The 135,453-nt window shown below is 39.2% G+C and overlaps 1 protein-coding gene across 2 annotated transcripts; it reads right to left on the bottom strand.

Annotated features, from left to right (window-relative positions):
* Positions 1-15,181: 15,181 nt before the first annotated feature.
* LOC128666397 (coiled-coil domain-containing protein 3-like) lies at positions 15,182-115,512 on the bottom strand. 2 transcript variants are annotated; one of them, XR_008403239.1, is made up of 4 exons: positions 114,358-115,512; positions 37,288-37,462; positions 17,079-17,445; positions 15,182-16,967 (listed from the first exon to the last, which is right to left on the bottom strand). XR_008403239.1 is itself a non-coding variant. In XM_053720979.1 (3 exons), exons 1-3 carry the CDS (start codon positions 114,711-114,713, stop codon positions 17,155-17,157), a joined length of 822 nt encoding a protein of 273 aa, XP_053576954.1. In that variant the 5' UTR covers positions 114,714-115,512; the 3' UTR covers positions 16,975-17,154. The 2 variants fall into 2 exon arrangements, 1 of the variants encoding a protein (XP_053576954.1); XM_053720979.1 differs by lacking the exon at positions 15,182-16,967 and having other exon boundaries at positions 16,975-17,445.
* Positions 115,513-135,453: the final 19,941 nt, after the last annotated feature.

The raw sequence follows: 135,453 nt of genomic DNA, 5'->3' as shown, positions 1-135,453 counted from the left end.
CTGCATTTTAGCCAATCAGTGCTGAGTCCTAGGTAACTCCACTTGCGTGAACACAATGTTATCTAAATTGCACACATGAACTAACGCCCTCTAGTTGTGAAAAACTGTTAAAATGCATGCAGATAAAAGGCGGCCTTCAAGGGCTATGAAATGAGCATATGAGCCTACCTAGGTTGAGCTTTCAACAAAGAATACCAAGCGAATAAAGCAAAATATATGATAACTGTAAATTGGAAAGTTGTTTAAAATGACATGCCCTATCTGAATCATGACAGTTTATTTTTGACAAAACTGTCCCTTTAATTAGCAAATGTACATCATTCTCTTTATCCTTTGTTGAAAAGCATGTCTAGGAAGGCTCAGGAGCAGTGATGCGCTACTGGGAGCTAGCTGCTGATTGGTGGATACACGTGAATGTCTCTTGTCATTGGTTCACCAGGTGTGTTCAGCTAGCTCCCAGCAGTGCTTTGCTGCACTCGAGCAGGGGTTAAACACACACTTATATGCACTTTAGAATATGTTGTTTTTGCATTTTTATGCCATTTTAAAGGGACAGAACAGTGTAAAAGTAAAAGGCTCTATAATGCACTAGAGCATTTTATTATATCACTATTGCAAGCCTACGTGCACTTAACTACAGTAAACGGTTAAACACACAAATTAAAGGGACATTCTAATACAAGAATTACATGATCTAATGTGTTAACGCATTACTGCCTCAAACATACTATGGCTAGAATACAAGTGGTGCGCTAAAGTTAGTGCACATTTTCTTTTAACCCTTACACTTTATGCAAGGGCTTCAGTCGCGCTATCCCGATGTGAGCAAATTTTGTTTTCGCTCGAGCGCACCCGTTTATTTTCAACATGTAATACGCGTGCAAGTCATACAAAGGTTTTGTGATTGTGTGGTTATACTATAAATAATTCAATAGTACAGTTTGTCTTGTATATAGTCCAAAATGTATGGGCATATGTTTCTGATAGTCAACACAGTATAACCCCTTGAGAACCGTCAATTATGGTCCATACCTGGAGATAATAGTAAATAGTGTTCGCCTCGGGTCTTTCTACCCTTTACGTTTAGCCTTGGCCACGAACGGCGACAGAGAGCTTACTCTGGAACAAAACTGACACGCTGTAAACCGTCATGTATAAGCGTGATGCCTCAGTAGTTAGGCACGTACCTCCGTTAAAATGCTTGGTTAACGTCGGAAACAGACTTCTTCATCTTCGGCTGTTTGCTGGACTCCTTGTGCACTGTCGGTGCCACCGCTTGTCCACTAAATAAGGTTGCCACCCAGCCGGTATTTTACCGGCACGACCAGTATTTTTAAGGTTCATGTCAATGTAGAAAATGAAGAATAAATATTGAAAGAAAACCCCTGTCAAAGTGAATCTTCTTCTGAGTGTCATGAATAATCGTTATAAACAAATGAGCATTTAAAATCAGTCCTATCAGCTTTAGTTTTTGAGTTATGCTGTTTCATTATTTATGCAAAATTATGTTAATTAGCATGGCCGGTATTTTCTTCCAAGAAAGGTGGCAACCCTATCGCTGAAGCCGCCCGTCTTACGGGCTAGGACGCTCTCTGTTCCCTCACTGTGTCCATGATGACGTCACCGGGGGTGTGTGTGTGACTGTGGCCCAATCTTAGTTAGGTTAGTAGCAGAAAGTGAGCGTGGTTGGCCGGTCATAAGAGATTCAAAATAGAAGAAAGGAAGAAACCTCCGCTCACTATAAATAAAACAAACCATTTATTAGACATGTGCGATTCGTTTCGGATCGATTTGGAAATTCGTCCGAATTCGTAAAATTCGGGATTCGGATCGATTCGGATTTCCGAATTAAAATAGTGCCGAATTTACCGAATAAATCCGAATTAGTTCGGATTTATTCGGTAGATTCGTATGGCCATGGATTACACTAGTATTGTACAGTATATTAGGTTATATCACTCTGCTATGGGTTACACCTAATATACAGTACATAATACTAGTCTAATACACAGCACATCCCACCGAATTCCGAATTTCCGAATCGAACCCAGCCGAATTTAGCCAAATTTATTCGAATCCGAATAAATCCGAAACGAATCCGAACCGAATTGATTCAAATTTTTCCGAATTCGTATCGATCCGAACCGAAATTCGAAAAAATCTGAATCGATCCGAACCGAACCAAATTTTTTCGCCATGCACATATCTACCATTTATTCCATTCATTAAAAATAGGACCCTTTTAAAAGGGCAGTAAACTTTTAATATTAGTCATTAAAAAATAAAAAGGTTTCAACATAATATTTATCAAGAGCTTACATCTTGAAGTTGAAACGCTGTGGCTGCTTCTATTAGAAAAAAATGCTTCAAGTCAAAGTTATTAGTGTGGCATACGCACATATGTGCCCGTGCACTAGTATTAAAGCTCAGAGAGGTGGCGGTGATGTGTATTGTGTCTGGGAAGAACTAGTTTGTGTCATACAAACCGCTGCTCACTTTCTGAGCTTAAATACTGTTGCATGGCCCTCACAGCATATGTGCGTATGCCGCTGTAAAACAGTAATATCTTTTACTAGAAGCAATTTTGGAAGTATATTGCAAAAAATGCTTCTACGGAATATTGAAATGCATCCATGCACATTTCAGTTTTGACCTTTCTATCCTGTGAAGAATGTGTAGTTGATACACGGAAAAGCCACTTGGTGTAGGAAAATATGTTAAATAATGCTCACATCAAAATTAAACTTCCAGGATTCAGATAGAGCATGAAACTCTAAGTGGCTTTTGAATTTACTTCTATCATCAGGTTTGCTTCGTTCCATGGGTATCCTTTGTTGAAAAGTCAGCTCCAGAAAAGCAATCCACTAGTTGAACATATCTGGTGAGCCAATGACCAATCATCAGCTAGCTCCCAGTAATGTACTGCTGCTTCGGAGCCTACCTAAGTTACCTAAGTATGCTCTTCAACAAAGGACACTAAAATAATAAAATTAGTTTGATAATTAAACAGTCTATTTAAATTGCATGTTCTATCTGAAGAGAAACTAAAAAGCTAACTGAGGTTTTCAGTAAGTAAGGACTGGACAAATGATTTTGCATGTGATGCCGTATTACTGTGTTTATTTTGCATTTGTAATACATGGAATTAATTCCATACAGCAGCCTTTGGAGGTCCTATCTGGCTTTTCATAGACAATACGTTTCTGGTTTCTCAAAATAGAACAAACTCAAAGGTTTTCACTAAACATGAAAACACATTGTTCGCATTAAGAATGTCTAAGATGAAAATTAACTATTTAATGCTAAGCTAACCAGATGTGGCCATACATGTGGCCATACATTCCTTTGCTGTGTGCTCCAGCACCAAAACTGTTAAATAATATTTTATCCAAGGGCTGCACATCTGGAAGAGATTTCATTCCTGACCCTGAGATAAGATCTCATTTAAAACTGAGCTGTTATGATGTCATATTAACTCTTTCTTTGAAAATGGGAAGCCGTGAATGGCCTGGTTTACGTAAACAAATGCTTGTACCATAAATGCCAAGTGATTATGTCTCATTGTCTAACTGGAGCACAGTGTGTGGATTTCCAGCAAAAGTGTGTTTAGAGCATCAAAGTCCAGTTTGTAGTATTTATTGATGACCACTCATATTCTATGTTATTAAAGTGATGGTAAATCTGAGCTTTTAAAAAAATGATAGGATTTACCATCACTAAAAATAAACTGTAGTTTAATTGATCATTTAGTAAAAAAAGGTGTAAAACTGATCCTGTCTGTGCCACAGCAGCTCGCCTCTGGCAGTCCACGGCATAGTGCTCTACTTTCACTGAGGTGATGTTTTCAACTTTAAACCAGTAGCTGTGCAATTCATTTTACAGTGTTCTGAATGCTAGCATGGCAATTACTTTAGAGGTGGAAACGTCACCTTATTGGTAAACAGCGCTGTGCCATGGGCGGCTGGAGGCTTTGACTTTAGCAAGCTGCCACGGCACAGACATTGTGAGTTTAGCACCATTTTTTTACTAAATGATCGATTAAACTACAGTTTATTTTTAGCGATGGTAAATCCTTAAGTTTTTTTTCGGCATTGTTGTGCTAAGTACAGCTTGGAAGCGGACAGGGGATCGATGGTCCGGCTTGGCTGCAGAAAAAGTTAAGTATTTGGAAAAAAACGCTGCAATGTGAACTTTCTGTTTTTAATAGTATTTTTAAAAACCGGGCACTGATTCATGAAAGTTTACATTCACTTTAAGTAAAAGCTGAGAGCTGGAGTGCCTGAGCTCATGGCATCATTACAGACTTTGACACTATGTGCGTAACCATCTGTAATGATCATCTGCTGGTGCCAGCAGGAGGAGTGGGAGGGAATCCGGGAGACGTTTGGGCAGTCCAGCAGTGGAGAGGGGAGGGAGGGGGATGACCCTACACTGTGGAAATAAAAAATAAAGGGAGAGGGAGAGATGGGGAGCTACGCTACAGAAAAAAGTTGGGATTTTGGGGTACTTGTAAAGCGCAAACTAATAACCCGTTAGGGGCCTCAAGGCACTAAGGGAGGATGAAAAGAGGGTAGGCTAAGGGAAGACGATTCAGTCGAAGAGCCAGGTCTTGAGGTCCTTCCTGAAGTTTTGTAAAGGAGGCAGATTGTCTGAGGTGTAGCGGGAGGGTGTTCCATGTCTTTGCTGCCATACAGGAGAAGGATCTTCCTCCAGCTGTGTTTTCCTGATGTGGGGGATGACTTTGAGTGCTTGGTCGGCAGATCGGAGTTGTCTGGAGGGGGTGTAGAAATTGATGCAGTGGTTGATGTATTCTGGACCGATGTTGTGGAGGGCCTTGAATGCATGGGTTAGGAGCTTGAAGGTGATTCTCTTGTTGACGGGGAGCCAGTGCAGGTTTCTTAGGTGTTCGGTGATGTGGCTTTCGCAAGGGATGTCGAGGATGAGTCTGGCTGAGGCGTTCTGGATGCGTTGGAGTCGATTTTGGAGTTTGATGGTGGACCCGGCATAGAGTGCATTGCCGTAGTCCAGACGACTACTGACGAGGGCGTGGGTGACAGATTTTCTGGTTTCGGTAGAGATCCACTTGAAGATTTTTCGCAGTAGGTGGAGTATGTGAAAACAAGTCGAATAGACAGCGTTGATTTGACGGTCAATGGATAGTGATGAGTCTAGGATGACGCCTAGATTTCGAGCATGGTGTGTTGGGGTTGGAGGGTGTCCGAGGGCTGTGGGCCATTAGGAGTCATCCCATGCAGATTCGGTGGGTCTGAGGAGAAGGATTTCGGTCTTGTCTGTGTTGAGTTTGAGATGGTTGTCGCTCATCCAGGTGGCGATTGCTGTCAGTCCTTCGTGGACGTTTTTCTTGGCGGTGGCAGGGTCTCAGGTTTGTGAGATGATTAACTGGGTTTTGTCGGTGTAGGAGACGATGTTGAGGTTGTGTCATCAGACGATGGTGGCGAGAGGGGTCATGTAGAGTGAAGAGCCTTGGGGTACGCCGCAGCTGATTGCTGTGGGTTTGGAGGAGAAGGGCGGGAGTCTGACTTTCTGTGTTCTGCCACTGAGGAAGGAGGTGATCCATTCCAGGGCCTTATTGCAGATGCCGGTGTCGTGTAGGCGGGTGAGGAGGGTGCTGTGAGCTACAGTGTCGAATGGAGCAGAGAGGTCTAGGAGGATGAGGGTGGCGGTCTCTCCTTGGTCGAGCAGGGTGCAGATGTCATCTGTGGCAGTGAGGAGGGCGGTCTCAGTGCTGTGATTGTTCCTGAAACCAGATTGGTTGGTCTCGATGTGGTCAACAAGTTGTGCGTTGATGGCCTTCTCGATTACTTTGGCTGGAAAGGGGAGTAGAGAGATGGGGTGGTAGTTTTTAGGATCGTTGGGGTCTGCCGTGGGTTTATTCAGCAGGGGTTTCAGCTACACGTGCTTCCAGTCTTCTGGGAAAGTGCCGGTTTTGATGGAGCAGTTGATGGTGCGGCAGAGTTCGTGGGCGAGGGTAATGCCCGCTTTGGTGAATATGTGGTGCGGGCATGTGTCTGAGGGTACTCCAGAGTGGATTGATTTAATGATTCTGAGTGTATCCTCCGTGGTCAGGGGGATCCAGGTAGTCTGTAGGGGGTGGTAGGTTTGGGTGAGGTGTCGGTGGGGGTGGGTCAGTGGTAAGGGGTGAGTTCTTGAGCTCAAGGCTGTCGTAGATGTTGATGATCTTGCAGTGCAAGTAGGTAGCAATGTTGTCGCAGAGGTCCTGGAAGGGTGGGATGTCGTTGGTATCGCTGTTGGGTTTGGAGAATTCCTTGATGACTGTGAACAGCTCCTTGCTATTGTGGGCATTGGCGTGGATTCTGTCTAGGATGGTGGTTTTCTTTGTGGTTTTGATGAGGTGGTGGTGGGTGGTGATGGCTTCTTTATAGGCCGTTTTGTCCGAGGGGGACTTGTTGGATCTCCATGTTCTCTGCAAATGTCTGCAGTGGCGTTCGGAGTCCTTGAGGGTGGGGGTGAACCAGCTGGCCTTGTTGGTGGGCTAGCGGCTGGACAGTTTCTTGAGGAGGTGAGGGTGTTGGTGAAGTCTGTGATCCAGTGATGGAGGTGGTGGGCGGAGGAGTTGGCATGGAGTGGAGGTCGCTGGGGGGACTTAATTAGGGTGGAGTACAGTTGTTCTTGGGTGATGTTCAAGTTTCTGTGGAGCGGGTGGTAATGCCGGAGGTGCGTGGTGGGTTTGTTGAAGAAGTGTATACAGTGGTGGTCAGTCCAGTGGAGTTTGATTATGTGGTGACTGAGATGTGGTTGCCTGCGGAGAAGATCGGGTCGAGGGTATGTCTGGCAATGTGGGTTAGGGCGTTTACAAGTTGCTTCAGTCCGATGGTTCCAAGGTTTTCCAGGAGATTAGTGGTGTTGTGGTCGTTGGGGTTGTCTAGATGGAATTTGAGGTCGCTGAGGAGTATGTAGTCCTTTGGTGTGAGGGCGTAAGGTGCAAGGTGGTCGGTGATGGGGTAGCAGAAGGCAAGACAAGGTCCTGGGGGTCTGTAGATGAGGGTGCCGTGGAGGGTGGTGTTGGAGTTGACCTTGAAGTGTAGATGCTCCCAGTCTGGTGAGTGATCATCAGAGGTGGTTGTGATTTGGATGGATTATGGTGATGCCTCCTCCAGGTAGGTTGTGGCGGTCCTTGTGGGAGATTTTGTAGACGTCGGGGATGGCAATGGCGATGTCCGGTGCTGATGCGGGGTTGAGCCAGGTCTCGGTGAGGAAGGTGACGTCTGGAGTCGAGCAGGTTCCAGATTTCGACGGCGTGCTTGTGGATGGAGCAGGTGTTGAGGAGAATGCAGTTGAGGTTCTCGCGGCTGTTTATGTGAGGGTTGTTTGGTAGGTTTGTGGTCAGGAGGGAGGTGAAGGAGCAGTTGCAGCAGGTGACTGGTCCTCTGGTGTTCGTCGGGGATGCGAGGGCTAGATTATGGGCTAGATTATAAATAAAGCTCAAAAATGCAAGCACTCATTATTGCACTCATATGAGTCATATCACAAGTCAAATGTTAGTCTTTATCTGAGCTAGTCTAGTGCACAACATCTGCACGTTGGATAGCGTGGCTGCAATAATTCCCTCACATAATACACTATGGGGGTATGCAGTAAAATTTCAGGTTGGCTAACGCTCAAGCGCTAAACCGGTGGAGCGTAAAAAATCTACTTATGTGCAATATTATTGTAATGAAACATACAAGAATTCATAAATTAATCTACTTTGATCCAGCAGCTAAATAATGAAAGGGTCATTAAAACAGTTTTAAGGGACATGAAACCCAAAAATGTTTTTCATGATTCAGATAGAAAATACAATTTTAAACAGCTTTCCAATTTACTTCTATTATCTAGTTTGCTTCATTCTTTTGGTATCCTTTGTTGAAGGAGCAGCAATGTACTACTGGTAACTAGCTGAAAGCCAATTGCACGATAAATATATGTGAAGCCACCAATCAGCAGCTTCAGAGCCTATCTAGGTATTCTTTTCAACAAATGATACAAAAAGAATGAAACCAATTAGATAATAGAAATGCATTGGAAAGTTATTTAAAATGACATGCTCCTTCTGAATCATAAAAGAGCAAATTCGTACTATAAAATGTTTAAAAAAGAAAAAAAACTCCTAATAGGTTCAGCAGAGAAACTTAGATTACAACATGGCAGCCTCACTGTTTTATTGACAGTAAAAACTGTCCACTTATTTTTCCAATATTAAACAAGTAATAATTAAAAAATATTTCTGCATATTTTTCTCAGGCTATTATTTGCTTTAAATACAACATTTATTTAGGGTCGGATTACAAGTAGAGCGCAAAAAAAAAATCGATATTTACACTCTACTGAGTAATACCAGCGCACACTAATGTGAGCAGATATTACAAGCTGAATGCAATGCAAATGTGAGCTTGCGTTCGCATTGAATGGAAACTTTGCGCTCCCAAGAGCGCGCTTCCATAGGCTCCAATGGGAACCTTGTTCTGATGCCGTCTTATATACGGCACAGAACCTAGCACAGTGAAGGGGCTAAGTATATACACATATTAGTAGAAAAAAAAAAACTATTTATGGGTTACAGGGTAAGCAAACTTCTCATTATATATACTGTACAGAACCAGTCCAATCTCCAATGAGATAATTAAACTGGCTATTTAGATTCCCACACACAATTATTCATTTGATTTATAGGGTATTGGAGTAAGGGACTTCTTATTTTGTAATCCACGCACACTCGCCAGAGACTTTATTCAAGGCCTACAACAAGTGTCTTGGAGTATGGTGTTAAGCTGAAACGCGTCAGCCGTTATTGTATTCTAGCTGTGGGAACCCTGCCTACAACATCCCCCTGCCTGTATGCTGAAGAATATGATGATTTTTAACGAATTGGAATAAAGCTGTGTTTTAAACCGCAGGTCCGGTACTCCTTTCTTACATATATATTTACAGGGAACACACAGTTCCTATAGACCGCAATGTAAAGGTACTTTTCAGTGCTGTTTTTTTTTCTAAACCCCACGCAAACTGCCTAGTGAAGTATTTTTTTTTATGAAACAAAGATGCTACATTTTTTCCCATAAAAAAAAATAGAAGACCCTCTATTTTGAGGGCATTTAGGGCACTTTTAGAAAATTAACCAGAGATCTGATCTCTGGTTAATTTTCTGAGCACTAATTGCTACCGCAAGCTCGCCATTGCAATAACCAGCCATTTCTGTAAAGGCTGGTTATTTATTTGCTTGTTTGTAGGCATGTGATAAATTAGCACTCTTACTTGTAATCTGGCACTTAGTGTTTAATGTCCCTTTAAATAGAACTTTTTTTGATACCAGATTTTATTAAACGTTTTTCTTCATACATAGGATCTGGATTTTCCATTAGCTTGGATAGAGAAACAAAAATATGAGAAAAAAAACAAGAATGAAGGATTATGTTTTGGATAGAAATTAAAAAGAATCTTTGCACATTACAGATGCTCTGGTCCAAAGAAACATGAGTACAGACTCAGTATACAATTTAATATAACCATATGGAAACACTGAAAGCCAAGACTACAGAGAAATCGAACATCTAACCAATCTGCAAACCTCTGAAATATTTTTGCACAAACGTATTCATTGTTTCCACAGTTTTTTTTTTTCTTCACTTAAATATTACTTGCAAATGATTTTATGACATATTATCTGTTCCAGAACTTTAGCCTGTAATTTGAGGATACAGAATATGTCTGGTCTGTTTCACTTTTTGTCCAAAATGTAATCCCTGAGGAATATTTAGTTGTTTGTCTTAAAACTCAACTTTCTAATATGTGTATTTATTAAAGACATTCATTATTTCTAGTTCATAATCATTTTGAACAGTTTTTATTTTAAATGTGCAAAGTAGCACATTTTATATTCCATCCGAAGCATTTTTAAAATATATGTCTACAAAAATTCTTCTTTGACAAAATGTCACTGCTTTTGTAATAACGTTTTTTGTTCTAGTGATTTGCTGAGTATACAATATTAGGTGTGTAATACCATCCTTGCATACCAGTGACAGAGACATCATGTGACTTGGTCACTGCCAGCATTTGAGGCATATGTAAGAGGAGTTGGCATGTTCTGCCAATAAAGTTAACACAAAAGTTGTGATAAATTATATATTTTAATAATGACAAATACAATACAAAAGCAGCTTTAGAGAACCTCCCCAAAAATATCCACAAAAGAGAAAATATAAGCAAAATCTGCCATAATACAGAAATAGCAGAAAAAAAAAATAGATTATGTCAATTATCTCCACATTTTTAATACAAATATATTCTGTTAGAAATCACAAAACTAATCTTGTTCTAGATTAATTTCAAAATAAAACGACTAAGATTGTACAATAAATAAAAAAAATCTAATTTACCTCTGGTATCAAATGTACTTCTTTTCTTTGTATACGTTGTTTAATCTTACCTCTATTCCATAAGAGAATGTCTAGGCTCAGGAATGCACGTGTCGTGATAATTATATGTATAATGGTATAGTGCTGGAGAATCTGATGGCAGAAAATAATTAGAATAACATAGTATAACATTGTTACAAACATTTTAACTAACACAGCTACCATCATAGTATATAGCCAAAGCAAATACATTTATTCTCATCGATAACAAAAATCACTTTACCACAGGACGACGTTCCACTGTCTTACTCCACGTACCTCTGCTGCAGTTTAGGTCAGTCACTTTAGATTCGATTTTTTTCCTTGCAATTCGGCCATTGTTGCACCCATCCCAGAGTAAGAATATTAAGGGTCTGATTTTAAAATATTTATACTATTTTAATGGATAAACATTGCAATCTTGGAAAATTTGAACTGAATTAGCTCAGCATTTGTTTTAGACAAATCTTCAGCCAAAACTGCTACACTTATCGTTGTGAAATTTAATGTGATGTTAAATAACTATTTTAGAATACTCACTAGTGGCATTCATATTTACTGTAAGGTCTGATTTATGCTTAGCTTTAAGGTAAGCCCAGATAGAAAAAGTAATCAAGAGATAGAAATCCTCATTATTATGCTGAAGTTGTAATAAATGTTCCAACAAAAGAAACAAAAAGGAAAATGACATAAAAATACTAATAAACGTGTGCATCAAGTTGATTTATATAATCTAATTATAATATAATATATTATCAAAAGTAATATACAGTATGAGTTCAACTCCTCAATAAATATATATTATTTTTGTTATCTACATTATTCCACAAAAGAAGAAATAAAGATAGTGCAAAATGTAATAACTGATACATACTGATTACTCACTCATTAATATGTATCAGAGATAAATGTAGTTCTGTTTTAGAAAGCACCCATGATTCCCTCCCACCCCGCCAGGTACCATAATGCATGTTATATTTAAAGTATTTTACATAGTCACTCTCTAGTTCTTACAAATTAGTCCTTTATTCTTTTCATACATAATTCATTTACCAGGATGGAATTGGATTATGTCCAATTGTTGAAACCAGTTCAGTATTCACAGTTCTGTGCTTGTTAGTTTGAACACACTGTCTTGCCACCACCCCTCCTTATGGCTGGTGTTGTGCAATATTAAAGACAGATTTAAACGACAATCGTTTATCTGCTAAGGGGTTTATTTATTACGAGGCAAATGCCACTATTGGTTGCAGGCTTACTTATTTGAGACTACAACTTATATTTATGGAACATCGATTTAAACCGCTGCTTCCTAAACCCTCTCACTAACTTAGTGATGGCGGTGGCGGATGAAAATCACTCCAGACTCAATCAGGGTGATTGATAAGCCCTGCTCTCACGTAATTGGTTGCTCAAGACTGGGGGGTCGCATAGCAAAAGTAAGTAAACCTCGTTTGTCCAGTCATCGATAAATCTATCCCAAGGATACCGTTATTATGTATGATGCTCTTATAAAAACACTGTCATGTCTTGATTGGTCCATTTCTTAAATCCTCTTATATATACAATGTTAATTCTGCACTCAATATACAAACTTAGGCCTAGTTTTCATTGAGGTTGTAAAGTTTGGAAACTGGTTGTAAAATTAAAAATTGCCATAGACTTTAACGGAGATAGATATTTTTACCACCAGTTTCTAAACTATACCACCTCAATTGAAACTAGCCCTTAGTATTGCATATCCCTTTTCTTTTATGTATAATTGTATTGAAAAAATAAAAGAAGGGAAACCCAATAGTATCAGTAATTCTCACAGGATACATCATGTTAATGTGAGGAGTATAATTTTCATGTATATAGGCTGACAGGTCATACACAGCAATCCCACTCATTTCAAATTATTATTTTTTTTTCTTTCAGAAAAGCATATAATGTCCACAGCACCATTTGCATATAACATTTTTCCTTTTATTGATCATTTTAAAACAAATCATGCAACGTTTTGGGTGCATCCACCCTTAATCATGCATTATTATTTTTTTAATAATTTAAGTTAACCTTAACTTAACCTTAACCATTTGGTTCCAATTTATTGAGTAGTGTTTAAATTAAACAAATACACAATTGTATCTGTTACAAAATTAACTAAGCATGTGCAAGACTGACATGCCAAAAAAAGCTATGACAGTGAAAGACAAGATATTTTGTTTGTTACAGGCTAAAATGTGTAAACCTACTGAAACTAATTAAAAAAACAAAAAAATAGTTTTTGGAATTTTGCAGATAAGGGTCTCAAAGCAAAGTATGCATACTACTAAGATTTCACAGAGACTTTACAAGATGGGGAGGTTAGGTAACATTTGGGCGGTGACCCACTAGTATTTTGTGGGTGTGGCCATGGTGGGAAAGACAAGGTTGTGGTTACGTTGTGGGTGGGACCCAGTCATGAGTTAGGCAAGATGGAGTATGTCCTGGAAGTGGCAGGCGGTGTCACAAACAGATCTGGGGCAGGCCCTTAAAACCATGATGCCCAGTAGCTGTGGGAGGTAAGCCGGTAAGATCTGCCAACACATGACAACCCATCAATTGGTAGGTCTGAGTATATGACCCAGTAAGAAGCCATTAGCAAAAAATAAAAATAAATCATTTGAAAACTAGGTTTTCTGATTGCTTGGAATAGCCTTCAATCAGAAAACCCAGTGACAACCTCTTCCTCCGGGAGATCTCTCCAATCAGATTGGAGTCTGACGCTCTGAAAAAGTGAAGTCCAGAATATAATATGGCATCCTGCATTATCCCTAAAGGTAAATTGTATAAAATTGTTTGTAAACAGCTTATTTTATTTATTTTGTTATTTGAAATAGCTATTTTTGCCTGTTGTGTCCCCATCTATAATGAAAATGAGTAATAAACAGTTTTTTTCTGTAGAATATATGGACTTCTGTAGAGTATATGAACAGAAGACAATAGCAATGATTTGTCTCCCAGTGGGAGTATGAGGGCAAGAGAGAGATTTTCTATCTGAAATAGCTGGTTGTGCTCATTCACCCCCCCAGCCATTATTAGCATTTTCAATACCCAACGTAACATTAGCAGGTCTGCTTTACTTGCAGGCTCAGCCCATTGTTATGGCCATGTCCTGGAGAACAACAGGTAATGGTTGTGATGAACAAAACCAGCTATATCAAACACAAAAATAAACACAAAGGAACAATTCAAGTAAAATGGTAATCTCAAAATCAGACAGTTATGTATTTTTATAAGAATTTTATTTCCACTGTGTAACGTGGCAAATTATAGATTTACACCATAGTATAATACATAAACTGAGTTTACATACATCACAGACTTACAGATAACGTTTAGCAATCTGACTTCTTAAGACAAGTAGTTATGTGGCAATCCTTCAGGTTGTTCTTTTGCATTCAGGTTAAGCATTGCCCTTTGATAAATATTGACAAAAAGCAGAACATGTATGATATGTGTAAAAAGCATATGTTATATTAAGATAACTTACAGCCACTTGCATATTGATATAGGCCATTGGTACATTACTATTATTCCAATCTATTCCTAGAATGCTTCTCTTGACTGTACAACCATATATCCTGCTGCACAGGAATTTCAAATAATTTGTCCAAATGAACAAAAATCAAACTTAAATCACCCATAAAACATTTGAAGGCACAGTTAAGTCAAAACTAAACTCAAGAGTGAGATGTAGCATGACATTTTAAACAAGTTTCCAATTGACTTCTATTATCAAATTAGCTTTGTTCTTGGGGTATCTTTTGTTGCATACCTAGGTAGACTCAAGAGCAGCAATGGTTGATTGGAAGCTGGCTGGTGATTGGTGGCTGCACAAATATGCCTTTTGTCATTGGGTTAGCTGCTTCTGAGCCTATTCTTCAACAAAGTATACTAAGAGAAGTAAATTGGAAAGTTGTTTGAAAATTGTGCTTTTTCCACTTCCCCAAGAAAACTGCAGTACTGACCTTGCTACACAAGGATTGTTTAGAGAAGTGTAGGTACTAATTTGCATCTGTCCTCTAATTGGCCACAGCAAAAAAGACCAGGTAAACAGTCATTTAAAGGGTAGCGCCCCCTACTGCTCTGAAATAGCAAAACCCTGAAAATTAATCAAAATAACAGTTTTAAATGCTCATAAAACATTTATTTTGTTTTGCAGCCCTTATGCAGTATAGTATTTAAAATAATGTTATATAAAAATGATTTTAAAGTCCCTTTAATATTTTAAACACTGATTACATGGATTTACCTGCTAGATCTTGCTTTATTACAGATCCCGTCAACATTTAAAGGGACATAAAACCCCCAATTTTTCTTTTGATTCAGATAGAACTTTCCAATTTACTTCTGTTATCTAATTTTATTTGTTTTTTTTAATCCTTTGTTGAAAAGCAAGAAGGTATATGGCAGCTGTTTTGCAACAATGTTATACATTAGCAAAAGCCCTAGATGGCAGCACTATTTCCTGTCATGTAATGCTGCAGAAACGTGCCCGCTACCTATCTAGATATCTCGTCAACAAAGAATAACATGAGAACGAAGAAAATGTAATAATAGAAGTAAATTAAAAAAAAAAATTAAATTGTATTCGCTATCTTAAAAATAAAATAAAAAATGATGGTTTCATGACTCTTTAAGAAAGACAAGGAATGGGAGAAAACATGGTCTTAAAGGGACACTGAACCCAATTTTTTTATTTTCGTGATTCGGATAGAGCATGCAGTTTTAAGCAACTTTCTAATTTACTCCTATTATCAAATTTTTGTCATTCTCTTGGTATCTTTATTTGAAAAGCAAGAATGTAAGTTTAGATGCTGGCCCAATTTTGGTGAACAACCTGGGTTGTTCTTGCTGATTTACCCACCAATAAACAAGTGCTGTCCAATGTTTAACCAAAATTGGCTGGCTTCTTAGCATAGATTCCTAATTTTTCAAATAAAGATAGCAAGAGAACGAAGAAAAATTGATAATAGGAGTAAATTAGAAAGTTGCTTAAAATTGCATGCTCTATCTGAATCACGAAAGAAAATGTTTGGGTTCAGTGTCCCTTTAAATGAACAACTCTGTGTTCTTACAATAAAAAAGACAATGGCCTAGAGTCATGAAACTAATACATAAAAAATATATATTTGGGAGCCAGACAGTGGTATTTGTATATCGATACATGGAAAATAATTCAAAAAGTTATAAGATAGGGGTATAATTCTAGGAGCCAGTGGCTCCCTGGCTGCTGGGTTTGTCACGCTCTGGTATAAACGATATTATCACTTTAAAAACAAAATAAAACTGTGTCACAAAGTTGTCTTTTTATCGGTTATAATCATAAGGGTATATCTGATATTCTATATTTTTGTTTACTAAAGCACTTAGGGCCCGATGATCTAAAGCCCTCTGGGCTGGCGAGATTATATAAGAATGGTCGGCAGTACTTTTATTTCCCTGGTGGAATGATCTAAAGCCACTTTTTACCCTGACAACAGTGTGTCTTGCTAAGGGGCGTATACTGCATTTTTGTATGGGGAGAAGATGCAAACATTACAAAAGTGCACAAAAAAATATATTTAAAAAATCTGACAAAGCGAATAATTGAACCATTCACACAAAAATATGCAGGGAAAAAAATAAGCATATCTTAATAGGCTCAGTAGCTGGTGATTGGTTGCTGTACATAGATGCCTCGTGTGATTGGCTCATCCATGTGCATTGTGATTTCTTCAAGGATACCTAAAGAATTAAGTAAATTGGAATGCTGTTTAAAATTGTATTCTCTATCTGAATCATGAAAGAACATTTTTGGGTTTCATATCCCTTTATCTAACATTAGATCATTTTGAAAATACACAGGAACTCTCCAAACGTATACCGCTTGTTGCAAGAGTTTTGGTATCTTTTCTATCTAGACACAAACATATATGGCAGACTAAAGACCTCTGCTAGAGAAATGAAGCAGTCACAGAAGTGATGTTGGCATGGGATAACCAATCATGATTAAGGGCTGTGTCCTGAAACATCACTTTTCTATTTGTGAATAAATCAATATTGGAAGTATAGTGCGGCTCTCCTTTTTGTGTTTGTGACTAATGACTTTGGTTTATGCAGTGACTAAGTGAGCGTGCACTTTGTAACATGTATATAGTACTGGATGTTTTATGGAAAGTCATGACCAATTACCAGGAGCTGAGAGGTGTGAGTCAAACGACAAAACCAGTCCAGCCTTACTTCAAGCACCTATGGACTGTTGATGGGCCAAAGTCATCATATTATCATGTAAGTATAAGAAGGGTTTTTGTGTATATGATTTCCATTTAGTATACAATAATAATCAGTTAAACTACTCAAAATAACCATTTGCTGCTACTATCATGTCTCTTTGGAAGTAAAAGTAGGAACTGATGATTGTATGAAGAGGTCAACCTGAGATATTTTCTTTTTCCAATTTCAGACACTATTTGACCAAAGCTCAGGAGATATCTTCTGCTTACAGGTCTACAGACCCATCTCAATGATGACTTTGAAGGTCTGGAAGTAAAAGAAAATTATTTAATAAAACCTTTGTTTTAAGGATGGGTAACAATGTATGGATTATGGCTACATGATTTGAGTAATTTCTAATAAAGCACCAGGCTGTACCTCAAATGTCCCCTCATTGGTAATAAGTGAAATGTTTTTGGAGCCAGTGTGGCTCTGAGGTTCTGGGAAATCAAGTTTAGTCCATCCTGTTCCCTGTGGGTTTCTTAGCTGGTCTGGCATAGATCTTCTTGTGGTTTTCAAGCTGTTGGCCTTCCTCATCAAGACTTTTCTCTTTTTCCAGAAGACGTTTGGCCAGGAGTGCATCTTTCTTGTTCTCCATACTGGTTTGGCGAAGAGCACGTTTGAGGTTCTTCACTTTTTCACGGAGGTGCCCGTTGGCTTTTTCAAGGAACCGGACCTTCTGGGATAAATTTTTAACTCTTTCCTCTTCCTCCAGCAAAGCCCTCTGCACTGCACTGCACAGCAGCTACAAGGACAGATTGAGGAGGAATAAGTAATATTAATCTTTATTATTGAAACATTAATGTTAAAGGGACATTCTATTGCAAAATTAAATGTTCCTATTCATTAGACTATACAATTTTTTATTAGTGTTCCTTGGCAAACTTGCTGGTTAACCACATCAATCTGATTTTTAAACATATAGCTAAAGTCTTAGGCCTAGATTTGGAGTTCGGCGGTAAAAGGGCTGTTAACGCTCCGCGGGCTTTTTTCTGGCCGCACCATAAAATTAACTCTGGTATCGAGAGTTCAAACAAATGCTGCGTTAGGCTCCAAAAAAGGAGCGTAGAGCATTTTTACCGCAAATACAACTCTCGATACCAGAGTTGCTTACGGACGCGGCCGGCCTCAAAAACGTGCTCGTGCACGATTCCCCCATAGGAAACAATGGGGCTGTTTGAGCTGAAAAAAAACCTAACACCTGCAAAAAAGCAGCGTTCAGCTCCTAACGCAGCCCCATTGTTTCCTATGGGGAAACACTTCCTACGTCTGCACCTAACACTCTAACATGTACCCCGAGTCTAAACACCCCTAGCCTTACACTTATTAACCCCTAATCTGCCGCCCCCGCTATCGCTGACCCCTGCATATTTTTTTAAACCCCTAATCTGCCGCTCCGTAAACCGCCGCCACCTACGTTATCCCTATGTACCCCTAATCTGCTACCCCTAACACCGCCGACCCCTATATTATATTTATTAACCCCTAACCTGCCCCCCACAACGTCGCCGACACCTGCCTACACTTATTAACCCCTAATCTGCCGAGCGGACCTGAGCGCTACTATAATAAAGTTATTAACCCCTAATCCGCCTCACTAACCCTATCATAAATAGTATTAACCCCTAATCTGCCCTCCCTAACATCGCCGACACCTAACTTCAATTATTAACCCCTAATCTTCCGATCGGAGCTCACCGCTATTCTAATAAATGGATTAACCCCTAAAGCTAAGTCTAACCCTAACACTAACACCCCCCTAAGTTAAATATAATTTAAATCTAACTAAATAAATTAACTCTTATTAAATAACTTATTTCTATTTAAAGCTAAATACTTACCTGTAAAATAAATCCTAATATAGCTACAATATAAATTATAATTATATTATAGCTATTTTAGGATTAATATTTATTTTACAGGTAACTTTGTATTTATTTTAACCAGGTACAATAGCTATTAAATAGTTAAGAACTATTTAATAGTTACCTAGTTAAAATAATAACAAATTTACCTGTAAAATAAATCCTAACCTAAGTTATAATTAAACCTAACACTACCCTATCAATAAAATAATTAAATAAACTACCTACAATTACCTACAATTAACCTAACACTACACTATCAATAAATTAATTAAACACAATTCCTACAAATAAATACAATTAAATAAACTAGCTAAAGTACAAAAAATAAAAAAGAACTAAGTTACAGAAAATAAAAAAATATTTACAAACATAAGAAAAATATTACAACAATTTTAAACTAATTACACCTACTCTAAGCCCCCTAATAAAATAACAAAGCCCCCCAAAATAAAAAAATTCCCTACCCTATTCTAAATTAAAAAAGTTACAAGCTCTTTTACCTTACCAGCCCTGAACAGGGCCCTTTGCGGGGCATGCCCCAAGGATTTCAGCTCTTTTGCCTGTAAAAAAAAACATACAATACCCCCCCCCAACATTACAACCCACCACCCACATACCCCTAATCTAACCCAAACCCCCCTTAAATAAACCTAACACTAAGCCCCTGAAGATCTTCCTACCTTGTCTTCACCATCCAGGTATCACCGATCCGTCCTGGCTCCAAGATCTTCATCCAACCCAAGCGGGGGTTGGCGATCCATAATCCGGTCCAGAAGAGGCTCCAAAGTCTTCCTCCTATCCGGCAAGAAGAGGACATCCGGACCGGCAAACATCTTCTCCAAGCGGCATCTTCGATCTTCTTCCATCCGGAGCGAAGCGGCAGGATCCTGAAGACATCCAGCGCGGAACATCCATCCGGACCGACGACTGAACGACGAATGACTGTTCCTTTAAGGGACGTCATCCAAGATGGCGTCCCTCGAATTCCGATTGGCTGATAGGATTCTATCAGCCAATCGGAATTAAGGTAGGAATTTTCTGATTGGCTGATGGAATCAGCCAATCAGAATCTAGTTCAATCCGATTGGCCGATCCAATCAGCCAATCAGATTGAGCTCGCATTCTATTGGCTGATCGGAACAGCCAATAGAATGCGAGCTCAATCTGATTGGCTGATTGGATCAGCCAATCGGATTGAACCTGATTCTGATTGGCTGATTCCATCAGCCAATCAGAAAATTCCTACCTTAATTCCGATTGGCTGATAGAATCCTATCAGCCAATCGGAATTCGAGGGACGCCATCTTGGATGACGTCCCTTAAAGGAACAGTCATTCGTCGTTCAGTCGTCGGTCCGGATGGATGTTCCGCGCTGGATGTCTTCAGGATCCTGCCGCTTCGCTCCGGATGGAAGAAGATCGAAGATGCCGCTTGGAGAAGATGTTTGCCGGTCCGGATGTCCTCTTCTTGCCGGATAGGAGGAAGACTTTGGAGCCTCTTCTGGACCGGATTATGGATCGCCAACCCCCGCTTGGGTTGGATGAAGATCTTGGAGCCAGGACGGATCGGTGATACCTGGATGGTGAAGACAAGGTAGGAAGATCTTCAGGGGCTTAGTGTTAGGTTTATTTAAGGGGGGTTTGGGTTAGATTAGGGGTATGTGGGTGGTGGGTTGTAATGTTGGGGGGGGGGGGTATTGTATGTTTTTTTTTACAGGCAAAAGAGCTGAAATTCTTGGGGCATGCCCCGCAAAGGGCCCTGTTCAGGGCTGGTAAGGTAAAAGAGCTTGTAACTTTTTTAATTTAGAATAGGGTAGGGAATTTTTTATTTTGGGGGGCTTTGTTATTTTATTAGGGGGCTTAGAGTAGGTGTAATTAGTTTAAAATTGTTGTAATATTTTTCTTATGTTTGTAAATATTTTTTTATTTTCTGTAACTTAGTTCTTTTTTATTTTTTGTACTTTAGCTAGTTTATTTAATTGTATTTATTTGTAGGAATTGTGTTTAATTAATTTATTGATAGTGTAGTGTTAGGTTAATTGTAGGTAATTGTAGGTAGTTTATTTAATTATTTTATTGATAGGGTAGTGTTAGGTTTAATTATAACTTAGGTTAGGATTTATTTTACAGGTAAATTTGTTATTATTTTAACTAGGTAACTATTAAATAGTTCTTAACTATTTAATAGCTATTGTACCTGGTTAAAATAATTACAAAGTTGCCTGTAAAATAAATATTAATCCTAAAATAGCTATAATATAATTATAATTTATATTGTAGCTATATTAGGATTTATTTTACAGGTAAGTATTTAGCTTTAAATAGGAATAAGTTATTTAATAAGAGTTAATTTATTTCGTTAGATAAAAATTATATTTAACTTAGGGGGGTGTTAGTGTTAGACTTAGCTTTAGGGGTTAATACATTTATTAGAATAGCGGTGAGCTCCGGTCGGCAGATTAGGGGTTAATAATTGAAGTTAGGTGTCGGCGATGTTAGGGAGGGCAGATTAGGGGTTAATACTATTTATGATAGGGTTAGTGAGGCGGATTAGGGGTTAATACATTTATTATAGTAGCGCTCAGGTCCGCTCGGCAGATTAGGGGTTAATAAGTGTAGGCAGGTGTCGGCGACGTTGAGGGGGGCAGATTAGGGGTTAATAAATATAATATAGGGGTCGGCGATGTTAGGGGCAGCAGATTAGGGGTACATAGGGATAACGTAGGTGGCGGCGATTTGCGGTCGGAAGATTAGGGGTTAATTATTTTAAGTAGCTGGCGGCGACGTTGTGGGGGGCAAGTTAGGGTTTAATAAATGTAATACAGGGGTCGGCGGGGTTAGGGGCAGCAGATTAGGGGTACATAAATATAACGTAGGTGGCGGTCGGCAGATTAGGGGTTAAAAATTTTAATCGAGTGGCGGCGGTGTGGGGGGACCTCGGTTTAGGGGTACATAGGTAGTTTATGGGTGTTAGTGTACTTTAGGGTACAGTAGTTAAGAGCTTTATGAACCGGCGTTAGCCAGAAAGCTCTTAACTCCTGCTATTTTCAGGCGGCTGGAATCTTGTCGTTAGAGCTCTAACGCTCACTTCAGAAACGACTCTAAATACCAGCGTTAGAAAGATCCCATTGAAAATATAGGCTACGCAAATGGCGTAGGGGGATCTGCGGTATGGAAAAGTCGCGGCTGTAAAGTGAGCGTTAGACCCTTTAATCACTGACTCCAAATACCAGCGGGCGGCCAAAACCAGCGTTAGGAGCCTCTAACGCTGGTTTTGACGGCTACCGCCGAACTCCAAATCTAGGCCTTAGTCAGTAGCCATAATATATTACAGCTCCTGAGCAGGACACAACCACTGTAATCAATTAGGATCAACTTACAGACGTAGCACCCAATTTTGGCCAGGTCCCATCTAGGAGCTTTAATGAGTCACAGAGCTACAATGGGACTTTAAACATGTAAACGCTTTGTTGGTATGTTTAACTCAAAGTTAGCAAGCTATACTAATGCTAAATAAAATGTCATGCACAAAACAAATAAGATCACTTAATTAAAGGGACATTAAACACTAAATACATGCTAGATAGAATGATGCATTCAAAGAAAAGATTAGTCCATGACTAACATGTAGATGCATTTTTTAAAGATTCATTAGTTGTTTAAAAAGTGACAAAATAAGTGTAAAGTTTTAGTGTCTATAAAACACTGGGAGCTGCCATGTTGTAACTTGTGTTACCTTCTCTGCTGTGGCCAATTAGGGTCAGTTATAAATAGGTCACTAGAGTGTGCAGCCAATGGTTGTGCTGGATTTAACAGTGTTCTGCACTTCCATTTCTAACAGGAACTGAAAAGCTCACAATTTCAGAATGGAATTACAGGCAAAGAGGAAAAAATAAATATTGCAGAGTTGTTTTATTATATACAATTTATCATGTTATATTACCATCTCAAAGTGTTTAATGTCCCTTTAAAGAAATACTAAACCCAATTTTTTTTCTTGATTTTCATGATTCAGATAGAGCATGCAATTTTAAGCAACTTTCTAATTTACTCCTAGTATAAATTTTTCTTCGTTCTCTTGGTATCTTTATTAGCAAAAGCAGGAATGTAGGCTTAGCAGCCGGCACATTCTTAGTTCAGCACCCTGGGTAGCGCTTGCTGATTGGTGGCTACATTTAGACACCAATCAGCAAGTGCAACCCAGGTGCTAAACCACCAATGGGCCAGCTCCTAAGCTTACATTCCTGCTTTTCAATTAAAGAAACCAAGAGAACAAAGACAAATTGATACTATAAGTAAACTAGAAAGTTGCCTAAAATCACATGCTCTATCTTAATCATATAAGAAAAAAATTGAGTTTATTATCCTTTTAAGCATTATAATGTCCCTTTAATGTCAAGTCATGTATCTTTATGGCAAATAAACAGTACTGTTAACATCACTGTACATTTATATGTCAAAAAGAGGTTGCAAATAGACATCAGTCCAGCAATTCAGATCCAAAAACAGCGTATATTAGTATATAGTGCTACGTTATTATTATTTCACTAGCATTTTATATTGAAAGTGTTACATAGATAAAATACTACTTGTATAATATTCTGTGGCTATGTCAGGTAATACACAGATATTTTACTCATGGTAGAAGATTCATTTTCTGCCATTTATGGTTGTGTGCCACAGCTCTCCCATATGTGATATAAAGGAGCCCACTCATGTGTGAAAGGAAGAAAAAAGGCTTTCACATGCTTGTTTGTGCTGAAAAACTAAAACTAAGGTCCAATGAATTAAACAGAAAATAAACCAAACTAGAACTCTCCTAATATTTTTCATAATGTTCAAAAATAATAAACAAAAAAAAGCCATATTCCCCCACTGCTATGGTAATGTGAGAGAGCAATAAAAAAGCTCCCAGTTTTGTGCAGACTAAGAAAACAAACCAGTTTATATTTATAAATGCCAGTTGCTCACAGTCAGTCATCATATTTTTACAGTGTGTAGCATGCAGGTATCAAGGATGTGCATTTATTCATAATTCATCATTTATTAGTGAAACGAAAAATGAAAATGGTCACAGGCTGCAACATTCAGCTCATTTCAGTGCTGACTTTGGTAGAGTAACATTGAAATATTTGCGTCGCACTTTTTCTTGAATGAATCCGACACCAAAATTAGCCAAATGTGGCAGCCCATAGATTTTATTTGTATTTCTTTTACTAACTAATGCCGAGTTGCAAATAAATGCAAGTCCCTTCTACATATAAAGTCCATTGTTTAACCTAGAAAAAAGCACTTGTGTCATAATCCATAACATCATAATTTAGCTTCTGTATTTATTTAAAGGGATTTTTTGAATTAATTAGCAGGGATGTAGGCTTGTTGTGTGTGACTATAAACTATATAATGATTTAGATCATTTGCATTTTCACCACCACAATGTTACCTTAACTGTCAAATTCTAGGGCATGGTGCACTGTGACTGAGAAAAAAAATATATTCATTTTGTATTGTGAGTTTATTTCATCGAGTGCAAAACACTATGAGCTGTCTGTTCACTAAATCTTAATATAGTTATGCTCTAAAAAGAATAAAAACAACAACAATAGATACCTTAAAGAAACACTAAATACATTTCATGCACCTCCCTCTAATAATGAGTGTCGTCATATTAGAACGTAGGTTACACTGCAGGTATCAGCACTGGAATGCAGTAAAAGACAGATTACAATATGGCGGAAACCGATGACTAGAGGGTGGTTGGGAATCACCTCAATACTATACTTGTAAAATGTATTTAGTGTTTAATGCCCCTTTAACACACAGTCAGTAAGGAGTATGTAATGTAGCACAACAACACATTTTGACCACTATTCAAAGTAATTTATTGTTAGTAGAGAAGAATATAAGGACAGACAACCACTTATACAAATGAATTAATTGTATAGAGAGGATGCTAATATAAAGTGAGGCTGGTCTAAATCATAACATTTTAATGCCTGCAGTCTTGAAAGGTGCCCTGTATTTTGTAAGGCAGTCCCTTTATATCATGCTTTCTGCAAACACAGGCTGGTACAATAACTCATGTAGTAGACATACAATGTTAAAGGCTTGTTTAACACCCCCAACAGACTCACTGGTAGCAGGTATAGTGTTGGGGTAGCAAGAATCTATATAAAACTCAAGCTCTGCTGGTCTTCAACTCCAAGATGCATCATTTGTATGACCAGTGTTTTCATTAAATTCTGGGTTAGAAACCCCCATAATAAAGGTTTCTTACTATGATGTAGGGCACATTGTACTATAGGATACCAATTAAAAATAAAGATGATTCAATAAACATTTTGGCATACATTTTGTAACTAAATAATAGTGCTGTAAATATTATTGCATTACAAAATATTTATTGGTAACAAGAAAAGTATCATGTTTCTCTTTATTATTTATTATAATTAAGAGAGTTGAAGAAACAATTAAAAGTTGACCTAATATTTCTATATAGATTTCGCTATAAAAGAAAATACACACAATGTACCCAAATAAATGACGATTGGAAAGAGGTCAATGAAAGACCAGTTCAAAAACAACAATTTTGACAGGCAAGATGGCTGAATAATCTCCACCCCAGAAGGGCTAAACATAACTGTACCATCTCACAGACTAAGTATATATCTTCCTATCACTAATACATTACTTCACATATAACTCTACACAGTCATCCATAAATGGGATTGTTACTGGAATATGATAAAAATATATTTACTTATTTTCTTTGTTCCCCATTATCTTGAAGTGATTTAACTATTTTCCATAAATAGAGACCTGTTTCTAAGGGCTCCAGAAATCAATGTGACAGTAAAAAACATTAACAACCCCAAAATCAAATATGTAGTAGCAGCCTTAGGTAAAAAGTTCAATCTTAATTTCCATAATTAAAATATATACTCCATGGAAGGAGAATATAGAATGAGATACACGGATGAAAAACAGTATACGCGTTTCGGCCTGAGCCGTAATCACTACTGGTAAAAAGATGCACCTAGTGCTGATTTAAAAAGTGTGTACTAAACTCCCATTGGATGAAACCCATGATTGGTTCAACCAATAACCATGTATCTGTAATTGCGTGTGCATAATCAAAACAATTGTACACAATTTATGCAGTGTTCATAAAGAAGCACGCCATAATAGGTAATAATTACAATCTATATACTATGTGAAACACAATATATACAAAACTCCTACAAATTAAATTGATTATACCTGCTAAATTAAATATACAAGTGATCCTATAATCAATAATAGGTAAGTTAATATTATAATGGCTATATGCATCATAGGACATGTTCTACATACACCGAATAATGCAAAAGTTACAGTATAAAGTATACATAATGAAACAAGACATATTAATGTCTACTCTCACCCTGTAGAACTATCTTAATGCTACAATGTACATAAAAATAAATATGCTTTCTATGCCAAAGTATATGTTTGTTTTCTGATTAAACACAAAAAGTGACAAAAGTGCTCATTGTGATAAAATAGGGCACCTGGCTGGATGCAGACAAGTTAGCTTATTATAAGTGCACTAGACACTATAACTGTCTAAATTCCTTTATAGAGCTTGTGTGTAACAAAATTACAAATTAAAAATATTAAAGATAAGGAATAAATACATAGGTAAAATAAAGAACAATTCATATTTCTCCTTCACTTCTACCTTCCCCCCTCTACAACACACATGAACTTTATTCCTATCTCACATCCCTCAGCCAGCCATGCTTCACTGATCCTAAACTTAGACACTCACATAAGACACATTCTCATCTCCTTTCGCTCACCATCTTTCTTCTTCTTGCAGCTGGGGATGTCTTGCCTAACCCAGGTCCACCATCTGCTTCCCTCAGATCACTACCCCAAATGACACCTCATACACTTTGCACACATAACCCTCTAAACCTCATTAACTGCACCTCTATTAGTACACCCCAATTCTCGCGTGCCCTTTGGAATGCACGCTCGGTATGCAATAAGCTTACATCTATTCACGACCTATTTATTTCACGTTCACTTAACCTGTTAGCCCTCACTGAAACTTGGCTTTCCTCCTCTAACACAACTGCTGTAGCCTCTCTGTCCTATGGCGGCCTGCACTTCAGTCACACTCCAAGGCCGGGAGACAAACAAGGAGGAGGAGGAGGAATTCTCCTGTCTCCACACAGTACCTTTCACTGCATTCCTTCACCCCCCTCTCTTTCCTTCTCATCTTTTGAAGTTCACACTATCCGACTCTTCTCCCCTATAGCTCTTCGTGTTGCAGTTATCTATTGGCCCCCTGGCCCAGCATCTCAATTTCTGGACCCCTTTGAAGCCTGGCTTCCACATTTTCTCTCTTCTAATGTCCCTTCTCTCATCTTAGGGGACTTCAACATACCCCTTGATAAGCCTAACACGCCTGCTGCCTCTAAACTTCAATCCCTTACCACCTCTTTAGGCCTGTCCCAGTGGACAACATCTCCAACACACTGTGAAGGCAACTCCATAGACCTGGTCTTCACAAATCTCTGTGCTGTTTCCAACTCCCTTAACTTCCCCTTTCCTCTCTCTGACCACCATCTGTGATGATCTTTATAATGTATTAGCAAACAGCAAGGAGAGAGAACAGGAATACAGACTTTATTCAGCAGCATCCATCTTAACAATAACTGCCCGCCCCCTCCAATCACATGACTAAAATGTTAACTGTTTGTAGTGCACAGAGTGAACTAAGCATAACTATTGAACTTAAACTATAACATAAAGCATACACATCATTACATCTTCCCCTTCAAATATGAAACACTTAATATGAGACAAAGTCTTCCCATATTTTTGGTTTAATAGCTCGACCATAACGAGAGAAAGTAACTGCTGGCTCACTAGCAGTACAATCAGTGTCAGGTTGAGAGTCATTCCCAGCATTATCGCAAGCTGATACACTTATGTTGTCCTCAAAGTCCTCAGTAGACTTTACATCCATGTTAGGGAATTCTGTGCATTCATTGCTTTGCTCTTTATTGTCATTGCTGCTTGGTTCCTCGAGTAGAGTATCAGCTGCAGTGTCTGGTCGAAGATGACGCCTGTTGCGTCTCAGTTTCTGTCCACACTTGGTTTTGATTATATATGACCTTGGTGAATTAGCTTCACTGACAATTCGAGCAGGTTCCCATGTATCCCCAGTGACTCTGTGTCTCACAGCTTGCCCAGCCCTGAGTGGACCAAGTAACTTGGTAGATTTGTCAAAATACAGCTTTTGCTTTTTCATGTTTATGTTCCTCTGACCTGTTACCTGATCCTGTGGGATAGTCTGAGGCTGCAATTTCTGTGGTGCAATAGGCACTGTGGTCCTCAGTGCTCTACCCATGAGCAGCTGTGCAGGTGAACATAAACCCTCCATGGGTGTTGCACGATAGTTTAACAGGCCTAGGTACACATCCTGCCCTGATGATTGTGCTTTTCTGATAATGGATTTGGCTATGCCAACATACTTCTCAGCTAAACCATTGGCCTGTGAGTGATACGGACTTACTGGTTTGTGCCTGACTCCCCATTCACGCAGAAAGCACTGGAATTCAGCACTTGAGAATTGCGGGCCATTATCAGACACAAGTTCTTCACACACTCCATGTCTCGAGAGTATTGTTTTGAAAGCCCATATGATTGCTGATGCTTTTAGATTTCTCAGCTGTACTAACTCAAAGAATTTGCTGTAGTAATCTACTACTATCAGGTAGTGGTTGTCCTCAAAATGAAAAATATCTGTGGCCAGTCTCTGCCATGCCCGTGAAGGAGTGTTCCATGGTGTGAGAGGTTCTTTTGCATTGTTTTTTTGAAATGTCTGGCAGGTTTCACATGTCTTCACAAGTGTCTCAATATCAAGGTCCAAATTAGGCCAGTAAACCACATCCCGTGCTCTGCGCTTACAAAGAGTAATGCCCAAATGTCCCTGGTGAATTTGCTCCAATATTTCTGCCTGCTGTGATTTAGGAATAACAATACGGTCACCCATGAATATGATATCCGTATGAAAGGATAGTTCATTTCTCACAGGCCAGAATCCCTGCAACTCATGAGAAAGCTTCTTTCGTTTTTCTGGCCAGCCATTGCACATGACACGAATTAGTTTTTCTAGTACTTTATCTTGTTTGGTATCTTGTCTAATTTTTTCCAGCCGTACATCAGCTATTGGAATATTTACTAGTACTGTATGTACCTGTTCTTCCAATTCAGGTTCATCCCGTGCTTCATGTCCTTCTGGAAACACCCTAGACAGCGTATCTGCCATCGGAATTTCCTTTCCTGGTTTATATTTCACTGTGAGATCATACTGTTGTAGTTTCATAACCATCCTCTGCAGGCGTGGAGGTATAGCAGATAGTGGTTTTTGCATGATGTACTCCAATGGTTTGTGATCAGTTTCCACAACCACTGGGCGACCATAGATATACTGGTGAAATTTCTCACATCCATTTACAATGGCCAACATCTCCTTCTCAATTTGAGCATAATTGGCTTGTGTTGTTGTCAGAGCTCGTGAAGCATATGCAACAGGATGTCCTTGTTGCATTAGCACAGCACCTAACCCAAACTGGGATGCATCCACTTGAAGCACAGTGTTGCAGTTTACGTCAAAATATTTCAGTATTGGCCCTGGATGTTTAGTGATCAGTTTTTTTACTTTCTCAAATGTCTTTTCCATGTTTGCGTCCCAAGACCAAATAGCATCCCTTTGTAGCAATGCACGTAGTGGGGCTGTCAGCTGAGCGAGGCCCTGAGAAAACTTGGATAGATAATTAAAAATGCCTAATGATGTCTCTAGTTCCTTCCTGGAGGATGGGGCCTTCATGCTAATAACTGCTGTTATCTTCTTTGGATCAGGCTTTAAACCCTCTTTGGTTAGAAGGTGTCCAAAATATGTAACCTCTTCTACCCCAATTTGCATTTTGTTTGGATTGAGTTTAAGATTTTTCTCCCGACACCGCTTGAGTAAGGCAATAAGGTTTTTGTCATGTTCTGTACGATCCTTTCCATAAACCAGCAAATCATCAATTATTACTTCAACACCATGTAGACCAGCAATCAACTCATGTGATTTCTTTTGAAATATCTCCTGAGCAGAAGCAATGCCGAAAGGTACCCTTGTGAAACGCCATCGTCCAAAGGGGGAGTTGAAAGTGGTCAGGTGACTGCTGGGTTCATCAAGACGCAATTGCCAGTAACCAGATTGTGCATCTAGTACACTAAACACTGTTGCTCCTACTAGCTTGTGAGCTATATCATCTATGGTGGGGAGTTTGTAGTGTTCTCTCATTATTACTTTGTTCAAATCACGTGGGTCAATGCAAATGCGAATTGCGCCTGTGTTTTTCTTCTCTACCACAACCATAGAACTGACCCATTCTGATGGTTCTGTGACCTTTTTTACTACCCCCAACTTCTCCATCCTAGTTAGTTCTTGTTTGACCTTAGCCTCAAGGGATAGAGGTATTTTCCTTGGGGCATGAATGACAGGCTGTGCACCCTCTTTTATACGTATGCGGCTAATCCCCGGGAGGCACCCTAGGCCTTTGAATAGATCACTGTACTCATGCTTAATGTTGTCCTTTGACAGTTCGCTGCACCCACCATCCACAGCCATAATGATCTTTACAAGTCCAATATCTTTACTTGTTTTTAGACCTAATACTGCTGGGGCTTTTGTTTCTATCACAAACAATTGTAAGACCTTTTCAGATCCCTTGTAAAAACATTTTGCATGGCAGCGACCCATCACTTTCAGCTTTTCACCACCATATCCCAACAGTTTTGGTAGGTCTTGAGTCTCTAAGGGGAATTCATTTCTAAGAAGTTCCAGGTATGTGTGGCTTGGCACACAGTTTACTTGTGCCCCTGTATCTATTTTGAATGTGACTGGAGTTTTGTGAGCCCCTATCTGTAGGGTTACATTTGCTTCATCTGCAGACTTGTGTGATTTCTGTACTGCTGCAAGATATATTGGGGTGCAATCTGAGTCTAACCCTGCATTGTCATCATTGTCCTCTATGGCGTGTACAGCCTGTGTTTGTGTCCTTGCAATATGTGAAAACAGTTTACACACCCTGGCAAAATGTCCTCTTTTCTTGCATTTATTACATATCTGCCACCTTGCAGGACAGGCAGCATTTTTGTTGTGCATGTTTCCACAGTAGCCACAGGTTGCTTGTGTGTTACTTGTCCCAGTGTCCCACTTGCCTTTTATCCCCTTGTGTCCTCTTTCTTGCCAGTATCTGCTGCTTTGATTTTCTATAGCACTGATCTGGTGTTGTGTTCCTTCCAGTACCTGCATGTCCTTTCTTGACATTTCATATGCTCTAGCAATCCTGATGGCTTTCTCAAGATTTAAATCTTCTTCCTGCAGCAGCTTTTCCTGAACTTCTTTAAACTTACTGCCCATCAGAATACGGTCTTTTATCATATCACCTGCATCATAAAAAGCACAGTCTTTGGCAAGCAAGCGCAGCTGTGTCACCCATTCATCCACAGATTCACCTCCACACTGATTCCTCTCATAAAACATTTTCCTCTGCACTGTGATGTTTTTCCTTGGATTGCAGTATGCTTCAAACTTTGCAAACAATACCTCTGGTTTTTTTTTGTCATCTGCAGTGATATCCCCACTTGCCTGCCAGGCTCTGCATACATCACGTCCCTTTTGTCCCACACATATCAGAAAGTGTGCTGCCTTCTGTTGATCAGTCCATCTGTCTGCATCTGGGCCTGCAAACACAAGTTCAATCAGCTCCCTCCATTTTGACCAATTGTCAGAAATGTTCCCTGACTCTAAATCCAGAGAAGGAATGTTCTTTGTGTTGCTGTTTGCTGCCATGTCACTTTTCACCCCACTTCTGGTACCATGTGATGATCTTTATAATGTATTAGCAAACAGCAAGGAGAGAGAACAGGAATACAGACTTTATTCAGCAGCATCCATCTTAACAATAACTGCCCGCCCCCTCCAATCACATGACTAAAATGTTAACTGTTTGTAGTGCACAGAGTGAACTAAGCATAACTATTGAACTTAAACTATAACATAAAGCATACACATCATTACACCATCTATTAACTTTCTCTCTTACTCTACCTGCTACATCTTTGCAAGCCCCCAAAAAACTGCTACCTCACAGGAATTTAAATGACTTGGATCTCACAGACTTTTCCACTCAACTGAGTCCTCTGCTCTCTGACATTTCATCCCTCTCTTTGTCCAAACCTCGTGACTCTACAGCAGTGCTTTCCAAACTGTGTGTCGTGACACATTAGTGTGTCAGCAGCAGTGTGTAGGTGTGTCCCTGCTTCAACACAAATTTTTTGGAATTTAAAATTTTTGGGGGGTTTCCGACTTTCTGCCTGCCTGCTACGCATATCCCGTGGTTGACACCTAGTGGGTCACAGATCATCTTAACCTATTGGTGCAGCTTAGCGGGAACTGGAACTATTCTCATTTGCGGCTTTGGCAGCACATTGGCACCTGACTGCACGCGTAGTCTCCTCAATTGGCTCTTGACTGCATGTGTAGTCAGTGAGTGGTACAGCAGTGTGTTTGCAGCGCGGTCAGTAGTTACTCAGACTCGCAGAGCTCTGAGGGGGGCAACTTAAACGCTGAGCTGAAGTCAAAAGTCAAAGTGTTTTTTTGTTATTTTTGCAGCTAGCTCCCAGTAGTGCATTGCTGCCCCTGCAATTGATATATGAATAGGAAGTGGAAGCTTAGAATAGGAAGAGGAAGCTTAAAAATGCTTGATGATGAAATGCGAGGGTCTTTATCTAATATTCCACAAAATATTCAGAAACTGTGTTCATCCCATCAACCTCATACATCCCATTAAAATAGTAAGTAGCTATTGGTGTTATTAAACTTTTTTTTAATTCTTGCACATACATACTGTTACTTGTAAATACATTTCATTATTATATCATTTATGTATGTGTCCGTATCTCTTAAGCTAGTTTAACCTCCTGTTTGCTAGTACAACTGAATTACTGTGTCGCGAAATGATGTAGATCTAAAAAAGTGTGTCACCAACATGAAAAGTTTGGAAATCTCTGCTCTACAGTATAATTCGGCACTAAAATCAACACTTGACAAAACTGCACCCTCCACTCTTCGACGTACATCAATCACTCAACGGCAGCCGTGGCACGCTAAACAGACCAGATATCTTCAGCGATGCTCAGAGGCTGCTGAACTGCAGTGGAGGAAATCATGCACCTTTGCTGATTTCCAACATTATAAATTCACCCTTAAGTCCTACAACTCTGTGCTCAGCCTGGCTAAACAAGTCTATTTCTCCTCCCTTGTGTCATCTCACGCATCCAACCCCAGAAAACTGTTCTCAACCTTTAACTCCCTTCTACGTATGCCTGCCCCCCCCCCCCCCGCCCACTACCAACCTCACTGCTCAAATTATTGCTGATCACTATAGAAAAGAGATCTGCACCTCGCACCCCGCACACCCAGCGATCCTACCCACCCCTTCTATTAACAAAAATCTATGCTACTTCCCTCCTGTAACAGAGGAAGAAGTCTCTGCACTCCTATCCTTGGCTCATCTCACAACCTGCCCACTTGACCCTATTCCTTCACAACTTATTCCCTCTCTCTCTGCTTCACTAACCCCTACCCTAACTCATCTCTTTAACCAATCTCTCACTGCCGGCACATTTTCTGACACATTCAAGCATGCGTCAGTCATACCAATCCTAAAAAAGCCCTCGCTTGACCCCTCCACGCCTTCTAACTATCGACCGGTCTCCTTACTTCCCTTTGCTTCAAAATTATTGGAACGACTAGTCTATAATCGGCTAACTCAATTTCTCACAACTAACTCCTTACTTGATCCTCTACAATCTGGTTTCTGCCTTAAGCACTCAACAGAAACCGCTCTTGCTAAAGTTACAAATGACCTGTTATCAGCTAAAGCAAAAGGCCATTACTCCTTACTAATTCTTCTTGACCTGTCCGCAGCTTTTGACACAGTTGACCATCCTCCCCTCCTAAAAATACTACATTCATTTGGCATCCGAGACACAGCCCTCTCCTGGTTTGCATCATATCTTTCAAACCGCTCATTTTCAGTTTCCTTTAACAACATATCTTGTGATCCAATGCCTCTCTCAAGGCTCTGTCTTGGGTCCCTTGCTTTTCTCTCTTTATACATCCTGCCTTGGAAAACTTATAACCTCCTTTGGATTCCAGTACCACCTATATGCTGATGATACCCAAATCTATTTTTCCTCTCCTGATATCTCTCCCTCTTTACTCAACCAGATTTCTGACTGCCTCTCTGCAATTTTCTCTTGGATGTCTTCACACTACCTCCAACTCAATCTGTCCAAAACTGAGCTGCTTCTTATCCCCCCCTCTTCGAGACATCAGACACCTGACATATCTTTGATGGTTGGAGACTCTATTCTCAACACCTCACTTCAGGTTCGCTGCCTTGGGGTCACACTAGACTCAGAACTCACATTCAACCCACATATACAAACGCTTACCAAATCCTGCCGTTCACACCTACGCAACATTTCCAGAATTCGTCCCTTCCTTACTCAAAAAACTACAAAAATACTTATTCATTCCCTCATCCTGTCACGCATTGATTATTACAATCTACTACTAAATGGCCTTCCAAAACACCGCCTCTCCTCCCTCCAATCTATTATGAATGCTTCTGCAAGACTCATCCACCTAAGTCGACGATCTACATCAGCTGCTCCGCTCTGTCAGTCTCTACACTGGCTCCCCATACACTCCAGAATACAATTTAAAGTATTAGCCCTAACCTACAAAACACTCAACAGTCTAACTCCTAACTATATTTCCTCTCTCATCGTGAAATATTCCCCATCCCGTCCACTTCGATCAACCTCTGACCTACGCCTCTACACTCCTGTTATCTCTACATCTCACTCCCGCCTCCAAGACTTCGCACGTGCTGCTCCTGTCCTCTGGAACTCTCTACCCCGCTCCATTAGACTGTCTCCAACCTTGTATAGCTTCAGACGATCCTTGAAAACCCACCTATTCAGAGAGGCTTACCATTTCTCCTCCATCCCGCATCCGAAGCAAACTAATACATGTACATGAACTGCCTGACTCACTGCTGCAAATACAACCGATGTAACAAGCTACCCCAACCTTATGTCTCTGCACCCTAAACCTATAGACTGTGAGCTCTCCGGAGCAGGGCCATCTTCCTCCTGTGCTAGATTTGTTTCGTTTTGTTATGTTTTGTATTTTATCACAAATCTTTGCCACTGTATACCCCTATCATTGTACCCAGCGCTACGGAATTTGGCGGCGCTATACAAATAAATGATAATAATAATAATAATAAAGAAAACAAATGTATCTGTAATTAAACGTTAGAGCTTAAGTTACAAGGATAGACATAGCTAATGTGATATAAGAGATACTCCTAGAGTCTATCATTATAAAATGGGTATTAACTACAGACTCACACCAGGGGTCTAAAAAATGATACAATAAATGTGACTATTATTCCCAGTAGTTGATGAGATCATACTCTGCATTAACTCCTAACGGGACCTTGGTGGATAGCTTGAGTTTTTGTCTGTCACCACCCCGCCTAGGGGGGTAACCTTATCAATAGCTAGCCATTTAAAGCATATTTTTCATGTAAAGTCACAAAATGTTGGACAATGGGTGAGGTAGATTTGCCTACATTAATGGTAGACAGGTGTTCTCTGATCCGAGATCTGATGTCACGGGTCATGAGTCCGACACATTGTATATTGCATAGTGTACATGTGATAAGGTAAATCACAACATTTGATGTGCAATTCAAGCAGCAATTTATGTCGAACTTCTGACCTGTGACGGCGGATGTAAAGGTATCTGAGATGTCTACTACTTCCACATCTACACATGCCCTTGCTGGTAAGCCACAAACTAGTGGTGGCCAGTTTCTTGGGTAAGACTGTGGGGGATAAATAGTTACCCAGTGATTTATTTCTCCTGTAGGAGCATCTGATACCATCTTTTACACAATCAATGAGTTTGTCATCTCCACATTTCCACATTTAGCTAACTTCTAACTACAATTAATTATCTCCATAGTTCAAAGACACTTGAGCATTCGCTTATTTGCTTTTATTTTTAGAATAATATTTAAATTGCTTTCTCTATATTTTGCTTTGCATAGTGCAAGTATACAAGACTGAAAGTTATTGTTGTAACATCTATTAGGTTTTGCCAATTGTGCTATCACACTTTTCCCATTATTTTGATGTAGCATACGTTTGTTTTCCAATGATTTGCATTACTCCTTTTTTTATTGCTAGTTATATGCTACTATTATTTTTATTATTGGTTCGCTATTGTTAATAAATTACATTGTTATTTATAATTTATAAATGGCTTTAAAGGGATAGAAAAGTCAAAATTAAACTTGCATGATTCAGATAGAGCAGGTAATTTTAAGACACTTTTAAATTAACTTCTATTTTCAAATGTGCTTCGTTCTCTTGGTATCTCTTGTTGAAAATGAATATGCACCTATCCTACACTAGTGGGAGCTGCTGCTGCTGATTGGTGCCTGCACACATTTGTCTCTTGTGATTGGATGACTAGTTGTGTTCAGCTAGCTGCCAGTAGTGCAATGTTGCTCCTTCAGCAAAGGATCATAACAGAATGAAGCATATGTGATAAAAGAAGTAAATTGGAAAGTTAGTTAAAATTGTATGTTCTATCCAAATTATGAAATACAATTTTGGGGTTTCCTGTCCCTTTAAATATATTAAATATAATTGAAGCAGATGTCCCCCTAAATTCAGATATACAGCTAAGTAACATTATATAACAATAGTATTTAAATGGACTCTGAACCCAATTTTTTTATTTTGTGATTCAGATAGAGCATGCAATTTTAAGCAACTTTCTAATTTACTCCTATTATCAATTTTCCTTCGTTCTTTTGCTATCTTTATTTGAAAAAGAAGGCATCTAATCTAAGGAGCCAGCCAATTTTTGGTTTAGCACTTTGGGCAGCACTTGTTTATTGGTGGGTTAATTTATCCACCAATCAGCAAGAACAACCCAGGTTGTTCACCAAAAATGGGCCGGAATCTAAACTTACATTCTTGCTTTTCAAATAAAGATACCAAGAGAATGAAGAACATTTGATAATAGGAGTAAATTAGAAAGTTGCTTAAATTTGCATGCTCTATCTGAATCACGAAAGAAAAAAATTGGGTTCAGTGTCCCTTTAAAGGGACATTATGCATATGAAAAATATCTATTTAAACATTTTAAAAAAATGTGTGTGAAAAAGGTTTATTTTGAAATTAGGACATGCATGTCTGAGCAACTAAAGACTGATTGCTCACTGGCTGATTCCCATTGCTTTATTGGAAGACAGTGACACGTTTCCCAAGTTTAAACAAAAAAAATGTTTTTTTTTTCCCTCTGGACAGGAATATCTTTTCCCCAAAAAGAATGTTATACATATTAAAATGCAACAAAGAAAAATGATATTAATGTCCCTTTCCAATAAACCACAAGAGATGTTGGTTGGTACACATGGCAGTTAACCTATTAACAAGGGGCTCAGAGTTTATAATGACTTCGTACTGCTAATAATAAAGAAAAAATTGTAACAATTTCCGATTCTCTCTACTCACCCTGTGATCTTCCTGAGCTTCCCAGTCTGGGTTAAATATCTGAGGATCTACCCCAGCTGAGCAATTCGAGAACTGGAAAAGACTTGCAAACATTCTGTGGTTTTCTGGTGTGTCTGGAAATATAGGATCCTGAAAATTCACCCCATGAGGTAGAATGTTATAGTTTTCATCCATTCTGTAGGGGGAGATAAAGGTGATGTTAGTTGTAGTTAATGTGTTAGGTATAATGGTAATAGCATAATATTTGCTGTAACGGTCCTATTTAATATTATTGTTATTACCTTATGTCCTGGTGATTCATTTTTATTTACTGAAGGGTCAGATTTGTTATTAATTCTTTCATTGTTGAGTAATTTTTTTATATCCCTGAGCTATCATTTCATTTAATCACCAATTTATCTTTCTGTGAGATACCCGCACAGACTATATTTTGTTTTTCTTGCAGACTAAACACTTGATAATTAGTCTACAAAAATAAAAACAAAAACTATATGGAATAAAAAAAAGTGATTCTCTTTTTTTGTAACTTTCTGGTAAACATTATAGGAGTCGTTATTTATATTTATAAAAATGGCCACATCAGTAATGGCTGACCTTGGCACCCCTTATGTTTTGGAACTACATTTCCCATAATGCACTCTGCAGTCTAGTTGAGCATATTGGAAAATGTAGTTTCAAAACATCAGGGATGCCAAGGTCACCAATCACTGGGCTACATTAGACGCTGGTTCTTTTCTTCAGAGTCAGTTCCTTGTGATGGCAAAACTGAGGCCCAGGAGTTGGAGACAGACCGTGGACTTGCGCCTTGATTGAAGACTGTCTGAGAGAGATCAGGGCTATCAGAGTACAATTATATTGTTGCCATTAGTACTTCCATATCTTGTAATCCAGTGTTTCTCAACCGCGGCCCTCATGTACTCCCAACAGTCCAGGTTTTCATTATAGCTGAACTAGAGCACAGGTGAAATAATCAGCTGACCAGTAACCATGGTTACTAACCTGGTCTCACCCATCAGCTGATTATTTCACCTGTGCTTTGGTTCAGCTATAAAACCTGGCCTGTTAGGGTTACTTGAGGGCCGCGGTTGAGAAACACTGTTGTAATCAATAGCTCTTTTTTACCTGGTTGTTTCTTCTCTTCCTCTCTTTCCCTTTAATCACCATGTTTTTTTGTTTTTTTTAAATGAGTTTTTATTTGATTTTAGAATGAAAGGTTACATTTGGGGACACGCAGGACCCCTGTTCAAACATACACAATAAAAAGGATCGGACACGCAGGTCCGGTTGCAATAGATGACAAACGTTGATACACCAAAAGTAAATTGCAGGGATTTGTGGTGAAAATAGTTCACCAAGATTGAACCCTGGCATGGGCTCTGAATGGGGGGGGGGGGGGGCTTGAAGTATGAAAACAAGATTTTATACAATGATAAGAACAGTTTGGTGTCACTTGTAATGCGCAGATACAACAATGGAACAATATATCAAACATGAACATGAACTAAAACCACCTAATACTGATTAAATAGATAATAACAAAAGAATGGGTGTCCATTTCCTTCAGCTCTGAGTAAACCTTTACATTACTGACTGTGTGGTAATAATGGAGATTAATAGCGCAGTGGGGTATGTGAAACCAGAGGTGCGCAGCAGGATGGAGTGTAACAGGATGGCATAATCTTAGCTGAGATCTAAGTAGGAGGGTATACCCGCAACCTCAGATAATCAACAAGGCAAATATGCTATATTTGGAGCCCTATGCAGAAATAATAGCTGACTACACGTTGCTAAACATTAAAGGGGGGGGTTACCCAACTATCATATATAACAACGTATAGACCTGTTAGTAGGTTGACAGAACTGACTGCCTCAAGCTGAAAGGGGTAATGTCAATCTTATTACAAAATTGGGAACAGACACAAACATTTAAAAAAACAGAACAAAACATGGGAAGGGCCAGCATGGCACACAATACCAGGTCCATCTGATAGTTAAGTGCAATAGCACGTCACATTATTTCTTATGAAACCATAAGCACGTGAATTCATATGGAGACCTTAGTAGCCATAGAATATAACTTTATCTTAGCTGAGGGCCAGTAGGTATATCTGCAGTTGTGTATAGTTAACAGCATGAGGGCTACTAACCTTTTAGGGTATTCCATACAGTCAGCACATGCAATGTGAACTCTATAAATACCATATCTGTGTAGGGTGCTTCGTGAGTAGGTAAACTGCCTGAGTGCCACAAAGAAATGGGTACAATATACACTAAAAGCACATTAAAAACTTAGGGAAAGCAACCTTAACTAGAAATAAATAATTAAGTCTGCATTTGGATAAAAATTAGAAACATAGAGGTTACCAGCATTTGCACATCTAAATTAGGGGGGCTATAAAAAACTATTAAGTTTTTGGTAATAACAAATGTTCAGACATATCAATCCTACAAAAACACTTGCTATACATATTAGACATTAACCTCTTAAGGACATATGACGGATTTTTTCCGTCATAAAACCATTGAGCAAACTGAAAGCTGTGTCCTTAAAGGGTTAATCAAAGTGAGACAGGGTAGCACAATGCCAGTCAAAGATAACAAGTGAATGACCATCCTAAAACCCTGTAACCGTGTTGCAATTTTTAAAGCCCATTTTAACTCGACTACGGCAGAACAAAGGTATGTACAGAAATAAGCACATGGATATGCACAGACCCCTACGGAATATAGGAAAGGCTGAAAACATTTGTGTATACAACGATTAAGCTAGAGACAGCAGCCATATATCTGAAGTTTATCAGAACATAGATAGATCCAGTTAATATGTGGAAGTCTTTAGTGTTTGAAAATGGGGCATATCAATTCAAGGGCTGCGGCTCACACCTATTATAAAATAAACCCCACTTAGGAGTATAAGCATTCCTTACTGTCTCCGTGTAGCAATTCAGGTGAGCTTGACCGCAGTTCTGTAGGAGCGGCATGGTTAATCAGTTGCGGTCAGTTCGGTGATAGAGAGTCTCTGTATGTCCCTCAGATGTCAGGTCTGTTTGAAGATATCTCACATCGGCCTTCCAACAGGGCAAACTACCGCCCGGCAGTACAATATATGTGGCGACATAGGCTTCACTCGTCCCCTCCGCACCACTTAACTCAAAAGACAGTTTGCTGGCAGACCGGGTCTAGTTCAAGTATGGCCCATGACCCCCTCAGTAATGACTGCACCGGAGGCACTCAAAAGAGGTAAGCAGCGACCCAGAAAGGGGTAGCTGGCACACACCACCAGGATCCCAGCAAGAGAGCGGTGGAGACCTCAGTAGATCAGGCCACCATGCGGCTTGGGAGGGAAGTCTATCTAGCACGGTCAAGTTTGGGAGCATGGCACTCTGCATCCAGGTTGGCGATGGGGTCACGTCTTGCCGAGTATTCTTTAGGGTGTGGGACCCTGATGCCTTCACCTCAGGGCTCGACTCCACCGGCAATTGCGCCAGGTCTGCTGTCTCCCACTCCGGATCACACGGGCCTGCAGTGAGACCCCGTGGCGCAGCAGCAGTATGGGCCCTGTAAATTTGAGCGTGCGGTTGCTCCAACCCCACTTGCAGTTGCAAAAGAGGAATGTCCATGTCCCTTGGCTGGCAACAGTCAGCAGGCTCCGTGGGTAAAGTAATATGGTAATTTGCTTCAGTGAAAAGCAGCATGCTAAGATCCTTTAGCAGCTGCTCATAGGATTGCGTGATTGCGGTCTCCATTGTGCGCTCCCATACACCCACTGCTTCCAAGGCGTCCATGGTTGGATGTAATTTGCTGTAGTAGTAAGTAGTACTACTCGTAACCCCAGTCTCCTAGGGGGGGAATATGCGGCAGCCCCGGCTCCACGAACTGGCAAACACTTTGTGAGCGCAGCAGCCGTGAGGCCTAACTGTAGAGCGTAGGCAAAGATTAATCCTGAAAGATCCTCCCAGGGTTGATAGATTCTTGAATCTAGTAGTAGTTAGCTAGGTTTTAGCTGTGAAGTAAACTCGGTTTTAGAGAAAAGCAATATAATTAACAAGTGAAACTCCAAAATAGAGCCAGGAGCTCCCTCAAGACACGTCTTGCCGCTACAGCTGTAGGCTCCGCCCCCCCAATCACCATGTTTTTGCTCTGCTTGTCTCACTTATATCCCATGCATTGTTGTTTCTTTTCAGTTTCATTTACAGTCTCTTCTACTTACCTTACCTTTTTACAGCCTGTTTTTTTTTTACCCCTTTCTTGGCTCTTTCCGGGAACTCATCCCCCCCCCTCAATTTAAAGGGATTTGAAACTCAAAAAAATTGTGTGATTCAGACAGAACATACAATTTTTAAAAAGTTTCCAATTTACTTCAATTATCAAATTTGTTTCATTCCCATGGTATTTTATGTTGAAGAGATACCTAGGTAGGTATGTTGAGAACTACATGACAGGGAATAGGGCTGACTTCTAATGCTCTTCCAAATAGATAAGATTATTTCAAAACTGCTGCCATATAGTGCTCCAGACATGTGCACGCTCCTAAGCTTATGACCCTGCTTTTCAACAAAAGATACCAAAAGAACAAAGAACATTTGATAATAGATGATGCTGATGATACCCAGATCATTCTTCAATTATTCATTATTCAAAGAGAGCACACAATTTTAAACAACTTTCCAATTGACTTCCATTATGAAATTTGCCACCCTGAGGCCCCTGGCCCTTATGTAAGCCTGATCTAGAATCTATTAGCCATGTTTTCGAATGATGTTCAGACACCAGAAGGAACATTTGCAATAATTTACAGTTTGGCACTTATAGTAATATTATTAACTATTTTAAGATGAGCCCTTTTTATCTCTAGAACAAATAATTTACATAATGAGGCTCATCAATTCAGTGACCCCGCTGGCTTTTTACATTGCTCTTATCAGTTACAACAATAATCATTTGTTCTGATTCTATTATTGCTGATATCATATACAGCTTTTTTGTTGTTTTCTTAAATTTGTAAGTGTCAATAAAGTTTATTTTGAAAAAAAATAATAAATTGGTGATCAAAAACCTAGAAAGGGTTTATAAGCACATCCTTATCTTTCAACCCTAATACTGTACAGTAGGTCGGTAGGGAAAATGGGGTTCACTGAATTAAAGGCAAGGCAGACTGCCCTAGCATTGCAGATTTGCACTTCCATAGTCCGACATTCCTGATTGTTCCATTTCTGAGTTATTGAGTTTCTGTTCATTGAACCTTTATATTTTGTCTGGCACAAAAAACACTGTTTAAACAAAAAAAGCTCATTCACACACAGACGGATCGTTGTTTCTAATGTGCACCATATCAGCTCTGTAACTCATAAGTAATCCCATAGGATTCCTGACCAGGCATATAGTTCTTATAGCAACTTAACACTGATGGGAAACAGGCTTGTCATCAGAAACTGTCTGAGAAACATTCTATTCCATTGTACTGCACTACAAAATAGGTGCTGTAGTATGGTGACTTAGGTCCATTCCAGGGCTGTATCTACAGTGGACTATAACTACCTTGGTCTCCCTGTGCTTTGGAATGGACAATGCGGAAATGAGAGTAACCTATCACAGACTTTGCCTTGTGGCCACGTCAGATAGTTATTCCCCAGGTCCATTCATATGCAGGGATTTGCAGCGGTTAAGGTAGCTTAGTGATTGCTGCACCATGCTTTATTGTACATTACTGGGATAAGATACATCATATGTGGTAATGAGCTCACAGAATAGAAGGTGATCAGAATGCAGCAAGCATATAAATTTCTGGTAGCTGGAGGAGAACATTAGTGAAACCCAAGCCCACTTGTACCTTGGTCAGAGGAGCTGGACTCTGGCCCTGTAAATTACTGAAATTACTAATCCCTTATAATCCTTTCAAGTATCTTCCCTACTATCAATGTCAGAATAACTGGTCTATAGCTTCCTGGATAAGCCCTGCTTCATTTTTAAGAAGTGGCACTACATCAGCTTTGCGCCAGTCCTAGGGTACTATGCCTGAGGATAGAGGGTTGGCTATAACAGTGCTAAATTCCTGTAAAAGAAAGAAGGTTTCTCCAAAAAGAGAAAGTACTATGCGCTGCGCAATGTAGCTAAATTAGCAATTTATAGCAGAATATAACAATTTAAAAAGGCATAAATGTAATAAAAGTGTATACACTTAAAAAAATAAAACATCAAATTGATTGACAGACTAACTCACAAAGCATAATATCCACATATACAATGTTAAAACAGTTGATACAATAAAATTGTTTCAATGCGAAATCCCATATGACTTCTGATAATGTGGAAGAGTTCGTAGGTGCCAGGAACGCTGGAATACAAAGAGACAGCAAGAAGGAACCAAGCAATACGGCGACAAGTCTTACTTACACTGGCAGTGGTTCAGCGATGTCCATAACATGTAAGCTCCTTCCAGAACACTTCCGCTGAAAAAATAATCCACAACCCAAATCAAAAGTTTTAATGAAAAAAACTGAAATCATAAGCAGAAAAATCAAACTGAAACAGCTGCCTGAAGTACTTTTCTACCAAAAACTGCTTCAGAAGAAGAGAAAACATCAAAATGGTAGAATTTAGTAAAAGTATGCAAAGAAGACCAAGTTGCTGCTTTGCAAATCTGATCAACAGAAGCTTCATTCCTAAAAGCCTAAGAAGTAGAAACTGACCTAGTAGAATGAGCCGTAATCCTTTGAGGCGGGGACTTACCCGACTCCACATAAGCATGATGAATCACTTTAAACCAAGACTTTAACCAAGATGCCAATGAAATGGCAGAAGCTTTCTGACCTTTCCTGGAACCAGAAAAGATAACAAATAGACTAGAAGTCTTTCTAAAATCTTTAGTAGCTTCAACATAATATTTCAAAGCTCTTACTACATCCAAAGAATGTAAAGATCTCTCCTTTGAATTCTTAGGATCAGGGCACAATGAAGGGACAACAATTTCTCTACTAATGTTGTTAGAATTCACAACCTTAGGTAAAAATTGAAATGAAGTCCGCAACACCGCCTTATCCTGATGAAAAATCAGAAAAGGAGATTCACAAGAAAGAGCAGATAACTCAGAAACTCTTCTAGCAGAAGAGATGGCCAAAAGGAACAAAACTTTCCAAGAAAGTAATTTAATATCCAGAGAATGCATGGGTTCAAACGGAGGAGCCTGTAAAGCCCTCAGAACCAAATTAAGACTCCAAGGAGGAGAGATTGACTTAATGACAGGCTTGATACGAACCAAAGCCTGTACAAAACAATGAATATTAGGAAGATTAGCAATCTTTCTGTGAAAAAGAGCAGAAAGAGCAGAGATTTGTCCTTTCAAAGAACTTGCAGATAAACCTTTATCCAAACCATCCTGAAGAAACTGTAAAATTCTAGGAATTCTAAAAGAATGCCAGGAGAACTTATGAGAAGAACACCAAGAAATGTAAGTCTTCCAGACTCGATAATAAATCTTCCTAGACACAGATTTACGAGCCTGTAACATAGTATTAATTACTGAGTCAGAGAAACCTCTATGACTAAGAATCAAGCGTTCAATTTCCATACCTTCAAATTTAATGATTTGAGATCCTGATGGAAAAATGGGCCTTGAGATAGAAGGTCTGGTCTTAACGGAAGTGTCCAAGGTTGGCAACTGGCCATCCGAATGAGAGGCCATGCTGGAGCCACCAGCAGAACAAACGAACGTTCCATTAGAATTTTGGAAATCACTCTTGGAAGAAGAACTAGAGGCGGAAAGATATAGGCAGGATGATAATTCCAAGGAAGCGACAACGCGTCCACTGCTTCCGCCTGAGGATCCCTGGATCTGGACAGATACCTGGGAAGTTTCTTGTTTAGATGAGAGGCCATCAGATCTATTTCTGGAAGTCCCCAGATCTGAACAATCCGAAGAAATACCTCTGGGTGAAGAGACCATTCGCCCGGATGTAACGTCTGGCGACTGAGATAATCCGCTTCCCAATTGTCTACACCTGGGATGTGAACCGCAGAAATTAGACAGGAGCTGGATTCCGCCCATACAAGTATCCGAGATACTTCTTTCATAGCTTGAGGACTGTGAGTCCCACCTTGATGATTGACATACGCCACGGTTGTGACATTGTCCGTCTGAAAACAAATAAACGATTCTCTCTTCAGAAGAGGCCAGAACTGGAGAGCTCTGAAAATCGCACGGAGTTCCAAAATGTTGATTGGTAATCTCGCCTCCTGAGATTCCCACACCCCCTGCGCTGTCAGAGATCCCCATACAGCTCCCCAACCTGAAAGACTCGCATCTGTTGAGATCACAGTCCAGGTTGGACGAAAAAAAGAGGCCCCTTGAATTAAACGATGGTGATCCAACCACCAAGTCAGAGAAGATCGAACATTGGGATTTAAGGATATTATTTGTGATATCCTTGTATAATCCCTGCACCACTGGTTCAACATACAAAGCTGAAGAGGTCTCATGTGAAAACGAGCAAAGGGGATCGCGTCCGATGCAGCAGTCATGAGAACTAGAATTTCCTTGCAAAAATCTACCGAAGGGAATGATTGAGACTGAAGGGTTCGACAAGCTGAAACCAACTACAGACGTCTCTTTTCTGTTAAAGACAAAGTCATGGACACTGAATCTATTTGAAAGCCCAAAAAGGTTACCTTTGTCTGAGGAGTCAAAGAACTCTTTGGTAAATTGATCCTCCAACCATGTTTTTGAAGAAACAACACAATTTGATTCGTATGAGATTCTGCAGAATGTAAAGACTGAGCAAGTACCAAGATATCGTCCAAATAAGGAAATACTGCAATACCCTGTTCTCTGATTACAGAGAGAGGGGCACCGAGAATGCAAAAATGAACAAGCCTCTAGCAACCAGAAGCAATGAAAAATGAGACTGAAATAATGTGAAAAAAAGGTGGAGACAAGAATGACGCCCACATTTTTTGGCGCCAAGAATGACGCCCACATTATTGGCGCCAAGTACAACGCCCATACTTTTTGGCGCCAAGTATGACGCCACATCCTGTGATGCCGAAAAAAACGACGCCCACAATTTTGGTGCAAAAAAACGTCTGAACGTCAAAAATGACGCAACCATGCACAAACTTCCGGCGTCAATTAGGGCGCCAGAAATGACAAAATTTTTGCGCCAAAAAAGTCAGGGCCAAGAATGACGCAATAAATTGAAGCATTTTCAGCCCCCGCGAGCCTAACAGCCCACAGGGAAAAAAAGTCAATTGAAAAAATTATTTTAAGGTAAGAAAAAAATATTTCATATGCATCATCCCAAATAATGAAACTGACTGTCTGAAATAAGGAATACTGATTATCCTGAATCATGGCAAATATAAGTTTAAACACATATATTTAGAACTTTACATATAAAGTGCCCAACCATAGCTTAGAGTGTCATAAAAAATAAGACTTACTTACCCTAAGACACTCATCTACATATAGTAGACAGCCAAACCAGTACTGAAACGAGAATCAGTAGAGGTAATGGTATATAAGAGTATATCGTCGATCTGAAAAGTGAGGTAAGAGATGAATCTCTACGACCAATAACAGAGAACCTATGAAATAGATCCCCTAGAGGAAGACCATTGAATTCAAATAGGGAATACTCTCTTCACATCCCTCTGACATTCACTGCACTCTGAGAGGAAAACCGGGCTCCAGCCTGCTGCGAAGCGCATATCAACGTAGAATCTAGCACAAACTTACTTCACCACCTCCATGGGAGGCAAAGTTTGTAAAACTGAATTGTGGGTGTGGTGAGGGGTGTATTTATAGGCATTTTGAGGTTTGGGAAACTTTGCCCCTCCTGGTAGGAATGTATATCCCATACGTCACTAGCTCATGGACTCTTGCTAATTACATGAAAGAAACATCTGACTCAAATGCCTTCTGCAAACTGGAGGAACTGGAACACAAGGATTAGAAGCAGGCCATAGGTTGGACAACCAAAGTCAAGAAAAGGTCTCCACTGAACCAAATACTGCGAAAGAGAACCTAGCTCTTTCCATCCTATGATAGACAGAACTAGGAATGGAGGAAGGGGAAAACCTGTGCTCTTTTATTTAGGTAAAAGGGGTGTTGTACGTTTCTGTCAATACTGGGAGTTAGCTGGTGATTAGGATCTACACTCATATGCCTCTTGTCATTGGCTCACCTAATGTGTAGACTTGTGCACGGCCGAAAAATTAGTTTCGGTTCGGTTCGGATGTTTTAGAATTTTGGTTCGGATCGATTCGAATTCGGAAAAATTTGAATTAATTTGTTTCGGATTCGTTTCGGATTCGAATAAATTTGGCTGGATTCGGTTCGGTTCGATTCGGAAATTCGGAAGTTCGGTATGTGTTAGGTGGGATGTGCTGTGTATTAGACTAGTATTATGTACTGTATATTAGGTGTAACCCATAGCAGAGTGCTATAACCTAATATACTGTACAATACTAGTGTAATCCATGGCCATCCGAATGTAACAAATAAATCCAAACTAATTCGGATTTATTCGGTAGATTCAGTACTACCGTAATTCGGAAATTCGAATCGATCCGAATCTCCGAATTTAACAAATTCGTCCGAATTTCGATTCGAAACGCACATGTCTACTAATGTGTTCAGCTTGCTCCCAGTACGGCAAAGCTGCTCTGGAGCTGACTTTAACTATCTGTTTAATTTATTTGCAGGAGTTGAACACAGATTTCAATATACAAGCAATAGTGAAATAATACAACACGTTACATCATTTTATTTTAGCACTCTTACACCCAGTAATAGTTTAGCTGGTTCCTATATTTACCTTATTCAGTTGAACCCGGTACTATAACCAGACCACTGCTATCTAGTGTCCTTGCCCTACAGAAAACTGTACTTTCAAGCAACATGAAACACAATTTTTTTCTTTTTTTGATTCAGACAGAGCCTGTACTTTAAAAAAAAAAAAAAAAGCTTACAATTTACTTTTATTGTCAAATTTGCTTGTTTTCATAATATTTTTTGTTAAAGAGATAACTATATAGGTAATGTGCACATGTCTGGGGCACTACATGGCAGGAAAAAGTGCTGCTATCTAGTGTTCTTGTAAATGTATAACATTCTTGCAAAACTGCTAACATACAGTGCTACGTACACTCTCCTAAGCTTACCTCTGTTTTTTTCAACAAAGGATTCCAAGAGAATGAATTCAATTTGAACATAGAAGTAAATTGGAACGTTTCATGTAAGAAAGGTATTTAAATATATTGATCTTCCATCAGAGTTGGCTTTGGGCAGAGACAGGGCTGAGTAATCGACAAAATAAAATTTCAAAATCTAAATACTGGACAGATAGCTCATCATGCTAAGGCAGTGTGGCTGAGCTCTGTAGCAACCCAAGGGTTGCAGGTTCGATCCCCGGCAAGGTTCACTCAGCCTTTCATCCTTCTGAGGTTGATAAAATGAGCAGTGCCTTAAGACCCTTACGGGTGATTAGCTGCACTTTACAAGTACCCAATACAATACATACAATACATACATACAAATACAATAAGGAAAATGTACCTACATTTGGCAAAGCAATTCTTATATGCAGTTAAATTTTACATTTAAAGGGACATGAAACCCAATTTTTTTTTCTCTTTCATGATTCAGATAGAGAATACAATTTTAAACAACTTTCTAATTTACTTCTATTCTCCAACTTATTTCATTCTCTTGGTATCATTTGTTGAAGGAGCAGCAATGCACTAATGGTTTCTAACTGAACACATGGGTGAGCCAATAACAATTGATATATATATATATATATATATATATATGCAGCCACCAATCAGCAGCTAGAATCTAGGTTCTCTGCTGCTCCTGAGCTTGCCAAGATAAACCTTTCAGCAAAGGATAAGAGAAGGAAGCAAATTAAATAATAGAAGTAAATTGAAAAGGAGTTTAAAATTGTATTCTCTATCTGAATCATGAAAGAAAAAAAATGGGTTTCATGTCCCTTTAAAAAGTAATTGAAGGCAGCATTTCTCATCCCTGTCTCCCCAGCTCATCTTGTGGATGGTCCCAGTGGTGAGACGACGTGTACTACTGCTTAGACAGGTGGACCATGAACCTACTCCCCAGCTGGTCTACATACACCCCAAGGGCTTTGAGATTTTCATGCCCAGTGGGCTGCATGCACCGCATTGGGTTTCACGTGCAGCTGGATAGGACTATTTCCTTGAGGGCTGCAGAGCACTAACAGATGGATTACGCTGCATTCCACTGGGATTTAGGGTCTATTTAGCACGGTAAGTTGTTTTAACTTTGATCATAAGTATTGATTTAATAATAAATGCGAACACTGTCAGCTGGACTTAGCAGTTGCTCTTCAGAATGTGCAGTTTCCCTCATTTTTATACTTTTATTTTAATGTTCCTAGACCAGTCATTAAAGGGACATGAAACCCAAAAATGTTCTTTCATGATTCAGATAGAGAATACAATTTTAAACAACTTTCCAATTTACTTCTATTATTTAATTTGCTTCCTTCACTTGTTATCCTTTGCTGAAAGGTTTATCTAGGCAAGGTCATGAGCAGCAGAGAACCTACGTTCTAGCTGTTGATTGGTGGCTGCATTTATATATCGATTGTGATTGGCTCACTCAGTTAGAAACCATTAGTGCATTGCTGCTCCTTCAACAAATTATACCAAGAGAATAAACAGATTATATAACAGAATTAAATTAGAAAGTTGTTTAAAATTCTATTCTCTATCTGAATCTTGAAAGAACATTTTTGGGTTTCATGTCCCTTTAATCCCTGCCTTGACTTTTTTACTTGAGACAAATACCGTAATATTCCTAATGTCTGCTACAAATTAAGGCAAAGATTGCATGATTTCATTATCTAAAGGCAAAGGCCACACTTACATAATTGACAATTATTAAAAGTACATGAAACCCAGATTTTATATTTCAGGATTTAGAAAGAGCGTGCAATTTTAAACAACTTTCCAATTTACTTCTATTATCTAATTTGCTTCATTCTTTTGATATGCTTTGTTGAAAAGCATATCTAATTAGGCTCAGTAGCTGCTGATTGGTGGCTGCACATATATGCCTTGTATGATTGGTTCACCCATGTGCATTGCTATTTCTTCAACAAAGGATATCTAAAGAGTGAAGAAAAAAAGATCATAGAAGTAAATTGGAATGTTGTTTAAAATTGTATTCTCTATCTGAATTGTAAAAGAAAATATTCGGGTTTCATGTTCCTTTAATTTTCGATATCGTTAATCAAAGTGCCACAGGTTATTAACATCGATTTGCAGTTTTCAGAATATATATATTTTTTTTCCTCTTAGCACTTACTAAATATCTACAGTTTAATGTTATTGACTCCCACCAAGATCATAGGGCACCGATAAAAAATAATTTGCACCGAGTTTACAATGCACAAATTATGGTTTAACGGTTGCCGAACTTTGGCCTAAAACTACAGAAGTAGACAGTAAGGCACAACAATGGGGCATAATATTTTTTTTACACTACTTAAAGGGACATTAAAAACTTTGAGATGGTAATATAAAATAATAAACTGAATATATAAAAAAAACCTCTACAATATACTTTCATTATTTATTTTGTCCCCTTTTCCTGTAATTCCATTCTGAAATTGTGAGCTTTTCAGTTCCTGTTAGAAATGGAAGTGCAGAACACTGTTATATTCCACACAGCCATTGGCTGCACACTCTAGTGACCTATTTATAACTGTCCCTAATTGGCCACAGCAAAGAAGGTAACAACATGGCACCTCCTATTATTTTATAGACACTAAAACTTTACATTTATTTTGTCAATATATTAACAGCTAATGCAACTTTTAATAATACTACATGTTATTCTCAGACTAATCTTTTCATTGAATGCATCATTCTACCTAGCATTTATTTAGTGTTCATTGTCCCTTTAAAGTATAAAAAAATAAAATTTTAAACAAAGATTAAAAGTAAGCAGTCATTAAAGTCCACGTTACAAAGCTACCACTATTCAACAAAGCTCTCAAAGCTGGCTCCTAACTAGTGTCTATCTCAAAAAATCAATTACTGTACAAGTAAAGTCCGTATGTGCAAATAGGCCTTTATATATGGTTAACAGAAGCTTACATTTTCCTTTGAAAAATACAAAGTCGAATAGTGTTACATGTAAAGCGCAGTAGAATACGGTTACTACGTGCTGAGTTTTTGCACGCTGATAAAACGGAACGCTGAAGTATGTAAACTGTGCGTTAACTGCAAGCTGATGAGGAATTTTGTGAAGCTCTAATTTTTATGCTTTACAACTGTTGATTATCGACAGCTATATAAACATGATCAAACCATGTATAGGCTCAAAGGGATAATGTTGTTCAACCTGTAAAACAAGGGTCACGTCTGTTGGAAAAAAGAGACACATGGTATTTTGTTCTTTATAAAAAAAAATCTTGATATTTATGTTTAAGGACAACTGGAAGTACTGTAAAATAATTCCAATTTTTAAAATTCCAATTTTATTCCATTATCAGATTAGATTCATTCCCATGGTATTCTTTGTTGAAGATATACTAAGGTAGGTGTATAGAGCACTATATGGCAGGGAACAGTGCAAATGGATAACATAAAATGCTGCCATATAGTGCTCCTAAGTGTACAGCCCTGCTTTTCAACATAAGATACCAAGAGAATGAAGACAATTTGATTATAGAAGTAAAATTAGAAGGTTGTATAAAATTATATGCTCTTTCTGAATCATGAAAGAAAAAACATAATTTATGCTATCCTGGTAAATTAATTTCTTTCATGGTGGTGAATTCTATTACTCCTGGGAATTACTCTTCCCTGCCACTAGGAGGCAGCAAAGATTCCCAAACTCCAAGAGCTCTATAACACCCCTCCCACCTCACTGGTAATCTAGTCTGATTTATAGCCAAGCAAAAAAGGTAGGAAAAACATAATTTATGTAAGAACTTACCTGATAAATTCATTTCTTTCATATTAGCAATAGTCCATGAGCTAGTGACGTATGGGATATACATTCCTACCAGGAGGGGCAAAGTTTCCCAAACCTCAAAATGCCTACAAATACACCCCTCACCACACCCACAAATCAGTTTAACGAATAGCCAAGAAGTGGGGTGATAAGAAAAAAGTGCGAAAGCATAAAAAATAAGGAATTGGAATAATTGTGCTTTATACAAAAAAATCATAACCACCACAAAAAGGGTGGGCCTCATGGACTCTTGCTAATATGAAAGAAATGAATTTATCAGGTAAGTTCTTACATAAATTATGTTTTCTTTCATGTAATTAGCAAGAGTCCATGAGCTAGTGACGTATGGGATAATGACTACCCAAGATGTGGATCTTTCCACACGAGAGTCACTAGAGAGGGAGGGATAAAATAAAGACAGCCAATTCCGCTGAAAAATAATCCACACCCAAATAAAGTTTAAATTTTATAATGAAAAAAACTGAAAATATAAGCAGAAGATTCAAAACACATCAAAATGGTAGAATTTAGTAAAAGTATGCAAAGAAGACCAAGTTGCTGCTTTGCAAATCTGATCAACCGAAGCTTCATTCCTAAACGCCCAGGAAGTAGAAACTGACCTAGTAGAATGAGCTGTAATCCTTTGAGGCGGAGTTTTACCCGACTCGACATAAGCATGATGAATTAAAGATTTCAACCAAGATGCCAAAGGCCTTCTGACCTTTCCTAGAACCGGAAAAGATAACAAATAGACTAGAAGTCTTTCGGAAATTCTTAGTAGCTTCAACATAATATTTCAAAGCTCTAACTACATCCAAAGAATGCAATGATTTCTCCTTAGAATTCTTAGGATTAGGACATAATGAAGGAACCACAATTTCTCTACTAATGTTGTTGGAATTCACAACCTTAGGTAAAAATTTAAAAGAAGTTCGCAACACCGCCTTATCCTGATGGAAAATCAGAAAAGGAGACTCACAAGAAAGAGCAGATAATTCAGAAACTCTTCTGGCAGAAGAGATGGCCAAAAGGAACAAAACTTTCCTGGAAAGTAATTTAATGTCCAACGAATGCACAGGTTCAAAAGGAGGAGCTTGAAGAGCCCCCAGAACCAAATTCAAACTCCAAGGAGGAGAAATTGACTTAATGACAGGTTTTATACGAACCAAAGCTTGTACAAAACAATGAATATCAGAAAGATTAGCAATCTTTCTGTGAAAAAGAACAGAAAGAGCAGAGATTTGTCCTTTCAAGGAACTTGCAGACAAACCTTTCTCCAAACCATCTTGAAGAAACTGTAAAATTCTCGGAATTCTAAAAGAATGCCAGGAAAAATTATGAGAAAGACACCAAGAAATATAAGTCTTCCAGACTCTATAATATATCTCCCTAGATACAGATTTACGAGCCTGTAACATAGTATTAATCACAGAGTCAGAGAAACCTCTTTGACTAAGAACCAAGCGTTCAATCTCCATACCTTTAAATTTAAGGATTTGAGATCCTGATGGAAAAAAGGACCTTGCGACAGAAGGTCTGGTCTTAACGGAAGAGTCCATGGTTGGCAAGAGGCCATCCGGACAAGATCCGCATACCAAAACCTGTGAGGCCATGCTGGAGCTACCAGCAGAACAAACGAGCATTCCTTCAGAATCTTGGAGATCACTCTTGGAAGAAGAACTAGAGGCGGAAAGATATAAGCAGGATGATACTTCCAAGGAAGTGACAATGCATCCACTGCTTCCGCTTGAGGATCCCTGAATCTGGACAGATACCTGGGAAGTTTCTTGTTTAGATGAGAGGCCATCAGATCTATTTCTGGAAGTCCCCACATTTGGACAATCTGAAGAAATACCTCTGGGTGAAGAGACCATTCGTCCGGATGCAACGTTTGGCGACTGAGATAATCCGCTTCCCAATTGTCTATACCTGGGATATGAACCGCAGAAACTAGACAGGAGCTGGATTCCGCCCAAACCAGAATTCGAGATACTTCTTTCATAGCCAGAGGGCTGTGAGTCCCTCCTTGATGATTGATGTATGCCACAGTTGTGACATTGTCTGTCTGAAAACAAATGAACGATTCTCTCTTTAGAAGAGGCCAAGACTGAAGAGCTCTGAAAATTGCACGGAGTTCCAAAATATTGATCGGTAATCTCACCTCCTGAGATTCCCAAACCCCTTGTGCTGTCAGAGACCCCCACACAGCTCCCCAACCTGTAAGACTTGCATCTGTTGAGATTACAGTCCAAGTCGGAAGAATAAAAGAAGCCCCCTGAACTAAACGATGGTGATCTGTCCACCACGTCAGAGAGTGTCGTACAATCGGATTTAAAGATATTAATTGAGATATCTTTGTGTAATCCCTGCACCACTGGTTCAGCATACAGAGCTGAAGAGGTCGCATGTGAAAACGAGCAAAGGGGATCGCGTCTGATGCAGCAGTCATAAGACCTAGAATTTCCATGCATAAGGCTACCGAAGGGAATGATTGTGACTGAAGGTTTCGACAAGCTGATATCAATTTTAGACGTCTCTTGTCTGTCAAAGACAGAGTCATGGACACTGAATCTATCTGGAAACCCAAAAAGGTTACCCTTGTCTGAGGAATCAATGAACTTTTTAGTAAATTGATCCTCCAACCATGATCTTGAAGAAACAACACAAGTCAATTCGTATGAGATTCTGCTAAATGTGAAGACTGAGCAAGTACCAAGATATCGTCCAAATAAGGAAATACCACAATACCCTGTTCTCTGATTACAGACAGAAGGGCACAGAGAACCTTTGTAAAAATTCTTGGAGCTGTTGCTAGGCCAAAAAGCAGAGCCACAAACTGGTAATGCTTGTCTAGGAACGAGAATCTCAGAAACTGATAGTGATCTGGATGAATCGGAATATGCAGATATGCATCCTGTAAATCTATTGTAGACATATAATGCCCTTGCTGAACAAAAGGCAGGATAGTCCTTACAGTTACCATTTTGAATGTTGGTATCCTTACATAACGATTCAATATTTTTAGATCCAGAACTGGTCTGAAGGAATTCTCCTTCTTTGGTACAATGAAGAGATTTGAATAAAATCCCAGCCCCTGTTCCAGAACTGGAACTGGCATAATTACTCCAGCCAACTCTAGATCTGAAACACATTTCAGAAATGCTTGAGCCTTCGCTGGATTTACTGGGACACGGGAAAGAAAAAATCTCTTTGCAGGAGGCCTTATCTTGAAGCCAATTCTGTACCTTTCTGAAACAATATTCTGAATCCAAAGATTGTGAACGGAATTGATCCAAATTTCTTTGAAAAAACGTAATCTGCCCCCTACCAGCTGAGCTGGAATGAGGGCCGCACCTTCATGTGGACTTAGGAGCTGGCTTTGATTTTCTAAAAGGCTTGGATTTATTCCAGACTGGAGATGGTTTCCAAACTGATACCGCTCCTGAGGATGAAGGATCAGGCTTTTGTTCCTTGTTGTGACGAAAGGAACGAAAACGATTATTAGACCAAAATTTACCTTTAGATTTTTTATCCTGTGGTAAAAAAGTTCCTTTCCCTCCAGTAACAGTTGAGATAATAGAATCCAACTGAGAACCAAATAATTTATTACCCTGGAAAGAAAGGGAAAGCAGAGTAGACTTAGAAGACATATCAGCATTCCAAGTTTTAAGCCATAAAGCTCTTCTAGCTAAAATAGCTAGAGACATATACATGACATCAACTCTAATGATATCAAAGATGGCATCACAAATAAAATTATTAGCATGTTGAAGAAGAATAATAATGCTATGAGAATTATGATCTGTTACTTGTTGCGCTAAAGCTTCCAACCAAAAAGTTGAAGCTGCAGCAACATCCGCCAAAGATATAGCAGGTCTAAGAAGATTACCTGAACACAAGTAAGCTTTTCTTAGAAAGGATTCAATATTCCTATCTAAAGGATCCTTAAAGGAAGTACCATCTGCCGTAGGAATGGTAGTACGCTTAGCAAGAGTAGAGACAGCCCCATCAACCTTAGGAATTTTGTCCCAAAATTCTAATCTGTCAGATGACACAGGATATAATTGTTTAAAACATTTAGAAGGAGTAAATGAATTACCCAAATTATTCCATTCCCTGGAAATTACTTCAGAAATAGCACCAGGAACAGGAAAAACTTCTGGAATAACTACAGGAGATTAAAAAACCTTATCTAAACGTTTATATTTAGTATCAAGAGGACCAGAATCCTCAATTTCTAATGCAATTAGGACTTCTTTAAGTAAAGAACGGATAAATTCCATTTTGAATAAATATGAAGATTTATCAGCATCAACCTCTGAGACAGAATCCTCTGAACCAGAAGAACCATTATCAGAATCAGAATGATGATGTTCATTTAAAAATTTATCTGAAAAATGAGAAGTTTTTTTTTTTTTAAATCATCTTTATTAAACTCCAACAGATTTATACATTTTCGATAATTTCCAAAACAAAGAATAAACCGTCAAAGAAACATCAGCAAGCAAAGAAAGAAAAAGAGAAAAAATAAAGAAAAAATAAAAAAAGAAATAGAATAAGAATACTATGATTTAAATTCCATTCTGTCAATCCTAAATGATTATAATTTCTCTGATGGAGTATATTTTATCCCCATTTTTTCCCCTCCCTCCCCTCCCCCCAACAAAAACATCAATATCAGTATCACAACTATGGCCAGGAACAGGGCCAGAAGCAATCTTCCCCTCTCCCCCCACCCCCCCCCTCCTCTGAGCATATATCGTCATCCCTGGAGAGTTACATTGTGAGTCATGTCTTGTAGATAAGATCCTAAGCTATCTCAGGTGATGCTAATATCAACGTGTTCAAGGTTAGTCTTGCGAGGGGGAAAAAGAAAGAAAAGAAAAAAAAAAAAAAAAAAAAAAAAGGGGTATATATATTTATATATAAAGATAAGAAAAAACAAAAAGATTCTCCTGTATCGTACCAGGAGAAAGAGAAAAGATAATGTGTCTTGCTTTTACCATAATCCCAGAAGTACCAGTTCTGAGTTTTGAAAAGGAAATATTACTTGATCAATTTCTGGTGGTGTAAGGGATTTAATAAATGGTGCCCACTTATTAAAGAAGGACTGAATATCCGATTCCTTATCAATATTGGTGTCTCGCTGCTCTATAATGCATTGCTTTTTAAGAAAATTTTTAATCTCTGGTACTGTTGGTAAGTTTCTTAACTTCCACTTCTTGAAGATTAAATACCTAACTGCCAAAATAATTATGGTAATTAACTTTCCATTAGGGCTATGTTCTTCTGGATTATTTAAACAGAATATGACCTGAAGCAGTGAAAGACCCAGAGGGGAGATTTTAAGTGACATTCTTGCCCAGAATTCAACTTTATACCAGCATTGTCTAATCAGTGGACAATCCCAGATCATGTGTCTCAAGTCTGCGGCCTCCATGTAACACTTAGGGCATTTGTCAAAATTTAGATTATTGAACTTAAATGCTTTCTCAGGGGTATAATAATATTTATGTAAAAGTTTTAGATGAGCCTCTCTCCAGGTGGCTGAGATTGTGGCCTGAGATACTCTACTAATAGAGGTTTTTATGAGTTGGCTGTCAATGTGCTCTTGTGGCAAGACCAAGCTCCAAGCTTGGGTTAGTTTTCCAAGGAGATGTTCCCCTTTGCCTTCCCCCAGTAGATGGTAGCATGGGGTAATTGACATTAACCCGCTCCTTACCAGAGTCAGCCAGAGCTCCAGCCTACCCAGGTCACATCGCCAGTTAATTGGTCTCATAGTATCTGTGATGTAGTGCCTTACCTGTAGATAGGCAAAGAAATCCTTGTTTGAAAGATTAAAGTTAGTTTTAAGTTCATCAAATGCTATAATACATTTTCTCTCTTGATCCACGAATTGTATAAGTCTGTTTAATCCTGATACGTGCCAATGTTTAAACACCGCTGAGTCTATGCCTGCCTGAAATTTAGGATTACCTATTAACGGTAAATATTGAGATATCTGACAGTTAAAATCAAGGATCTTTCCTATTTTCTTCCAGGCCCTCAGGGGATTTGAGAACATTTTAAGTGCTCTAATATTAACTGGCCACTCTTTAAGTTCACAATGTAGGAGAGCTATAGGTGTGTATGGATAGCAAATTTTCTCTTCTAATCTGTTGTTCAGGACATAGTCTCTGGAACAGATCCAATCCGCCGTTATTCGAGCTAAGAATGCCAGATTATAAAACTTTATGTCTGGCAATGCAAAGCCTCCACAAGCTTTAGAGGATGACAATTTGGTCAAGGAGATTCTGGGTCTTACTTTTTGCCAAATGAACCTCCGAAGTAAGCTATTAATTACTCGTATGTCCCTGTCCAAAAGCATTATCGCCGTGTTCTGTAGAACATATAACAGTTTTGGAAAGAGGACCATCTTAAAAAGTGCTATCCGTCCAGAAATGGAGAGTGGCAAACTCTCCCAGTTTCTGAGCTTTTCCCTGAATATTGATATAATTGGTAGGATGTTAAGCTTATAAAGATCTTTGGGATCACTCGGGATGTGGATACCCAAATATTTAAATGAGTCTTTTACTAATCGGAAGGGAATATTACTGGAAGAGGAACTGTTTTTTTTAAGCCAGAGTAATTCTGACTTTGTAGTATTTACTTTATATCCAGAAAAGGACCCAAATTGATCAATGATTTGTAGTAATTTAGGAAGATTTTTTTTACTGTTTGATAGATATATAAGAATGTCATCTGCATATAGGGCTAACTTTATTTCATAATCCTGTATTTTAATACCTTCTAATTGTTGCCTGATCGCAGTTGCCAAAGGTTCAATGCAGATGTTGAAGAGGAGAGGAGAGAGGGGGCAGCCCTGACGGGTCCCCCTACCCAGTACTATCTGGGATGACAACAAGTTATTTACGATTAGCCTTGTATAAGGCTGTTTATAAAGATTTTTGATAAAGTGAAGGAAACTACCTGTGAAGCCAAACTTCACTAATGAAGTGAGAAGATGGTCGTAATGAACGGAATCGAAGGCCTTCTCGGCATCAACCGAGATGACCGCTAGATCTGGTGGGGTCCTTCCCCCTCTTCTCCCCTCCTCCCCAGCATTAAAAAGATATTCTGATGTTACCAAGATCTCTCTAATTTTTGCTGCAGAATTTCGAGCATTTAAGAAACCAGCTTGGTCTTTATGAATGATGCCACCTAGTATTTTTTGTAACCTTTGAGCAATGATTGATGTGAAAATCTTGTAATCAGAATTTAATAGAGCAATTGGTCTATAAGACCCCCTTAAAGTTGGATCCTTTCCACTTTTAAGTATTAGGGTTGTGTAGGAGGATGTAAAAAGTTTTGTCATCTCTTCTCCCTTAATATAGATAGAATTATAATATTTACAAAGATGGGTTGATATTTCAGAAGATAGTATTTTGTATAGTTCATTGGGTAACCCATCTGGCCCAGGAGTTTTGTTCAGAGCAAGGTCAGAAATTGTTTTTTTAATTTCTTCCTCTGTGATTTGCATATTGATAGCTTCGGCTATGTCAATAGATAGCTTGGGGATTGATATTTTGCTCCAAAAGTCCTCTGCTCGAGGTAAATCTGAGTATCTGGATGAATAGAGTTCCTGATAATATTTTTCCATTTCTTGCGCTATTTCTTCATGCTTAAATACTTCCTTCCCTTCTAGCACTAGTTTTTCGATTAGCGAAGATTTTTTCTCGCTTTTGACCAGTCTAGCTAGGAGTTTCCCAGATTTATTGCCATATTTATATAATTTGGACTGTAGTTTTAGTTCATTCTGGGTTTCTCTGTATAGCAAAAAATCGTCTTTATTGCTTTTTGCTCTGATATACTTGGTCCAATTTGCAGGGTTAGAGTCAAGAAGGAATCTATTATATGCGTTTATAACTGCATGCGTTAATTCCTTATCTCTTTGTTGCCTTTTTTTATTTAATATGGCCATATACGCTATAATTTCACCTCTTATTACAGCCTTTGCTGCCTCCCAATATATGGCAGGACGATCTCTATAATCTGAGTTGCAGAGGTCGTAGTCATTAAATTTAGCTCTTAGCCAGTTCTTGAATTTCATGTCTGATGCTAAGTGAGAGGGGAAGAAGAAGCGATTTAACTTGAACTTAGGCTGTTTATCTTGGAGATCTAGAGATATTGGCCCATGATCAGATATACATATAGGAAGGATTTTTGCCTTAACCTCGAATGTGCAGAGTCTTTCGTCTATCAAAAAGAGATCGATCCTTGATAATGTTTTATGGGCTTTAGATAGGCAAGAATATTCTCTAACATCGGGATTTTGCATCCTCCATATGTCCCTAACACCTAAGTTTTGCATAAGCCTAGTGAAAATTTTAGATTCCAAGTTGTCTTTTTTATGTTTTTTCTGTTTTGTGTTTTGTCTCAGCCTATCAAGTGGACACTGTGGAGCCATGTTGAAATCTCCTGCGAGAATAAGGTTACCCTCTAGTACAGAGAGTATCTCTGTCTGTAATTGATTCCAGAACTCTGGATCAAGAGTGTTAGGTGCATAAACATTACACATTGTGAACACACGATTATCAATTTTTATTTTTAAAATCACTGATCTCCCCTCTGGGTCTGTCCCAACATGCAGAATTTCTGAATTGATCTTTTTCCCCACCAAGATGGCTACCCCTCTCTTTCTCCCCTGTCCTGAAGTGGCGAACACTTCCTTAACCCATGATGTTTTTAACTTCAATACTTCTTCTAGGGTAAGATGCGTTTCCTGGAGGAAAGCTATTTCTGTATTCATTTTCCTTAAATGAGAAATGATTGACTTCCTCTTTATAGGAGTGGTGATACCTCCTACGTTCCAAGATACTATTTTAAAATTAAGCATTTAATTTAGTAAATAGATACATGAAATTGGTACTCAGGAGAAAAAAAAGAAACCCCCCGCAAGACACCTACGCTATTTTGAACTAGTTCCGCTGTCAGCATTACCTTAAAAAAAAAAAAGGCAAAAACAATGACAGTGAATCCTTGATATCTGTTCGGTTTACTCACTAGAGCTTAATTGATTTAAGAATCTTTCTGCCTCTTGTGCACCTTCAAAAAGGTGAGTTCCTCCTCTGGCAAAAACTTTAAGTTTAGATGGGTACATAATTAAGGCCTGATAACCCTGCTGAATAAATTTAGAGCAGATTGGAGCAATATTTCTTCTCCTCGCTGACGTCTCTGCTGAATAGTCTTGAAATAGGAGAATCTTGTTCTCTTTAAACATGATGGGCTGATTTTTACGAAAATGTTGGAGAAGGGTTACCTTATCAGTGAAATTGAGCAATTTAGCTATTACTGGCCTAGGTCTATTATTGCCCCTATTATCAACCTGCATCCTCCCTATTCTATGGGCCCTTTCTACCACTATTTGAGCATTGCTAGGAGGGATTTTAAGTAACTGTACTAAAGTATCTGTGATAAATAAATTTAGATTCTCAGGCTGTTTCCCCTCAGGTATGCCAATAATGCGGATGTTATTCCTTCTGGCCCTATTTTCTAAGTCTTCAATTTTGGTTTGCATTTTGGACAGACTAGTTGCGGTGGCATCTATGCTTGCACTATGAGTAAGTGTGAGATCCTCAAGATCAGAGACCCTTTGTTCCACTTCACTAATCCTGTTAGTGAAGTGTCTCAGTTCTTGCGATAGTGATACAATTTCTTGTTTGATCTCTGCCCTAAGGGCCTCAAATTTAGGATTTAAAGCTTCTGCAATGTTTGTCACCAGGGCCTGCATGTTAAATGTTTCGCTTAAGTGTAAGGGATTGGTAGGGGTTGATTGTTCCTCTGTGGATAGCTCTGTACTATTTTTATTTCTTCTATCTCTTGCTTTAGCTGTCATGGCTGGTGGGGGAGTCCGGGAGTGGCTGTGGAGGAATTTGTCCATAAGACGTGATAATAGTGTGAGTGATGATCAATTAATAACTTATGCTGTGCTGCAAAACATTCGTGATTTTATTGGAAGGGGTAGGGATGTGAGGGACAAGTGAGTGAGGGGGTTTAGGGGAGGGAGTGAGGAAAGTGAAGGATGGGGAAAAAAAAAAAAAAAAAAAAAAAAAAAGGGGGGGGATTTATATGTTAGCACCCTTGGTTTTAGTGAAGTGATGTGTGTGGCTTCCTATAATTAAGGGTCCCCATACCAGTCAGAGAGCCTATGGCGTGTAGCTTAGAGACAAGAGAACCAAACCCTTCTCTAAGAGTTAAATAATTCTCTACTGGTCCCTGATTGAATTAGGTCCAGTTACTAAGCAAAAAAAAAAAAGAAAAAAGAACTCAGGTTTACTTTAATATCATTAGGTTCCCCTAATCAAAGTGAGTAGGTATAGATTATAGTTCTCTTATTTTTTTGTTGTTTTAGACCTTTCTTACCTTTACAGCTAAAATCTAATATTGCTGGGCATTTAGATATATTTTAAGTGAAGGGAAACCTATGTCCTGGTTTTTCAAATCTCTGAGTGTGAGATTAGGCCAATTAATCTTGGGACAGCGTATCTGCCTAGACAACAAAATCAAATTACTCGTGTGCCACAAGAGAAACACAGTTAGAAGAAATTGTTAGTTGCAGAGAAGAAGAAAAAAAAAAAAAAGAAGAAAGAAAGAGTAACTTAAATCCTAAACAATAAGAACAGAATATGCGGTGTGTTAAATTTTCCTTAAAGCTTATAAATTTAAGGTATGCATTTAAACAATATGTTAGGAGATGAAATGTCCAGCAGTTAGGTTGTTATTCTGCGAGCAAGATAAGCATAAATGTCCATATTAGTTTAATAGCAGATTTTTCGTGGTGAAAGCAGCTGTTAATCTGTCAGCCAGAAAATAAGCAATCAACGTTAGTAGCATGTTCATTAGATGTAAAGCAACTAACTCTTTCCTCTTCCCTTCTCCCTTCCTCCTCCTCTCCCCCTATTCTTTTAGCCTTTACCAGAGTTCAAGCCGATGTTAGTAAAGTTTACAGATAGTCTGGGAGATAGAGCTCTTATTTAGGTGGACCGTGATCCGCTGTGGTCCGTCCAATTCAGTGCAATGTGAGTAATATAGGGCTGCTCAGCCCTTCCCCTCCTTTCCCTTCCTTTCTTCTTCTGTCCCCCTTTACCTTCCCCCTTTTATGACTTTGGTAAGGAAATGCTTGATATTAGTATTGGGAGAAGATTATGATATCCCTGTCTGCTCCCCCAACTTCACCCAGGCAGCCCATTCAGTTTAAGGTGCACAATGATAAGTCTTTAGGGGTGTATAGTTAACTCACCTCTCCTCGCCAGCTGTACCCCGTATTCTATCTTGCCCTGGAGGATGGGGTTCTTGAATATACGGTGAATGTCTCTCCTACCTGAGACCTGCAGATGCAGCTCCCGCAGCTTTAGGTGCCTCTGCCTTGTCTTGACCTCCGGCAGCTATTTATCTCTCCCTCCCTCGCGCAGCAGCGGTGGGAGAGAGGGAAGAGAAACAAGAGGCAGGCTTCCTACGTGCAGGGGCTTTTTCCTTCGTTCCTAGCCCTCCAGATAGCGCTTACTCCAGTCCCTCTCACGCAGCACCGGTGGGAGAGGGACGGGGTGATCTGCGCTGCAGCCAAGGATCCAACGAGGAGTCTCAAGGGGAGGGCCACCTCAGGGAGACATGTAGGATTCAGTATCACTCCGCAGTGTGAGTTCCGTGATGCCGGGCACGCTGGCGGGAGGGGTGAGAAAGAGTTCAGCCACAGCGGTGGGTGGGCCCGTCTGTACTGACTTTGATGCAGTTGGTCCTCTGCTGGATTAGGACCCAGCCGCGCCTCTGCTCAGTTCGTGGCGGAAAGGGGGAGAGCAGTGTGTACTGGATAGACGCAGTCCGGAGAGCTTGCTGAAAGCAGACTTCGGCAATAGGAAATGAGGTGCGTGCTGCAACAGATGCGGCCTCAGTTGTTGCCGTCTAATGTTAAATTCTGTCCTTAGCTGGGCAGAGGAGCAAAAGGGATCTTCCAAGGTAAAGGGGTTTCTCCTGGGTTATTTTCTATGCCTTTTGAAGAGGTAGTGGGGGCTTAAGTTTACCCGGCAAATTGTGTCTTTTATTCAGAGCAGTTGGTTAAGAGTGCTGGGTAAGCCAGTTGGCCTCGATTCGTCTGTTTGGGGGGATATCACCTCCCTTCTTGCAATAACAGCGGGATGGAGTTTATCGCTGTTCAGGTTCAGGTGCGTTGTCTTGGCTAACCCGTTAGCTATCCCCTGGACTGGGGTATGGCGCGAAAACAACCGCCAGCAGCTGTAGGGCTGAAGCAGGTAGCTCAGCAGGTAGCTCAGCAGGTAGCTCAGCAGCACGTGCTTGCTCCTCCTCCTCCACCGGAACCTAGGGCCAGAGCGTGCAATTTTCGAAAAATGAGAAGTTTTAAAAGACTTTTTACGTTTACTAGAAGGAGGAATAACAGACATAGCCTTCTTAATGGATTTAGAAACAAAATCTATGTAATGTAACTTTACTAAAGGAAATATTATCTGCATTAACAAGTTTGTCATGACATTCAATACAAACAACAGCTGGAGGAACAGCTACCAAAAGTTTACAGCAGATACACTTAGCTTTGGTAGCTCCAGCACCAGGCAGCGATTTTCCAGAAGTATCTTCTGACTCAGCTTCAACATGGGACATCTTGCAATATGTAATAGAAAAAACAACATATAAAGCAAAATTGATCAAATTCATAAAATGACAGTTTCAGGAATGGGAAAAAATGCCAGTGAACAAGCTTCTAGCAACCAGAAGCAATAAAAAATGAGACTTAAATAATGTGGAGTCAAAAGTGACGCCCATATTTTTTTAGCGCCAAATAAGACGCCCACATTATTTGGCGCCTAAATGCTTTTGGCGCCAAAAATGACGCCACATCCGGAACGCCGACATTTTTGGCGCAAAAGAACGTCAAAAATGACGCAACTTCCGGCGACACGTATGACGCCGGAAACAGAAAAAAATTTTGCGCCAAAAAAATCCGCGCCAAGAATGACGCAATAAAATGAAGCATTTTCAGCCCCCGCGAGCCTAACAGCCCACAGGGAAAAGTCAAATTTTAAGGTAAGAAAAAAATTGTTTTATTCAAATGCATTATCCCAAATATGAAACTGACTGTCTGAAATAAGGAATGTTGAACATCCTGAGTCAAGGCAAATAAAGGTTTGAATACATATATTTAGAACTTTATAAAAAAGTGCCCAACCATAGCTTAGAGTGTCACAGAAAATAAGACTTACTTACCCAAGAACACTCATCTACATGTTGTAGAAAGCCAAACCAGTACTGAAACGAAAATCAGCAGAGGTAATGGTATATATATATATAAGAGTATATCATCGATCTGAAAAGGGAGGTAAGAGATGAATCTCTACGACCGATAACAGAGAACCTATGAAATAGACCCCGTAGAAGGAGATCATTGAATTCAAATAGGCAATACTCTCCTCACATCCCTCTGACATTCACTGCACGCTGAGAGGAAAACCGGGCTCCAACCTGCTGCGGAGCGCATATCAACGTAGAATCTAGCACAAACTTACTTCACCACCTCCATAGGAGGCAAAGTTTGTAAAAGTGGTGAGGGGTGTATTTGTAGGCATTTTGAGGTTTGGGAAACTTTGCCCCTCCTGGTAGGTAGGAATGTATATCCCATACATCACTAGCTCATGGACTCTTGCTAATTACATGAAAGAAAAAGATGTGCATTAAAATAAACTAACAGCAGAAATTAAACATTGTGACATTGTCTGATTGAAATTGTAAAGCTGAAGAGGCCATGAAAATGAGCAAATGGAATTGCATCCAATGCAGCAATCATGAGACCTAATACCTCCATGCTAAAGGAAAAGAAAGAGACTGAAGGTTTTGACAGGCTGAAACGAGCTTTAGCCTTCTCTGATCTATTAGAGAAAGTCTCATAAAAATGGTATTTATCGCAAACCCCAGAAATGTAATCTTTGGCTAAGGAACCAAAGAACTCTTGAAAATTGATTTTCCAACCATGCTGTTGAAGAAACAACAACAGTTGGTGTGAAATTCTGCAAAATGTAAAGATGGAGCTTGAACCAAGATATCATCTAGGTAGGGAAAAGTGCAATACCTTGAGTTGTGATCACCGACAGAAGGGTACCCAGAACACTTGAAACTTCTCAGAGATGTAGCCAGACCAAATGGTAGAGCCACAAACTGAAAATACATGTCTAGAAATGCAAAGCTCATAAACTGATAATGATCCTTGTGAATGGGAACTTGAGGCTAAGCATCCTTTAAAACTATTGTGGACATAAATGACCTTGCTGAAGAAAAGGCAGAATAGTCTTAATAGTCTCCACTTTGAAAGTGAGAACTTGTTCAAAGCTTTTAGATCCAAAACTGGTCTGAAAGTTCCCTCGTCCTTTGGGACAATGAAGTGATTTGAATACAATCCCATCCCTTGTTCCAACAATAAAACAGGAACAATCATTCCCATAGTTTCTAGATCCGAAAGTAACTGAAAAAAGACTTAAGCCTTTGACGGATTCTTTGCCCTATGTGAGTGAAAAAAACCAACGTGCACAATCCTGAGGGCTTACATGTGCTATACCGATGTGTGCAGACCTGAAGGCAGATGCGCAGAAAAAAAAGAAAAACGTCAGCAATAGAATAAGCTGGCCTAAATAAATAGCCTTCTTGCAAAAAGGCCCTTCTATGAAAGGACTCTAACTTCCTATCTAAAGGGTCTTTGAAATACGTACTATCTTCCAGAGGAATAGTAGTTGACTTAGCCAGAGTAGAAATGGCCCTATTCACCCTAGGGACAGTCTCCCAAAGCTCATTATTAGAAGTAGGTAATGGATACATTTTCTTAAATCTTGCAGAAGGATTGAAATGATTACCTAGTTTAGACCATTCCCTAGAGACAGCATCAGGGATAGGAAAAACCTCAGGGGTTTAAACCAAAGGCATAAAAATATAATCTAAATGATAAGTAGATTTATCCTCAGGTACCTTGGGATCTTTAACCCCTAAAGTAAGCAAAACCTCCTTTAAAAGAGTATGATTCTGGTTCATGATCAGAGAAAAAATTCTGATCCTCAGAAAAAACTCTCCTTCTGAGGATTCATTAACAGTAACATTAGCCAAAGAAGGTTAAAGGACCAGTCAACACAGTAGATTTGCATAATCAACAAATGCAAGATAACAAGACAATGCAATAGCACTTAGTCTGAACTTCGAGTAGTAGATTTTTTTCTGACAATTTTAAAAGTTATGTCTATTTCCACTCCCCCTGTACCATGTGACAGCCATCAGCCAATCACAAATGCATACACGTTTATTCTGCCCATGCTCAGTAGAAGCTTGTGATTCAAAAAGTTTAAATATAAAAAGAGTATGCACATTTTGTTAATGGAAGTAAATTGGAAAGTTGTTTTAAATAGCATGCTCTTTCTGAATAATGAAAGTTTAATTTTGACTTGAGTGTCCCTTTAAGAACTAGTAGAAGGCAAATATAAAATTGACCTTTTACGCTTACTTGTAGGTGGCACAACCTACATCAGATGACTCAAGAGAGCGCTAGCAAATAGGGAATGCAAGCAAAACCTGACAGCAAATAAAAAGAAAAGTGCACAAAAACCGAATGCGCGCAATCCCATGGGCTTATGTGTGCTAACCCAACACTCGCAGACCTGAGTAAAAACAAAAGTGCCCTATTTGCGTAAAAAAACCCAACGTGCCAAATCCTAAGGGCTTATGAGCGCTAACCCAATGCACACAGACCCGAAGGCCAATACTAGTAAAAAAAAACTAAATAAAAAAAGTGCCCTATGTGCATGACAAAACACAGTGTGCACAATCCTGAGGGCTCACATGTGCTGTGCCGACACGTGGAAAAAAAGAAAAAAGTTAATGCGGTCCAAAATAACAGAAGAAGATAAAACTTAGGTCTGCCCCATGGAGATACAGGCGGGAGCCATGGAATCTCCTCCCTTAGAAATTATCAGGTAAGCATAATTTATGTTTTCCATCTAAAGGGGAGGAGAGTCCACGGCTTCATTCATTACTACTGGGAACATATACCCAAGCTCTAGAGGACATTGAATGAAACCGGGAGGGTAAAAGGCGGACCCAAGTCTGAGGGCACCACAGCCTGCAAAACCTTTCTCCCAAAAACAGCTTCCGCGGAAGCAAAAACGTCAAATTTGTAAAACTTTGTAAAAGTGTGTAAGGAGGACCAGGTAGCCGCCTTACAAATTTGCTCTATAGAGGCCTCATTCTTGAAGGCCCAAGACGAAGCCACAGCTCTAGTTGAATGAGCCTTGATCCTCTGAGGAGGCTTATGTCCCGCTGTCTCGTAAGCCAGGCAAATCAATCTCCTCAACCAAAAAGACAGAGAAGAAGCAGATGCCCTTTGCCCCTTTGCGCTTCCCAGAATACACCACAAAAAGAGATGTAGACTGTCTGAAATCCTTTGTAGCCTGAAGATAGAACTTCAAGGCATAAACCACATCCAGATTATGAAGTAACCTTTCCTTTGAAGAAGAAGGGTTAGGACACAAAGAAGGAACAACTATTTCCTGATTGATGTTACGGTCAGACACCACCTTGGGGAGAAACCCCAACCCAGTGCGAAGTACAGCCTTATCTGCATGAAACACCAGATAAGGAGGGTCACATTGCAAGGCAGCTAGTTCAGATACTCTGCGTGCCAATGCTATAGCCAACAGGAAGAGAACCTTCCAGGACAGAATCTTAATGTCAATGGAATGCATAGGTTCAAACGGAACCCTCTCCAAAACCTTAAGGACTAAGTTTAAGCTCCAAGGCAGAGCCGACTGTCTAAAGACAGGTCTGATTCTAGACAGAGCCTGAACAAAAGATTGGATGTCAGGGAGCTCAACGAGTCTCCTATGCAACAAAACTTATAATGCCGAAATCTGTCCCTTTAAGGAACTGGCGGCAAGACCCTTCTCCAAACCTTATGCCGAGGATATCCATGCTTCTCACACCTGGACAAGTAAGTCCTCCACACCTTATGGTAGATGCGACGAGTGACTGGCTTCCTTGCTTGAATTAGAGTATCAATCACACCTTCAGAAAAGCCTCTCTTGGCTAAGACTAGGTGTTCAATCTCCACACAGTCAGCCTCAGATAATCTAGATATCGATGTTGAAAGGGGCCCTGTGACAGCAGATCCCTGCGACAGGGTAACCTCCACGGCGGAGAGGATGACATCCCTACCAGATCCGCAAACCACATCCTCTGCGACCACAAAGGAGCAATCAGAATGGCCGAGGCCCGCTCCTGTTTGATGCATGCCACTACTCGAGGTAGAAGTGGTAGCGGTGAAAAAATGTAAGCTAGGCTGGATTGCCATGGAACCACTAAGGCATCTATCAGTTCGGCCTGGGAATCCCTGGACCTCGACCCGTATTGAGGTAGCTTGCAATTGAGTCCGGATGCCATATGATCTATCTCCGTCGTTCCCCATCTGTGACAAATCTCTGCAAACACCTCAGAGTGAAGAGACCATTCCCCCGGCTGGAAGGATTGTCTACTGAGAAAGTCTGCTTCCCAGTTGTCCACACCTGGTATGTGAATCGCTGAGATCGAGCAGTCATGGGACTCTGTCCACTCCAGAATCCGAGACACCTCCCTCATCGCGAGGAAGCTGCTCGTACCCCCTGATGGTAGATGCAAGCCACCGAGGTAATGTTGAAACTGACTGACTCCAGAGAAGGCCATGCCTTCAGAGCATTGTAAATTGCTCGCAGTTCTACAATGTTGATCGGAAGGAGAGACTCCTCCCTGGACCACTTTCCTTGTGCCATTCTGGCACCCCAAACAGCTCCCCATCCTGTCAGACTGGCGTCCGTGGTCACAATCTCCCAGGACGGTCTCAAGAAGGATGTCCCCATGGACAGCTGCTCCGGACGGGTCCACCAAGAGAGGGAGTTCCGAGTCCAAGCATCCATGGATATCAGCTGTGATAGATCTGAATGATTGCCATTCCACTGTCTCAACATGCACAATTGAAGAGGTCTGAGATGGAACCTGGCAAATGGGATGACATCTATGCTCTATACCATGAGACCTATCACCTCCATACATTGAGCCACCGACCGGCTTGTGAGGGACTGAAGGGCAAGACAGGAGGACGCAAACTTCCTGGGCCGCTGATCTGTGAGAAATATCTTCATGGACATAGAGTCTATTATCATGCCCAGGAACTCCACCCTGTTGCTGGGAACCAGGGAACTCTTTGCTGAGTTGATCTTCCAACCGTGAGATTGGAGCAGATGGAGAAGAGCCCTCGAATGATCCACTGCGAGGCTGAACGACGGCGCCTGAATTAGGATGTCGTCTAGGTAAGGCGCCACCACAATGCCCCTGAATCTGGCCACTGCAAGTAGCGCCCCCAGAACCTTCGTGAAGACTCTCGGGGCCGTTGCCAGAAGCTCCCTTGCCTCCCGTAACCATGGATATGATCAAATCCAATCCTGGACCGAACAGGATCTTTCCTTGAAAAGGCAGGGACAACAGCCTCGACTTGGAGGTCATGTCCGCAGACCAAGATTTTAGCCACAGAGCACTGCGCGCTAAAACAGAAAAGCCTGACACCTTAGCATTCAGGCGAATAATTTGCATATTGGCATCACAGATGAAAGAATTGGCGACCTTCAGCGCCTTAATCTGTATCTCATTGCTGGATGTCTCCCCTTCAACCATTTCACACAGGGATTCACACCAATATGTTGCAGCTCTGGCTAATGCCGCAACTGCCGCTGCTGGCTGAAAAACAAACCCTGTGTGCTGAAACATCTTTCTCAACATGTTTTCCAGCTTTTTATCCATGGGCTCCTTGAACAACAAACTATCCTCGAGGGGAATACTTGTCCGCTTCGCGAGCATAGAGATAGCCCCATCCACCTTGGGAATGGTCCCCCACAGCTCAAGCTTTGAGTACGGAACGGGGAACAGCTTTTTAAAGGAAGAAGAAGGGGAAAAGGACGACCCTAATCGGAACGGAATACTTTTATGATAAGACATTAAAAAAAATAACATCATTAGGAAATAGTAAGGCATTTGTGTTGCATACAGATTGGCTTGATATAGATATTAAAATTAAGAATAATATCATGTATAAAGACATTCTGAAAGCATGAAATATAACTAGTAAGATTCTTCAATTTTCAATCAAAGGCTCAATATTTTTACCCATAAAAGGGAACACAAATTTTGGACCTGGAAGGGAAAACGCTATTTTCACAGAATGGGGGAGAAGGGGGATAGTTAAGATAGGGGATTTACTAGATCCAATAAAAAAATCACTATGTACATTTGAAGAACTAAAATACAAGTATAATTTACCTGATTCGCATATTTATGCATACATTCAAATAGCACATTATATAACAAACATCATCAAAAAATACCCTTCCTCCATATGGGAGCGTCATTCTTTACATAATATGGTAGAAGATTTAAAAAAAAAAAATGTTCATATTCAGGATTGTACAAGGCATTAAAGGGACATAATACTCATATGCTAAATCACTTGAAACTGATGCAGTATAACTGTAAAAAGCTGACAGGAAAATATCACCTGAGCATCTCTATGTAAAAAAGGAAGATATTTTACCTCACAATCTCCTTAGCTCAGCAGAGTAAGTTCTGTGTAAAAAGTTATACTCACTTGCTCCCAGCTGCAGGTAAAAAAAAAAAATAAAAAAATAAAAATGAAGAAATAAACAGCAGCCAATCAGCATCAGCAGTGTTGAGGTCATGAACTCTTTTACTGTGATCTCATGATATTTGACTTAACTCTCATAAGATTTCATTGTAAACTTCCATAATCTGAATAGGGAAATAATATGAGAGTCCACGAGGCTCATCCTTTCAGCTGTCCCAGGACAGCCATACTAATATGCTGCTTAGAAATCCTTTACAATGGGATGTGGCTATTGAGGAACTTTTGAGGTAAAATATCTTTCTTTTTTACATAGAGATGTTCAGATGATATTTTCTAGTCAGCTTTTTACAGCTATGCTGCATCACTTTCAAGTGTTTAAACATTTGGGTATTATGGCCCTTTAATAAACTCAAATTTAACTAATATAAGGGGAAAGATGATAGAAGGTTGGCAAAAAGAAGCCTCCATATATCTAAATGTGAAAGAGATGGAAAAAAGCTTGAAAACTATTACATCTGCCACATATGACTCATATTTTAGGGAATCGCAAATTAAGATTTTACATAGATTCTATATAACACCAAAAACCGCCACAAAATGGTTTAAGTGTGAAAAGAGATGTATTAAATGTAACTATATAGAGCCTAATTTAAAACATCTTCTGTGGGACTGCCCAAAAATTAAACAATACTGGGCAATGATTACATTTTGGGCGAGTAAGATTTTTGGATATAAGATCAATTTAAATTTTTTGAATATAATACTTGCACTAAATAGACAAGTTAAACAGGAAAATATAAAAATGATGACTAAGATAATTTTGGCAGGAAGGAAATGTATAATGAAAAGATGGATATTAAAGAAAGGTCCTAATATGAAGGAATTCCAGAATATTTTGATGGAACAATTAAATATAGAACTATTTGATACATTGTATGACAGGGATATAAGAATTAAGGAATGTAAAAAAAAATGGGGTGGTTTTATAGATATTTTAGAACCGCATGTGAAAAATAAAATTATGTCGCAATTTAATTTATAGACATAGTACCATTTTGGATGGGATATATTGGGGAAATTTTGAGAAAAAGTTATGAAATTTGTATGAAATTAAGTTAATAGACTGGGATTTACTCTAACCAGGACTATATTTGGTACGAATTAGGTTTTGGAAGGGAAATACTCCTGTAGTATGGATTCATCTATGCATTTTAAGTGATAGGCAACAGCGTTATTAAGTGATGGTTAAAAGTTTAGGGGTTGGGTAATCTGCCTATAAAAATTATTATGGGAACAATTTTTTTTTTAGGAAAGACAATATTGTTTAAGTCAGAATTTAAGTAATTTATAGATTATGTGTATATGAAGGACATCCTACATCATGAAATCACTATGCAGTTTTAAGTAGTAAAGATATATATGTATTGATATTATTGTTGGATCTGTACATTTATTGTTATCGGTAATATGCATGTATATGTATTTGCTTGTTTATATAATTGAATTTTCATAATAAAAAAAAAATGTTACCATTCATTCTTAATAATATTCGCCATCTTAACAGGAATCAGGAAAGTCTGAGGCACCACCCTGTCCTCATACACCTTGTCAAGCTTAGGAATCGCAGGTTTCTCCGGGATCTTGGGTTCCGGAAGCTCCAGAGTAACAAGTACCTGCCGCAGCAGGAAACGCAAATTTTCCATCCTAAACCTATAACCAGGCTCCTCCGCAGCAGGAGGTTTAGATGACACGGACCCAGAGTGGGCCTCGTCCTCGTATAGAGCCTCTGGATTTGCCATCGGCGAGGACAAACCCTGGGCCGGGCCACCATGATACACCCTACGCTTGCACTTAGCAGAACGTGGTAAGGCATGGATCACCTTAGAAATCACCGATTCCAGTTGGTCCGCAAAGTCTGACGGCCAATGAATCTCTCCCGAAGGAGTAACGGTTGGACCCAGGGCGCTGCATGTGCAATCGGAGATGAATGCAGGGAATGCACCTCACGGGACGAAGAACCCTCAGAGGTGGACGGCTCAGTAGTACTAGACATCCGTTTACATTTAGATGTTGTGACTTTATAAAGGCATGTGGAACAAAGTTGAGCAGGTTGATCTACCAGAACCTCCTCACAATAAACACAGAAATGAGGATTAGTTAAAGAGGGAGAGCCCTCTAACGTGTCAGAGTCCTCCATAGCTCTCGCTATTGATAGACTAGCTTAATTTACAAAAAAGGGCACCTTTATACCGCCAATGGCCGGGGCACTCACCACCTCCTAGGACCCGGAATCCAGAAACCATTACGTCTCCTGTGCCAGAGATCAACAGATAAGGAGAGATAGCCGCGCCCAGTCACATGGCTTGCCCTGCAGGACCACCCCTGCACTAGGGAAAGTGCGCCAGAAAAATGGCCATGGAAAATTCCCACAAGTAACCTGAAAGTTCCACACATTGCCAGAGCCTCATCTCGCACATAACGCAGCAATGACACAATAAACAATATCATGTATAAACCCCCCTGTTCAATAATCCCCTTTCCAGGAATATTAACCCTTGATTCGGTAAAGATAAAAAAGCGCCTCACTGTGACCCTGTCTTCTATGTTATCATATTAATAAAAAATGAAACGATCTTACCAGAATCTAAGCCGTGGAACAGGAACACGGCCCTTCAAGTGTGACAGGTTAGTAGCCTCGCTCCTGACATGGACTTGAGTGTAGAAAGCAGGCAGCGAAACTCGTCAACGCTGATTGCTTGTGGAGCTGTTAATATGAGTCGGGATGGTTTCGCAGAAAGACTCTCCCTGCATCTCCAGACTCTAACTTTAGCACAGGCCCTCACTGACAGGCTGACAGGACTACTTAAAACTCCAGTCCCACTGTGAAGAGTACTACCCTCCATAAGAGACTACTCCAAAACTTCTCTGCCATCTTCCTGTAATGAAAGGCAAAGAATGACTGGGGGATGAGGGAAGTGGGGAAGGTATTTAAGCCTTTGGCTGGGGTGTCTTTGCTTCCTCCTGGTGGCCAATTTCTTAATTCCCAGTAGTAATGAATGAAGCCATGGACTCTCCTCCCCTTTAGATGGAAATAGAGACCATAGTATTATAAACTTTATTGGAATAGATAGATAGATACAGACAGAGTATGGCCAACAAAACATGCACATGCTCAATAGCTAACAGCTAATAAACAAAACAGGTATAGTAGGAAACAAGCAAATAACAGGTTAAATATAGCAGATAAAAGGCTAGTATAGCAGATAACAGGCCAGTGTTTTGGCCAGTAGCTGTGCTAAAATGGCAAACAAATGATAACACAATTCTCATGATCCTTATAGAAGAAGTATAGAGCAGTAGGCATTATACAAAAAAAACAAAACAATAAGCATTTCAATAAAGATTGGATTGGTTCTAACTCCATTTAGGCATCAGGGAATCTCTATTACTTGCAGGAGGCAGGAAAGCTGAAATCTATACAATAAACCTTGGAATTAACTGTGATTACAGACGGCTGGTTCTATTTCTGCAGACGCCAGCTGTTGCAGATGGCAGCACTGCACTGCGTTCGCAGTCATTAACCCCTTCACTGCCCTCATGGGTTCCCAAACCTGCAGGAGTCCGATTACAGATAACAAATTAAAGCAATGAATACAAAGCGTCTTTTTAACTGCTATAACTAGCTGATTCTGCACAGATTGGGTTACATTTTTTTTTTTTAAACTATGAATAATTACAGAGTCTGTACCAGGCAGCTTTGGGATTGAAAGACCAAGCAACCCCCTTATTTTATTTGCTTTAAAGGGAAGAGCAGTTTGTGTCCACTAACATTGCGATTGTTATATTAATAAAATCAATTAATGAGATTGTTGTCATAGAGGGCAGATTACGAATGGAGCTCTAACAGTTACGTGTGAGTGAAAATAGTTTTATTGCAGATGTTTGCATTCCTCGGGTTTACCACTCGTATTACAAGTTGAAAGTAAACACGTTCGCTTGAGCGCAATAGCAGTGGTCTCTAATGGCACTTCTACTATGTGTTTAATCCCTTTGCAGGTAGATTACACCAACCATATACTATAAACATTTACTTGTATTTTAATTAACTTTGGAATTTTTTACGTGCCTTTTACTACGTATTTACTACTGTGAGCTAGATGAACATGATTAATATGTGTCTATACACAAATAAACACATAAATATATGTAAATGCTTATATACATATATATTTATACGTTAATATGTGTCTATACACAAATAAACATAAATATATATGTATATTTTCATATATATTTTACATTTGTGCTTCACTCATAATCAGGCCCTTAATGTGTTCCAAATTACTTGTCATACCAGCTGCAGAGTATTACATTTACTGTAAAATGTTCCTTTAAAAGGGCAGCAAAGTCAAAATTAAACTTAAATGGATTGGATAGAGAATGACATTTTAAACAACTTTTCAATTTACCAATTTTGTTTACTTCTCTTTGTATCCTTTAGTAAAGTGTAATCCTAGGTGAGCTCAGGCGCGTGCCAGTGCTCATGCCTCTAGCCATCTGACTGCAGTGTTTGCAACAATGTTTAAAGCATTGCTATACATAGATACAAACACTGCTGCCATAGACTGCTAAAGACACGTGCACGCTCCTGAGCTTTACTCTTTACAAAGAATATCTAGAGAACAAAGCAAATTTGCTAATTTGATAATAGAAGTAAATTGGAAAGTTGTTTAAAATCACATCCTCTATCTGAGTCATGAAAGTTCAATCATGACTTTACTCTCCCTTTAAGCTTAGTTCTTGCAATTGAAATTGCTGGCTTTGCTCATTGGAACCAGCATCTATAATGACATTTTCAATAGGTAATTTGAACAGACATGATCTTGAGAACAGGATCTGGTCTCAATTAGCAAAACCAGCTATTTCAAATACAAAGATTAAACCTTAAAGACATACATGTAATTGTATACAGCTGGTACGTTGCAATGCGCTTTATATTTATACTATAAACATAGAAGGCTGGAATGAGACACTGGGCTCCCAGTTATAGAAAATCTAGCAACTTGAAGATAGCTGGGTGCTAAATTCATGCTAAATTAGTACACACTCAAATATACATACTAACACACGCACACTCACTCAATTATACATACTAGCACGCACACTCACTCAATTATACATACTAACACATGCACACTCACTCAATTATACATACTAACACACGCACACTCACTCAATTATACATACTAACACGCACACTCACTCAATTATACATACTAACACACGCACACTCACTCAATTATACATACTAACATGCACACTCACTCAATTATACATACTAACACATGCACACTCACTCAATTATACATACTAACATGCACACTCACTCAATTATACATACTAACACATGCACACTCACTCAATTATACATACTAACACACGCACACTCACTCAATTATACATACTAACATGCACACTCACTCAATTATACATACTAACACATGCACACTCACTCAATTATACATACTAACAAACGCACACTCACTAAAATATACATACTAACACACGCACACTCACTCAATTATACATACTAACACATGCACACTCACTCAATTATACATACTAACACACGCACACTCACTCAATTATACATACTAACAAACGCACACTCACTAAAATATACATACTAACACACACACACTCACTCAATTATACATACTAACACACACACACTCACTCAATTATACATACTAACACACGCACACTCACTCAATTATACATACTAACACACGCACACTCACTCAATTATACATACTAACACACCCAAACTCACTCAATTATACATACTAACACACGCACACTCACTCAATTATACATACTAACAAACGCACACTCACTAAAAACATAATTTATGTAAGAACTTACCTGATAAATTCATTTCTTTCATATTAGCAAGAGTCCATGAGGCCCGCCCTTTTTTGTGGTGGTTATGATTTTTTTGTATAAAGCACAATTATTCCAATTCCTTATTTTATATGCTTTCACACTTTTTTCTTATCACCCCACTTCTTGGCTATTCGTTAAACTGAATTGTGGGCGTGGTGAGGGGTGTATTTATAGGCATTTTAAGGTTTGGGAAACTTTGCCCCTCCTGGTAGGAATGTATATCCCATACGTCACTAGCTCATGGACTCTTGCTAATATGAAAGAAATGAATTTATCAGGTAAGTTCTTACATAAATTATGTTTTTAGTGAGTGTGCGTTTGTTAGTATGTATAATTGAGTGAGTGTACGTGTGTTAGTATGTATAATTGAGTGAGTTTGGGTGTGTTAGTATGTATAATTGAGTGAGTGTGCGTGTTAGTATGTATAATTGAGTGAGTGTGCGTGTGTTAGTATGTATAATTGAGTGAGTGTGCGTGTGTTAGTATGTATAATTGAGTGAGTGTGCGTGTGTTAGTATGTATATTTTAGTGAGTGTGCGTTTGTTAGTATGTATAATTGAATCAAGAGTCCATGAGCTAGTGACGTATGGGATATACATTCCTACCAGGAGGGGCAAAGTTTCCCAAACCTTAAAATGCCTATAAATACACCCCTCACCACACCCACAATTCAGTTTAACGAATAGCCAAGAAGTAGGGTGATAAGAAAAAAGTGCGAAAGCATATAAAATAAGGAATTGGAATAATTGTGCTTTATACAAAAAAATCATAACCACCACAAAAAAGGGCGGGCCTCATGGACTCTTGCTAATATGAAAGAAATGAATTTATCAGGTAAGTTCTTACATAAATTATGTTTTCTTTCATGTAATTAGCAAGAGTCCATGAGCTAGTGACGTATGGGATAATGACTATCCAAGATGTGGATCTTTCCACGCAAGAGTCACTAGAGAGGGAGGGATAAAATAAAGACAGCCAATTCCTGCTGAAAATAATCCGCACCCAAAATAAAGTTTAATGAAAAACATAAACAGAAGATTCAAACTGAAACCGCTGCCTGAAGTACTTTTCTACCAAAAACTGCTTCAGAAGAAGAAAATACATCAAAATGGTAGAATAATAATATTATGAGAATCATGATCTGTTACTTGTTGCGCTAAAGTTTCCAACCAAAAAGTTGAAGCTGCAGCAACATCAGCCAATGATATAGCAGGTCTAAGAAGATTACCTGAACACAGATAAGCTTTTCTTAGAAAGGATTCAATTTTCCTATCTAAAGGATCCTTAAACGAAGTACCATCTGACGTAGGAATAGTAGTACGTTTAGCAAGGGTAGAAATAGCCCCATCAACTTTAGGGATTTTGTCCCAAAATTCTAATCTGTCAGACGGCACAGGATATAATTGCTTAAAACGTTTAGAAGGAGTAAATGAATTACCCAAATTATTCCATTCTCTGGAAATTACTTCAGAAATAGCACCAGGAACAGGAAAAACTTCTGGAATAACCACAGGAGATTTAAAGACCTTATCTAAACGTTTAGATTTAGTATCAAGAGGACCAGAATCCTCCATTTCTAAAGCAATTAGTACTTCTTTAAGTAAAGAACGAATAAATTCCATTTTAAATAAATATGAAGATTTATCAGCATCAACCTCTGAGACAGAATCCTCTGAACCAGAAGAGTCATTAGAATCAGAATGATGATGTTCATTTAAAAATTCATCTGTATAAAGAGAAGTTTTAAAAGATTTTTTTATGTTTACTAGAAGGAGGAATAACAGACATAGCCTTCTTGATGGATTCAGAAACAAAATCTCTTATGTTATCAGGAACATTCTGAACATTAGATGTTGATGGAACTGCAACAGGTAATGGTACATTACTAAAGGAAATATTATCTGCATTAACAAGTTTGTCATGACAATTAATACAAACAACAGCTGGAGGAACAGCTACCAAAAGTTTACAGCAGATACACTTAGCTTTGGTAGTTCCAGCACCAGACAGCGATTTTCCTGAAGTATCTTCTGACTCAGATGCAACGTGAGACATCTTGCAATATGTAAGAGAAAAAACAACATAAAAAGCAAAATTGATCAAATTCCTTAAATGACAGTTTCAGGAATGGGAAAAAATGCCAAAGAACAAGCTTCTAGCAACCAGAAGCAATGAAAAATGAGACTTAAATAATGTGGAGACAAAAGCGACGCCCATATATTTTTAGCGCCAAATAAGACGCCCACATTATTTTGGCGCCTAAATGCTTTTGGCGCCAAAAAATGACGCCACATCCGGAACGCCGACATTTTTGGCGCAAAAAAAGTCAAAAAATGACGCAACTTCCGGCGACACGTATGACGCCGGAAATAGAAAATATTTTTTGCGCCAAAAAAATCCGCGCCAAGAATGACTCAATAAAATGAAGCATTTTCAGCCCCCACGAGCCTAACAGCCCACAGGGAAAAAAGTCAAATTTTTAAGGTAAGAAAAATATATGATTCAAGTGCATTATCCCAAATATGAAACTGACTGTCTGAAAATAAGGAATGTTGAACATCCTGAGTCAAGGCAAATAAATGTTTGAATACATATATTTAGAACTTTAATAAAAAAGTGCCCAACCATAGCTTAGAGTGTCACAGAAAATAAGACTTACTTACCCCAGGACACTCATCTACATGTTTGTAAAAAGCCAAACCAGTACTGAAACAAAAATCAGCAGAGGTAATGGTATATATATAAGAGTATATCGTCGATCTGAAAAGGGAGGTAAGAGATGAATCTCTACGACCGATAACAGAGAACCTATGAAATAGACCCCGTAGAAGGAGATCATTGAATTCAAACAGGCAATACTCTCCTCACATCCCTCTGACATTCACTGCACGCTGAGAGGAAAACCGGGCTCCAACCTGCTGCGGAGCGCATATCAACGTAGAATCTAGCACAAACTTACTTCACCACCTCCATAGGAGGCAAAGTTTGTAAAACTGAATTGTGGGTGTGGTGAGGGGTGTATTTATAGGCATTTTTAGGTTTGGGAAACTTTGCCCCTCCTGGTAGGAATGTATATCCCATACGTCACTAGCTCATGGACTCTTGCTAATTACATGAAAGAAATATACATACTAACACACGCACACTCACTTAAATATACATTCTGGCACACGCTTAAATATACATACTGGCACACTCACTCAAATGCACCTACTAACACACGCACACACACACACACACTCAAATATACATACTAACACACGCACACTCACTCAAATATACATATTGGCACACGCTTAAATATACATACTGACACACACTCAAATGTACCTACTGACACACACACACTCAAATATACATACTGACACACACTCAAATGTACCTACTGACACACTCACTCAAATATAGATACTGACACACACACACACACACTCAAATATACATACTGACATACACACGCATGCTCAAATATACATACTAACACACGCACACTCACTCAAATATACATACTGGCACACGCTTAAATATACATACTCACACAAACACTCAAATGTATCTACTGACACACACACACACTCACTCAAATATACATACTGACACACACTCAAATGTACCTACTGACACACACACACACACTCACTCAAATATACATACTGACATACACACACACACACACTCGCTCAAATATACAAATTGACACACACACACACTCAAATGTACCTACTGACACACACACACGCTCAAATATAGAAAAACTGACAGATGCACATGCTTAAATATACATACTGACACACACACTCAAATATACTTACTGACACACACGCACATGCTCAAATATACTTACTGACACACACACTCAAATATACTTACTGACACACGCACATGCTCAAATATACTTACTGAAACACACACTTACTGACACACACATGCTCAAGTATACATACTGACACACACATTCTTAAATATACATACTCAAAAATACAAACTGACACACTCACACACTCAAATATACGTACTGACAAACACACGCTCAAATATACATACTGATACACACACACACTGAAATATACTTACTGACAGACGCACATGGTCAAATATAGATACTGACACACACGCTCAAATATACATACTGACACACACACACACACTCAAATATACATACTGACACACACACACACACTCAAATAACATAATTTATGTAAAAATTTACCTGATAAATTCATTTATTTCATATTGGCAAGAGTCCATGAGCTAGTGACGTATGGGATATACATTCCTACCAGGAGGGGCAAAGTTTCCCAAACCTCAAAATGCCTATAAATACACCCCCCACCACACCCACAATTCAGTTTAACGAATAGCCAAGAAGTGGGGTGATAAGAAAGGAGCGAAAGCATCAACAAGGAATTGGAATAATTGTGCTTTATACAAAAAAATCATAACCATCACAAAAAGGGTGGGCCTCGTGGACTCTTGCCAATATGAAAGAAATGAATTTATCAGGTAAATTCTTACATAAATTATGTTTTCTTTCATGTAATTGGCAAGAGTCCATGAGCTAGTGACGTATGGGATAGCAAATACCCAAGATGTGGAATTCCACGCAAGAGTCACTAGAGAGGGAGGGATAAAAATAAATACAGCCAATTCCGCTGAAAAATAAATCCACAACCCAAAACAAAAGTTTTAATCTTTATAATGAAAACAACTGAAATTATAAGCAGAAGAATCAAACTGAAACAGCTGCCTGAAGTACTTTTCTACCAAAAACTGCTTCTGATGAAGAGAAAACATCAAAATAGTAGAATTTAGTAAAAGTATGCAAAGAAGACCAAGTTGCTGCTTTGCAAATCTGATCAACAGAAGCTTCATTCTTAAAAGCCCAGGAAGTAGAAACTGACCTAGTAGAATGAGCCATAATCCTCTGAAGCGGGGATTTACCCGACTCCAAATAAGTATGATGAATCAAAAGCTTTAACCAAGATGCCAAAGAAATGGCAGAAGCTGTCTGACCTTTCCTAGAACCAGAAAAGATAACAAATAGACTAGAAGTCTTTCTGAAATCTTTAGTAGCTTCAACATAATATTTCAAAGCTCTTACCACATCCAAAGAATGTAAAGATCTCTCGAAAGAATTCTTAGGATTAGGACACAACGAAGGGACAACAATTTATCTACTAATGTTGTTAGAATTCACAACTTTAGGTAAAAATTTAAATGAAGTCCGCAAAATCCTGATGAAAAATCAGAAAAGGAGATTCACAAGAAAGAGCAGATAACTCAGAAACAGAAGAGATGGCCAAAAGGAACAATACTTTCCAAAAAAGTAATTTAATGTCTAGAGAATGCATAGGCTCAAACGGAGGAGCCTGTAAAGCCCTCAAAACCAGGCTTGATACGAACCAAAGCCTGTACAAAACAATGAAGATTAGCAATTTTTCTGTGAAACAGAACAGAAAGAGCAGAGATTTGTCCTTTCAAGGAACTTGCAGACACACCCTTATCCAAACCATCCTGAAGAAACTGTAAAATTCTAGGAATTCTAAAAGAATGCCAAGAGAATTTATGAGAAGAACACCATGAAATGTAAGTCTTCCAAACTCGGTAATAAATCTTTCTAGACACAGATTTACGAGCCTGCAACATAGTATTAATCACTGAGTCAGAGAAACCTCTATGACTAAGCACTAAGCGTTCAATCTCCATACCTTCAAATTTAATGATTTGAGATCCTGATGGAAAAATGGGCCTTGAGATAGAAGGTCTGGCCTTAACGGAAGTGGCCAAGGTTGGCAACTGGACATCCGAACAAGATCCGCATACCAAAACCTGTGTGGCCATGCTGGAGCCACCAGCAGTACAAATGAACGCTCCATTATGATTTTGGAAATCACTCTTGGAAGAAGAACTAGAGGCAGAAAGATATAAGCAGGTTGATAACTCCAAGGAAGTGACAACGCATCCACTGCTTCCGCCTGAGGATCCCTGGACTTGGACAGATACCTGGGAAGTTTCCTGTTTAGATGAGAAGCCATCAGATCTATTTCTGGAAGCTCCCACATCTGAACAATCTGAAAAAACACATCTGGATGAAGAGACCACTATCCTGGATGTAAAGTCTGGCGGCTGAGATAATCTGCTTCCCAATTGTCTATACCTGGGATATGGACCGCAGAAATTAGACAGGAGCTGGATTCCGCCCATGCAAGTATCCGAGATACTTCTTTCATAGCTTGAGGACTGTGAGTCCCACCTTGATGATTGACACGATGGTGATCTAACCACCAAGTCAGAGATAGTCGAACATTGGGATTTAAGAATATTAATTGTGATATCTTTGTATAATCCCTGCAACATTGGCTCAGCATACAAAGCTGAAGAGGTCTCATGTGAAAACGAGCAAAGGGGATCGCGTCCGATGCTGCAGTCATGAGACCTAAAACCTCCATGCACATAGCTACTGAAGGGAATGATTGAAACTGAAGGTTCCGACAAGCTGAAACCAATTTCAGGCGTCTTTTGTCTGTTAGAGACAAAGTCATGGATACTGAATCTTTTTGGAATCCTAAAAAGGTTACCCTTGTCTGAGGAATCAAGGAACTTTTTGGTAAATTGATCCTCCAACCATGTCTTTGAAGAAACAACACTAGTTGATTCGTGTGAGATTCTGCAGAATGTAAAGACTGAGCAAGTACCAAGATATCGTCCAAATAAGGAAACACTGCAATACCCTGCTCTCTGATTACAGAGAGTAGGGCACCGAGAACCTTTGAAAAGATACTTGGAGCTGTTGCTAGGCCAAAAGGAAGAGCAACAAATTGGTAATGCCTGTCTAGAAAAGAGAATCTCAGAAACTGATAGTGATCTGGATGAATCGGAATATGAAGATATGCATCCTGTAAGTCTAATGTGGACATATAATGCCCTTGCTGAACAAAAGGCAGAATAGTCCTTATAGTCACCATCTTGAATGTTGGTATTCTTACATAACGATTCAAAATTTTTAGATCCAGAACTGGTCTGAAAGAATTCTCCTTCTTTGGAACAATGAACAGATTTGAATAAAACCTCAGACCCCATTCCTGAAAGGAAACTGGCACAATTACCCCAGATAACTCCAGGTCTGAAACACACTTCAGGAAAGCCTGAGCCTTTACTGGGTTCACTGGAATGCGTGAGAGAAATAAAATTCTCACAGGCGGTCTTACTTTGAAACCTATTCTGTACCCTTGAGAAATAATGTTCTGAATCCAATGATTTTGGATTGAATTGATCCAAACATCCTTGTAAAATCTTAGTCTGCCCCCTACCAGCTGTGCTGGAATGAGGGCCGCACCTTCATGCGGACTTGGGGGCTGATTTTGATTTTTTAAATGGCTTGGATTTATTCCAGACTGGAGAAGGCTTCCAATTGGCTTCCAATTGGAAACCGTTCCCTTAGGGGAAGGGTCAGATTTTCAAAACGGTTAGCAGCCCTAAATTTGCCCTTAGATTTTTTATCCTGAGGCAAAAAAGCTCCCTTCCCCCCAGTGACAGTTGAAATAATAGAATCCAACTGAGAACCAAATAATTTATTACCTTGGAAAGAGAGAGATAGCAATGTTGATTTAGAAGTCATGTGAGCATTCCAAGATTTAAGCCATAAAGCTCTTCTAGCTAATATAGCTAAAGACATATATCTTACATTAATTCTAATGATATAAAAAATGGCATCACAAATGAAATTATTAGCATGTTGAATTAACTTAACAATGCTATACACATTATGATCTGGTACTTGTTGTGCTAAAGTTTCCAACCAAAAGGTTGAAGCAGCAGCAACATCAGCCAAAGAAATAGCAGGCCTAAGAAGATGACCTGAACATAAATAAGCCTTCCTTAGAAAAGATTCAAGTTTCCTATCTAAAGGATCTTTAAAAGAAGTACTATCTGCCGTAGGAATAGTAGTAGGTTTAGCAAGAGTAGAGATGGCCCCATCAACTTTGGGGATCTTTTCCCAAAACTCCAATCTATCAGTTGGCAAAGGATACAGTTTCTTAAACCTTGAAGAAGGAGTAAAAGAAGTAACCAGTCTATTCCATTCCCTAGAAATTACATCTGAAATAGCATCAGGAACTGGAAAAACCTCTGGAATAACTAAATGAGGTTTAAAAACCGAATTTAAACGTTTACTGGTTTTAATATCAAGAGGACTAGTCTCCTCCATATCTAATGCAATCAACACCTCTTTTAATAAGGAACGAATATACTCCATTTTAAATAAATATGATGATTTGTCAGTGTCAATATCTGATGTAGAATCTTCTGAACCAGATAGATCCTCATCAAATTTATGAGAAGTTTTAAAAGACCTTTTACATTTATTAGAAGGTGGTATGACAGACAAAACCTTCTGAATGGAATTAGAAACAAATTCTCTCACATTAACAGGAATATCCTGAACATTAGATGTTGAAGGAACAACAACAGGTAATGGATTATTACTAATGGAAATATTTTCTGCTTTTGAAAGTTTATCATGACAACTAGCACAAACTACAGCCGGAGGAACAGTTACCACAAGTTTACAACAAATGCACTTAGCTTTGGTAGAACCGACATCAGGCAGCAGGTTTCCAGTAGTAGATTCTGATACAGGGTCAGCTTGAGACATCTTGCAATATGTAATAGAAAAAATAACATATAAAGCAAAATTATGAATTTCCCTATATGACAGTTTCAGGAATGGGAAAAAATGCAAACAAAATAAGCCTCTGGAAACCAGAAGCAAAATGAAATAAGGATTTAAATAATGTCAAAAATCTGGCGTCAAGTATGACGCACAACTGACAAAATATTTTTTGGCGCCAAGAACGTCTGCAACAAACACGAGCGTCATAGATGACGCAACTACGTGAAAACTCTCGGCGACAACTAAGACGTTGTCCAGTATTTTACCACACTGTCCAGTAAAATCTTCACAAAAATACTGGACACTTAAATGTCCAGTTTTTTTTAAAGTTCCTGTGTGCTAACTAAATGTAAAATGCATCCTATGCCTTTAAGCATTACACATATGGAGCAGAAAGAAGTGAGGGTCAGTCAAGGGGGTAAAATATTTTCTGTTTGCGCATATGTTACTGGCAGTCAAGGGGTAAAATTACTTCTCAATTGTGAAAAATATACATGTGGGATCAAGAGTGGGGGCTAAGGTAGAGCTTTTGAGGGGCATTGGGTGACCCCAACCTACAATAGTCCCCAGTTACCGACAGATTGTCCAGTAATTTTGGGGAGGACTGCTGGCAACCCTATCAGGGAAACCTGTGGGCTAAGTTGCTGGAAATCAGGAGTGGAGTCCCATTATGTTGGGGTGTAGTTGATTAGGAGTAGACCAGGCTTAGTGGGGAGATGAAATGAGCAGGTTGAGGAGTAACCAACCTGGGAATTTTATAAGATTCTGGAAAGCTGTAGGAGGGATAGAACGTACAAACTGTGATAATCCCGTAAAGTGCGGGACGTTAGAGAACTATGAGTTAATGATTTTCTCTTACTGTAACATACAGGGGATAGAAGCTTAAAACTAGAATATTTTACAGCAAGATAAACATTCTACCTATATATATATATATATATATATATATATATACATACAATAATGTGAAGGGGACGCAATTGCATATATGGAAATATTTTGAGCTGAATAATAGTATAAATCACTATTAATGTGTAGGCAAAATAGCCTCAATTAAGTTTAACGATTTAGTGGTGCAGACCCTTGAAAAAATGTAGCATGAGTAGACCAGAGAGGCGGCCTCAGGAATGTAATCCTGAATAAAAGACAGGGAAATTCAGCACTCTTTTATTAAAAAACAGCTCGTCTCACATAATTAAGTGAGGTGACAAAATTTGGACGGGTAATGACGTTCCCCCCTCCACTCCAAGAAAGGCACACACAGACTTAGGCCTAGATTTAGAGTTCGGCGGTAAAAGGGCTGTTAACGCTCCGCGGGTTTTTTTCTGGCCGCACCATAAATTTAACTCTGGTATCGAGAGTTCAAACAAATGCTGCGTTAGGCTCCAAAAAAGGAGCGTAGAGCATTTTTACCGCAAATGCAACTCTCGATACCAGAGTTGCTTACGGACGCGGCCGGCATCAAAAACGTGCTCGTGCACGATTCTCCCATAGGAAACAATGGGGCTGTTTGAGCTGAAAAAAAACCTAACACCTGCAAAAAAGCAGCGTTCAGCTCCTAACGCAGCCCCATTGTTTCCTATGGGGAAACACTTCCTACGTCTGCACCTAACACTCTAACATGTACCCCGAGTCTAAACACCCCTACCCTTACACTTATTAACCCCTAATCTGCCGCCCCCGCTATCGCTGACCCCTGCATTACACTTTTAACCCCTAATCTGCCGCTCCGTAAACCGCCGCCACCTACGTTATCCCTATGTACCCCTAATCTGCTGCCCTAACATCGCCGACCCCTATGTTATATTTATTAACCCCTAATCTGCCCCCCACAACGTCGCCGACACCTACCTACACTTATTAACCCCTAATCTGCCGAGCGGACCTGAGCGCTACTATAATAAAGTTATTAACCCCTAATCCGCCTCACTAACCCTATCATAAATAGTATTAACCCCTAATCTGCCCTCCCTAACATCGCCGACACCTACCTTCAATTATTAACCCCTAATCTGCCGACCGGAGCTCACCGCTATTCTAATAAATGTATTAACCCCTAAAGCTAAGTCTAACCCTAACACTAACACCCCCCCTAAGTTAAATATAATTTTTATCTAACGAAATAAATTAACTCTTATTAAATAAATGATTCCTATTTAAAGCTAAATACTTACCTGTAAAATAAATCCTAATATAGCTACAATATAAATTATAATTATATTATAGCTATTTTAGGATTAATATTTATTTTACAGGCAACTTTGTAATTATTTTAACCAGGTACAATAGCTATTAAATAGTTAAGAACTATTTAATAGTTACCTAGTTAAAATAATTACAAATTTACCTGTAAAATAAATCCTAACCTAAGATATAATTAAACCTAACACTACCCTATCAATAAAATAATTAAATAAACTACCTACAATTACCTACAATTAACCTAACACTACACTATCAATACATTAATTAAACACAATTGCTACAAATAAATAAAATTAAATAAACTATCTAAAGTACAAAAAATAAAAAAGAACTAAGTTACAGAAAATAATAAAATATTTACAAACATAAGAAAAATATTACAACAATTTTAAACTAATTACACCTACTCTAAGCCCCCTAATAAAATAACAAAGCCCCCCAAAATAAAAAATTCCCTACCCTATTCTAAAATACAAATATTACAAGCTCTTTTACCTTACCAGCCCTGAACAGGGCCCTTTGCGGGGCATGCCCCAAGAATTTCAGCTCTTTTGCCTGTAAAAAAAAAACATACTATACCCCCCCCCCAACATTACAACCCACCACCCACATACCCCTAATCTAACCCAAACCCCCCTTAAATAAACCTAACACTACCCCCCTGATGATCTTCCTACCTTGTCTTCACCATGCCAGGTTCACCGATCCGTCCTGGCTCCAAGATCTTCATCCAAGCCAAGCGGGGGCTAGACATCCACTGAAGAAGTCCAGAAGAGGGTCCAAAGTCTTCCTCCTATCCGGCAAGAAGAGGACATCCGGACCGGCAAACATCTTCTCCAAGCGGCATCTTCTATCTTCTTCCATCCGATGACGACCGGCTCCATCTTGAAGACCTCCAGCGCGGATCCATCCTCTTCTTCCGACGACTAGACGACGAATGACGGTTCCTTTAAGGGACGTCATCCAAGATGGCGTCCCTCGAATTCCGATTGGCTGATAGGATTCTATCAGCCAATCGGAATTAAGGTAGGAATTTTCTGATTGGCTGATGGAATCAGCCAATCAGAATATAGTTCAATCCGATTGGCTGATCCAATCAGCCAATCAGATTGAGCTCGCATTCTATTGGCTGTTCCGATCAGCCAATAGAATGCGAGCTCAATCTGATTGGCTGATTGGATCAGCCAATCGGATTGAACTTGATTCTGATTGGCTGATTCCATCAGCCAATCAGAAAATTCCTACCTTAATTCCGATTGGCTGATAGAATCCTATCAGCCAATCGGAATTCGAGGGACGCCATCTTGGATGACGTCCCTTAAAGGAACCGTCATTCGTCGTCTAGTCGTCGGAAGAAGAGGATGGATCCGCGCTGGAGGTCTTCAAGATGGAGCCGGTCGTCATCGGATGGAAGAAGATAGAAGATGCCGCTTGGAGAAGATGTTTGCCGGTCCGGATGTCCTCTTCTTGCCGGATAGGAGGAAGACTTTGGACCCTCTTCTGGACTTCTTCAGTGGATGTCTAGCCCCCGCTTGGCTTGGATGAAGATCTTGGAGCCAGGACGGATCGGTGAACCTGGCATGGTGAAGACAAGGTAGGAAGATCATCAGGGGGGTAGTGTTAGGTTTATTTAAGGGGGGTTTGGGTTAGATTAGGGGTATGTGGGTGGTGGGTTGTAATGTTGGGGGGGGGGGTATAGTATGTTTTTTTTTACAGGCAAAAGAGCTGAAATTCTTGGGGCATGCCCCGCAAAGGGCCCTGTTCAGGGCTGGTAAGGTAAAAGAGCTTGTAATATTTGTATTTTAGAATAGGGTAGGGAATTTTTTATTTTGGGGGGCTTTGTTATTTTATTAGGGGGCTTAGAGTAGGTGTAATTAGTTTAAAATTGTTGTAATATTTTTCTTATGTTTGTAAATATTTTATTATTTTCTGTAACTTAGTTCTTTTTTATTTTTTGTACTTTAGATAGTTTATTTAATTTTATTTATTTGTAGCAATTGTGTTTAATTAATGTATTGATAGTGTAGTGTTAGGTTAATTGTAGGTAATTGTAGGTAGTTTATTTAATTATTTTATTGATAGGGTAGTGTTAGGTTTAATTATATCTTAGGTTAGGATTTATTTTACAGGTAAATTTGTAATTATTTTAACTAGGTAACTATTAAATAGTTCTTAACTATTTAATAGCTATTGTACCTGGTTAAAATAATTACAAAGTTGCCTGTAAAATAAATATTAATCCTAAAATAGCTATAATATAATTATAATTTATATTGTAGCTATATTAGGATGTATTTTACAGGTAAGTATTTAGCTTTAAATAGGAATTATTTATTTAATAAGAGTTAATTTATTTCGTTAGATAAAAATTATATTTAACTTAGGGGGGTGTTAGTGTTAGGGTTAGACTTAGCTTTAGGGGTTAATACATTTATTAGAATAGCGGTGAGCTCCGGTCGGCAGATTAGGGGTTAATAATTGAAGGTAGGTGTCGGCGATGTTAGGGAGGGCAGATTAGGGGTTAATACTATTTATGATAGGGTTAGTGAGGCGGATTAGGGGTTAATAACTTTATTATAGTAGCGCTCAGGTCCGCTCGGCAGATTAGGGGTTAATAAGTGTAGGTAGGTGTCGGCGACGTTGTGGGGGGCAGATTAGGGGTTAATAAATATAACATAGGGGTCGGCGATGTTAGGGGTAGCAGATTAGGGGTACATAGGGATAACGTAGGTGGCGGCGATTTGCGGTCGGAAGATTAGGGGTTAATTATTTTAATTAGCTTGCGGCGACGTTGTGGGGGGCAAGTTAGGGGTTAATAGATATAATACAGGGGTCGGCGGTGTTAGGGGCAGCAGATTAGGGGTACATAAGTATAACGTAGGTGGCGGTCGGCAGATTAGGGGTTAAAAATTTTAATCGAGTGGCGGCGATGTGGGGGGACCTCGGTTTAGGGGTACATAGGTAGTTTATGGGTGTTAGTGTACTTTAGGGTACAGTAGTTAAGAGCTTTATAAACCGGCGTTAGCCAGAAAGCTCTTAACTCCTGCTATTTTCAGGCGGCTGGAATCTTGTCGTTAGAGCTCTAACGCTCACTGCAGAAACGACTCTAAATACCAGCGTTAGAAAGATCCCATTGAAAAGATAGGCTACGCAAATGGCGTAGGGGGATCTGCGGTATGGAAAAGTCGCGGCTGAAAAGTGAGCGTTAGACCCTTTAATCACTGACTCCAAATACCAGCGGGCGCCCAAAACCAGCGTTAGGAGCCTCTAACGCTGGTTTTGACGGCTACCGCCGAACTCTAAATCTAGGCCTTAGTTTGTAAATTAATAAGTTTTTATATCAGTGATTTATTATAGAATACATAAACCTAATGAAAATTAATAAAACAGAACTGAAAATAAGCAAATCAAAATAAACCTGACCGGTCAGGGGTACATGCTAAGTGATGGGTGGAGCGTCAACAATACAATATAAAGTGGACCATATTCAAGGTCTAAACCCAGATAAACCCTGTCATGAGCTCCGCTCGTAAGCGTATAGATAGGAGCTAAATCTTCAATAGAAACATGTCAGGGTTTCAGCAAGGCCGAAATGTTAAATAATGGTATCACACTTCAAGCCTGGAAAGAGGATATATAGGTGTTCAAGCTTTGTTTAATATACAGCGTTTCAAGCTTATACCTCATAAGTCCACTACAGTCTGACTACACCCAGCTGCACACAGCACCCCTGTAGGGGGGATTAACACTGGGCAGGTTTACCAAGGGGATCTAAGCAGACTGTAAAGTAGATCAAATGGATATGTACAGCGTGTTATGCAGACATAGAATATAACACATTGATAGCCACTCTTGATAAGGGAAATATGTATGGCACTGCTAGGGTCCTGCCGTAGGCTGTAAAGCAAGCGTATAGAGAGTCATGCAGGTTGAGGGTTAAAGCAGCTGCTGTTATTAGAGTGAGTTCATCAAGCAGTCAAATAGGTTAGTGCAAATCAGAACCTTGCAAGTCCCATACAATCACTGTAAAAGCTCCCAAATATCAGAGGTACTCAGCATGTATAACACTTCAGATAAAGGTAATGCAACTGCCGTTATTTTTGTAGAATACCATCGGCAACTTCAACCGAGATTAACAGTTATTGTTTGGCAAGGAGGTCTTATGTCCGCATACTCTTTATCCAAGACAAAAGCTGGCAGAATAAGTATCACCGTTTCTTGACAACAGTTCTTATACGACCTGTTTGTGTGTAATCCTCAATTCCTTCAACACCAGGTAGATTCAGTATAGGCCAACGCTATACATAGAGACAGCGCGACGTCTTTCCACGAGAATTCAGTTGACAGCAGCACATGCACGTATCATGTGACCGGCCAGGACAGCCAATGCCTCTGCATGACTCTCTATACGCTTGCTTTACAGCCTACGGCAGGACCCTAGCAGTGCCATACATATTTCCCTTATCAAGAGTGGCTATCAATGTGTTATATTCTATGTCTGCATAACACGCTGTACATATCCATTTGATCTACTTTACAGTCTGCTTAGATCCCCTTGGTAAACCTGCCCAGTGTTAATCCCCCCTACAGGGGTGCTGTGTGCAGCTGGGTGTAGTCAGACTGTAGTGGACTTATGAGGTATAAGCTTGAAACGCTGTATATTAAACAAAGCTTGAACACCTATATATCCTCTTTCCAGGCTTGAAGTGTGATACCATTATTTAACATTTCGGCCTTGCTGAAACCCTGACATGTTTCTATTGAAGATTTAGCTCCTATCTATACGCTTACGAGCGGAGCTCATGACAAGGTTTATCTGGGTTTAGACCTTGAATATGGTCCACTTTATATTGTATTGTTGACGCTCCACCGATCACTTAGCATGTACCCCTGACCGGTCAGGTTTATTTTGATTTGCTTATTTTCAGTTCTGTTTTATTAATTTTCATTAGGTTTATGTATTCTATTATAAATCACTGATATAAAAACTTATTAATTTACAAACTAAGTCTGTGTGTGCCTTTCTTGGAGTGGAGGGGGGGAACGTCATTACCCGTCCAAATTTTGTCACCTCACTTAATTATGTGAGACGAGCTGTTTTTTAATAAAAGAGTGCTGAATTTCCCTGTCTTTTATTCAGGATTACATTCCTGAGGCCGCCTCTATGGTCTACTCATGCTATATATATATATATATATATATATATATATATATATATATATATATTTTTATATATATATATATATATATATATATAAAACTAAGAAATGCGAGTAATCCTAGGATTACCCAGGTAAAACGGACATTACCCAAGCAGCTGTGGGTAAAGCCAGATGTACTCTAATTCCATAATCTACACTATTTATTTTGCCTCCACCTGGGAGGTTCAAGGGGAGCGCCCCACCAATCCTCTGGCATCCATCACAAGTAAACCTTGGAGAATGAAGTTTACAAGCGGGGCCTTGCCCCCCTTGAACCCCCCAGGCGGAGGCAAAAAAGATAGTGAAGATGGGGAAATTGCAGTGCATGCTATATATGTTTGATGCTGTAACTCTGCACTCTGAGGGGATTTATGATCTTACATCAGGCTTTACCCACAACTGCTTGGGTAATGTCTGTTTTACCCGGGTAATCCTAGGATTATCCAATATCTGACTTTACCCATAACATACACACACACACACACACACACGCATATATATATATATATATATATATATATATATATATATATACACACACAGTATCTCACAAAAGTGAGTACACCCCTCACATTTTTGTAAATATTTTATTATATCTTTTCATGTGACAACACTGAAGAAATGACACTTTGCTACAATGTAAAGTAGTGAGTGTACAGCCTGTATAGAAGTGTGAATTTGCTGTCCCCTCAAAATAACTCAACAAACAGCCATTAATGTCTAAACCGTTGGCAACAAAAGTGAGTACACCCCTAAGTGGAAATGTCCAAATTAGGCCCAAAGTGCCAATATTTTGTGTGGCCACCATTATTTTCAAGCACTGCCTTAACCCTCTTGGGCATTAAGTGCACCAGAGCTTCACAGGTTGACACTGGAGTCCTCTTCCACTCCTCCATGACAACATCTTGGAGCTGGTGGATGTTAGAGACCTTGCGCTCCGCCATCTTCCATTTGAGGATGCCCCACAGATACTCAATAGGGTTTAGGTATGGAGACATGCTTGGCCAGTCCATCACCTTTACCCTCAGCTTCTTTAGCAAGGTAGTGGTCGTCTTGGAGGTGTGTTTGGGGTCGTTATGTTGGAATACTGCCCTGCGGCCCAGTCTCCGAAGGGAGGGGATCATGCTCTGCTTCAGTATGTCACAGTACATGACGGCATTCATGGTTACCTCAATGAACTGGAGCTCCCCAGTGCCGGCAGCACTCATGCAGGCCCAGACAATGACACACCCATCACCATGCTTGACTGTAGGCAAGACACACTTGTTTTTGTACTCCTCACCTGGTTGCCGCCCCACACACTTGACACCATCTGAACCAAATAAGTTTATCTTGGTTCCAGTAATCCATGTCCTTAGTCTGCTTGTCTTCAGCAAACTGCTCACGGGTTTCTTGTGCATCATCTTTAGAAGAGGCTTTCTTCTGGGACGACAGCCATGCAGACCAATTTGATGCAGTGTGCGGCGTATGGTCTAAGCACTGACAGACCCCCACACCCCTTCAACCTCTGCAGCAATGCTGGCAGCACTCATACGTCTATTTCCCAAAGACAATCTCTGGATATGACGCTGAGCATGTGCACTCAACTTCTTTGGTCGACCATGGCAAGGCCTGTTTTGAGTGGAACCTGTCCTGTGAAACCGCTGTATGGTCTTGCCCACCGTGCTCCAGCTCAGTTTCAGGGTCTTGGCAATCTTCTTATAGCCTAGGACATGTTAATGTAGAGCAACAATTTTTTTTTCAGATCCTCAGAGTTCTTTGCCATTAGGTGCCATGTTGAACTTCCAGTGACCAGTATGAGAGAGTGTGAGAGCAATAACACCAAATTTAACACACCTGCTCCCCATTCACACCTGAGACCTTGTAAGACTTACGAGTCACATGACACCCGGGAAGGAAAATGGCTAATTGGGCCCAATTTGGTACATTTCCACTTAGGGATGCACTCACTTTTGTTGCCAACGGTTTAGACATTAATAGCTGTGTGTAAAGTTATTTTAAGGGGACAGCAAATTTACACTGTTATACAGGCTGTGCACTCACTACTTTACATTGTAGCAAAGTGTCATTTCTTCAGAGTTGTCACATGAAAAGATAATAAATAAGATAATAAAATATTTACAAAAATGTGAGGGGTGTACTCACTTTTGTGAGATACTGTATATATATATATATATATATATATACTATATATATATATATATATACATATATATATATATATATATATACATATATATATATATATATACATATATACATATATATATATATATATATATATATATATACATATTGGGTTCTCCGAAGAGAAAAGCGCTCTACCAGGAACGAACAGCAGCTCATTAGCTAGTTCTATGGCGATTTACCACCCGGAAGCAGCCTCTTTTAGACCAGTGTGCTTTTCACAGAGGAAAACTTTCCTGAAGTATATCAGTCTGATCCCGCCATGCAAGGTCAGTCCAGCCCCGAAATACCAGGCAATTCTCCTCTGAACATGGAACATGACAACCCCAGACGATCGTTTCGGCCTCCTATGGGCCTGGTCAGTGAGGTGCAGCCACATTCCTCTAGGCACACTGGGCAGGGAGTCCACGTCTGGTTTCCCCCATCACCCATAGGGAGACCTCCCCAGGGTGATTTATAATTTGCATATTGGGTTTTCCGAAGAGAGAAGCGCTCTACCAGGAACGAACAACAGCTCATTAGCTAGTTCTATGGCGATTTACCACCCGGAAGCAGCCTCTTTTAGACCAGTGTGCTTTTCACAGAGGAAAACTTTCCTGAACTATATCAGTCTGATCCCGCCATGCAAGGTCAGTCCAGCCCCGAAATACCAGGCAATTCTCCTCTGAACAAGGAACATGACAACCCCAGACGATCGTTTTGGCCTCCTATGGGCCTCGTCAGTGAGGTGCAGCCGCATTCCTCTAGGCACACTGGGCAGGGAGTCCACGTCTGGTTTCCCCCATCACCCATAGGGAGACCTCCCCAGGGTGATTTATAATTTGCATATTGGGTTCTCCGAAGAGAGAAGCGCTCTACCAGGAACGAACAACAGCTGATTAGCTAGTTCTATGGCGATTTACCACCCGGAAGCAGCCTCTTTTAAACCAGTGTGCTTTTCACAGAGGAAAACTTTCCTGAAGTATATTAGTCTGATCCCGCCATGCAAGGTCAGTCCAGCCCCGAAATACCAGGCAATTCTCCTCTGAACAAGGAACATGACAACCCCAGACGATTGTTTCGGCCTCCTATGGGCCTCGTCAGTGAGGTGCAGCCACATTCCTCTAGGCACACTGGGCAGGGAGTCCACGCCTGGTTTCCCCCATCACCCATAGGGAGACCTCCCCAGGGTGATTTATAATTTGCATATTGGGTTCTCCGAAGAGAGAAGCGCTCTACCAGGAACGAACAACAGCTCATTAGCTAGTTCTATGGCGATTTACCACCCAGAAGCAGCCTCTTTTAGACCAGTGTGCTTTTCACAGAGGAAAACTTTCCTGAAGTATATCAGTCTGATCCCACCATGCAAGGTCAGTCCAGCCCCGAAATACCAGGCAATTCTCCTCTGAACAAGGAACATGACAACCCCAGACAATCGTTTCGGCCTCCTATGGGCCTCGTCAGTGAGGTGCAGCCACATTCCTCTAGGCACACTGGGCAGGGAGTCCACGTCTGGTTTCCCCCATCACCCATAGGGAGACCTCCCTAGGGTGATTTATAATTTGCATATTGGGTTCTCCAAAGAGAGAAGCGCTCTACCAGGAACGAACAAGAGCTCATTAGCTAGTTCTATGGCGATTTACCACCCGGAAGCAGCCTCTTTTAGACCATATATATATATATATATATAGTACACAAGAGGTTCTGTGTGTGTAGCGCTCGGTTCACTCCCAATGTAATTGCTGCAGGGGGTGGAGAAACAAATCCTCCTGTCGGCTCAATGGAGAGTGGGTGCAAATATGGAAAGTCCTGTTATGCGGCCCCAAATTAAGTCTGCCAACTTAAAGGTAAATACACATTGATCCAGTAGAGAGGCGCACCACAGAGACAATCACTCCAAAGTAAAAGTAACTGTTAGTTTATGCAGTGAACAAGTGAGCATGCTCACGAAACATGTCTGCGTAACTATCTGACACACCTGTGTTGTGTTTTTACCTGTGAGCCTGTTGGGCCTGTGTGCCCTGTTATATGCTTTTAACGATGTGCCGAAATAAACTAACAGTTACTTTTACTTTGGAGTGATTGTCTCTGTGGTGCGTCTCTAAAAACTATTGCACATGCTCAGTAGAAGCTAGTGCCTAAACAACTGTGCATATAAAAAGATTGTGCACAATTTGATAACGGAAATGAACTGTATGTGCTCTCTCTGATTCATGAAAATGTAATGTAGACTTAAATGTCTCTTTAATGGACTAGTTTTATGATAAACCTTAGGAATTGGGTATCTTACTCTAGAAACCTTTGAATTTTTGGCCTGATATGAACTCAATATTAATAGGTAAGCGTTTAATAGACGTTGGTTTTATAACTGCTGCACGCCACATAATAAAGATGACATACAGTTTTACTAGCTTATTAGCATTTGATAGTAGCCCTCCCACAAACTGCAGTTAAACTGAAAGCTAGCTCAGTATCAGTCATCTGCAGTCTGCAAGCCAAATGTGTATTACATCCTTGGAGACCCCAGATTATGTTTATTTGAGAAACTTATCCTACCCTCCTGCAGTGCGTATTGTTTTTCACGTCATTGTGTGATTATTATTAGAATAAACTGGAAGGAAGGATTTACAAACACGACAGTGGCCCATTGCGGCAAAAACAATGCAAAAACTAAATGTGAGTTTATTAAAGGGATACCAAACCCAAATTTGTTCTTTCGTGATTCAGATAGAGCAGGCAATTTTAAGTAACTTTCTAATTTACTCCTATTATCAATTTTTCTGTGTTATCTTGCTGTCTTTATTTAAAAAGTCGAAATGTAAAACGTAGGAGCCATCCCATTTTTGGTTCAGACCCTGGGTTATGCTTGCTTATTGGTTTGTTAAAGGTAGCCACCAATAAGCAAGCGCTATGCAGGTACTGAACCTAAGATCGGCTGGCTCCTAAGCTTTACATTCATGCTTTTTAAGTAAAGATAGCAAGAGAACAAATTAAAGTTGATAATAGGAGTAAATACAAAGTTGATTAAAACTACATGCTCTATCTGAATCATGAAAGAAAAAAAGTGGGTTTAGTATCCCTTTAATTCTCAAGATTCCATTCCAATGGATTAGAATTTGCTATGTAAAAACACTGTATTCTGATTGGTTGATTTTTGCCTTCCTTTTCTATCGCATTCCAATCCGTTCAAAAAGATGCCTTTTCGTTTAGTTAGACAATAAACAGTTAATAAATTATATAAATAATTAGGTATACAAAGCAGAGATTAGCCAGAAAATATGTTCATGTATTTTTGTGTATTAGTTGTTTAAATATTGAAGAAATGAGTGCTAGTAAGCATTTTGGTAAAGCCATGTTGCACCCTTATCTCTTGTGCTGAGGACAAAAAGGGGCAGAATAAGGGCTAGATTACGAGTGAAGCGCTATTTAGCACTCCCGCTCAAACATAAACTTCACTTGACTTTCGCTTTTTGTGCATATCAGGTACCACACGTATTACAAGTTGAAAAGGGGTTCATCACAGGTGTTTTGCGGGTGATGGAAGTAGCCTGCGTATTAGAGGTTGAAAGTAAACGCAATCGCTTGAGCACAATTGAATTTAACACGCGTCGGGATAGAACGACTTCAGAGTTTTAGTTATCTGTTACGCAAGTAAGTCAAAAAAGTGTCACAAAATAAATAAAAAATACATTTAAAAGTACAGGTACAATTAATAATAACACTATCTGATATATATTATTTTAAAAAATATTGCACAAAAAAGTTGTAAGGGCTCAAAGATATGAGGTCTCAGGTGTTAGAAACAAAAAAACGTCAGACAAAGGGCTTTAACATAGAGATATACACATACATGTCTATTATATGTGTGTGTGTGTGTGTGTGTATATATATATATATACAGTAAATATATATATATATATATATATATATACTGTATATATGTTTATATGTGTGCACATATGTAATGTACGCTGTGGAATCTGTTGGTGCTCTACAAATAACCGATAATACTATTTATATGTTCACTTAACCAAACAGAGAAAAAAACCCTAGCAGCGCTCAAACAGCAGATCGTAACTAGTTGTTGTTCTTAGTTCACAAGTTACACATGTGGACAGTACCTTAATCTTCGAAAATGGCTCTTCAGCTCGTTTAGCCCGCACTCCAGTCCCGGTGCTCTCCGGCGTATGGAGTTTCAAGCAGATTTCCGGTTACGGTCTGTCTCCTCCCACATGGATCCTCATTCGGATACGTCACAGTAAGGCACTGTGGCTGTGTCACAGTAGTGCATCGCTATAGCGTAGCCCGCAAACCGCCAGCAGACCCGCTAGTCTGCAATTTGACATCAATAGAAATACAAAAAAGGCGAGGCTGGGCAAGCAGAATTTTTTTTAAAACTTAACGTTTATTGCCAAAAAGGAAAGTTGATAAAATGCAATGGTAGCATGCAGTATGGGTCAGAATGAGCCTGAGCAGCAGCAATCTTACATGTTTCGGCTCCTGCCTTACTCATAGACTGTGCTACTCAAAGCTCACAGGCCCCTTAAATTACAAAATCACTCTGACATCATATGCAGCAATCAATAAGTTAACCCCTACCTCACCATGAAAGAAAGAAAGTGTAGGAATTTAAATTGCATCAATAACAAGACATATATTGTAGACAAATTATTATAGCCTATTGAACATTTTGTAATACTATGTAACAGTATAAATAACTATTCATAATATATAATATTAAGTTCCCCACAGTTTGGATGCAAAGTAAATAATACTGATCCTAGGTTGTTACTACAACTCTAATATATCAAAATAGATATGTATGGGTAAACAAATGAGGCTAAAAATAAACAGTCTATTAAGTTCACACTTACTTAAGCAAATACTGACTATCTTGGGAGAAACAAAACATAGGCTATAGTTATAGCCCTAATGTAATCAAAATCTACTACCTTAAATAGCAATACCCCTAAAGTAAAAATAAACTATATTGTATGCTTATGTAAAGCCCAAATATATGTTTGTCAAGTATAAGAGCCATTTCAAAATACTAAACAAATATTCAACGGATATCTCAGCGCCAACAATTAATTAAATCATTTTGAATGTTAAGTCCCTGTGGCATACGGGTCTTGAGTTTGAAGATCCAAAATGCTTCGCGTGTGCGAAGCATCATGTCCTTGTCACCCCCTCTTTTTGGGGTTCTTACCCACTCAATAACCTGCCATTTAAGTGAATCGACATTACCATTATGACAAAATCTGTAATGCCTAGCTACTTGTGAGTCTGGTTCCTCTGATTTTACATCATTAATGTGTTCTTTAATCCTCTCTCTCACTTCCCTGGTCGTTAGACCCACATATTGTTTCTCACATGGTTGGCATGTCACCAAATACACAACATAGGTGCTTCGACAGTTTGTACATGCATCCATCATGAAAACTTTCTGTGTATTAACAGACTGAAAAGTTTTTCCAGATAATGTAAATGAACATGCCTTACATCTGGTAGCACCACATTTATAATGCCCTTTGCATTCAAGCCAACTCTGACTTCTATCAATAGATGTTTTAACCTCACTCGGGGCCAGCATGTTGCCTATGGTCACATTCTTCCTAGATACACATTTACATCCTGTCTTGACTATCTCATAGAGATCCTCATCACCTTTTAAAATCGGCAAACAATCATTTATAATTCTTGCAATCTGTTCAAATTGATTGCTATAATTCGTCACAAAAACAGGATGTTTTTGTATTCCTTGTTTTTTCTTTCTACTCTTACCAGTGTATAGCATAGATTGCCTATCCATATAAGCCACCATATTGTAAGCTTTGGTTATCAAATAATATGGAAAGCCTCTCTTCGAGAATCTATCTATAAATTCTACAGCTGATTTTTGATACTCATCTAATGTGGAACAATTTCGTCTTAGGCGAATAAATTCACCCTTCAAAATACTGAATCTTGCGTGTCTAGGATGCATGCTTTTTGCATGTAAAATGCTGTTTCCTGATATAGATTTGCGATGTAGTTTGGTTATTACTCTATTGTCTGTGTTTTGTAAAGTTAAATCCAAAAATTCAATACTGTGCTTCTCATAAGTACTAGTAAATTTCAAACCCACATCATTCGCATTTATATCATCTACAAAATTCTGACCTTCCTGTTCTGTCCCTTCCCAAATAATGAGAAGATCGTCTATGTATCTCTTATACATCACAATCCTTCCCCCATGATGGCAATTCTCTCCATACACATGGGATAGTTCCCACCATCCCATGTATAAATTGGCAAACGCCGGGGCAAAAGTTGCCCCCATAGCTGTTCCTCTCTTTTGGAGATAAAAATTGCCGTCAAAGGAGAAGTAATTGTGTGTAAGTAAGAAATACAAGACTCTAAGGATAAAACTTTTATGTGTGTCAACATATCCAGTATAATTATCCAGAAAAAAAGAAATAGCCATCATACCTTTGTCTAAGGGAATACTAGAATAGAGACTTGTGACGTCGATCGTCATCCAGGAATAACCTGGATCCCAATCAATTTTTTCAAGCATGACTAAAAGATGTTTAGTGTCTTGTAAGAAGGAGGGCAGCATTCTCACTAGGGGCTGAAGTATATTTTCCATCCACCTCCCCACAGGTTCCAATAGTGACCCAATACCAGACACAATTGGACGTCCCTGTACATTATCAAGGGATTTATGTGTCTTGGGGAGGTGGTGGAAAATTGGAATCCTAGGATACTTAACACTAAGATATGCCCTAGTGTCCTCATCAATGATGCCCAAATCACAACCATCATCAAGTATTTGTTCCAGGCTCTGTTTGAAAGATAAAGTAGGATCAAAGCTCAATTTGGTGTACACATCAGGGTCATCTAATTGTCTAACTGCTTCCTGAACATAATCTAGTTTGTTAAGGATGACAATGTTTCCACCCTTATCACAGATTTTGTCATAATGGTAATGTCGATTCACTTAAATGGCAGGTTATTGAGTGGGTAAGAACCCCAAAAAGAGGGGGTGACAAGGACATGATGCTTCGCACACGCGAAGCATTTTGGATCTTCAAACTCAAGACCCGTATGCCACAGGGACTTAACATTCAAAATGATTTAATTAATTGTTGGCGCTGAGATATCCGTTGAATATTTGTTTAGTATTTTGAAATGGCTCTTATACTTGACAAACATATATTTGGGCTTTACATAAGCATACAATATAGTTTATTTTGACTTTAGGGGTATTGCTATTTAAGGTAGTAGATTTTGATTACATTAGGGCTATAACTATAGCCTATGTTTTGTTTCTCCCAAGATAGTCAGTATTTGCTTAAGTAAGTGTGAACTTAATAGACTGTTTATTTTTAGCCTCATTTGTTTACCCATACATATCTATTTTGATATATTAGAGTTGTAGTAACAACCTAGGATCAGTATTATTTACTTTGCATCCAAACTGTGGGGAACTTAATATTATATATTATGAATAGTTATTTATACTGTTACATAGTATTACAAAATGTTCAATAGGCTATAATAATTTGTCTACAATATATGTCTTGTTATTGATGCAATTTCAATTCCTACACTTTCTTTCTTTCATGGTGAGGTAGGGGTTAACTTATTGATTGCTGCATATGATGTCAGAGTGATTTTATAATTTAAGGGGCCTGTGAGCTTTGAGTAGCACAGTCTATGAGTAAGGCAGGAGCCGAAACATGTAAGATTGCTGCTGCTCAGGCTCATTCTGACCCATACTGCATGCTACCATTGCATTTTATCAACTTTCCTTTTTGGCAATAAACGTTAAGTTTTAAAAAAATTTCTGCTTGCCCAGCCTCGCCTTTTTTGTATTTCTATTTATATGTGTATATATATTTATTTACAGACATATATACACATACAAACACATAAATAGATATATAGACATATTTAAGTGCTTTGGAGCCCTTAGCAGTTAAGTACATAAAAACATGTAAAATCATATTTATGCAATATGCCTATTTAATAAAGGTTTTAACTATGTACATACTGTAAATATTTCACATTCCAATGTTCTGCACATAGGGGAATATGTTCTAAGTATTTATAAAAATATATTGATATCTGTATATATCTATACCTATATATAATCATATATTTATATTTATAGTTATAGATATATATTTCACCATAAAAACATTATATATATATATATATATATATATATATATATATATATATATATATATATATACAGTTCAAGAAAGAGAACTCTCACCTTGAAATCAACTACCAGGGTGCCATTGGTCTTTTTAAGTGTACTTTATTTGAATAAGCGTGACGTTTCGGGGACACAGAGGAAGGGGAGTGTGCCCCTGAAACGTCACGCTTATTCAAATAAAGTACACTTAAAAAGACCAGAGAGTGCCTTCTTCTACCTGTTATATATATATGTATTTATGAATATATATAACATATTTTGCTATGTGAAGAACATTGGAATGTGAAATACTCACATTTCATGTTGGGTTAGCACACTTGAAAAAATGCGCTCGGGTTTGCATGCGAGTAAGGGTGTTTGTTTTTTTCAAGTTCCGTTGAAATTAATGAGGGAATTACGTTAATGCGGCCACAATATTCCAACTACGGCTTTTTGTGAGCATCAGGTTAGTGGGCAATCAAAAATGTTTTACATTCGCTCGCGTGCAACAGTTACCATGACACTCGTCATCCAGCCCGAAATTAGGTATCTTTCAGTAGAAATCTTTCCATTTTTGACCTGAAAACAACTCTCCTCCATATTAATAGCTTAGCATTTTTTAGACATTGTTTTTTTAACACACACATGCCACATAAAAAAGATGACATACAGTTTTATTAGCTTGTTAGCATCTAGCATTAGATAATTACCCTCCCACAAACTGCAGTTACACTGAACTCTAGCTTAGTATCAGTCATCTGCAGTCTGCAAGCCAAATGTGTATTACGTCCTTGGAGACCCCAGATTATGTTTATTTGAGAAAGTTCTTCGACCCTCCTGCAGTGCGTATCGTTTTTCACAATGTCATATTGTGATTATTATTATAATAAACTGGAAGGAAGGATTTACAGAAATGACAGAGACTAGTTGTTCTTAACTTGTAAAACCAATGCAAAACTAACTGTGCCTTTTTATTCATTCTCAAGATTTCTTTTGTTTATTAGTTGTTTAAATATTAAAGAAATGAGGGATATGTTTTAGCTTATTAAATAAAAAAAAGTAGAAAAAAATGTACTTATAATTAGAACTCTTGCCACAAATGAAACGGTGCATAAACACCAAGAGAGGCCGTATTTTAAGAAAAAACAACCACTCACAATGTTAAGGACTCTGCAAAAATCAAACTTTATCAGTATCAATGCCAAATTCCATATATATATATACAGTGGATATAAAAAGTCTACACACCCCTGTTAAAATGTCAGGTTTCTGTGATGTAAAAAAATGAGACAAAGATAAATCATTTCAGAACTTTTTCCACCTTTAATGTGACCTATAAACTGTACAACTCAATTGAAAAATAAACTGAAATCTTTTAGGTAAAGGGAAATAAAAATAAAAAAATAAAATAATGTGGTTACATAAGTGTGAACACCCTTTTATAACTGGGGATGTAGCTGTGTTCAGAATTAAGCAATCACATTTAAAATCATGTTAAATAGTAACAGTAATAGAGTCAGTACACACCTGTCATCATTTAAAGTGCCTCTGATTAACCCCAAATAAAGTTCAGCTGCTCTAGTAGGTCTTTCCTTAGATTTTGTTAGTCGCATCCTACAGCAAAATCCATGGACCGCAGAGAGCTTCCAAAGCATCAGAGGGATCTCATTGTTAAAAGGTATCAGTCAGGAGAAGGGTACAAAAGAATTTCCAAGGCATTAGATATACCATGGAGCACAGTGAAGACAGTCATCATCAAGTGAAGAAAATATGGTGCAACAGTGACATTACCAAGAACTGGACGTCCCTCCAAAATTGATGAAAAGACGAGAAGAAAACTGGTCTGGGAGGCTGCCAAGAGGCCTACAGCAATATTAAAGGAGCTGCAGGTATATCTTGCAAGTACTGGCTGTGTGGTACATGTGACAACAATCGCCCGTATTCTTCATATGTCTGGGCTATGGGGTAGAGTGGCAAGACGGAAGCCTTTTCTTACAAAAAAAAAACATCCAAGCCCGGCTAAATTTTGCAAAAACACTGAAGTTCCCAAAAGCATGTTGCAAAAGGTGTTCTGGTCTGATGAAACCAAAGTTTAACTTTTTGGCCATAATTCCAAAAGATATGTTTGGCGCAAAAACAACAATGCACATCACCAAAAAAACACCATACCCACAGTGAAGCATGGTGATGGCAGCATCATGCTTTGGGGCTATTTTTCTTCAGCTGGAACTGGGGCCTTAGACAAGGTAGAGGGAATAATGAACCGTTCCAAATACCAGACAATATTGGCACAAAACCTTCAGGCTTCTGCTAGAAAGCTGAACATGAAGAGGAACTTGATCATTCAGCATGACAACGACCCAAAGCATACATCCAAATCAACAAAGGAATGGCTTCACCAGAAGAAGATTAAAGTTTTAGGATGGCCCAGCCAGAGCCCAGACCTGAATCCAATTCATAATCTGTGGGGTGATCTGAAGAGGGCTGTGCACAGGAGATGCCCTCGCATTCTGACAGATTTAGAGTGTTTTTGCAAAGAAGAGTGGGCAAATCTTGCCAAGTCAAGATGTGCCATGCTGAAAAACTCATACCCAAAAAGACTGAGTGCTGTAATAAAATCAAAGGGTGCTTCAATAAAGTATTAGTTTAAGGGTGTTCACACTTATGCAACCATATTATTTTTTTTTATTTTTTTTTATTTCCCTTTACCTAAAATATTTTGTTTGTTTTTCAATTGAGTTGTACAGTTTATAGGTCACATTAAAGGTGGAAAAAGTTCTGAAATTATTTATCTTTGTCTCATTTTTTTACATCACAGAAACCTGACATTTTAACAGGGGTGTGTAGACTTTTTATATCCACTGTATATACAGCACTCTCTGGTCTTAAATACAAAGGTTGTTTTATTTGTAGTCACAAATAAAACAACCTTTGTATTTAAGACCAGAGAGTGCTGTCTTCTATCTTTTGCTATTAATACCCACATTCATGCACCCTTGCAAATCGTGATACTGTAGCTGTGTAGATATAAGTATAACAGAAACATTGTCTAAATCCTGAGGAAAATATTTACTAAGTTAAAGAGAAATTAAAGTGCAAAAATGTGTCTTAGATAATTTTTTATTGCCCTATTGCTTGCATTCAACTGTGTGTTTAACACTTGCAAAGGAGTCTAAGGGGCATATCTATCAAGTTATGAAGCAGCGGTCTAAAGACCGCTGCTCCATAACCTGTCCGTAACCTGAGAAGGCGGACAGAGATCGCCGGAATTCCCCCCGATCAAGTACGATCGGGTTGATTGACACCCCCCTGCTGGCGGCCAATCTGCAGGGGGCGCGAGTCTGCAGGGGGCGGCGTTGCACCAGCAGCTCACAAGAGCAGGTCCGACATACCTTTGATAAATATCCCCTATTGTCTGCTCCAGAGCAGAAATGCACTACTGGATGTACCTGAACACATCTGGTAAACCAATGACTATATGCTTATAGCCACTAATCACTATTTAGCTCCCAGTAATGCATTGCAGCTCTTGATACCCAGAGAACAAAATAGAACAAAATCAATTTGGAAATAAAAGAAAATTAAAAACTCTCTTACAATTGAATGCTCGGAACCAGGGAAGGATCATTTTGAGTTTCACATCCTTTAAAACAAAATATGACTAAGTTTATTCAACTCAAGGCTAGATCCTGTGCTTGTCCCTATTGACAGGACGGACTACATTATTTAAAGGGACAGTCTAGTCTAAAATAAACTTTCATAATTCAGATAAGGCAATGTAATTTTAAACAACTTTCCAATTTACTTTTATCACCAATTTTGCTTTGTTCTCTTGTTATTCTTGGTTGAAAGCTAAACCTAGGAGGTTCATATTATAATTTCTTAGACCTTGAAGGCCGCCTCTTATCTGAATGCATTTTTACAGTTGTTCACCACTAGAGGGTGTTAGTTCATGTGTGTCATATACATAACACTGTGCTCACCCACGTGGAGTTACCTAGGAGTCAGCACTGGTTGGCTAAAATGCAAGTCTGTCAAAAGAACTGAAACAAGGGGAAAGTCTGCAGAGGCTTAGATACAAGATAATTACAAAGGTAAAAAGTGTATTAATATAACAGTGTTGGTTATGCAAAGCTAGAGAATGGATAATAAAGGGATTATCTATCTTTTTAAAACAATAAAAAATCTGGCGTAGACTGTCCCTTTAAGTATAATAGGATACAAAGGAAAAACGAGGACTCAGGAACTTGATGCCAGGTGACTTTATTTGATACACAAGGTGAGTAGCACTAACACAGGTGTGCAAGGGGTGCTAGATCTGACGCGTTTCGCGCATGCTCACATGCGCTTTAAGCATAATATATAGGTGAAAACCTTCCATAAGAACCAGACAGCAGCAGCATGAAGAGGAAGATGGACCTCTTTCTGCATGGTCAGAAGATGATGAAGATTCTTCTGTTAGATTTTAGGCAAGAACTTTAAAAGGGGCAAGAAACCCAAAATGTCTCTTTCATGATTCAGATAGAGAATACAATTTTAAACAACACTCCAATTTACTTCTATTATTTTATTTGCTTAATTTCAGATATCCTTTGTTGAAGAAATAGCACTGCACATGGCTGAGCCAATCACACGAGGCATCTATGTGTAGCCAAATTTCAGCAGCTTTTCAGCAAAGGATAACAAGAGAATGAAGCAAATTAGATAATGGAAGTAAATTGGAAAGTTGTTTAAATTTTCATACTCTTTCGAATCATGAAAGAAACATTTTGGGTTTTATGTCACTTTCATTATTTATTCAAACCAAAATTAAAATGCATTTTAGTGCATTTCAGTTTTGAACAGATGCACTTTTATATAAATAAAAACCCAGCACTGTGGATTAAACGTTTAGCGTTCAGTTGTCAGTTATATATATGTATTTGACGATATGTCTTGATTATTCAGTGTTGTCAATTGCAGTTATATATGGTGTATTTACGGCGCATATTTACTGATTTGCTAATGACTTGTTAATTGATTTAAAAATCTCAGAATTGATGTATATTTATTTTATCATCTGCTCGTCCATATGTTTGATGTATGTTTTTTTCTTTTTTGTCTGTTTTATCATGATGTACCGAGACAATAGATGTTTTCTATTCTATAATTGTAATAATCAGTGTTCGTCAATAAAGAGTAAATATAAAAAAATAAAAAAAATTCGAGCTTTAAGAGCTTTCACTAGACATATTTTTGATAATACACGTTTATTGCAAACATGCCCGTGCTCCAAATCAGAATGCATTCATGTGCATTTCACATTCAACCGGAATGTCATGATTTAGTTCATTTTCATTTGGGGGGGGGGTGGTATTGGGAGATTGCCGTGGGGTGAGGATTGCTCAGAGAATTTATGATAAAGGGATAGATAATATGTAAGTGGGTAACTGAGGTGAAAGGGATAATGTAAATGGAGAAAAAAAGATTAATGAGGTGGGGGGTCAGGTAGAGGAGTTAATAAGGCATACCTGGATCATATGGTGATTAGGTTTAAGGGTGTAGAAGATTTTAGCAAGGGATAGGTCAGCTGTCATTGATCTGTATCCTTGACAACAATAACATCTGGTCTCCCAAAACACACACAAACACAAAGGACACATACCAACACAAATATACACACACAAATATATGTATACACAGAAACACAGACATATACAAATACAAACAAATATGTATACACAACAACACACACATACTCATACACAGAAACACACACATATACACAGAAACACACACATACTCATACACAGAAACACACACATATACATACACAAACACATATGTATACACAGAAAAACACACATATACATACACAAACATATGTATAAACATAAAAACACACATATACATACACACATATGTATACACAGAACAACACATAAATATACACACACAATCACATATGTATACACAATACATACACAGGATCACACACATACACACAAACACATACAAAGAATCACACACATATTCATACAGAGAAAAACACACATATACACACACAAACACATATGTATACACAGAATCACACACACACAAACACATATGTATACACACACAAATACATAAACAGAATCACACACACGTATACACACAAACATATATGTATACACACATACACCTATACATACACAGAATCACACACACACACACATATATATATATATATATATATATATATAAAACAAAGAAGGAATGAATCCAGGCGTCTCCAAGTCCGTTAAAACATTGACGTTGATTCAAAACTTTAAAAAGGTAGGTACTGAAAGCAGAGCTCCATAGGGTAAAAAGAGTTAACACTAGGTCTTACATGTTTCAGCCTACACATATACACACACACAAACACACACATATACACACACAAACACATATGTACACACACTTATACATACACATACACAGAATCACACACATATACATACACAGAAACACACACATATACATACACAGAAACACATATACACACACAAACACATGTATACAAACACATACACAGAAACACACACATATACAGACACAAAAACATATGTATACACACTTATACATATACATGCACAGAATCACACACATATACACACACACATATGTATACACACACATATACATACACCGAATCACACACATATACACACACAAACACATAAACACACACATATACACACACAAACACAAATGTATTCACACACATATACACACACAAACACAAATGTATTCACACACATATACATACACAGAATCACACACATATAAACACACAGAATCACACACAAACACATACAGATACACAGAATCACACACATACACAGAATCACAGACATATACACACACAAACACATATGTATACACAGACAAATACATACACCGAATCACACACATACACAGAAACACACACATATACACACACAAACACAAATTTATTCACACACATAAACACAAATGTATTCACACACATATACATACACAGAATTACACACATATAAACACACAGAATCACACACAAACACATACAGATACACAGAATTACACACATATACACACACAAAAACACATCACATACAGTATGTATACAACCTTATACATATACATACACAGAATCACACACAAACACGTATGTATACACACACCCCTATACATACACACACACCTATACATACACACACACATATATATATATAAATATATATACGTATATACACACACAAACACATATGTATACACACTTATACATATACATACACAGAATCACACACATATACATACACCGATTAACACACAAACATTTAAACGCGCGCATACCTATTTTTTGCTGCTTGCATTAAACACTATTTTAAGTCCTATTTCAGCGAGTGACCCACACAAATTACTTGTTTTGTTTTTATAGCAGGTCCAGCGGATTCAAAATAAACTGTTATTCTATTTATATTTAATGACATGTCAGAATAATGTTTATTACCAGGAGAATGGGGAGTGTAATCTTAAAGGGACAGTCAACACCAGAATTTTTGTTGTTTTAAAAGATAAATAATCCCTTAATTACCAATTCCCCAGTTTTGCATAACCAACACAGTTATAATTATTCACGTTTTACCTCTGTAATTACCTTGTATCAGTTCTTTTGACAGACTTGCATTTTAGCCAATCAGAGCTGTCTCCATGGTAAATTCACGTGCATGAGCTCAATGTTATGTATATGAAACACGTGAACTAATGCCCTCTAGTGGTGAAAAACTATCAAAATGCATTTAGATTAGAGGCGGCCTTCAAGGTCCAAGAAATTAGCACATGAACCTCCTAGTTTTAGCTTTCAACTAAAAATACCAAGAGAACAAAGCAAAATTGGAGATAAAAGTAAATTGGAAAGTTGTTTAAAATGACATGCCCTATTTGAAACATGAAAGTTTTTTTGGGACTTGACTGTCCCTTTAACTCATTCAAAAGGTTTAAACATACAATTAAAGACAAGGTAAAAAAAAGAAGTTTTTTTAAAAATAAAATGCTCTAACAAAACGGAACATGTTATTTTTCACACTAGAGTGGCCCTTAAAAGTATTTTTATATATCCATTGTTTTACAGTCAAAGGACATACCACTTGAAAACCCTTTTAAGTATGTTTATATTGACTCTTTTTTTTAGTGACCAGATATAAATAAGCTCATGCACTGATCAAGCAAGCACTGTGTAGAATATTGCAAAGTCAGCATTCGGGCATGATCCATCCCAGCTTCCCCAACTGGAAAACCAAAATTTTCAGAGTATTTACAATGTATAATTAAACATTTTTATGGGCAATTCAAGCTTGTGTTTAATGGTCCATTGCAGTGATAACATGACATGATTTAATTTAATTTGTTTTTAACACTAATGACGCTCCAACTATATGTTTAACGCCGGCAAAGAGGGTCATTTTATCACTATAATGTCCCCTTAAAAAAAACAAAAAACAAATACAATGTCATCTAGGCTGGGAAACATTTATACTGTTTGTTTTTTTTTCATTATTAGCTGTTAAATTGTATAGTACTTTTTTTACTGATAAACAGTAAACATCAAGCAGTTGCCAAACCGATTCTTTTAATGCGATCCTGAAGAACATTGTCCTGTTGTCTACCAGGGGGATTTAGACAACTTTCTCTGGTAGCCAAAGGGTTAAAACATAGATATGCAGAAAACTTTCCCATTGCTACAAATAAATGATCTGTCAGCAACAGCTAAACCTGATGGCTCAATTACCCAATTTCTCAGATGTACCCAGCTGAGCATATACAGAGTTAACACTTACAGCTTCCACAAGCACAAAACCACAGCTTTTACGGTGCCCTTTTACCAACTGTTTTATAGTCGCAAACATTTGTTTGATATTGCCATGAGTGTTTCAGTTTCGATTGTATCACAGCTGCTGGGAAACTTGTACATGAATCAACTTTCTTTAGCCCTTCAGCCATCATTTTAAAGGGATACAGAAAACAAATCCTTTCTTGAATTTTAGCGCCATGGGAGCATACTCAGGTATGCTAAGGAGTGCACATTTTTTTCGGAGCTGCTATGTAATGTTTAAGACATGTGCACGCTCCTGAGCCTGTTTCAAAATGTTCTCACCAAAGGATACAAGGAGAATATATATATATTATTTTTTCTTTGAATAGTATGGTCTGTATAAATCAGGAAAATTTAACTTTGACTCCAATGTTCCTTTAATCTTTTCTTCCAGCTATAAAGGAAAAGTGATGAATAATAAAGGAAGATGTTATTTAACAGCACCCTAAACCGGTCAAGTAGTTAATACGTCTTCTACAAAGTCATTCAGGGTTATCAAGCTCATTGTATCCAGGGGCCAAGTTTTTACCCCCATGGGGGCCACTTGAAAAGAGTGAGTGCTCTGGAACTGGATATACTACAAATTGGAAGTTACCTAATAAACAAGGGAGGACCAGATTAAACTATCCTGAGGACCGTATATGGCCCCAGGGCCGTTACTTTGAGACCATGATAAGAGCAAGGCATGTAAGAGACATTTAATTATAATTATAAGCATAGTTAAACAATGAATTGCAAAAGATATGCATATAAGATCAATGTTTTAAAGCATTTGTTATTTCATTTATCTTGTTTTTAGCAACATTATACATTTTTGCAGTTCAGGTACATACCCCTTGATAGGTCTCTCAAGTATGTTTATCTTCTCTGCTGTGGCCAATTAGGGACAGGTAGGAATAGACTACTATACTGATCATATAAACACTAAAAAGGATGTTGCATGGTCAGTGAACTGAAATCTGTGGTGGGTGACACTAGAGTCTCTTTGGAACCAGTTGGAAAATCACAAGAAAATTACAGGAAAATAGAGCAAAATCAATAATAAAAGTACATTACATTTTTTTTTAACAAATTCAAATTAAACATTTTATAAGGAATTCCATTTTTAACATAATATACCTTAATGAGGACAATTAGATCAGGTTGATTGTTACCTTAAAAAGAAGTAATAAGAGTTGTTTTCCATGACGGTGTAGGAGTGACAAGGAAAGTAGCCCATTCCTGTCACATTGAGCCTGGATCCAGCAGGTACCTCCAGCATACTCCCCCAGGCCTGGTCACACAGCAGCTCAATCTCTGCTGAGAAGAAGAGATCAGAATTGTATTGCCAAGGTAGGTAGTTGTATACGCTGTAGCTGTCTTTGTGGAGGGCCAGAACTTTGGCAAACACAACGGTTTCCACCAGCTCAGCTCTGCAGGATTCGGTTTGTGGTCTCCAGTCATGGGGCAGTTGGCACCCACTTAGCAGTCCAACCTGACTGGCCAACAAGATGGCAAAGAATATCTTCATCTTACTGACTCAACAAGCCAATGCTAAAGACAGCTGGGCTCAGTGTAGGAGAGATGCTGGATATCTACTGACTTCTCTGCTAATAGTTCAACAAAGACTGTGAGAAGCCAATGAGTAACCAAGCCCTAGAATCTGATGAATGACTCTGGGCATTAATAGATGCCAAAAAAAATAAAAACATAGACAATGTCAACTCCCAAGATAAGAGAACGTCTTCCAGTGTTGGCTCTCAAAGAGATGGGGGAGACCCCTCCAATCCTAATAGAAAATTCTTGGCTCTGTTTAAACCCCTTTTATTCAATTAAAAAAAGGCTTAAAATAATCTATTTCTGGACAGTAATTTCTCTTTCTCTATTCCAAAAATAAATTTGCCAAGAACTTCTCAAGTGCTCCAGGGGTCACACACACTGGCTTATATCCCTGATTGTTGTCTTCATCTCTTTAAAAACAAAAAGTGTAAGTCTTCCAGCCTGTGAACAGATGATGCCTGTGGTTAGCATTGCACGTCTTGGTAAGGATTGTTTGATAAAGCTCTCGTTACGGGCAAAAAGCTACTCATAACAACCCAACCAGTGACGGCAAATTCCTTTACAAAACAAAAAGGATCAGTTTTCATAGGCTAATATGTGTGAGTTGAGCAGATTCAGATATGAGTTCAAGAAAAAAAAACTTGTTTCATTATAGCTGGCTTCCAGTAAAACATAAAAATTCTTGACAATACTTTTCAATATCTTCAACATCCTTTTGGTTATTTTTTCCCCTTGGAAAAATGTAAGTACATTCTCCTTTAAATAAAAGATTAATAGTAACATATCATTTTAAAATCTAAGCAATGCAGCACACACAAAAATCCCCACCCCTTTGTCTTTAAAACTTGCACATTTTTCTGATTAAAAAAAAAAAAGAAAAAAGAAAAACTGGTTTTGTATGTAATGCTGAAATCTGCTTCGGGGATTTTAGACTCAATTTTACAATGTGAGACACAGATATACATGGAACTTCATAATAAAAATAGTATCTCTGTAAGGAAACAATAGTTCAGAATTGATCTTTCTTTTTCAAAATAAAGGTTTAAAATTAAAGGGATTTAAAATTGCAAAAAAGAAAATGTTGTAATATATTAGTGCATACACTGTTGCTTTCACATAACTGTTTAACCCTTTAAGGGCACAGCTTTCAGTTTGCTCAATTGTTTTATGACGGAAAAATTCCATCATATGTCCTTAAGAGGTTAACCCTATGCAAAACATTGTTAATATCAGCAGCAGAACAATAATGCAGTACTGAGAGCTAGCTGAACACATCTGCTGAGCCAATAACCAGAGGCATATGTGCATAGCCTCCAATCAACAGATAGTTCTCAGTAGTGCATTGCTGCTGAAGATATGTACATATGTTTTTCAACAAAAGTTATTAAGAGAAGAAAAAAGTCAATTTGATAATAAACGTGAATAGAAAAGTGTCTTAAATATGACATTCTTTATCTGAATCATGATAATTTTGCATTTCCCTTAAAAAGGACCATTATAGTGTTAAAATTATTTACAATAATCTGTTAGAGAATGCAATTTTAACATTAGCGACGCTGTGATGCTAAGTGTTTAACCCCCACAAAGGGATTAACATTGAAATGTAAAAAAAGTATGATTATATTCTGTGGTCCCCTCTAGGTTAACAGTTAACAGTTAACTTAAAGGGACTGTAATGTTTTTATCATGTATATGAAAAAGAACTATTTTAACAATTGACAGATAGATGTATCAGGAAAAAAAGTTTAAAGGGACAGTGTATTCTAAAAGTTTCCTTTAATGTGTTAACAATGGTCCATTTTACCAGCTGGAGTGTATTTAACTGTTTGCTCCTTTACCTTTATTTTGTTATTTACAATAGCTGTATTTGCCAGTTGAAACCACCACCTATACTGAAAATATGAATATCAAACATATTCACTGTAGAATAGCCATTTTAACGTGAGACAATAGCACTAATTAATCTCCCAGTGGGGAGCAGATGAGATGGATTTTTGTCTCTGAAATAGATGGTTGTGCTCATCACCCTCCTGTACCATAATTAGCATTTCAGTTCCTAACTATTAGGCTATGCGTTTATACATAGATAACATTAGTGGGTCTGTTTTACCTGCAGGCTCAGCACATTTTCATGGGCAGGTCCTTGAGAACAGGTTAAGGCTTTAATGAGCAAAAATCAACATAAAGGAACTGTTCCCCATACATTTAATACTTTGCAGTTGGCTTAACAAGACATTTGGAACACATTAAAGGGACAGTGTACACCATGATCATATTACTGCATGTAATAGACACTACTATAAGGAAGAATATACACAGATACTGATATAAAAATCCAGTATAAAACTTTTTAAAAACGTACTTAGAAGCTTCCAGTTTAGCACTGTTGATGAGGTTAGGCTGGGGAACCCACTGAAAGGGGCTGGGAAAGCAGGAAGAGCAGACACTCCCCTCCCCCCTTACCTGCATATGAAAAGACAGAATACACAAACAGGGGTAAACATGAATTACTTCAGTCTTCTTCTGATAAGCTGCCAAGCTGTATTTACCGCACGGCTATTGGCTAAGAGGTGGAAACGTCACCTCTCAGCCAAATAGCGTTCTGTCGTGGGCTGCCTGAGCAGCTCAGCGCAGCGAACACTGCTAACAAATAAAGGGGCTTTCAGAATGAAGTATTTTATACTTAATGAATGAAAGTCGCCTTTATTTGTTACAATGGTAAATCCTAGCGTTTTACAAACGCTAGGATTTACCTTCACTTTAAAGGCATATCAAACACTTTAACAAGTTGTAATATAAAATGTTCAATTATGTGTAGTAGAAAAGGTTTACCCCTTTCTTGTAATTTAAAGGGACAGTAGAGTCAACATTAAACTTTATTCAGATAAAACATACAATTTTAAACAACTTTCCATCTTTCTTCTATTATCTAATTTGCTTTGTTCGCTCCTGATATTTTTTTCAATGTATTTCTGTTATCAAATGTACTCCTTTCTGTTGGTATCCTTTTTTAAAAAGTATACCTAGGTAGGCTCAGGAGAAGCAATGCACTACTGGGAGCAAGCGGTTGATTGGTTGTGGCACATATATGCCTATTCTCATTGGCTTAAAGGGACAGTCTACACCAGAATTTTTATTGTTTAAAAAGATAGATAATCCCTTTATTACCCATTCCCTAGTTTTGTATAACGATTATGGTTATATAAATACACGTTTTACCTCTGTGATTACCTTGTATCTAAGCCTCTGCAAACTGCCCCCTTATTTCAGTTCTTTTGACAGGCATCCATTTTAGCCAATCAGAGCTGGCTCACCTGAACTCCATGTGCATGAGCTCAATGTTATCTATATGACACACATGAACTAACACCCTCTAGTGGTGAAAAACTGTCAAAATGCCCTGAGAGAAGAGGCGGCCTTCAAGGGCTTAGAAATTAGCATATGAACCTCCTAGGTTTAGCTTTCAACTAATAATACCAAGAGAACAAAGCAAAATTAGTGATAAAAGTAAATTGTTTAAAATTACATTCTCTATCTAAATCATAAAAGTTTATTTTGGACTAGACTGTCCTTTAACATATGCGTTCAGCTAGCTCCCAGTAGTGCACTATTGTTCCTTCAACAAAGAATACCACGAGGGTGGAGCAAAATTAATTACAGAAGTAAACTGGGCCGTTATTTAACATTGTATGGTAAATTATGAAAAAAAATAGTTTGCATTTCACGTCACTTTAATTATGATAAGAGTTTTCCATGTCTGAGAACTGCACATGGCAGGTATCACAAGTCTAACCCTGATATATATCTGTAATACTCTACCAAACAACAGATAGCTTACTCGCATAATGACCATGCTAGCCTTGTCTTCCCAAATAACAAGTCATTGTTGGCTATTGGCTATTGAAAAATAATCTCAGCATTCAAGTTGATAATGCATTCCAAACATTTTCAAAGTCACCTAGTATGTTAATTTGCTGCAAAACTCCTGAAAAATCTTGTCATTACATGGCATTTACCGTCCCTTTAAGGACTGATTATGCCCTGGCTGATAAGCAGAAGTCTCACTACTTTATAAGTGGGCACTAGGGGGCTCCATTTAATTAAGCAGGGGATGCTGCTTTGGAGCCCAATCAATTCAGGTCCGCCTGAAACGTAAGTTAAGAAGCTGCGGTCGTAAGACCGCTGCTCCTTAACTTGTCTGTCACCTTTTAGGTGGTAGACTGAAATTATCCCGATTCGATCGGGATGATTGACGGCCCCTGCTAGTGGCCAATTGGCCGCCAGTGAGCAGGGGGCAGCATTGTACAAGCATTTCACCAGAAATGCTTGTGCAATGTTTAATGCCGACAGCATATGCTGTCGGCATTTAGCGAGATCGAGCAGACATGATTATCTACAGCGAATCATGCCTGCTCGACCTACGTTAAATCTACCCCTAGGGCTGTGCATTTGCATGCTTCAGAAGCCAAATTTATTCTTCTGAAAGTTTACCACACTAATTATCATCATCATCAGGTATTTGTAGAGCGCCAACAGATTCCGCAGCGCTATAAGCATAGGCGGTATACAAAATAACATTTATAGGTATCAGATGGGTAGAGGGCCCTGCCGAGAGTTGCACTGTTGTAGTCGGCTCCTTTGAAGGCGATCTACAAACAGCTGGGCTCAAAGGCTTACATTCTAAAGGGTTCAAGGGAAAGCAATGGAGTTAGGAAAGGTTAATGTAGGTTGTATGCATCCCTGAATAGTACAGTCTTTAGGGAGCGCTTGAAGCTGTTAAAACTAGGGGAGAGTCTTGTGGAGCGAGGCAGGGAGTTCCACAAGATGGGAGCCAGTCTGTAGAAGTCCTGTAAACGGGAGTATGAGGAAGTAACAAGAGAGGAGGAGAGTAGAAGATCGCGAGCAGAGCGAAGCAGATGGAAGGGAGAGTATCTAGAGACAAGGTCTGAAATGTTGGGGGGAGCAGTGCAGTTGAGGGCTTTGTATGTCGGAGTGATGATTTAGGGTTTAATCCTGGAGGCAAGGGGAAGCCAGTGAAGGAATTGGCAGAGAGGGGCAGCAGATGAAGAGCGACGTGTATGGAAGATGAGCCTGGCAGAGGCATTCATTATGGATTGTAAATTCGCTAGGCGGCAGCTAGGGAGACCACTAAGATCTGGACATGTGTTAAACTTTCACAAGAATAAATCCGGCTCCAAAAAGGGCCGAACGGCACAAGCAGCCGCCTTCTTTTGCATGCAGATGCGTGACATGCCACACAAGCATTAAAAAATATTTTTTTCAGTGCAGGAACATCCATTTCACAAAATAACTAGACCTTTAATACACTTTTTATATTCAACAAAGTAAAAATGTCCCCACGCTGTTGAAGATATCTATATTTGGTTTATATTTTCCAACAGAATTTGAAAATAATAAAGGTTTTGATTAACTGTCCCAAAGCACCTCCTCTACCAGAGAGATATCAATTATTTTACGTTACCCCTTGCCTCATATTCAACTCAAGAAACATATTGGCGTGAATTATATCCTAAAAGCTAGTGTGCCAGATTCTACTTAATTAAATGATATATATCCCTCAGAGACACAAAGGCATTCCTGCCCTTGACATACAGAGCAATCATCTCACTGGGAAACACAGACTTTCAAAAATAAAGAATTCAGTCAAATTACTATAATGCAGTGCTGGTTTAGATTATACCTCACTTATCTATGGCTTTCCTGAAATAAAAAAAACTATTGTAGATTCTTGGAAACTTTATATTTCATGGGTAAATCTGCTAGATTTGATTGGATTTTTTAAAACAGTTTATTTAAAAGAAAAGGACATAATCTTACGACTTGCAGAAATTCAAATAGTGCATCCAAAGACTAACCTTATGTCACCTCTGCAACACACAGAATTAGTGGTATAGATTGCTGCCTTGTCTACATGTTTTTTTAATTTTCTGGTTGTGAATTGAAAGCAGGAACTCAACTTTTTCTTTCAACTTTGATGAGCAGGAATGGGGATACCAAATATGAACTGCTGTACTTATTCACATCCACTAGATGGGGCTCAGTGGTTTTTCCCAGTTTTGATCAGTGCATTTTAATGACCATTTGCATATATTTACCCAGAATTCTTTTTTTAAGTGGAAACACTGCTGAGGTTTTCTGTACTGGAATGTGCAGTACATTTATCTATTGTATCCAGGTTTAATGAAACAGTAGAAATTGGGGGTAATTTGTATTCATAAACTTGTCTCAGAGTCATTGGCCCACATTAAAATCCATTAAAATTGACTGTAAAAAGAATTGTTAACAAGCTTGGGTAGTTTTTGGCTTTATTTTCTAAGCAATTCTACAACCTTAAAAGAGCAGGTAGGTTTTTAAATGCTGGGGTGCCCCTATGAAGCACTTTAAATGGTAACAATATTATTTGCTGCATGTGGAACATTGATATTTTGCCATGTATCAGCCTCCTATCTCTTATTTTAATATCTTTGGAATCTACAGATCGTGCCCAATCCCTGGATATTAGATTGTGCTGAACACTACACCAGTTAACAGATCTGGAGTGTTGAGGCCAAAAGCAATCTTTACAAGAGAAGGCTCATAGGCTGTACAATACACTGACAAAAAAACTACAAAGCTATAACTTTACTTTCCTGCCGGATCTGTTTGAAAAACATCTGCTGCATAATCTAAGTGATCTGCATATGGTTATGCTTGAACCTCACACTATTCAATGCTGTAGGGAGATTGAGGCCAATTAATCATGGCCCGATTGGGGCCATATTCCCCTGTTTCCGTGCGAGGCTGCGTACAGCAATCCGCCCAATCGAATATGATCGGGTTGATTAACACCCCCTGCTAGCGGCCAATCTGCAGGGGGGCGGCACCAGAACTGCTATGATATGAAACAGCAAACCTTTTGCTAACAAAACAACTAGTTGTGTCTACTACAGTAGCAAGTCGGGATACTTTGTGTTTGACAAATAAACACTTGTTTTTAACGCTACCTTGTACACTGTTTGAGTACTTTTGAAGCGGTTAGTAGCTTTTGGCTACCTGTTTGGCTACCTGTATGCTGACAATTATCGTGGCTGCTGATGAGCGGACAGACAATTTCCCCTGTATTGTGACGGGAGGCGAGTTAGCCGGGCAACTCCGAGGATCAAGTACTTTACCGCATGCGAGTTCATTAGTCCTTGTTTTACTTGGACGTATTCTTACAGTATTACGCTATGTGGCGCCTTCTCTCACTCACTTTTATAGAAAAAGGAACATGGAACACTGGAGGTGCATACTTAAATTGCTGCCAGAAAAACAATCATAACAGAAAAAAATTGGGTGGCGCTCGTGGACTTTCACCACCATGAAAGAAAGGAATTTATCAGGTAAATATAAATTATATTTTCTTTCATAAAGGTAGTGAGAGTCCACGATCCATTACTCCTGTGAATACCCAAGCCGTGAAGTCTACGAGTAACCTGGGCGGGACCAGACCTACTATTCCAAATACATTGAGTGATTATTTTTTTTTCAATGCAGAAAAAATATAAATACAAAATATTTAAAGGGGCAGTAAACCTACAAAATAATGTTATATAATTCTGCTACTACCAGACCGGAGCGGAAGCGAGCAACATTGAGTTTAATGGCACCAGCTGTGAGTAGACAGTTGCCCAGATGCGCTTAGTAAAAAAAACAGACCTGCTCAGTAGAGCAAGAAGTGGCGATCTGAAAAACTGTACTTTATAATAAAATATTGCTGCACTATGTGCAGAATTATATAACATTAATTTGTAGGTTTACAGTCCGTTTAATGCACAGAAACAACCACCTGAAGGACTTTCCTACTAAAAGCTGCTTCAGAAGAAGCGAAAACATCAAAATGGTAAAATTTAGAAAAAGTATGTAAGGAAGACCAAGTAGCTGTCTTGCAAATTTGAACAACAGATGCCTTATTCTTAAAATACCCAAGTAGCAACTGATATAGTAGAATGGGCAGTAATCAATTTAGGAGGAGAATGACCCACCTCCAAGTAAGCTTTATGAATCAAAAGCTTCAACCAAGAGGCTAATGAAATGACAGTAGCCTTCGAACCCTTTCTGGCACCAGAAAAATGAACAAACAAGCTAGAAGATTGTCTAAAATCCTTAGTAGCCTGTAAATAGTACTTCAAAGCTCTTTCCTTGGAATTCTTTGGATTACTACAAAAATAGGGCACATCAATCGCATGATTAATGTTATCAGAAGAAACCACATTTAGCAAAAAGTCAAACAATTCTCAAAACTCCCTTTTCCTGATAAAACATAAGATTAGGAGGCTCACAAGAAAGAGTAGACAATTCAAAAACTCTTCTAGCATAAAAGATTGCCAAAAGAAACAAAATCTTCCAAGATAAAAGCTGGATATCCAAATCATGCATAGGTTCAAAAAGAGGAATCTACACAATTCTTAAAAACAAATTAACATTCTATGAAGGAGAAACTGGTTTAATTACAGGCTTAATCCTGACTAAAGCCTGGACAACATTTTGGATATCTGGAAATGTCTCAATATTCTTGTGAAACAAGACAGAAAGAGCAGAAATCTGATCCTTTAACCCCTTAACGACCGACGACGTATGCCATACGTCCTAAAAAAAAAAGCACTTAACGACCGAGGACATATGGCATACGTCGTCGGTTTAACAGAGCACTGGAAGCGATCGAAATCGCTTCCAGCTGCTCTAACAGTATTGCAGGCTTGCCTTGATGTCTAGGCATCCTGCAATACTGTTCCCGAGTGCCAGGACCGGATTGATCACTCCCCCACGAGTGATCACTTCCGGTTTCGCTCCACGTGGAGCCCGGCAGTGTTTCAGAGCATCGGAAGCGATCGGACACGCTTCTGATGCTCTGCTTGTGTGCTAAGTGCCTCGGTGGGTCGAGGCACTTAGTTAGTTGTAAAATAAAATTTAAAAAAAAAAAAAAAAAAAAAAACGAATAAAATAAAAAAAAGCCCTAAATAGCCCCCCCCCCCTTCACTAGGCATCCAAGATGGCGATGCCCAGTGCATCATGGGGCCTCTGGGGGTGTCCATAGCCTGCATCATCATAGGGGCAAGCTAGGGTCACCCAATCTGAGCCTCCCACCCTAAAAAAAAAAAAAAATAATAAAATACCCCATTTGTCTGATCATGTCAATATTTGTAAATATTGACTATGATCAGTGTGGATCTCCCTCCCTCTCCTCACTTGCCATTTTGTTGGAGAGAGAGACCTGTTTTTAGCAGAGAGAGAGATTTATTTCTTTTATTTGTTAAAAAATATAGAACCAAAGGCTCTTTTCAGAGCCATTAACCCCTAGCTTGCCAGTGATCACTATATATCACTGGCAGTAGCATAGGTGCACTTTTTTTTGCTGCATTTTGCTGTCTGTGCATTTTTTTAGGGGTTAATTTTGTTGTTGTCATTTTTTAAAAACCCAAAGGCTCTTTTCAGAAACATTTAGTTAATTTAATTTTCAGAGCCATTAACCCCTAGCTTGCCAGTGATCACTATATATCACTGGCAGTAGCATAGGTGCACTTTTTTTTTTGCTGCATTTTGCTGTCTGTGCATTTTTTTAGGGGTTAATTTTGTTGATGTAATTTTTTAAAAACCCAAAGGCTCTTTTCAGAAACATTTAGTTAATTTAATTTAATTTTCAGAGCCATTAACCCCTAGCTTGCCAGTGATCGCTATAAATCACTGGCAGTTGCATAGCTGTACTTTTTTGCTGTCTGTGCATTTTTTTAGGGGTTAATTTTGTTGTTGTAATTTTTTAAAAACCCAAAGGCTCTTTTCAGAAACATTTAGTTAATTTAATTTAATTTTCAGAGCCATTAACCCCTAGCCTGCCAGTGATCGCTATAAATCACTGGCAGTTGCATAGCTGTACTTTTTTGCTGTCTGTGCATTTTTTAGGGGTTAATTTTGTTGTTGTCATTTTTTAAAAACCAAAAGGCTCTTTTCAGAAACATTTAGTTAATTTAATTTAATTTTCAGAGCCATTAATCTCTAGCTTGCCAGTGATCGCTATAAATCACTGGCAGTAGCATAGCTGTACTTTTTGCTAGTTAATTTAGTTAATTAATTTAGTTAATTTAATTTAATTTTCAGAGCCATTAACCCCTAGCTTGCCAGTGATCGCTATAAATCACTGGCAGTTGCATAGCTGTACTTTTTTGCTGTCTGTGCATTTTTTAGGGGTTAATTTTGTTGTAATTTTTTAAAAACCCAAAGGCTCTTTTCAGAAACATTTAGTTAATTTAATTTAATTTTCAGAGCCATTAACCCCTAGCTTGCCAGTGATCGCTATAAATCACTGGCAGTAGCATAGCTGTACTTTTTTGCTAGTTAATTTAGTTAATTAATTTAGTTAATTTAATTTTTTTTAGTAATTGTTTTCTGTGACAGATACAAAAATGTCACAGAAAAGATATAGTGCTGAGGAGGCGTATGCCATCCTTGCGTCAGAGTCAGATGCCTCTATTTCTGACTCAGACCCCAATTTTGACCCTGCCATGTGCTCAGATACATCACTAGATGCAGTCTCAACTGATAGTGATGTATCTGTGGCTGCTAGCCCCCCTGCCAGCCCCCCTGCTACCCCCCCTGCTAGCCCCCCTGCCAGAAGGAGGCGTGTTGCTGCCATTGCTGCTGAAGAGTGGGTAACACCTCATCTCCAGAGGCCAGATATCCCACCCTTCACAGCAAATGCTGGCATAAATATAGATGTGGCAGGTTTTAGCCCCCAGCAGTTTCAGGAAGTGTTTCTGGGCGATGATATATTGGGGAACATTGTTGCCCAAACTAATTTATATGCCCATCAGTTCCATGCTGCAAAGCCTGGAACATATTTGGCAAAGCAGCAATGGGCCCCCATCAATGTGCCAGAATTCAAAAAATTCTGGGCATTGACTATGCTGATGGGCATCATAAAGAAACCCTCCATTCGCTCCTACTGGAGTAGTAGCCCCATCTGCTCTACCCCCATTTTCTCCCAGACTATGTCGAGGAAGAGGTATGAAATGATTCTGCATTTCATGCACTTCAGCGACAACAGCCTGTGCCCCCCTAGGGAGCATCCCCAATTTGACAGGCTGTATAAAATCTGCCCCCTGATAACCCACTTTTCTGCCAGGTTTGCAGAGGCTTATACACCTGGAAGGAATATATGCGTTGATGAATCCCTAATGAAGTATAAGGGAAGGCTGGGATTCAAGCAGTATATTCCTTCCAAACGCTCCAGATATGGGGTAAAGGTGTATAAGCTCTGTGACAGCGAGACTGGGTATACTCAGGCCTTCCGGGTGTATGAGGGAAAGGATAGCCACCTTGACCCTCCAGGTTGCCCAGAACATATGGGAACCACTGGCAAGATTGTCTGGGAACTGATATTACCCCTAATGAACAAAGGGTATTGTCATGAGATGCAGGACATATGCAGGACACAGCAATGATGGTACAACTCTATTTTATTGCAGAGCATAACAATACACATCTAGTCAGGTTGATTGTACTAAACTAACTGCGACACAGACACCGGACCTAAGCCCGCCCACATACTAGTGACATCACATCCTGCTCTCATCACATCTTCCCCTTTTTCAAAGGCAAAGCATACATTTGCATATAATAAATAACAAGGTACACCAACAGGGTATACAACAACATTTTTGTTTTTGAACATTATAAAAACAGATAGATTAGAAAACATGAACAAATAGATTACATCCTGACTTGGACATCGGGGTAGACTACCCTAGTCCACAGTGACCATGGGATTATTCTGCCCATACTTCCGGTCACTGTTCTAGCTAAAGTCAGTCCCTGTATCGGGCCGGAAGTCTCACCACTCTTCCGCTTGATGTAACTTTGCATGAACTGTCCTCTGATACAGAAGATGGTGAACAAGAGTCTGCTGGAGGCAAAGATATATCCCCGCTGTGATCTTGCTGAGGGGAAGGCACCTCTCTTAGAACAGGGGATCCCACAGGCGGTGGTACTGAGGTATCCGGTTCCAGACTCTCAGGTACAGGCTGAAGATGTCTTCGGTTACGGTGTGTAACCGTCCCTCCCTCTGTAAGGACTGTGTAAGACCTTGGTTCTGGAGAGCGGCCCACTACCGTAGCAGGCGTCTTCCATTTCTTCTCATCATCCAGTTTAATTCTGACACTTTGGCCCGCTTTCAGTTCCTGTAAAGGCCTGACAGAATGTCTCCTGTCGTAGAAGAAACGATAACCCTTTTTGGCCTCTTCATCCCTCCTAAGGACTTCGTCCCGAGGAACAGGGCCAGGCGGCTTGAAGACACCCACTGAGGGTAAAGTGGTGCGAATCTGGCGTCCTAGCATCAGCTGTGCCGGGCTAAACCCGGTGGCTTGAATGGGCGTCGCCCTGTATGACAAGAGGGCTAGGTACGGCTCAGATTGCTTTAGAATTTTGTTGTTTGAACTGCCCTTTCAGCCATTCCGTTGGCCTGCGGATAATGTGGACTTGACGTGGAATGTACAAAATCATATTCCCTGCTGAAAGCACTGAACTCTGTAGAAGCGAACTGCATACCATTATCACTCACCAGCTCCATTGGAATGCCCCAGCGGGCGAACAACCTCTTCAGGCGAATGATAACGGCCTGACTGATATCATTCAGGGGTGCAGTTTCCAAATACCTGGAATAGTAGTCGATCACAACAAGAAACTTTTTCCCGTGCAGTTCACACAAATAAGCAGCTATTTTCTGCCACGGCCCCGCAGGCAGCGGAGTAGACATTAAGGGCTCCTTTCTCTGAGTAGGCCGGCGTTCCCGGCAAAAGGCACAGTTAGACACGTGATTTGCAATGTCGGAGCTGATCCCAGGCCACCACACAGCTGTAGCTGCCCTTACTCTGCACTTTGTAATGCCTAGGTGGCCATCATGAATCCTGTTTAACATCTCCTTCCTCATGCTGACAGGAATTACAATGCGGTCTTGGAACAGCACCAACCCCTCCAGCTCCGTGAGCTGCGACCTCGCTGGCTGGTAAGCATTTAAAGACATCCAGGCTGCCCGGCTCTCGGGCCAGCCATCTTTTATGTACCTTATAACTTCTTGCAGATCTGTGTCCAAATATGTCTCTTTCTTTATCTCTTCCAGTTTCCTTGAAGAAATGTACTTAGAGGCCAGAACTGAATCAACATACACTTTCACATCCGATTCCGTGGAGGATTCTTCAGCAGCAGCCAGCGGGAGCCTGGATAGTGTATCTGCCACAACCAGTTGTTTCCCCGGCACATGCACTGCCTGAACATTGAACCTGAGCAGTCTCATTAAAAGTCTCTGGCATCTCAAGGGTGTTTTGTCAATGTCATAAGAATTGATTAGAGGGACTAGCGGTTTGTGGTCAGTTTCCAGACTAAATTTCTCCAAACCCACTAGATAACGCTGAAAGCGCTCACAGGCCCAAACTGCAGCCAGGCACTCTTTCTCAATTTGAGCGTATTTTGACTCCGCAGCCGTCAGTGTGCGGGAACAGTAGGCGATGGGCTGTAGTTTGTTGTCATTCAGCTGCAGGAGTGCAGCCCCCAACCCATAACTGCTTGCATCAGCACTAACCACAGTCTTTTTAGAAGGGTCGTAGAACCCCAGCACTGGGGCAGACCCCAGCAGTGACTTGGCATGCAGGAACGCTTTTTCCTGTGAGGGTCCCCAGACCCAGGCAACATCTTTCTTAAGCAACTCTGTGATAGGGTGTAAAACTGTAGATAAATCTGGAAGAAACTTGCCCACGTAATTTACAAGGCCCAATATCTGTCTCAGCTCATGTACATCAGAAGGGCTTTTCATCTGTTCAATAGCCCGAATTTTCTCAGGGTCCGGCTTGATGCCATCCCCGTTGATGATATGCCCAAAGTAGCATAATTCAGTTTTCCTAAAATGACATTTTTCTTTATTCAGCTTCAGCCCAGACTCTTTGATAGCCTGCAGCACACAACTCAAACGCTGATCATGCTCCTCCACTGTAGACCCATACACTAGAATGTCGTCCATGACGACCGCTGTCCCCACGTGGCCACTCAGGAGAGAACTCATTTCCCTTTGAAAGATTTCAGGAGCGGAGGATATCCCAAAGGGGAGTCTGCAGAAGCAGAACCGACCTACCGGTGTGATAAAGGTAGTCAGTTTGCGGCACTTTGGATCCAGGGGGATCTGCCAAAAGCCGCTAGAAGCGTCTAATGTAGAAAAGAACTTCGCCCCAGCCAACTTCGGGGCTATATCTTCCAATGTCGGCAGCACAAATCTCTCCCTCTTCACTGCCTCATTCAACCTTTTCAGGTCCACACAGATGCGCACCTTTCCGTTTTTCTTTGCAACTGGAACAATGGGGGCACACCAATCAGCAACCTCTTCAATAACCCCCATAGACTTCATGCGCATGAGCTCTTTCTCCACTTGAGGCATGAGCGGGAACGGAATTCTACGAGGAGTAGAAATACTGTATGGGACTGCGTCACTTTTAAGTGCTATACGGACAGGTTTGCAGTTCAGTAGGCCCAACTCGCCAAACATATCTTCAGAGATCTCATTCACTCTGGCCACGAGGCCCAAGTCACAGGCTGCTTTTCTGCTCAATAAACTGTTAACACACTGACCTCGGATCACATGCACCCACATGGTGAACTTCCTCTGTTTGTACTCACAGCTGGCAAGAAATTTCCCCACACAATCAATGCGGCCACCAGGACTATGGACATTTGTAGTAACCTTCGCCAGCTGGGGCTGTCGAGGCAGTTTCATAAATTCAGCAAAAGACATTACAGTGATATCTGCTCCTGTGTCAATCTTAAAATCAACTTTGGCTCCCATTACAGTAAAAGTAACTTTCCAATCTTCCTCTGAGCTTGTCCGTTCCACAACAGACCCCACAAAAGACACTTCCTGACCCTCCTGGTCACTGTCCACCTGCATCTCTTTAATGTATTCAGTTTTACACACCACTTCAAAATGGCCTATTCTGTTACATTTTCTGCATCTTTTATCTCTGGCCGGGCATATAGCACTCTGATCATGAGCCCGGTAGCACCGTGTGCATCGGCCATGTTGCGCCCATCCACTTCTAGGCCTTTCCAGTACTTTAGATCTACCGCTCACACTGTGCCTTTCACTAGTAATTTTCCTAGACTGTTGCACTTCATCCACAATACTCTCAGACCTCAGATCAGCACTTTGCTTTTTCACCAGTTCACTCTGGCGGGCCATCCTAATAGCCCCGTCTAACGTTAAATCAGGCTCTAACTGCAGCTTCAGTGAGACTTCAGCATCTGCAATACCAATAACTATTCTGTCTCTGATTTGCTCTTCTTTAGCAACACCAAACTCACAGAATTCAGCTAATTCATACAGGCTGCGCACAAATGACTCCACAGATTCTCCCACACGCTGATTACGTTTGTGAAAACAAGCTCTCTCATGAATCACATTTCTTTTGGGCACAAAGTGGGCACTGAGTTTATCCATAACTATATCAAAGTTAACTTCTTCCCCTTCTTGGAAAGTAAAAGCATTGAACACTGGCTCTACATCTTTCCCCATGGAGTATAAAAGAGAATTAACTTGTACTTCACCACTCTCCTTGTTCAGTTTGGATGCAATCCTGAAGCGCTGAAACCGCTGACGCCATGTGGGCCAAGCTGCAGGCTGAGAAAAGTCAAAAGGCTCAGGTGGGGTAAACTTTGACATTGATCAGGAACAGAAGCGCAGTCCAGAACTTCTGACACCATGTCATGAGATGCAGGACATATGCAGGACACAGCAATGGTGGTACAACTCTATTTTATTGCAGAGCATAACAATACACATCTAGTCAGGTTGATTGTGCTAAACTAACTGCGACACAGACACCGGACCTAAGCCCCGCCCACATACTAGTGACATCACATCCTGCTCTCATCACAGGTATCACTTGTACTTAGACAATTTTTATACAAGTGTCCTTTTGTTCAAGCTACTGTATTGCTTTGATACAGTAGCGTGCGGTACAATTAAAAAGAACCGCGCAGGTTTCCCAGGACAACTTGTACGCACCCGGCTACGAAGGGGGGAGACCTCAGCTCTGCGCCAAGAGGAGCTGTTGGCACTTAAGTACAGAGACAAGAAGGATGTATACCTTCTTACCACCATCCACACAGAGAGGACGGTGGCGGTTTCTGTACGTGGCAGAGCTGAGATCATAAGGAAGCCAGTGTGCATCAAGTCTTATAACCGGCATATGGGTGGGGTTGATCTGGCTGATCAGCTGCTGCAGCCCTACCTAATTATGCGGAAGACAAGGGCCTGGTACAAAAAGGTTGCAATTTACCTAATGCAGATTGCAACCCACAACGCTTTTTTGTTGTTCAAAAAAGCAAACCCCAGAGTTAAAAAAACTTTTTTACAGTTTCAGCTCCAGATTATTACTGGGATTTTGTACCATGATGCACCTGCTCCCCGGGCGGTGATGGGAGAGAGCAGAGTTGGGGCTACTCATTTTATTTTTAAAATCCCCCCTACTGCCGCAAAGCAGAAACCACAAAAAAATGCAGAGTCTGTACCAAGAGGGGGAAGAGAAGGGACACCATATATCACTGTCCTGATTGCCATGGACAGCCTGCACTCTGCATTGGGGACTGCTTCAAGCGGTACCATACAATGGTCAATTTTTAAAAAAATAAATACATTTGGTGTTATATATATATATATATATATATTTTTTTTTTTTTTTTGGTTATGTTTACTGTTAGATGGTTTTTTTTTTTTTTTTACATTTACTGTGCCAGATTTTTACATTTCACTACTCTATTTTTTTCTAAAATTGGGCCTGTTATTTTTTTTTAACCAAAACCCCTGTCAAACCTATGCATGGGGGACATAGGTGTTCTCAGGGTGCCTTGCAAAAAACAACCTGAAGTATGTTTTTGTAATAACTTACAACAGTCTCTCCTAAATCATAGTCAAAAAGCAATGTGTCTGTAAAAATGAAAATTGAAAAATTACCACCATACACTTTCTCCAATTTTTTGGGCTAAAACGGTTGCGTCAAAGGCATCAAAGCACACCATATACAATACCTTGGGTTGTCAACATTTAAAAAATATACACTTTCATGGCAATAAATAAAAGTGGGGTATGCGATAGGCCACAAACTAAAGATAGGCCTATCAGAAGAAATACTCTCATAGTTAATAACTAAAATCACAAGTCATAAATTTGTAACATAACCTTCCCAAAATCCTGGCAAACCTATGCATGGGGGGCATAGGTGTACTCAGGGTGCCTTGCAGAAAACAACCTGAAGTATTCTTTTGCAATAACTTACAACAGTCTCTCCTAAATCATAGTCAAAAAGCAATGTGTCTGTAAAAATGAAAATTGAAAAATAACCACCATACACTTTCTCCAATTTTTTGGGCTAAAACGGTTGCTTCAAAGGCATCAAAGCACACCATATACAATACCTTGGGGTGTCAACATTTAAAAAATAACATAATTTATGTAAGAACTTACCTGATAAATTCATTTCTTTCATATTAGCAAGAGTCCATGAGCTAGTGACGTATGGGATATACATTCCTACCAGGAGGGACAAAGTTTCCCAAACCTCAAAATGCCTATAAATACACCCCTCACCACACCCACAATTCAGTTTAACGAATAGCCAAGAAGTGGGGTGATAAAAAAGTGCGAAAGCATATAAAATAAGGAATTGGAATAATTGTGCTTTATACAAAATCATAACCACCACAAAAAAAGGGCGGGCCTCATGGACTCTTGCTAATATGAAAGAAATGAATTTATCAGGTAAGTTCTTACATAAATTATGTTTTCTTTCATGTAATTAGCAAGAGTCCATGAGCTAGTGACGTATGGGATAATGACTACCCAAGATGTGGATCTTTCCACACAAGAGTCACTAGAGAGGGAGGGATAAAATAAAGACAGCCAATTCCTGCTGAAAATAATCCACACCCAAAATAAAGTTTAACGAAAAACATAAGCAGAAGATTCAAACTGAAACCGCTGCCTGAAGTACTTTTCTACCAAAAACTGCTTCAGAAGAAGAAAATACATCAAAATGGTAGAATTTAGTAAAAGTATGCAAAGAGGACCAAGTTGCTGCTTTGCAGATCTGGTCAACCGAAGCTTCATTCCTAAACGCCCAGGAAGTAGAAACTGACCTAGTAGAATGAGCTGTAATTCTCTGAGGCAGAGTTTTACCCGACTCAACATAGGCAAGATGAATTAAAGATTTCAACCAAGATGCCAAAGAAATGGCAGAAGCTTTCTGGCCTTTTCTAGAACCGGAAAAGATAACAAATAGACTAGAAGTCTTACGAAAAGATTTCGTAGCTTCAACATAATATTTCAAAGCTCTAACAACATCCAAAGAATGCAACGATTTCTCCTTAGAATTCTTAGGATTAGGACATAATGAAGGAACCACAATTTCTCTACTAATGTTGTTGGAATTCACAACTTTAGGTAAAAATTCAAAAGAAGTTCGCAACACCGCCTTATCCTGATGAAAAATCAGAAAAGGAGACTCACAAGAAAGAGCAGATAATTCAGAAACTCTTCTGGCAGAAGAGATGGCCAAAAGGAACAAAACTTTCCAAGAAAGTAATTTAATGTCCAATGAATGCATAGGTTCAAACGGAGGAGCTTGAAGAGCTCCCAGAACCAAATTCAAACTCCAAGGAGGAGAAATTGACTTAATGACAGGTTTTATACGAACCAAAGCTTGTACAAAACAATGAATATCAGGAAGAATAGCAATCTTTCTGTGAAAAAGAACAGAAAGAGCAGAGATTTGTCCTTTCAAAGAACTTGCGGACAAACCCTTATCTAAACCATCCTGAAGGAACTGTAAAATTCTCGGTATTCTAAAAGAATGCCAGGAAAAATGATGAGAAAGACACCAAGAAATATAAGTCTTCCAGACTCTATAATATATCTCTCGAGATACAGATTTACGAGCCTGTAACATAGTATTAATCACAGAGTCAGAGAAACCTCTTTGACCAAGAATCAAGCGTTCAATCTCCATACCTTTAAATTTAAGGATTTCAGATTCTGATGGAAAAAAGGACCTTGTGACAGAAGGTCTGGTTTTAACGAAAGAGTCCACGGTTGGCAAGAGGCCATCCGGACAAGATCCGCATACCAAAACCTGTGAGGCCATGCCGGAGCTACCAGCAGAACAAACGAGCATTCCTTCAGAATCTTGGAGATTACTCTTGGAAGAAGAACTAGAGGCGGAAAGATATAGGCAGGATGATACTTCCAAGGAAGTGATAATGCATCCACTGCCTCCGCCTGAGGATCCCGGGATCTGGACAGATACCTGGGAAGTTTCTTGTTTAGATGGGACGCCATCAGATCTATTTCTGGAAGTTCCCACATTTGAACAATCTGAAGAAATACCTCTGGGTGAAGAGACCATTCGCCCGGATGCAACGTTTGGCGACTGAGATAATCCGCTTCCCAATTGTCTATACCTGGGATATGAACCGCAGAGATTAGACAGGAGCTGGATTCCGCCCAAACCAAAATTCGAGATACTTCTTTCATAGCCAGAGGACTGTGAGTCCCTCCTTGATGATTGATGTATGCCACAGTTGTGACATTGTCTGTCTGAAAACAAATGAACGATTCTCTCTTCAAAAGAGGCCAAAACTGAAGAGCTCTGAAAATTGCACGGAGTTCCAAAATATTGATCGGTAATCTCACCTCCTGAGATTCCCAAACTCCTTGTGCCGTCAGAGATCCCCACACAGCTCCCCAACCTGTGAGACTTGCATCTGTTGAAATTACAGTCCAGGTCGGAAGCACAAAAGAAGCCCCCTGAATTAAACGATGGTGATCTGTCCACCATGTTAGAGAGTGTCGAACAATCGGTTTTAAAGATATTAATTGAGATATCTTCGTGTAATCCTTGCACCATTGCTTCAGCATACAGAGCTGAAGAGGTCGCATGTGAAAACGAGCAAAGGGGATCGCGTCCGATGCAGCAGTCATAAGACCTAGAATTTCCATGCATAAGGCTACCGAAGAGAATGATTGTGACTGAAGGTTTCGACAAGCTGCAATCAACTTTAGACGTCTCTTGTCTGTTAAAGACAGAGTCATGGACACTGAATCCATCTGGAAACCCAGAAAGGTTACCCTTGTCTGAGGAATCAAAGAACTTTTTGGTAAATTGATCCTCCAACCATGATCTTGAAGAAACAACACAAGTCGATTCGTATGAGATTCTGCTAAATGTAAAGACTGAGCAAGTACCAAGATATCGTCCAAATAAGGAAATACCACAATACCCTGTTCTCTGATTACAGACAGCAGGGCACCGAGAACCTTTGTAAAAATTCTTGGAGCTGTAGCTAGGCCAAACGGCAGAGCCACAAACTGGTAATGCTTGTCCAGAAACGAGAATCTCAGGAACTGATAATGATCTGGATGAATCGGAATATGCAGATATGCATCCTGTAAATCTATTGTGGACATATAATTCCCTTGCTGAACAAAAGGTAAGATAGTCCTTACAGTTACCATCTTGAACGTTGGTATCCTTACATAATGATTCAATATTTTTAGATCCAGAACTGGTCTGAAAGAATTCTCCTTCTTTGGTACAATGAAGAGATTTGAATAAAACCCCATCCCCTGTTCCGGAACTGGAACT

Source organism: Bombina bombina, chromosome 7, assembly GCF_027579735.1.
Source record: "Bombina bombina isolate aBomBom1 chromosome 7, aBomBom1.pri, whole genome shotgun sequence".
NCBI classification, from domain to species: Eukaryota; Metazoa; Chordata; class Amphibia; order Anura; family Bombinatoridae; genus Bombina; species Bombina bombina.
This window is presented reverse-complemented; position numbering and strand designations above follow the sequence as displayed.

Coding starts and splice junctions, on each gene's coding strand:
- LOC128666397 (XM_053720979.1), bottom strand. CDS start 114,713: ATGAAGATATTCTTTGCCATCTTGTTGGCCAGTCAGGTTGGACTGCTA. Junction 37,463..114,357: donor TCTTATTACTTCTTTTTAAG/GTAACAATCAAC, acceptor CTCCCCCTACAG/AATGGATGAAAACTATAACA. Junction 17,446..37,287: donor AAGCTCAGGAAGATCACAGG/GTGAGTAGAGAG, acceptor CTGTCCTTGTAG/CTGCTGTGCAGTGCAGTGCA.